General features: G+C 39.9%; 11 protein-coding genes and 1 pseudogene across 16 annotated transcripts; 2 read left to right on the forward strand and 10 right to left on the reverse strand.

The window, feature by feature from the left end:
* Positions 1–21,151: 21,151 nt before the first annotated feature.
* LOC146701924 (uncharacterized) lies at positions 21,152–32,102 on the reverse strand. Of its 4 annotated transcripts, none has more exons than XM_085468347.1 (16): positions 31,592–32,102; positions 30,625–30,665; positions 30,344–30,408; positions 30,086–30,228; positions 29,832–29,880; positions 29,424–29,634; positions 29,231–29,317; positions 28,703–28,846; positions 26,998–27,695; positions 26,254–26,778; positions 25,027–25,591; positions 24,852–24,922; positions 23,634–23,774; positions 21,719–21,879; positions 21,523–21,613; positions 21,152–21,380 (listed from the first exon to the last, which is right to left on the reverse strand). In XM_085468347.1, exons 1-16 carry the CDS (start codon positions 31,613–31,615, stop codon positions 21,298–21,300), a joined length of 3,099 nt encoding a protein of 1,032 aa, XP_085324473.1. In that variant the 5' UTR covers positions 31,616–32,102; the 3' UTR covers positions 21,152–21,297. The 4 variants fall into 4 exon arrangements, with proteins under 4 accessions (XP_085324473.1, XP_085324474.1, XP_085324472.1 ...); XM_085468348.1 differs by having other exon boundaries at positions 30,389–30,408; positions 30,625–30,668; XM_085468346.1 differs by having other exon boundaries at positions 30,625–30,668.
* A 2,154-nt stretch (positions 32,103–34,256) lies between these two features.
* LOC146701925 (uncharacterized) lies at positions 34,257–36,583 on the reverse strand. Its single transcript, XM_085469218.1, has 7 exons — positions 36,484–36,583; positions 36,099–36,243; positions 35,832–35,945; positions 35,561–35,705; positions 35,283–35,431; positions 34,719–34,858; positions 34,257–34,594 (listed from the first exon to the last, which is right to left on the reverse strand). The coding sequence occupies exons 1-7, from the start codon at positions 36,581–36,583 to the stop codon at positions 34,443–34,445; spliced, it is 945 nt and encodes a 314-aa protein (XP_085325344.1). The 3' UTR covers positions 34,257–34,442.
* A 1,853-nt stretch (positions 36,584–38,436) lies between these two features.
* LOC146701926 (uncharacterized) lies at positions 38,437–40,176 on the reverse strand. Its single transcript, XM_085469219.1, has 7 exons — positions 40,074–40,176; positions 39,840–39,984; positions 39,646–39,759; positions 39,165–39,309; positions 38,923–39,071; positions 38,702–38,841; positions 38,437–38,588 (listed from the first exon to the last, which is right to left on the reverse strand). Exons 1-7 carry the CDS (start codon positions 40,171–40,173, stop codon positions 38,437–38,439), a joined length of 945 nt encoding a protein of 314 aa, XP_085325345.1. The 5' UTR covers positions 40,174–40,176.
* Positions 40,177–43,648: 3,472 nt separating this feature from the next.
* On the reverse strand, positions 43,649–44,290 carry LOC146701927 (nanos homolog 2-like). Its single transcript, XM_085468353.1, has one exon. It carries the CDS (start codon positions 44,288–44,290, stop codon positions 43,790–43,792), a length of 501 nt encoding a protein of 166 aa, XP_085324479.1. The 3' UTR covers positions 43,649–43,789.
* Positions 44,291–45,645: 1,355 nt separating this feature from the next.
* kpna1 (karyopherin alpha 1 (importin alpha 5)) lies at positions 45,646–50,982 on the forward strand. Of its 2 annotated transcripts, none has more exons than XM_085468351.1 (14): positions 45,646–45,747; positions 46,368–46,501; positions 46,650–46,763; positions 47,388–47,487; positions 47,771–47,865; positions 48,048–48,179; positions 48,318–48,406; positions 48,507–48,606; positions 48,772–48,935; positions 49,312–49,390; positions 49,484–49,609; positions 49,726–49,853; positions 50,280–50,455; positions 50,592–50,982. In XM_085468351.1, the coding sequence occupies exons 2-14, from the start codon at positions 46,376–46,378 to the stop codon at positions 50,777–50,779; spliced, it is 1,617 nt and encodes a 538-aa protein (XP_085324477.1). In that variant the 5' UTR covers positions 45,646–45,747; positions 46,368–46,375; the 3' UTR covers positions 50,780–50,982. The 2 variants fall into 2 exon arrangements, with proteins under 2 accessions (XP_085324477.1, XP_085324478.1); XM_085468352.1 differs by lacking the exon at positions 45,646–45,747 and adding an exon at positions 45,946–46,076.
* A 3,717-nt stretch (positions 50,983–54,699) lies between these two features.
* On the reverse strand, positions 54,700–58,223 carry fam162a (family with sequence similarity 162 member A). The gene is made up of 5 exons (XM_085468354.1): positions 57,968–58,223; positions 56,902–57,000; positions 56,416–56,527; positions 55,785–55,893; positions 54,700–55,365 (listed from the first exon to the last, which is right to left on the reverse strand). The coding sequence occupies exons 1-5, from the start codon at positions 58,008–58,010 to the stop codon at positions 55,249–55,251; spliced, it is 480 nt and encodes a 159-aa protein (XP_085324480.1). The 5' UTR covers positions 58,011–58,223; the 3' UTR covers positions 54,700–55,248.
* A 127-nt stretch (positions 58,224–58,350) lies between these two features.
* On the forward strand, positions 58,351–62,183 carry mix23 (mitochondrial matrix import factor 23). Its single transcript, XM_085468355.1, has 5 exons — positions 58,351–58,599; positions 59,986–60,111; positions 61,063–61,209; positions 61,717–61,776; positions 61,877–62,183. Exons 1-5 carry the CDS (start codon positions 58,549–58,551, stop codon positions 61,925–61,927), a joined length of 435 nt encoding a protein of 144 aa, XP_085324481.1. The 5' UTR covers positions 58,351–58,548; the 3' UTR covers positions 61,928–62,183.
* Positions 62,184–72,504: 10,321 nt separating this feature from the next.
* Positions 72,505–84,820, reverse strand: LOC146701931 (cystatin-B-like). 2 transcript variants are annotated; one of them, XM_085468357.1, is made up of 3 exons: positions 83,488–84,820; positions 83,308–83,409; positions 72,505–72,633 (listed from the first exon to the last, which is right to left on the reverse strand). In XM_085468357.1, the coding sequence occupies exons 1-3, from the start codon at positions 83,626–83,628 to the stop codon at positions 72,505–72,507; spliced, it is 372 nt and encodes a 123-aa protein (XP_085324483.1). In that variant the 5' UTR covers positions 83,629–84,820. The 2 variants fall into 2 exon arrangements, with proteins under 2 accessions (XP_085324483.1, XP_085324482.1); XM_085468356.1 differs by lacking the exon at positions 72,505–72,633 and adding an exon at positions 82,070–82,513 and having other exon boundaries at positions 83,488–84,624.
* Positions 84,821–95,972: 11,152 nt separating this feature from the next.
* On the reverse strand, positions 95,973–96,532 carry LOC146701932 (cystatin-B-like). Its single transcript, XM_085469220.1, has 3 exons — positions 96,458–96,532; positions 96,254–96,355; positions 95,973–96,098 (listed from the first exon to the last, which is right to left on the reverse strand). The coding sequence occupies exons 1-3, from the start codon at positions 96,530–96,532 to the stop codon at positions 95,973–95,975; spliced, it is 303 nt and encodes a 100-aa protein (XP_085325346.1).
* Positions 96,533–104,530: 7,998 nt separating this feature from the next.
* Positions 104,531–105,720, reverse strand: LOC146701933 (cystatin-B-like; annotated as a pseudogene).
* Positions 105,721–110,772: 5,052 nt separating this feature from the next.
* LOC146701934 (cystatin-B-like) lies at positions 110,773–112,099 on the reverse strand. Its single transcript, XM_085468358.1, has 3 exons — positions 111,907–112,099; positions 111,726–111,827; positions 110,773–111,088 (listed from the first exon to the last, which is right to left on the reverse strand). The coding sequence occupies exons 1-3, from the start codon at positions 112,045–112,047 to the stop codon at positions 110,960–110,962; spliced, it is 372 nt and encodes a 123-aa protein (XP_085324484.1). The 5' UTR covers positions 112,048–112,099; the 3' UTR covers positions 110,773–110,959.
* A 5,140-nt stretch (positions 112,100–117,239) lies between these two features.
* LOC146701935 (cystatin-B-like) lies at positions 117,240–118,592 on the reverse strand. The gene is made up of 3 exons (XM_085468359.1): positions 118,426–118,592; positions 118,237–118,338; positions 117,240–117,564 (listed from the first exon to the last, which is right to left on the reverse strand). The coding sequence occupies exons 1-3, from the start codon at positions 118,492–118,494 to the stop codon at positions 117,436–117,438; spliced, it is 300 nt and encodes a 99-aa protein (XP_085324485.1). The 5' UTR covers positions 118,495–118,592; the 3' UTR covers positions 117,240–117,435.
* Between the last annotated feature and the right edge of the window lie 11,978 nt (positions 118,593–130,570).

The raw sequence follows: 130,570 nt of genomic DNA on the forward strand, positions 1-130,570 counted from the left end.
GTTAATGACTCGGTGATTCCTTGACAGAGTGTTAACTTACATACAGAGACTGGATTCAAGGATTTGAATGATCCAGTGAACAAACTCACCTCTGAACTCCTCTAGAATAACCAAAAAGGAACAAAAGAAGACCCAAAAACTGCACTCTCTGCCCTTATTTGAAAAGAGAAAATCAATGTTTTTTTTTTTAAAGAAAATCAATTACATGATTAGAGCACTTGGCTCAATTTACCGACTTTTTGACATTTATGTGCTTTCCAGACAGTTTGAGAGCAGGTTTGTGCAGAAAGCTAAGAATTAGGATATCCACTGCCTCTCCACCAATATCCTCACTAATGGAAGGACATCATATAGTGTAGTGCAGCTGCAGAGTGCTCGTTCATCTTCCAACCCATTTGATTAGCCTGATTACGACACAGCTGAATATTGCCCTGAAAAAACTCAGAAAACAGCCCTACAGTAATGTTGTCCTTCTGTCACACGTTAGGACAATTAGTGTGCTACTTTTAGGTCATTCATTTTCTTTCTCCTGCGTCATACTCATTCATTATGTTGAATTTCATATCATTACGTGTTAAACGTGGCTAAAAATGCCAGGGTAGGACAATTTCAGCTGAATTTTAATACAACAAAACCCTCTGTGAGCTCAGTTAATTCAGAGGTGCTGCTTTACTGACAGCCAAGCAGAACACCAACGTATATTTGTGGGGCGATGTCCCATATGGAAAAGATATATATAAATCTTATAAAGTTTGTATCTGTCTTGTGCGAGACTGGTTTGAAAAGCATACAAGAGTGAAAACAGATATAAGATCCCTTGAAAAATTATTTAAATGAAACTTGTATGTTTTGGATACTTACTAAAACAATATATGAAAGTAATGAGAAAGTGGCCACTTTCATGAGTAAATCATATGAGCCTTATATGATTCACTATATGAAGTAGGCCACATCTTATGCAAGTCTTTTATAATTTTTTACTATTTCTTTTCCATATTGGGTGGTTCAAGAGTTGGCAGTTCATCTTGTAATCGGAAGGTTGCTGGTTCGAGCCCTGGCTCCGACAGTCTCGGTCGTTGTGTCCTTGGGCAAGGCACTTCACCTGTTGCCTGGTCAGGGGGCCCGGTTGCGCCAGTATCATGCAGCCTCGCCTCTGTCAGTGCGCCCCAGGGCAGCTGTGGCTACAATGTAGCTTGCCATCACCAGTGTGTGGATGACTGAATGTAGTGTAAAGCGCTTTGCAGGCCTTTTACAACACCAGACATGAAATCTGGGATCTGTCAGATTATGTAGATGTATTTCTCTTCTTGTCCATTTAGTTAGTGTACAAAATCAACTCGTTACATAGCAGAGCTTACAGAGAGGGACAGAATATTAACTTTGAGCACCTTTTGATGCTAGATCCCTGTGAAATCCTTTATCACTGCCAGCAGAATTTATAACACAGTATGTATGCACACTTTTGCTCCACTCCATTAAGACTGTGAAGCAAACTGCCTTAACATTTTTTCAGAAGCTCCTGCTTAGACAATAAGTGACCAGCAAAGTTGGGGTTACTTAAGAATGTGAGGGATTCAAATACATTGTGGACATTTCCCATTGTGCATGTGCAAAAGAGTAGACCTGGCTGCTGGATTGGCACAACAACCTTCCAGTCCTCATGCGTCACTGTAAGCCATCTCAAGGCCCTTTTTCTCTGCTGCAGCTTCCTGTCAAGTTAATTGTAGTTGCACAAACACATTTGCACTTGCTGAATTTATAGGTGGGTGTTGTTGGAACACTGTACTCTATAGTATATTGGCCTCTTTACAAGATTTATATGGCGATTTGCATTCAGTGAGAATTTAAGGGTTCAAAAAGAAAGGAAATGCCCACGATAATCTACCATCTGAAGGGGGATTAATGCCTCTGTGGGAGTGGATGAGGGGTAAATGCCCAGTTTCATTCGTCATTGTTTTCAGCAAAAATATGAGAGCAGTAGAGGTAAGGTCAAATGCTTTAAGTAACATACTTACATAATTACATTTCTCTGCCAAGCGTCCCTCTACTGAAGTATTGTCTGAGTAATGGCTGTTGTCAGGAGCAGAGGCAGGAGTAATGTGACTTTGCAAAAGTGCACAACAAGGACACATCGTATAAATGTTGAGACTTAATTGCTGTAGCTCATCGTTTACCAACAGCTAGAGGGGCAACTAGCCAATTAACACTACAGATGGGTATGGTAAGACTTTTATCATTACTGATACTGCTCTCTATATTTTGATTTAAAATAAGCAAATACCATGACTACTGCTGAGAAATACCCCATGGTGTTTGTTCATCTCAACTTCAGGTGGCAAGCAATGTGCCTCTGGGATAATGTGGTATGATAAAAAATATTAATAACACTGAGCAATAAGGAAGTGTGGTTATCTCTGGTTGTCAGAACATCTCCCGCTATGCTCTTTAATTAACTAACTTGGGGGTGGGGGCGGGGTGAAGCCTACTACATTTGCAAGGACCTGCCAAATGTGAATACCGTTAGTTTGGGGTTTTTTTGACTGTTCAGTTCCTCCATACAGTCTGTTTGAGTGTGTAAAAGATGGATAATAAGAGGTAGTATTTTTTTGTCAACAAGTTTAAGCTCATTAAGTTTCAACCTTTGACTCTAAACTCAAGGGTTAGAGTCTTTGTTCAAGAGGTCAATAGAAATGGTAAATGGTAAATGGCCTGTATTTATATAGCGCTTTACTAGTCCCTAAGGACCCCAAAGCGCTTTACATATCCAGTCATCCACCCATTCACACACACATTCACACACTGGTGATGGCAAGCTACATTGTAGCCACAGCCACCCTGGGGCGCACTGACAGAGGCGAAAGGTCAGTGATTCGATTCCTGGCTCTTGCTAATCTGCACGTTGAAGCATTATTGGGCGACACTGAACCCTGAGTGGCCACTGATGCATGTGTCAAAGTGTGTGCATGAATGTTTGGTTAAAAGTGCATAGAAATTTTTTTTTGTGTGTGAATGAGGCTTGTAGTAAGAAAGTCCTTTGAGTGCTCAAATAGAGAAGAAATGTGCTATATCAGTACCAGTCCATCTTCCCCCAGTTTGTTAATTCTAGAAAATCTGATCTTTAACACGGCTTAATTAAACTTGATGTCCACCTCATTTCATCTTTTGCTATGAAGATTTATGTGTTTTAAACAAAAAACAAAAACGTTTTTACAGTCTTCTGTTCACCACCAGTTCAGACTGCTGCTGGTGTAATGGTGAGCTCAATTAAATAAAGCATCTTTGGTGTGTGGTGGACAGGAGATTCACATCATGTATCTGCAGCAACTGTGTCATGCTATCATGCCAAAATTGAACAAAATCTCTGAAAAATGTTTCCAGCAACTTATTGAATCTGTGCCATGAAGAATTAAAGCAGATCTGAGGACAAAAGAGGGTCCAACCCAATACTAGAAAGGTGAACCTAAAAAGCTGTCCACAGTGTATTTGTGTGGTGCATTGTGTGGTATGTATTCATATTTTTGTTTCAAATACAAATGCAAATCCCTAGGAGTACAAAGTACAGACATGTATGCTAACTGATTAGTATTTTGTAAATCTAACACCAACTTCGCTAACTGAAAATCTATGATGATCTGTACCACAGAGCCAGCCATAATATTATTAACACTATAACATTAAAAACGCTCTAAAAGGCCACTTTGATCACTTGAAATACTGGATTAAGGGTAGCAGGCACTACCTGGCCCTAGCTGGTCACAGGACGATGTCAATCAAGAGGCCACTCCCCTGAATTATAATAATAATAATGGATTGCATCTTATATAGCGCTTTTCAAGACCCTCAAAGCGCTTTACAATTCCACTATTCATTCACTCTCACATTCACACACTGGTGGAGGCAAGCTACAGTTGTAGCCACAGCTGCCCTGGGGCAGACTGACAGAAGCGAGGCTGCCATATCGCGCCATCGGCCTCTCTGGCCATCACCAGTAGGTGAAGTGTCTTGCCCAAGGACACAACGACCGAGACTGTCCAAACCGGGGCTTAAACCGGCAACCTTCCGATTACAAGACGAACTGCCAACTCTTGAGCTACGATCGCCCAACAATTCACACCCTTCAGAACTATGAAGGAGTAAACTATCCATCGAGCCCCAAACCTCATCTGTGAATATTTTAAATTTAAATACATAAGATAGGAGTCTATAGGGATTGACTCCCTTTTTATTACCAGCCTCAAGTGGCCAAAAGAGGAACCACGTTTTTCCACCTCTGTATTTAAGCACTACTTCAGCACATTTAAAGCAGTTCTTAAAACAAACAAACAAACAAAAACAGTCTTAAAAGTGTGTCTTAAACAAATCAATCTCAGTTAAATAACTGAGTGTGATGTTGACTTGCATCCGAGGCAGGAAGCTGCACTGAAGAGGCCGAGATGTGTCACAGCTTCAGTCATTATGCATGATGGATTTTTTGTTTTTTGTAAAGTTCCTGAGTTTGCTTGTGTTGCATATTTTTCATGCAGCTACTTACTGGCAGTTTGAAAACGTCAGCTAAATTTGGCGCTGCTTGTCTAGGTACTTATCAATACTTTGATCTGGAAGCGGTGCCCATTTAATACCTGTCCTCTCTACGTGTCCCTAAAGTAGAGCGCTTAGCAGCTAAATAGCCAGATATTTCCCATGAGAGCTGATTGAAAACAGAACAAATGAGAGAGAATATTACATTTAAATTCTCAAGCGGCGGAAAGTCTAGCCCACACTGAACTGTATTGTTGTGGAGTGTTGTTGCCTTCAAGATGCTCTGTAAATGCTCTCAAATAAAAGGAAAGTCAGTTAATATCAACCACAGAGGTGAGAGATCAAAAACCATTAAGTCCTGCACAAGTCCTGCACAAAGACTGGCAACCAGAAATGTTTGTAAAATCCAAATATATTGCTCTGCATTGTCTTATTCCAGCTGATATTTTTTAAAGAGCATCCACTGACAGCATCCATTACACCAGTGATTTCCAACAAACTAAGAACCACAAGTATGTGCATTTACGTCTGGCCATGCTTCACAGCAGACTGAAGTAATGCAAACACAAGCTCTTATATTACTCATCTTGGAGGGTCCCACGAGAGGAAACCTCCCATAGAATTACTGCTAAGAGTGTCAATTAGCCTTTATGCTGACACACTCACACTGCACATGAGTCATTAAAGGCCCACCGAACAGGGAGGGTCAGACAATTGCACTGAGGGAAAATGAGTAAACCTCTAAAGTGGTAAAAAGGTGGCTGGAAAAGTATCATGCAATCACTGAAGTTTCATTTTGAGCAACGTCACACAACTGGTGCAATTTCCTGCCCAATTATCTGAAACTGTAGAATCTACATCTCAATGGTATAAATCAGAAAAAAAGAAATTATGTTCTTCTCATGAATATCCAACAAAAAAAGAAAGTTTCAATCTGATTTTCGTCGTTTTAAAAACTCTTATGTGGCAGCACCATTAACAGACTACTAAATGCAGCAGAGCCAGAAGTCACGGCGCATCCAGTGAGAACTGCAGCTATGAGGCGGAAAATCTTTCTCTTCTGCTCCTGTCCACCGAGCTAAAATCCATATTGCACACAAGCCGACAGCCTTTATCACAGACTGCAAAAATCATTTTCGGGGGCATGTTGGAAATCACTACATGAAGAAGATGAAGATAAGGATAAATGAATACACTATATATAGATTTCTGATGGGAAATGGGGAATGCAATTGTGTCAGTTTTCTTAAAAATTTCTCGATCGTCAAGCAGCGGCCGGTGCTTTTTTTCTTTTCCTTTCTTTCTTTGAAACACTATTTAATTTATTGTTGATGTCTCGAGCTGTTAAATCACTAAGCAGAAGGTAACTGAGAAGGCTGACTCAACGTCTGCTGGAGATTAATTTACTCCGTCAGACCACAGATGGATTTCAGAGGTTACTGGCTGCTTTTCAACACCATTATATCTGGCTCCAAATGTCACATTCACAAGGTGAAGAAAGGGAAGATCCACAGAGCTTTTACTCTAATTGGTAGCTGTATAAGTGCAACAGACAGAGGGGGGAGTCCTCCTTTGCACAGCCTGTGACGAGTCTCCTGACACAACATCCCTCTGCAGGGAGCCAGCTGGCCAACTTTGATTGTGGCCAGAAATAAACTTAGCCGTGACTGCTCGTGTCATCGGTTTTCGACTGAACATCCTGTCCAGAGGTACAAATGGGATGGGCTGAAAAAAATACAGAAATCACAAAGAAAATGTGAATATATGATTAAAAAATTTTCAACAAAGAAGACTCTTAGTTAATCTCTCTCTGTCTGATCTGTGGCACCAAGCTCCTCATTCCCTCATGAAACTATAAATTTCAACTTGAGATCACAGATGTATGCATTCGTTTAAAAAAACAAAACATTTAGCACAATTAGCAATTAGCACATGTGATGAGGATTTTGAAACTTTTATTTAATAACACATATTTAATGCTTGAGTGCGTATGCACGAGTCCTTCTGAGCAGTCCAGTATTACATTACACCACAACCAGTGTGAAGCCTCAATAGATCAATGCTGCCATGTTGTTAAAGCGTTCTCTTCTTCTTCTCTTGCTTCTTTTTGTCAGCCCTTGCAAATTGCAGCCCCAGTGTCTTTTCCCAATTCACACTGAATACCACCCAGGGTGCTCTTCTGCTGCTGTAGTGCATCTGCTTCATGGTTTCACAAGCTGTGCATTCAGAGATGCTCTTTTTAAAAGCGGTTATTTTAGTAACCGTTTCATTTATACCAGCTTAAAGCAATGACCATTGACATAAATAACACATTTTTGTCCAGAGAGCGTCTCTTTTTTGACCTTTTCTCTGTAAACAAGGATTTAAAAGGTGTACTTAATTAATTGACCAGTGAGTGTAGATAAATGTAGAAAAAGATGATTGTTATAGCAAACAATCTGTCTCTACCATTAAGCATTATCACAGATTATGTTAAATACATGGGACTAGTGCTTTTATGATCTAACTAAGCACTCATTCATAAAAGTACCTTACACTCACACTCAGATACACTGAGGGTAACTCGACATACTTCGGCATGCGGACTGCAGGAATCACAACCTTCCTCCACCTCCACCTCTTGAGCCCGATAACGATCAAGGCAAATGCCAACGTCTCGCATTCAGCTCTCTTTATAATGAATTCACTTTATAATAGTGCTGATTATTGGCACTAAATGCAGAATGACGAGATGAATTATTAGAGTGGCTTAACAGTAGCCAGATGTTACATCTCACACTATATTCCTGCCCAATTATCTGAAACTGTAGAATCTACATCTCAATGGTATAAATCAGAAAAAAAGAAATTATGTTCTTCTCATGAATATCCAACAAAAAAAGAAAGTTTCAATCTGATTTTCGTCGTTTTAAAAACTCTTATGTGGCAGCACCATTAACAGACTACTAAATGCAGCAGAGCCAGAAGTCACGGCGCATCCAGTGAGAACTGCAGCTATGAGGCGGAAAATCTTTCTCTTCTGCTCCTGTCCACCGAGCTAAAATCCATATTGCACACAAGCCGACAGCCTTTATCACAGACTGCAAAAATCATTTTCGGGGGCATGTTGGAAATCACTACATGAAGAAGATGAAGATAAGGATAAATGAATACACTATATATAGATTTCTCATGGGAAATGGGGAATGCAATTGTGTCAGTTTTCTTAAAAATTATTAGAGTGGCTTAACAGTAGCCAGATGTTACATCTCACACTATATGATAAAAAAATAAAATAAAATACAGTCCTTCTGTTAAAGGTACTCAAAGAATAGTAGAGCAGATGTGAGAGTGTGGCTCACTCATGTGTTTGTGAGCTGTACACAGCTGATCATCATTATTATTATTGTTTGTTTGTGTGTTTTTCTTTTCCTCAGATTTGTTCATAATAACAAAAATAAAAAAATAATCCAAACCGCATCATTTAAAGCGAAAAAGTTTGTGACGTTCAGCTTATGAACCTGATTGTAAAAACCTGAACTGAGTCTAACCTTGGATCTTTATTATAAATAGGAGATGAATACAAAAAGCTTTTTATTCATTTTTTCCCCCCTGTGGATGAATTTTGCAGCAAAACATCTGTTTCTCTTTTCAATTACGGCTTTTGTCCTTTTATGTGCCGTTGATATGACTGACGTGTCATGTTTCTCACACAGAAATTTCTATTGGCAGCGTACAACAGGATATTTGGAAAATGTTGAGCTCTGCAGCATGAAAGATTGCAGTTTTGAATTTATAGCCACATGTGTGTCGCCCTGCTGGGATCTATTCTCTGGCAGGATCCTTTATCCGTCCGCTTCCCCCCAACCGTGAGCTCAGTGACATTTCAAGCCTCTCTCACTTCACAATGAACAGTGGGACGCAGGAAGGAGTCACGTGGGGAGGGGGGTCACCCACACTGCTCTCATGATCACGCACTAAAACTCTGTGCAATGAAAGTTTCAGTTTTTAAGTGATTGGAGGCTACACGAGAGCAACGACTGGGAGCACTGGAGCTGAAAATAAACTGAATGAAAGTTTTAGATTTAGTTTGACATGTTACATGCAAAGCCCTTCTCACTGTTCCTAATGTGATGAAGTAAAAAGCAAGAAGCCGAAAACAACATCTTTGAGCAACAGTCGCAAAACTGTAAAGGTGAAAGTGAAGGTTGAACCGAGATGATGAGTGTTGCCTGTCCAATAAGTAGAGCGTGTAATGATGTAATAATGACTCCTCATTTCTCATTACTAGTTAATCTGAACATCAATATGGTGTAATCCCACTTTAAGATCCCCAGTAGCTGATTTTTTCCCCCTAATATGCATCAGAGACAGGCTATATAAAGGACTGGATCCTACTGTTGGAATGGGAATCTTTTTAGGAATAAAGAATATTCTCGTTATCTCTAACTTTGAGTTTTCTAGGAAAGAGTGGATAGTTGTGAGGTTAGGAGAGCATTATTAATAGCTTGAGGAGATTGTGTATAAAACCCTGCTGAATCCCTTACTGTGATTTCTCAATCTTGATCTGCTTGAAATCTGCTTAATCGGGCTCCTTTCTTCCCAAGATTCCCAAGAGGACATCTTTATTGCTAAAAACTCAGGTTGTGCTGTTTACAGGCAAAGTTAGAGGCAAGGCTGAGATAGTTTGGGCACGTGCATGCAGGGGAGGGGTGATGGATATACTGGACAAACATGGTTAAATATCCACAGATGTGGATGTGGTGAATGGTTGGTGTGACAGAGGTGGATGTTAGGGTTAGAGGAAGACATCCCACAGAAATAGAAGAAGGAAGTGTGTTTGTATGGATCCAGTTTTGCAGTGATGGGTCAGAGCCTGTATTGGTGCATCTACCAAGTTTTTTCTAACTTGATAGAAGTTTATTCTGTTCTTGAGTGTAGGAAGGTTTTAAGCAGAGCTTTGGGATGACAGAAGCAACGCAACTCTCAGATGCGTTTTTTCTGACATTTTCAGAGAATATCAGTTTGTGATTCTGCTCTCATCAGCCGCTTTGTTAGGCACACGTGTTCACATATATCTAATCAGCCAATCACGTGGCAGCAACTAACTGCATTCACGCATATATTCAACACAATGTGCTGAAGTTCAAACTGAACAGGAGAATGGAGAAGAAAGGTTATTTAAGTGACTTTCGGAATTGTTGTTGGTAGCAAACAGGCTGATCTGAGTATATCAGAAACTGATGTTCTGGGATTTTTCCCACATAACTATCTCTAAGTTTACAGAGATAGTCGGCCAAAAATAAAAAAAATAAAATATCCAGTGAGTGTCAGCTCTCTGGTTGAAAATATGTTGTTGATGTCAGAGGTCATCTTTGAGTTGATAGGACAGCAACAGTGACTCAAATAACCACTCATTACAACCACGTCATGTAGAAGCAGCAGACGGGGCTGCTGAGTGTCACCCCTGTCAGCTAATTCACACAGACTCACCAAAACTGAATAATGGAAGATTGGGAAAATGTTACCTGGTCTAATGAGTCTCGATTTCTGCTACTCCATTCAGATGTTAGGATCAGAGTTCTGATCATTCTGACAGCATGAAAGCATGGATCCACCCATCCTGGTATCAATCATTACTGTGTGGCAGATATTTTCTTGGTATCCTACCTACCTGAGTATTGTTGCTAATGATGTCCATCCTTTTATGACCACGGTGTATGATGTCTGAATGTCCAGCATGCTTTCTTGTGCTATCAGCATATTACGCTTTTCACTTGAGATCTGTGAAAAACAGCAAGATACTGACCGCAGACGTGATCAATAAAGTTTTCATAAAGTCATAACATTTAAATAATGCAATAATAACCATCAGAAATTGAATAATCACCCTTCCATGTAAACATGATATATAGATACAGCAGAAGAAGATGCTAACAAGTGGATTTTTAAAGTAAATGCATTCAGTACTTTTCCAAAGTTGCACGTTAATTAAAAAAACAAAACAAAACAAAACAGTATAATCAGCTTGTGCTTTCATTTAAAACTGCAAAATGTTACTGCGCTATTCTAAATGTGAAGTAGTTGAAACCAATGATGAAAATTACAGATACTGAAAATTACAACCTAAATTCAGAAGAATTGCATGCTTTATGTTGGTTGATTACAATGTAAGTGGCAGGCTGATTTAGATCATTTTTATTTAAATTCGCAAGTTAATGGAAAAAGTTGTGAATGTAATCCTTTATTTTAATTATACATATTACAGCTTACATTTGCCCAACATTCGTTTTCTCCAGACTAAAAATTTTATTTATTTTCAAAGACCGAAAAACAATCTAGACCTGATAACTACTTTGAGAAAGGACCATTGCTCTTAGGCCAGTCATGCCACTGTTACAATTAAGTGTGCACACTAAGCCATTGTTTTCTTGCTGCTGGATGACTTCTCCTTTATGTTCTTATGCTGCAGACTAAATTTGGAGTGAGTTACAAAGCTCTCTGCTGGTGCTGCATGATGGATATGAATCTAAACATGTGAAATTAGAATCGCTACCTCCTATCGGCTTTTTAAATCTGTTCTGGTTCTGGAAACTAACTCAATCATTGCTCGCACTAAGACATGGCCAGGTTGTGTTCAATCTATGTGACAAATCCACTCAGATAAACACCTCCTTGGCTAAAGCCCCAGAGAGGACATAACAAAATTGAGGTGCTAATGATATCAAAACATTTGGGAAGCTGTTTAAAGTCTGGACTGTTAAGAGGGGTTTTTTTTTTTGGTTTTTTTTAAAAACCCAAACCCCAAGCACCTCCTTTTATCAAATACTTCCTGGATATAGACACACATCTCGGAGCAAAGCAGACACTGACAATCTTATAAACTGCCTCTTGGTAAACTTGTGACAAACAAACAGGAAGGAAGCAGATTTTGCTCTTATTGTGTATTAGTAATCAGTATTTCTCTTCTAATACCAACACATACATAGGTGTATAATAATGAATGAGCAGGTAAGCAGGAGGGCAAGGCCTGATGGGTAAGTATTACTGCGAGGGCCATGGAGAGTGGGCAAATAGGCAGGTACTCAAGGCAAGAGTCTATTTTCTTTGGAGGGGAGCGATAAAACTACTCCAGGACAGGTGGTTACTTTTAAGTAAGAGCCTCTTTTCAGAAGAGTCTCAATCCAAAACTTCAGCAGCTTCATGTAGCAGGGGGTCAAACAGCCGGGGTCCTGCAGGAGCAAACTAGGGAGGGGGATGAGAGTGCAAGGTTAGTACACAGGAAGTAAAACACAAGAAAAGAGAGCCCGATTGTTGCTGCTAAGGTTCTTAAATCCACAGCAGGTAATGAGAAAATGGAAGTAGAGTGTTGATGCCAGGTCTCCAGGTGGAGTTTCCTGGAGAGGGGTGCCTGGCACACCCAGCAGAGACAAGAGACTCAGAGGAAGGAGATGGAACGGCCAAGCCATAACAAGGATACAATTATTAAAATACCCTTTATCAGAGCTTTCTGATTTTCAATGCAATGGAAAAGCGATTAATGAGCCGACATCATGTTTGAGCAACAAATTGACAGGTGGGTATAGTATGTGAAAGCTGTATTGTGAGTCTGGAGAGTTTAAAAGGGTTTCCACAGCATTCATTATCAAATAAATGTTGAATCTATCATGCGCCAAATCCTCCTTTTTTATGGTCTTTTTGTTCTGTTTTGTAACTAAACACAAATGAGCTGTTATCTCTCGCCTCGCTGTGTTTTTTTAATGCTCTGAACATTTTAAGTACATATTCTAAGCTAAATTCAGAACTGAAAGGTTGGGTGGGTGTTTGGGGCGTTTGTGGCTAATGTATGTGGTGTGACCTGTATTGTAAAAAGTCTCCGTAATACAGTCCGTAATACAAATACCACACAGCTTAATCACAACACCACAAACCGCAGCCTCACAAAAATTCACAGCTCTGATACGCTGTAAATGACTATTAAACATTCAAAGGGTTTAAGTTTATTGTAATTGAAATAAGGCAGCTGATGTGCTAAGACTTGTGTGAATCCTGGATGCATGTCACACCTGAATAAAAAAACATTAGAAACAATTTAGTTATAGTAATTGCAAAACAATTACCGTAACAGTTAAAACAATAAACTATATTTTAAAAATAATGCAGAAGTAATCATAAAAAAATAAAAGAGACTTTCCCTGAAATCCATTTCTCAGCAGCTTTCAGTTGAGAAGAGCTGTAGCAGAAAAACACTGATTAATCCGTGAGTCGTTCGTGCCTGTATCTGTGACTAAAGCTCTCGCTCTGCTTTTCTAAAGCCGGGACACTTTTTTGAGAGAATCTTTCATTTGATACGCCTCGAAAGGTGCAGACGGAAAAAGCTTGTTTGTGGATTTCAGCTGCTATGAATCTGACTGCAAGGTTGTAAAGTGGAAAAATGGAAAATGTAAACTGCCACTTCTGATGGGAATCAGCAACTGATTTTCAACCATCTGAGACGACGCAGGGAAAGTAAAAGGCCCGTGTGGATTACATTTGATGAAGATGATGGGACGACATTGGACTGATTGAAATTTAATAAAGATTGGCAACAGAATGGAAACACTTTCAAATATTACGCAAGATTTCGCTGAGGATGCAGCTGCTGAGAGCGCCTTCAGTCCTGCTGTAGTGGTTTATCACCTTATCTTGTCAGGTATACTCCTACAGCCTTCGCTGACACCACTTGTCATGTCTCAGATGGGTTGTGATTCATACTGATTAAGCAGTTTATTTTGACACACAAATTTTATTCCAGTGTTTATCTGTTTTAAATCAATTTTCCATAAAATGTGATTTATTATTGAAGTCTTAATTAAACAGGTTTCTTTTAATTGTTTCAATCTTTGAGTCTCCCTCTACCCAGCCACCTCCTCCAGCTTATCCGGGGGAACACCAAGGAGTTCCCAGGTCAGCCGAGAGATATAATCTCTCCAGCGTGTCCTGGGTCTGCCCCGGGGCCTCCTCCCGGTGGGACATGCCCGGAACACCTCACCCAGGAGGCATCCTTGTCAGATGCCCGAACCACCTCAGCTGGCTCCTTTCGATGTGGAGGAGCAGCGGCTCTACTCTGAGCCCCTCCCGGATGGCCGAACTTCTCACCCTATCTCTAAGGGAGAGGCCAGCCACCCTTCGGAGGAAGCTCATTTCTGCCGCTTGTATCCGCGATCTCGTTCTTTCGGCCACTACCCACAGCTCGTGGCCATAGGTGAGGGTAGGGGCGTAGATCGACCGGTAAATTGAGAGCTTCGCTTTTACACTCAGCTCCCTCTTCACCACGACGGACTGGTGCAGAAAATTCATTTGGCTGAATTTTTAGCTAATTCAGCCAAATGCTAGAAAACCGATCAGATAATGATAATTAATGACCCAAAGCATCCTCCAAACCATCTCAAAAGTTTCTCACAGCGAAGAAATGGGATCAAGGATACTTGGGTAAACTGTTTAGCCGAAGGTTAGATTGTGCAGGGAAAGGACATAAGAACTACATCTGAGACTCGACAGGCCTCATTAGTGAATTAAATGTTAAAGTTCATTAGAGTGCAATTAGAAAAGAACGGAGGATTGTTGCCAGGAACAAACCATGATACTTCTGAAACAATGTCCTTTGGACAGATGAGATGCTCAACACCATATTTGGTGAAAACCAAACACAGCTTATCACCACAAACACGTCATACCAAAGGTCAAGTATTGTGGTGGAGGGGTTTGTTTTGACATGACGGCCTTCCAGTCATTGAGCCGAGCATGAACTCTGTTTTAGAGTCCATCTCTCTGACACCTAAAGACAATGATCCCAAGCACAGCAGCAAATCTACAACGGAGTGACTCAAAAATGAAAGAATCGACATGCTGCAATGGCCCAGTCAGTCCAGACCTCAACCTGACTGAAATACTGTGACGGGGCTTAAAGAGCTGTGCATAAATCAATTCTCGCAAACCTCAATGAACTGAAGCAACGCCTAAAAGAAGAGTGGGCCAAACAAATCCTCCACAACCATGTGCGACACCGAGAAAGCAAACAAAAGATGATTACCTCAACTTGCAAGCTGCTGAATAATTTTCACTGGACTGTATATTTATTTGTTTTTCACAAATGTAATTAAATGGGCTTAGTAACCGAATATATCTGATACTCAAAACACACGTGGCCATTTTTTAAACACTAACACTGGAATTTGCAGGTCTGCTTTTCGTCTTGTTCTCTTTTAAATTATATCTGGCCAGTTACAGCTAGTGTACCTGGCTGAAGGTGCTTCTCTCAGCATCCATCTGCAGCTGTAGAAGAGTTCAGCGGGAACAGATTGAATCCAAGGTTAGAGAGGCCTGAACGAGCTGTTCAGGGAGGATTCTTGAAGCGTATGTGTGTCATTACAGCACACAGATGGAAAACCATTTTCCACTAAAATGACCTTTTATCATTTAACACAGGGAAGATAATGACTGTGCCCCTTGATTTCTTCTTTAAAAAAAAGAAAAAACAAGAAGCTCTCAATATATGTATTACGCTGACAAGCGAACATACTTGGCTGAAGCAGCCAAACCTGCTGACAAAAGATAATTGGGAATTTTAGATTCAAAGGCTGCTTCGGCTCCCTCATCAAGACAGTAACCCTGAACACATCTCTCTACTGTACTTCTTTATAAAGAGAAACGCTGGTCCATCATGGTCTGAGAGCCCCCTCTTTCTGTAACCGCAGGTGAATCAGGTCATCAGGGTGAAGTGTTTACATTTTTCAGACTGCTTCCATATTATTGCATCATAATGATATTTGTAGAAAAGGTTAATGTCACAAGAAGTGACGTCAGAGGAAACCTTTTCTTATTTACGTCTAATTTTTGATTACTGACTTTTGACAACACATGGCACGTAAAATATTCTTTATCAGTGCTTTATTATATATTATATTAGCTTGAATAAAACACTGGTGCAGTGCATCACCAGATTTATTAAATCTACTTAATCAATGTTCATTTTGATGAATGCTCCACTGCAAACTATTTACAACATAGTTAGACTAAACGAACAAGGCTGACTGTTCAAACCACCTCTTTGAGTTTTACTGAAAAGGTTTTTGTGTGTGTTCAGAATGTATTCTTTTCCTAACACAGGCTTGGATTAATAAACTCAATCCAGTCTCCCTTTTTCTTTTTCTTTGTTGTTGTTGTTATTGAAATCAAATAATATGTCTTCCTGCTGCTGCTGAGAGTGACTCCTACACAGCTGAAGATAATTATTTCACTGTTAGTTTTTACTCCAGTCTGTTTGCCCAGTAAAGTGTGCGCAGTCTATAAAGCCAAGTCCGCCAACCTGAGCGACTATATTTGTCCCTCTCATACAGGACTGTAGCAGGGGCAAGACAAACGTTTTAAAATTACAATTTTAATCAAAATTTACACTCACCGGCCACTTTGCTAGGTCAACTTTATTAGTACCAGGTTGGAAACAGTCATGATAAATAAAACAGTCTGAGATTACATGAGCTTTGTGACGTGGTGCGTTATCCTGCTGGAAGAAGCCATCAGAAGATGGAAACACTGTGGTCAGCAACAATACTCAGGTAAGCTATGGTGATTAAATGATGCTCAGTTGGTACAGAGGAACCCGAAGTGTGACAAGAAACTATCACACCACTGCAACGCCAGCAGCCTGGATGAATCCTTGCTTGTTGTTTATGCCGAATGACCCTACCATGCGAATGTTGCAGCAGAAATTGAGGCAGATCAAATGAGGCAACATTTTCTAGTCTTCCGTTGTCCAGTGTTGGTGAGGCTGTGAACTCTAGCTTCAGTTTCCTGACTTAGCTGACAGGAGTGGCACCTGGTGTGGTCTTCTGCCGCTGTAGTTCATCTGTTTCAGGATTCAATTTGTGGTGCATTCAGGGATGCTCTTCTGCATATACTGGTTGTAATGAGTGGTCATTTGAGCTAATGTTGCTTTGCTATCAGCTCAAAGCAGTCTGACTATTCTCCTCTGACCTGTAGGATCATTTTTATCCAGAGACCTGGTGCTCACTGGACATTTTCGTGTTTTCAGGCTGTTCTTTGTAAACACTAGAGATTGTTGTGTGGGAAGATCAGCAGTTTCTGAAATACTCAAACCAGCCCGCCTGGAACCAACAACCACGCCAATTTCAAAGCGACTTAAATCAACTTTCTTCCCCATTCTGATGCTCGGTTTGAACTTCAGCAGGTGATTCATTGGATAATTTTCTGAACAAACAGCTGAACAGCTGTAAAAAGTGGCCAGTGAGTGTTTAGAGTTTTACGAAAGTCTGCTAATCCCTATTTCTTAATCCGAGAACATCAATAAGTCAAAATGAAGTGGTTTTATTTCAGGATATCGATCCTGTGATAAAACTAAACTGTTTGGACATCTCTGCATGTCTTCTGTGTACACCCGCACTGCATAATGGATGTGCATATGATTTACTTCTCTAATAACTAAAACACTGCGTCTGTTTGCAGGGGCGTACTCCTCAGTGCAACTCCTGTGGATAATTTTTCAATGAGAGATATTCAAATTCTGTTTGTGCCAAAAGTGTCAGTATCCTCTGTTAGCAGGGGTGTAAACAGGATGTAAAACAACACACTGGAGTTCAGTGACATGGGAGACAGGGGTAGGAGACTGGCTCTTTCAGCTGTTCGACTCAGGGTACACATCAGGAACACAAACATGTGTTTAAGGATTAATTAAAAGGCTTTATTTTCCCTCTCAACGAGTCTTTGTGTTAAAATTTCAAATGAGCATTAAAAAAACGATTTCCTGTTATTTGCCTGAACATGAAAGCGCTCACTGATTAATAAAGGGTGATTCATGAAACAACACAACAGCTTTGTTGCAAATTGGTTTATCATACACTCACGCGCCCATTAGCAAGTGCCCCAAACAGTTACTTGGAGCCAGTTCGAACAAAGGCAAGGAAAATGATCAGTGCCTGAAGTCGGGTCCAAGAACTGAGACTAAGATTAATGACTGAAAACTTGAATAGGCTTTGTTTGGATAAATGAATTCATGGCAGGCTCAGTGAATGCAAGCCCTGTGTGATGTCTGTAGGCTCAGACTGTTAAATATACTCACTGGCAGCCAGGTTTCTCATTATAAATGCTGTCCATGGTTTATCCCAGTTGCTTTAATTCAAGATTAGAAAGCTGTGATTGCTATCCCGACTCATCGTAGCTTAAACTCTGCTTAAACTATCTCAGAAATGTAAACACTGGCTCTCCAGAAGTTGTCTGCTAATAAGCACTTTACTCACAAAGGACCTGTTTTTGCGAAAGAAATCAAACATCTGAGCAACAACTTCCTGCATCAAACGTTTCTCGGCAGAAAGAGATAAACACAAAAGGTCATTCATCTCTCCCGAGCACGCCTGAAGCCACACACCTCTGCTTTGCACTTTGAGCTGAATCACATGGAGTTTGATTGAAATCAGCTTTTAAATATATATTTATTTGCATCTGATTACATTGCAAGCCCTGGGTGCAAAACATAAAATACTTCTTTTCATTTTCTCATGTTGACATCTTAGGTGAAACTTTAATAAAATACATGCTGATCCCCACGAGGTATTAGACCGGCGAACTAAGCGCCGTATCTGTGGCGGTTAAATGAGTCATTATGCGGTTTTAGATACACTTATGTCAGATGCATTAAGGAGTAGAACTGTGAGTAAGAGAGTGCATTTCGTTGGCAGAGGCTGAGGTTAAGCTCTGTGTTAGGCAGACTCTGGATACATTATTCAGTGTCTGTCTCACCACTTAAACCAACTTATCTGAGAATGGGAGTCCACATTTGCACTTTAGCGCAAACTAAGACAGCACACTTCTTTCACTCTGTCACTCATTAGCCGAGGGTTTTTCAAACTGGCTTGCAGCTTTGTTCTTAATTTTGGTGACTGAAATATCGTTAGACTTCTAAAGGAAATTTAGCACATGAATCTGTGCGTTTGAAAAATCGGCAAGACCGAGGCCTAATCATTTCTGAGTGTCTATGTTAGAGCTCAAGCCACAAGTTCCTAAGGGATCCATGTGATTTGAGCGTTTAGGCTCAAATTAGGATTAAAAGTTCAAATCAAACACTGCATCCTCTCACATTGTCTTCCGCTTCTCTTTCGGGTGATCTGCCTCCATCTCACCCTATCCCTGTCAACTGTAACAACAGCTCTCCCTGCAGCATCCATAAACCTCCGCTGTGGTCTTTTCCTGCTGCTGGGCAGCTTTAGCTTCAACATCCTTTGTCCAATATATCCACTATCCCTCCTCTGCACATATCCAAACCACCTCAGCCTTGCCTCTCTCATTTCTAATTCTACAATTTTGGTCACTTGCATCAAAAATCTTAACATCTTCGATTCCAATTCAGCCTCGTGTCTTTTTGTCAGTGCCAGTGTCTCCAAACCATACATCATAGCTGGTCTTGCCATCATCTTGTAAACCTCCCTTTTCACTCTTGCCGCTATCCTTCTGTCACAAATCGCCCCTGACAGTCGTCTCCACCCACTCCACCCTGCCCGCACTCTCCTCTTCACCTCTCTCATGAACTGTCCGTTGCTTTGGATGGTTGAACCCAGCCATTTAAAGGCATCCACCTTTACTATCTCTGATCCTTGCATCCTTTGCATTTCCACCAACCTCACCTGCATTCTCTTTTTTAAAACGTGAGAAACACGAGGAGACGGTTAGTGAGCAAAAATTCACTTTGACGTTATTCTCTGCGCCCTGCTTTTCCTTCACAACACCAGATCAGGCTCGATGTATTTCGCTCACTTCCTTGCACAGATGTTGCGTTACAGGCGGCATATTACAGTAGTTTATAATTAAAGACCTTGGGAGGCTATTCCCGTGAATACTCTGGAGGTCCACACACATCCTGAGTGAGAGTTCCTGCCCCGAGGAGAGTCAGTCCGTGGGTGCACTATGCAAAAACCAGACGTTCAGAAGTGATGAATTATCAAACCGGCAGGTGGTTGGATCCTCACCGTGGAGAAGATTCATTTCTCCTTTATTTTACATTCAAGTCATGGGTGGTGATCAGTTAATTAGCGACTATCAGCATGCCTGCACCAGTGATGGACGTTTTGTAGCCTGCAGAAACAGACGTCTTAATGGAAGTCGCTTCGCTGCACAGCGAAAGATTTCCAAAGCCACTTGTGTGTGATACATTATGAAGGAGAAGCTTCAAGGCTTAACCCCAAAGTTCTTGTTTAAGAAACATGTTGGTATCATTGTCTCATAAACTATTCAACAGTATAGTGGGGGAGAAAATACCATATTCACTTACGGAAACATGATTTTGGCTCCTGAGGTAGTTCGGTAAATATTTAATGACAGAGCAGAGCTGTGGGTGTGACTTAGTGCCTGCCAGCAGATGTGTGAGCTTTGCTTTAAAACAAACATATGACAAACGCCCGTTTATCATCAGTTACTTTTGGTATGACTTTACTGCACTGCTCTCAGTGATGTGCTTTTTATTTCTTCCGTGCGTTACGTGATCGTTACTTGGTCAGAAATTTCAGCTGGTTTAAATCTTTTTTATTTCTTACACATCCTTTATATTGCATTTCACAGCAAAAGCCTTGAGTGTACCAAAACTTCTATAATCCATTATTCTGTGGATTCTTGCCAAAGGAAAGACAGAAAGGTGCGTTCAGGTGAGGGGAGTAGTGTGGGGAGAAGAGAAACGCTTCCAGTGGAGTCCAAGCTCGTGTCGCATGTCAGATGAGTCACACACAGTGCTAAGTAATTTTAATTTTTTCTGCAAAAAGATACAATACTGTATCTTTTAAATATAGTAATATTCAAAGGTAGTCTTTAAGGATGTGAAAGATCACTGGTAGCACGTATAATGTGTTTACGTGTGGTATTTCTCATCTCTTTATCTTTTTGAAAGATCACAATTCTTTCAAACTTGACGTGAAAAGAAACTCAGAACAGAGGAAGAGGCAAACATTTCTGGCAATGCCTCTAACATGACATGACTTCTGAAGGGCAGTTTCTCTAATGACAAACCGTCTGTGCACACCTGTGGACCCGTAACTCTGAGTGCATTCACAAGTCAGGATTTCACTGAATGCTGTGTTTCAGTGAAAATCTGAGAATGTGGCAAGAAAGGTTTTAATGATGCTTACATGTCTACCTCCACCTTTCACTGCATATATCCAAGTGCTGGAGACTGAAACTAAAACATAATTTCAACATTATTAAAAATAAATGGCCTCTTCTACTTAGATTACAGCCAGATATGGCTCCAGAAATGAAGGTCAAGGTTAAATGCTTAGCCAGCCTTTGTACTCTCGTCCTCCAAGGCCTGGTATATTGTTTAGAAGTTTGAAGAGAATCATATAAAGTTTTACTGATTTTCACATTTATTGTGACCTTGACCCAATTTTCACAAAAATGAAATCAGGTCAAACTGTTATTGGCATCTACCGTAACACAAAATTTGAACAACATATCTTGAGAACTGTGAATGCCAGACAGCTAACAAACACACCTTTTTCTTCAGAGGGGGAAACAAAACCACCTCCAAACATCTTGAACTAAAATTATATCCGAATTTCTCGATAGTCACGCTCTGATAAAGACGCAGTTTAACGCAGGCTTTGGAAATGGCAAATACGGTATTTAAAAGCAAACTTTATTCAAATATTTTACATTTTTACCAACATTTTCTTTCAGTTTTATTTCCTAGAATCATAAACTGAAGTAAGTCTTAGGAAAAAAAAATTACAGCCAATTTTCTATTTACATTTTCACAATGCATCAGTTTACAGTTTCAACTAACATTCTGGTGAAGTACAGAACCGCAGGCTGCGCAGTCAGATTCTTGATGGCGTATGCATGTCCTGTAAGAAGAGAACAGTAACTGTAAGAAACAAAAAAAGCATCAAAAATATGTGCCTTTATCACTAAACCATGTTAAAGATCTATTATGTATTTGCAAACGTTTTTATGATGAGATCTTACAGTAAATGTAAATATTCTTACCAGACTCCACCACAAAAGATTTTCCAGGACTGAAGCATGACTCACAGCCATCGATGGTCACACCCACTGAGCTGGTTAGTAAGTTAAAAACCTTTAAAAAGACAGAAATAAATAATGGAAATACTTTAGGACTGTTGTATAAGAGGCCTAGTTACTGCATAATTATATGCAAGAAACAGAATAAAGTAGTACTCACTGTTGTAGCACTGTGGTCCACCCAGAGAGGCTTCTTCATGAGGGATCCCAGCAGCAGCTTTCCACTACAGAAGGAGTTGGTGCTCACGTCCTCTTGGAGGCCCATAGCTCTGTCTTGATAGAAGTACCAGTCAAACTGGTCTGGAGTGACACCAGGATCGCCTACAGTAATACAAAGAAGACATAAGGATCATTAGATGACATAACTTTATTTATTTAAAATGTCTTGTCTACATTAAAAAGAAAGCAAACCAAATTAGACACATAAATGCTTTGAGTTTTTTGATGCAGGCATTTTAAGTATTTTATTTTGATCCTAACTGACAATAAAGAGAAAATTAATAAAAGACGTGATGATCGATCTGTCCAGTTAGGAAGGATAAACTACTGTGAATCCTTTTCAGCTGTTTTGGTGCAAGTGAAAGTGACAACAGGTGCACTGGAGCGGCCACAACATGGTTTTAACAGGTGTTTGCCATGGACCACCGCTTTCTCCTTATCCCTGCTGACTGATTGTTCTCAGTTTGGCTTTTTGCTTGTGTTTTTGTTCCTGCTGGTAACATGAGATGATGCCTCTAGCCCAGGGGTGGGCAATCTCAGTCCACGAGGGCTGGTGTCCCTGCAGGTTTTAGATGTGTTCTCGAACCAATACAGCTGATTTAAATGGCTAAATTAGCTCCTCAACATGTCCTGAAGTTCTCCAGAGGCCTGGTAACGAACTAATCATGTGATTCAGGTGTGTTGACCCAAGGTGAGATCTAAAACCTGCAGGGACACCGGCCCTCGTGGACTGAGATTGCCCACCCCTGCTCTAGCCCATTCTGTTTGCAAAAGTACTGTAGTTCAGCTCCTCCAGGATGGCACATTCATATGTGTCGTTACAAGAAGGCTTGTCGTGTCTCCCAGCAGAGTCTAAAGAGCGTGGACGAGATAACAGATGGGCCGTTACAGGAGAAGAGCCGAATAGGGCCATAGAAGGTCATCAGCCCTGCAGCAGAACGGATATTGACTCCTTTGTGCAGGGAGACGGATGGCTGCAAATGTCCCCACAAAATGACCAAACTGTCAGAAAAAGACTCCATGAGCATAGCTGAGGGTCCTTTAGTGGGACCTTTGCTCATAGCTCTGCACCGTGCAGCTCAACTGGCATTTGCCAGTGATATATCTCCCCATACCATCGCTGACCCACGGTCAAACCAGTCATGCAGGGTGATTTTGAAGGCAGCATAACATTTGCTACAAACGGTTGTCTTGAGACTCTTTCACATCTGTCACATGTACTCAGTGTGGCCCTGTGCTCATGTGCTCATCTGTGAAAAGAGAGGCCAGTGGCGGTTCTGCCTGTTCTGGCGTCCTCTGGCGAATGCCAATTGAGCTGCGCAGTGTTGAGCTGTGAGCAGGAGTCCCACTAAAGGAAGTTAGGCCCTCATGGCATGCTCATGCAGTCTGCTGCTGACAGCTTGGTCAGAAACATGCACATGAATCGCCCACTCAAGGCCATTTTGTAGACCTCTGGCAGCGCTCCTCATGTTCTTCCTAAAACAAAGGAGCAGATGCTGCTCCTGCTCTGTTGATCCCCTTCTACGTGCTTGTTCAGGAGTCCTCGGTTAATGACCCCTGTCACGGCATCTTCTCCACAGTCTTGAGACTGTGCTGGGAAACCTAGCAAACCGTCTTGTGATACGCTGTCCTGGAGGAGTTGGACTACCTGTGCAACCTGAATGGACTGCAGACACTGTAGCCAATCTGCTTTACAAACAGCACAAACCACATTTATGACCAAACAGTTTATTTTATTTAACAGTGTAAAAGACAACAGACATTTAAACACCTGTATCTGTGAAGTCAGTGCAAAAACAACATTTGGAAATCATTTTTTCTTATTTTTTCTCTTTTCTTTCTTAGAATTTTCTTACCTTCTGGTGTAGCCAACCAGAGGCTCCTAAACCACTCAGCCAGGTTGGCCATATCCTTCCGCTGTAAGATCAGCGGCTTGAGGGGAGGGGCACAAAGATCTGAAGCAGAGAGCAGAACTGTGCTCCTGGATGACGGCAAAACTGGAACATAATAAAAATAAAACGCAGATATTTATAATGAAAAAATAAGGTTTTTTTAAACCATTCGGGCACGCACCCAAACAGTGATCACACTTTCAGATATTTATCATTTATATTCAAGCCAACTGAGGTTAACAAGGACGACCATTTTAGGGCTGTAAATATTGCAGTATGAATGCTCGTATTGCCAGCCTGACAGACGAAAATGTCAAATGTGACGGATTCATTTCATTAATTCAAGACTGAACTCACAGTGACACACACTGATTCATCCACAACAAACACTAGATTAGACTTCAGCCGGTTATACTACTATTTAACAACAAAGGAAAAGCTTCAGCACTTTTAAATTCCTCCTCTAATGATTCTGAATCCTTTCAAAACCATTTCTGAGTCTCTTTATCTGTTTGGTAGTTTGTGGGACTGACAGTTTTTTTCCTAGTTGGTCTGACATTGAAAATCATTGTGAAAAACAATTCTGCTCTCAGTTATTTACTTATTCATCCAGGTTTTAAAACGTGCCAGTGCCCCAAGTTCCCGCTTCAATTACTGATACTATAATATTTGTAGAAAAGGACCGTCCACAAACACTGCACTTTATAGTGGTTTATCTGACTGTCTGCAGATGCCTGCAGTATCAGAAACACTGAGAGGCTAGGAGAGATTATGAATGAAATATCAGATGATCACAGAGCTTAATGGTTCTGGGCATGTCACCAGCTTGAAGTCTGACCCAAAATGGAAAGAATTTCAGGGCCTTGAGACTTATAAAAAACAATAAACTGCCTTTTTTTAAATTAGCAAAATACTTAAAGGGGTTTTGATTTCAAAACAAGCCAATAACATTAAATCCTTGTTGATTAGATTTCTTTCTCATGTAAAGTAAAAGCATTTTAATGACTTCAGCTCATCCCGTCTCATTTTTACTACGAGTGAAGCAGCCAGTGTTTGACACTTTATACTTTTCTTTACACTTTATTAAATGTTATAGTGAAGCTTTCTTTTCAGAGAATTGTGTAAAATGTTCTTTGAAAGATGAAACTGTTGGAAAATGTTTTAATGTAATTTAAAACCCACTTATGCTGTCAGCGTCTTCATAGTCTTCCAGCTCAATCATGGAGGACGGTCCACTCCTGTGGACTTGTGACCTGCCGATAAAAGATGAACGACAGTCAGAAATATACTGAAAATATAATAAAGACAGAGGTTAAGAGTAATTCAGGCTTTTCCTTGCATGTCATGTAGCTGATACCTGCTGTCTCGTGTGGTCTCCTGGTTGTCTGGGCTGTTGTCAGCTGCATGAGTGTTACTGCCTGCTACACAGATTTCCTCAGACGGACGTGATCTGACATTACATCTGTTAGTCTGACGTCTGTCCACAGTCGAAGACTCTATGACTGAAGCAAAAATGTCTCTAAATGTTGCCAGAGAGCGTTTGACAGTCTTAGGAGTGATCGGTGACTTTGCTGTCAAAGGAGGCACTGGAGCTCCTCCTAGAGGTTTTAATGAGACTGCCGTGTTGCCATTTTTGGGAACACCGAGTCTGGGAGATTTGCTCTGTTTAGACTGTTTCTTCCTTTCTTTTTTAGGTTCGGGCCTCTTGGGATGAAGCTGCTGAGGCTTTGAGGACACGTTCTCTAAATCTTCAGCTACGTTGTTGACAAGCCACCAATCGCCCGGGGCTCTCCTTCTCCGTTTGGCTGAATCTGCTTCCGTGAGCCGCTCCTTAGGTCGACTTTGCGACACGGGCGCTTTTGGTGTGGCTGACAGTTTTCCAGTAGAATCGTGCTGATATACTTTCTGAAATATCTTATTTCCTGTAACAAAAAGCACATTTCCTTTCCATTCTTTGCTACTTAATATTTCACACCAACTAGGAGGCAAACAAGGAGCACTCTGAGAGCGCAAACATTTAAGAGAATACTTTAGTTTTACTTTTAAGTTAACAGTTTTATATATCGCACTTTTATTTTGTTTGTGCTTTATGAGTACAATAAAAGCAAGTGCAAAGTACAGCCTTTTTTCATTTGCCCTGGTGAACCTCATTTTAATATACCGGACACAATTTTTTTTTCTTTATGTGTAGCATTCATTTCACTGTTTAGTAAGTTACATTTGTGTTAAGTTTTAAGCAATAAAAAGAAAAGTTTCTGATCCCAAGTTTATCGTGTCTCCTTATTTTGCCAATTCTAGACAAATAAATCATTGAGTTGACCTTGAAGAGCTTGGTGGATCTAAGCCAAATTTTAATGACTTGTTAACACTATCACAGTATTAACTCATAGCCAACAAGATTTACCTATTTTACTTTGGAAGGCTAAACTACCTGTCAAGACATCTGTTAAAAGTCGATCCAACACAAAAGGCCAAATTCTCTTTATCTACACATGCATCAGTACTAAGAGTCCAATAGCACAATATATAAAACATCAGTCACAGAAACTCCTCTGTAGTACTGGCACTTTTACCTTGACCTTACCTGAGTTAAGGCTGTGGTCCCTCTGAGTAAAGACCAAAGGGCTAGACTCCTGGTCCAATTCTTGATCCGGGACCTCCTGCTGCTCCGGCTCGTCGGCAAGCTCCGGCTCAGCCGTTACTAAATCTTTATCAATTGCTTTCATCTTGTCTAACTTTTCTCCTTGTTTATTTCCTTTTTCGCTCTGTTTTGTTTTCCTTTTTTTAAACTCACTCGTCTCCTGACTGGGCAACACTTTAAGCCGTTTCTGATTTCTTTTCTTTGAGGCTTTGTCTTTCTTTGCTTTTGCAGGTGAAGGAACTGCTTCGCTGGAGTCTTTAGGTTTCTGTTTGGACTTCTTTTGCGTGGCCTGCTGGCTGTTGTCCGCTTCCTCTGTGCTCTGAGGGCAACTCAACCACCACTCTCCTGTCGATTTCCTTTTCCTTTTCCCGAGAACCTGACAGTCTTCAGATGAAGTCCCTTTAGAAACAACTGACTGGTTGTTTTGTTTCACCTGTCCGTCTGTTTCACAATTCATAGCTTCTTTGTCTAAAGGGATCAAAGGAAAAACATATATAAAGTAAGCAAAGTAATTTTAAGTGAATGAAGGAAAAAATTGTTGCAATTCCAAAAATTAACATGTTTTGATGATAAAGATCAAAACTTTAATCAAACTTCAAAGGTTAAGATCACATAAGATGACAATAGCTAGCACAAATATTCAACAACCAATTATAGAAGAGTTTTTAGGAAGTACAAAGGACTCACCAACAGTAGAAACTATGTCTTCAGTATCTCTGTGCTTGTCACTGGTCTGCTCATCAACATCCTTAACAGTAGGTTCTCCCTGCAGCTCTTTCCTGCTCGCCTTTAACGAGTCAGCCTTCTGTGTCTTGGTATTTTCTTTACCATCTTTTGAAGACTTTTGTTTCTTTGTTTCAGCAGACTTACTTGCTTTCCTTTCTGTTTTCTTAGAGGGTTTCGCTTTTTCTGTTTTGCGACTCGTTGTGTCTTCAGGCTGATCTTCTGCTTCATCACTCTCCTTTGACAAAGTTTTCTTGAGCTGCTTCTTCTTTTTTACTGGCTCTTCTTGAACCAATAAGTCACCCGCAGGAGCATCTTGAGGAGCAGGAAGCTTATTTTCCTCATTTCTAGGCCCAGTCTCCTCACTGTTCTTCTCTTTCTTCGTTTTCTTCTTAATTTTCTGATCAACAGGCTGATCTTCCAATTTACTTTTTGACTTTTCTTTTTCCTGCTGTGGCTCTGGCATCTCCAGTGATCTATCCTTTGTCCTCTTATCTGAGCTGTCTTTGTCTGTGCTGGGAATTCTGCTGTGACTTTGTTTCTTACTGGCAGCACTTTTACTTGGGATGGAAAACCACAGAGGTGTATCATCTTCTAGGATCATAAAATCATCCTCTGGTTCAGGGGGAGGAGTGGGTACTTTGACTTGTTTCTTCCCAGAACTTAAAAAAAAAGATAAATACATATAATTAATTTTTTTAGGAAAGAATGTGACTGAGGCCACGTGGTATTATGTGATCAGTGTTGGGGAGTAATGGAATACATTTAACAATGTTACATATTTAAAATACAAAATATGAGTAACTGTATTCCGTTACAGTTACTGTTTAAAAAGGTGGTATTCAGAATACAGTTACTTTGTTGAAATAAATGGATTACATGGCAGTCTTTTCCTGTTTCATATGTTAGGCTATGCCCTCTCTATTTTTGGTAATTCCACGCCAGTGGAAACCCAAACAAAACACGCATTAAGAGGCTCTGTGTCACCGAGCAGAAACGGGAGCTGGAAGCATGTAAATATAATAATAACCACTGCAGCCAAAAAGAGTGCCTGACGAGCCCAGCTGTGAGTAAGCTATTAAGACTCGACTGTACACCGTGTTCGTGTTTTCCTCTGAAACAATAAGTTCCGTTGGAGCAGGCTTTCAATGCCTCTCTCTGTCTCTCGCTAGCAAAGTTGACCCAGACAACAAAGTAAAGCTAGTTTTCAGTTACGAGCCCGACACAGAACCCGACGTATTAACCAGAGGTCCCTTTACTATGGTTTGGAGCCGCAGACCTGTTTTCTATACGCGTGAAACAGTTTTAATACGAGATCACTGCAAAAAGTGCAGCCTTACCTAATGTCCACCTACTGTTACTTATTTATATTAAGATTTAAAAATCTAGTTGGTATTAGTATGATGAATAACCTTCAGTAAAATAAACAAATCCCACAGCAATAGTACATTCATGTAGTTGCAAAAAGCATGATAATATATTAAGTATTCCAAAGTATTCAGAATACGTTACTGTCATTGAGAGACATAACGGAAAACGTTACAAAATACATTTTGGGGCATGTAATCTGTAGTGGAATACATTTTAAAAGCAACGTTCCCAGCACTGTATGTCATGCAGACATGTTTACGTAGACAAGTTATAAAGGTGTCCTCTGATCTCAACTCACCTGAAAGGTTTTGACTGTGCTGCATGTTTCAGTTTCTGCAGAAAAGCTGTCATATCTTTTCCCGCTCGTGTGGATGCCACAGGAGCTGCGACTTCAGGCTTCCGGCTCACTGTTTGAACAGCTGGCTGTGTGCTTTCTTGACTCCTGTAAACAAAGAAGACATAAAATGTGACTGAAATAATCAAAACGTTTTCAAGAGCGACCAGAAACACTTCCCTATCTTTTTGAATCGTTGTTCCTGCCTCCACTGATCAAAATGAAGCGTATCACCAATACAGTATGTTTGATGTGCTATATAATCCCGTAGCCTATAAATATTGTTCATCTTTGATTACTGTTGTGCAGTATTGCTGTGTATGTTCGTTTAATTGGGGAATTTTTTTTAAGTAGAAAAGGGCAAATGGCAGATGGCAAAAAACTAAAATATCTTGTACAATTAATGGTCTCATATGGTCACATTTATAGCATCAAAGTCTCTTCCTCCTGAAAAAACACCCAACGAGGTATTTAAATGAAAAGCAACCTTACCCTTGTAATTCAATCTCCTTCTTGTGGCCAGATATCTTTGTTAAATCAATCTTGCTTGGGGGAGACTCCAATCCAGACTCGCCGTTCCTAGAGAACAGGATTAGTGAAAGATTTGTGGAAAATAAAAAAATAAAAACATGAAAAATTGTAGAGGCAACATTTCCTGCTAGGAACTAAGTATGAATTTCCGTACTCCTCTGTGACTTGTCCATTACACTGGGGATTCTGGGTGGGTAGAGAGTCTTTCTTCACCTCTTCTATTCCTTCATATTCACACATAAAAAGAATTGGGGACACAACTTGTGCTTTTTCATCGTCCTGCTTTTCTTCTTCAGCAGCCAAACTTTGTTCTGCTGGACTGGAAGTCTTTACTGGGTGATGTCCTTTAAAGGGGATGTCCAAATCTGCAACAAGAAAAAGCCCAGTCCTAAACAATTCATTTATTTCCCACCTGTGGGACTAATAAAGGTCATCTTACCTTATCTTATCTTAATTTAAAAAAAAAAAAAAAACACAAACAAACAAAGAAACAAACAACAACAAAAAAAACACACACACAAGGCATATATTTTCATTATGAACACAAATTTGAGTGTCTTACCGATATCCAGTTCAGTACTTGCAGGATGCAAGACATCTCCATCATCTCCCTGAAGAAATTCAAAATTGTGAATTAAAATAATGAACACAAATTACCAAAAATATTGTCTTGTTCAAAAAAGGACTCACGGCTGAGCCAGTAAACAAGAATTCATTAGAAAGTGTGTTTGTTTTAATAGCTGGACTGCAACAGATGTTTAACACTAGAGCTTAGGACATGCATGCAATATAAGCAGAAGTATCAACTGACTGTACCATTACTAATTGGTGTCCTGGAGGTTTTTTTATCAGCTGTCGCTCTGGGGGGACCGAGTCCTCACTCTTATTCTGGTGTATTTCTGAATCAGAAGTCTGGAGCAGAGGAGAGGGGGGCTGTAGATTTGCATGTGAGGCTGAATCTGGAAAAAACAACAACAACAAAAAAAAAAAAAACAACAGTCGAGAAGAGGTTAATAAAATGGAAATACCTAATTTATAACAAAGAATTACACCAATCGGATGAATATCACTCACCCATGTCATCAAAGATCTTATCAATATCTTGCAGTGTCAACGTACCTTCCCAGTGCTTAGCTGGGCTGAAAAACAAAGGTAAGAATTAAAGGGTAATTCCAAACTTTTGTAATTTCGGTTCTGTGATATCAAATACAAATAAATCTGCAATAGCATGAATAAATCCAGAAAATGAATTTATGAAGCTCATAGATATTAAAACACACACACACACACACACACACACACAAACGTTTAACTAAAATAAAACAGCTACATTTTAGAAACGTGTTTAAACTTACCTTTCATTGTCAGTAATGTAACAGAGCTTCCTCTTGGGTCTCTTCTGTGAAGAGAAACCAGCTTAGAAACCACTCCAGGATTAAATGAATAACTATGTTGACTTAGCAAACACAGCCCCTGTTCTAATAGATACAAAGGGTCTAAAGAGACAACAGATGTAAGGCTAAATGATCAACTCTCTAAAACTTTACAAGAATCATAACATTCATGGATGTAGTCAAGTTCACTTCAGTTTTGTTTATATATACTGTGACTTCCCAATTACAATAACAACAAGTATCTCATAAGAGTCTCTGTCCAGATGGTAAAAATAAATCCTACAATATTAAAGAGAACTTAAACAAACAGAGCAAATGCTTGGTAACTGGCAATCCCACATTTGTTTGACCCTGGTTTAAATGAGAAAGGATTGATCTTTTCAGTTAACCCATTTTTGAGGTTCTGCACATTTCCAAACCATCCCAGCCTTGCCTCTCTAACTCAGTTTCCAAAACACTTAACCTGAGCTGTCCCTCACATGTACTCATTTCTAATCCTGTGCATTTTGGTCTCTCCAGTGAAAATCTTAGCATCTAGGCCTGCCTCCTGTTTTTTTTTGTTTTGTTTTGTTTTTAGTGCCACCTTCTCCAAGCCATGCATCATAGCAGGTATTACTACCATCAACATTTTTTCACTGTTGTTGCTATCCTTCTGTCACAAATCACCCCTAACATTTGTCTCCATCCACTCCACCTTGCATGCACACAGGTGCTGCAGAGATTAAAGAATGCAGTCCTAATATTAAGTTTAGAGGACGAGTTAAATGACAAGTCATGTTCAAATGGATACAAAAGGCGATCGGTGTGTGTAAATAAAGACGGTAGTCTGCAGCCAGACTCGGAAGTTTAAAAACTTGTCACCGGGAAAATGTCCTGGGCTAGGGTAATGTTTGTAATAAGTTTGTGCAAAAGCACGAATAGAACTTACTAGGACTGGGTACTCCATCTCCATTTGTGTTAGCTGGCTGTCGTTCTTTCAACAGTATGGTTAGCCGACTGTTTCCGACCGCGAGACCCGAGTTAACAGGTAATAATCATTTCGTGTTCGTTTACTCTCTAGTTTGTTAGCCCTCACGTGAACACCTTAAAAAATCATGTAAAAAATAACTATTTAGCCATACAAAGACCAAATATAACGTTTTCTTCTAGCCAATATCCTCCGTTAGCACAACAATGGCGCTGTTTACAGTTTGTACTTCACCCGCGCACTCTAGAAAACTAAAGCGACATTATGCCCCGAGTACTGACTCAAAGGCGGGAGTGTCGCGAAATTGGCACGCTGTAATTCACAGTCCATGTCTTCTATAACATCGCTGTGAGTGTGTTAATTAAGTAATGACTTGAAAATAACTGTCTAATTGGTAGGGCCTACTGATTTTTAACAAAGTTTTGGCTGGCAGCGGACTTGCAGCCTGAAGAACAACGCACAGGGAATCAGTGTTCACTCTTTTCTTCTTCTACATATTAGTTTCCGGCAGATTAAAGTTGGCGCTTTGCCTACTGCCCTCTACAGTTTAAAGTCGGAACCAGCATCCTGCACCATATACTGGATAACAAAATCAAAATCAGAATACAGTACTTTCCTAAGGAAATTATGTGGTTACAGTTGCTCCAAGAAAATAACAGTAAAAGACTGAGCTAAATACTATTACAATATTACAATTTATTACTAAGTTTACAAAATATAGGAAATAGCTCTAATAAATAGCTTTCCAATTTCATATGGTAAGTATGACTGTGCAATGACAATAAAGAGCTATCTTATCTTAATATATACAAATACTTATATTTACTTAATTATAAATAGCATATTACAGAGGTGAAATACACATATTGACATAGTAGTCTAAAATTTAAAACTTTGTTATTTGTTAGGTTGGTCATTGTAGGTCATTGTAGAGGTTGTGCAAAAGGGTGTAGCTGTTTCACTATTTCACAACAGAACCATGAACATGACTTAACTGACTTAATTTCTAGGCTTAATGGATCAGCCGCAGTCAAACAGCCAAAAGCTGTGCATTAATGGCAAAAAAATATGGCTGTTAGCTGCTGTTTATATTAGCTGTTTCCTCAATGTATTTATCTGGTGAAATACGTTGTATTATTTTGTGATTTGTTAATTAACAAGCTACACAGCTTTGAATGAGGCCTTTAACCCTTTCAAGCATAGTGGTTACTACAGTGGACAGCTATTCAAAGGCTGTTTTCTCGTATTTGTGTCAGTGTTGATGGTGTACTTGCACATAAACTACTACGTTGGACACTCATGTGCCACTCCATACCCTGCCACCCACTTTTCAGGCAGTGTAAGTGCACAAACCATTTCTTATTTAATTAAAATTGAAATTTCTCTAACTGCTTAGAAGTTAAAAAAAATCTTTTTTTCATGCCTAAAGATGAATAAAAATACTGAGGTTGTCATAATTCATGCATGAAAGAGTTAAATGGTTGTTACAATTACCAGCTGTTGCCGTTTACTCCTACAAACGTCTTTTCTTTTGGTAAACTGGGTAAATATCTTCGTTTTCATATATACAGATAAATGTTAAGTAACGGCAAAAATTTGGACGCTATCTTGAGAAAATGGAAATGATCGTCATGTTCAAATGTGTAACATTTCACTGAAAACAAGTGCACACTGATATATGAAACTTAAAGTTTATTTGTACTTTTTAAATATGACATATAACTGATTAAAACATATGAAAATGTTTCTCCTTCATGCATATTAATGTGTTGCATATAAGCTCTATGGTGTATGTCATTTGCTATGAAACCACAGCCTGCACAGAACTCATCCCTAGAGCAGTAACATAACACACCCATATATGATCTGCATGGGATATAAAGAAGTTAAAAATAATTAAGTGCTGTAAAGTATGCACTGTATAGAGTATATGCTCTAAATCAGGGGTGTCAAACATAAGGCCCGTGGGCCAAATTTCAAATGCAGCCCACTGAATGGCTTTGGAAAAGATAAAAGAGGGTGTAAAGTCTGGACTTTTAACTGTATTTTCATAAATTTTACAGCATTTCCTACTGATAAAGGCCTCTCCCATGGCCATACACTAAGGTATTTAAATAATAGATAAACAATTACACGGCATAAAGATAACAGTTTTTTCACTTTCTGCTATAGAAGTTTGTTTTTTTACAATGGGTCCACAGTTTTTGTTAAGTAACAAAAACTTTTTTATGTTTTATAATTGCAGGGCAGTCTGGGCAATCTGCAGCCAGAACCTTTTTGCAAATTTTACACATTTATTTTTACAATTTAAGCCCAAAAGAGTCATGCTGACAGATTTTTTTCATTTGCTTTCAGGAACATTTATTTATCATGTAGAAAAACTGAGATCTACAGCTGATATTTTCCTTCTTTTCTTTTATTAACATATCTCAGGGATTTTGTGTGTATTTACATTTCTTTACACTGATAGAAATGTAAATGATATAGTGATATAGTAAAAGTATGTTCTCTAACGTTACAAGCCTTGTATTTTTTAAATGTAAAAAAAAAGGATGCTTAAAATAAAATAAACGAATTTTTAGCTCATATCTTAAATCAGAAATAATATTTTATAAAACCTTGATTTTGGAGTAGCAACATTTATATGGTGTTAACACTGAACAAACAGCTGTGATCATGTATGGTCTATTTCACAATAAATATGTCAATATTAAGAAAACTACATTTGGCTTTGGAGTGTAAGTTTGCACTAATACAAAACAAACATAAATATATATTCAGTCATTTGTTATACATAATAGTCTTATGCTGCTCAGCGAAATATCTTTTTCTGCTTCTTAGCGATCTCCATCGGTTCCATGGCTTCAGGATCGACACCTTCATAGAGTGGCTGTTTGATGTGTCTCCAGACCACCAAACTAACCCGAATCACAAACAGCACACAGGCTGCAGCCAGCAGCACAGCTGAGAGAAGAAAATCAAATCAGTACAGCTTTTGCACGTGACACACGGTGACACAGAGCTCATTTTGTGGGTGTATTTATCTAAAAAGTTTAGTGTGGATGCAGGGATTTATGTGAAGTCTTACCAATGAAGACGCCATTGCGACTGGGTGATTCAGCATCATAGTTTTTGTCAAGGTTTCCAGACAGCGCCCAGATCACAACGGGGTAGGTAATGCAGACGTACCGCACATGCTTGTCGAGGACAAGATTCTCTAAAACAAACCTATGAAACACAAAACGCGTCGCTTTAGCATCTCAATTTTAATATGTTAGATTCTAACATATATTAATATGTTAGAAGCCTAAGAGTTCAACCAATTCTACTCCAGTCATATGGATAAAGATCATACAAGGTCAAAGGCCATAAGTTTTAGCTTTCATTGGATCATCTCCAAATTTTAAATATACTAATCATTGGGGGAAATAAGCGCGGTCTTTATTTGAACTCTTTCAAACATTATTGTTTTAAACAAACATTATTTGACAAATATTACAAAAAGATTAATATACTACATTAGCTTTCCATACTGATGCATAAAGCATCTGAGTTTTAGTGTAGCCGTTGCCCTTCAAAGGGAATTGGAGGGAACTGAGCTCTCTCAATGCTCTCGTTTGGGTTTTTTGGGGTTTTTAAGAAGCACACTCACCATCCAAGCAACAAAATAGTCAAAAGAGAGTATGAGAGTGTGGCAGCATCGTCTTGGGACATGTCTGTTTCATAAGCCAGTACAATGGTCAGGTTGAGGAGGGTTGCAACAGTTGTCCAAGTCGTGTATATCATGACACCATTCTGGACCTGCAAACAGATTTTTTCATGGAGTCCAAGCAAACATTATATTAATAATGTCTGACCACAACAGGCTAATGTAACTTGATCTACATGCAAGATTAAAAGCTTAGCTTACAGTTAATAATGCACACTTACCAACACCCGGAGGAGCCACAGGTCTGCTTTGTGGTATTTGTTGAGCCAAGCTCCATAAACGTGAATCCCATGGCAGATGAAGCATATCATGGAGTAGTTAGTGCAGATGATGAGGATGAGAAACACCAGTGCAGGAATCATCAGTCTTTTTTAAGGATAGATACAGCAGAAAAACACATTTAATGAATCTGTTGAACAGCTTTCATTTACATCTTTCACAGCCATGCATCACTGCAGGCTTAACTCACACACGACACTCAAAGACTCTTACTCTCTGTCCCAAACCAGCAGCCAACCAATATTGACGCCCATGTTGAGACACCAGCTAATAAAGAATCCATAAGGCAGTACTGCAGGAGTGCAGTAAACATATCCATATCCATTCCTAGAAGATAAAAAGTTGATCAACAAATCTGTGGGAACAGTTTTTCAGTGGGTTTTAAAAATAGACTGAAGAGACCTGGATTATATCTTATATCTGTGCTTTAAAAATAACACTGTAGTTTTAAAGAAGAAAATAAAAAGAAGTGGACACAACTTTCTGAAAAGACCCGCAACAATGTAGATGATCATGAAGATCAGCCAGATGTAGATGAGGGTCCAGATGAAAAATGTCCATCCTGAAGGCGTAAGCTGGGTGTCAAACAAAGCTGAGACATTGGCTTGGGTGGTGTGAAAAGGACCTTTGTGGAGAAAAAGGTTCGATTTTAGGGAAAGTTGACTGTTCGCGGTGTGTTTTCACATCCTTCACATCCAGTGTGTGAATGTGTGTGTGAATGGGTGGATGACTGGATGTGTAAAGTGCTTTGGGGTCCTTAGGGACTAGTAAAGCGCTATACAAATACAGGCCATTTACCATCCTCTACACGAATATCAAAGATGCTGAACACAACTGACAAACGGCTAACAAAGTTTCAACTTACTAACTCCAACTACAGCCAGCCCATTAAACACCAAGCTCACTACAAAGGCAGCTAAAGACATGAGTACTGCAGCGATACGTCCTGGGTTGTGTTTTCCCATCACGGTCCTCTTATTCTAAGATGGGAAGAAAAAACATTTTATAAAACAAAAGCAGGAACAGGAAGAAGTGGCAATCGATCACTTTCACACAGTTAACACAGAAGCCACTTAATATATCTTTAGACATTTATCAGAAGCTCTTTTTACAACTTTTATCAAAGTTTGCCACCATAAAAAACAAAACTACACCAAGAAAATTGACTCTTCTTAAGAGAGGGCCAGATAGTAATTTTTAAATTAATTTTTTTAATTCCTGTGTGCATTATCCACACGACATACATGTTTAGTCCGGTCTACTAAAACAGCGTCCACATGATGAGATTAATAAGACTTACCTGGCTTTGCTCCATGTTGTGTAAGCCGTGTGAAGATCAAGAGTAACTGCAGAGGACACGGGACCAACTTTTATATAGAGCGACTAGTTGTGCAAGAAGGTTTATGACTCTTCAAGACATCACGTGCATCTCTTATCCTCTTTACATTTCTGAAACAATCAATCATAAAACGCTGATAAATATATCTACTCATATATTAAATAATTTTGAAAGCACTTATATACAAGTATGTGTTTAATGAATTACAGTTTACAGCATGATTTTATTATGTTATTACTTCCTATTTGTCTCAGCCCTCCTTCATTACAAAAATTACTTTTATACTGTATAACTCGGAGTTTGAAGGTCCTTCATCGGGTGGCGTGGCATGATAGTAATCCCTGGTTATGTATAAGGTCATATCTGATGATGAACACACTCTTGAAAACAGGGTTTGTGGAATATACAGGTAATTGCTTGCATAAGGAAATCAGTGGGTGGAGGTCTGTGGTTTTTTTTAATCAAAACTTTTTATTGATCTGCAAAAACAAAAAAAAGAGCAAAGCCAAGATAAAAAGATAGATTTGATGAAATTGTACAGCTTTTTAAATCTAAGTAAAGAGCATAATCCACATATCTGTGTAAGTAGACAACAACAGATCTTGGAGGCAGCCACACAAATCCACCCAGCAACTAGATATAGATGCAGTCTGCCACCAGCAACTTGTGCTGTTTAGTGGAATTTGTTTAAAAATATACATTAAAAGATTATTAAGGTGTACAACCAACAGAGGCTGGCTCTGAAGACTTAAGACTGACGTGACAAAACCAGCGGACTCAGACTGGAGCAGAAAACACGCATAATCGTAAACTTTGAACACAACTGAGATTTGTTACCTTTGTGCATTTGTTGACTCCGTTCACGTTTTTATTCGCTTAAATGGTTTTATTCCCACAGCGCTCTAAATAGTAATGCATTTACTTACAAGTGCAGTGTGCTCTTAGTTTATGCAATAAAGATGATTTTTTTATGAGGCTGATCAACAATCAGCTCGAGAGCTCCATTGTGTGTGTGTGTGTGTGTGTGTGTGTGTGTGTGTGTGTGTGTGTGTGTGTGTGTGTGCGCGTGTGTGTGTGTGTTTATTAAACATAACCATATGTGTTAAAATGACATTTTTTAAATCTTATCATCCATCCTTGTCATTATTAATGAATCTGAATTGCTTTGTCTTCTCTCTTATTGAACAGATGTGCTGTCTGTTAAATAACTCAAAAAAGACACCATTAAAGTCAGTGTTAACGTTTATTTTTACAGCTTATGAAAGAAAAGTAAATGAAAGCATAACTACATTTTTCATGTTTATGTGGTGAAATCAGAAATACACACTTTATTGCAGTTTATACTTTTTGACAGGTGTGAACCTTCAGCTTTATATATCACTTTATGAGGCTTGATGATATTCAGCTGAGGCTGGAGTCATTTACAATACAGCCCTGGTATCATACAGAAATCATACTGCAAATCTTTTCCTCGCTCTCTCACTTAAATATCTTTTTCTGCTTCTCTAAAATCTCCATCGGAGACATTTTGTCAGGGTTTACGTCTTCGTAAAGCGGCTTTTTCATTTGCCTCCAAATGACCAAACATATCCGAGTGGCACACAGGGCACAGGCTACACCCAGCAGGGCAGCTATAGTGGAAAGAAAATATCAGAGCGTGGCATCAGTGTGCATCCACATATGAAGTTATCATTTATAGTCAGTGCTATAGTGTCATTGAGACCGGTTGATGGTTTATCCTCACCGATAAAGATGTTGTTGCGGGTAGGAGCTGCGGTGTTGTAGTTTTTGGTGAACACCCCTGTCAGCGCCCAAATCACAGTGGGGTAAATGCTGAAGATGAATCTCACATATTTTTCAAGAATGGAGTTTTCCAGGATGAACCTGTGAGAGAGACGGCACCTTTTATTGATCCATTTTTTCTAAAGAAGTCGCCCTTGTTGTTTCCTCTGTTTGTCAACTTACCACGCTATCAGCACAATGGACAAAACAGAAAGAGCAAGAGTGGCGCCGTCAGCGTGGGACATGCTTGCATCATACGTCAGCACAATGGTCAGGTTAAGCAGGGAGGCAATAGTTGTCCACGTTGCATAGATGGCAATGCCGTTCTGAATCTGCAATGAAGACAAAGCAAAAGACAGAGATGCTGAGATTATAACCATGTACATGAAAAAAAAAGAAACGCAAACATCAGGTGCCATACTAACCAGCAGATGATGGAGCAACAGGTCTGTTCTGTGGTATTTGTTGAGCCAAGCTCCATAGTTATGCAGACCGTGGCAGGAGAAGTATATTACAGCGTAGTTAGTCAAAGCGATTAGGATGAGGAAAGCCAGCGCAGCAGGTGTGTACCTTGAGCAGGGATGAAAGACAGAATTTGACCACAATGAAAACAATTAACCTGCATGTTAGAAGCTGTGTTTACATGCTTCTTGCATGGACATACTTATTTTTCCCATTTATTGCATGATTTCAGGTCAATCTTATCTGCATATTTAGGCCAAGAGGGCCTGACAATGTGATTCAACACAGCTTCATTTGGTTACTCAGCTTAGGTGGACTAACCTAACTAATCAGCACTATATCCAGCCCTCATTTATACGCCCCCTTTTCTAATGCAGCAAGGAAAAACATTAATCAATACTATGGCTTTTTAATGATATCATTTAAAACTCTCATCACACTCACTTTCTGTCCCACAGGAGCAACCATCCAATATTGACGCCCAGATTTAAGCAAAAAGTTACAAAAAATCCGTGTGGCAAAACTGCAGGGCTGCAGTAGACATAACCATAGGCATTCCTGCAGAAAGAGGTAAATGTAGACTTCAACAAACATCATATAGGAGAAGAAAAAATTTGTCTCAAGAATAAAAAACTTACTTCCTAAAGATGCCTGCAAAGACATAGAGCACCCCTGAACCCATAAAGATGTAAATGATGGACCAGATGGTAAAAGTCCACCCTGAAGGCGTGATCTGGGTCACAAACTCATCTGAAATGTTCGCGGTGGTGGATAAAAATGGATCTGTGGCGCAGAAACACAGAAATCAGAGAGAGAGACAGAGTGCTCAAAGGTTACAACGTAATTCTAAAAGTATTAAAAGCCAGACTTACGTTTTCCTAACGCTGCCAGAGCAGACAACACAATGGTGACGATGTAGAAAATCACTGCCAGCACTATGGCAATGGCAAGAGTGATGTGGTGTTTTGCCATTTTTAGTAAGCCAGTTTCTATAAAACAGAAGAATTATAATTGAAGACAAATTATAACAAGTTTCTAAATTTCATATTAACAAGTTGCCATCAGTATTACATGTCACTAATCAGAAGAAGCCATGACGTACCGTTTAATGTCTTTTCTTGACTGAAAGCACTGGAAGACTGCTGTGTGGGGTGGGCTTTTCTTTTTTACATAAAACGAAGCTGGTTTTGTAACAGTGGAGCTTTTATAGCCCTGTAGCACGTGTACACGTTTGACATCCTCCACGTGTCCTCTGTTTTCGGCTGATTAACTGAACAAAAAAGGGGTAAAACAATCCTGTTGCCGAACTCACTCAGCTTTATAACCATCTTCCATAACTTTAAACATACATAAGAGCTGGACTTTGCCCCAGCAGTCGTGTTTAGTAACAAGTTTTTATCGCAGACTCGTATCAGCAGCAGGTGAGACCAGGGAATGAAGAGCCAAAGGATTATATCAGCTTTAAGCAACTTAACCCTCACAGTTATGAAATGTTGGGTAGCTGCCAGCTGGAGATCTATGTATCCCAATTCTAAAACTTCTACGGGTAAATGAGAAGAGCCAATGATATGTTTGCTAATGACAGGCAAAATAAATCAGCTAGGATTATATAGAGCTGGAGTGCACATGAAAACAGAAGGTCATGTATGATCACGCACATACACAGAAGGCCACACACACTCCACATCAGAGCAAGACTTTACTAGAAACACATGTAAAATGCTGCACTGAGTTAAAAGTTTATGATCACCTGTTTGGTCAATTTTCGTTTCTTTCAGCTGTTTTGTTTCTTATTTGAATCACGTGATCCAACAAAAGATATCTGTAATATATAAAGTTCTGGTCTTTAGGACATATTTTTATACATCTGTGGAGCATTTAAAGATAGTGGAAGTAGGTTAACTGCACTTTTTTCATACATTTCCATCTGGAAATTAATATCCAACATTGTTTTTTGGAGGATTCTTAAGGGGAAAAAAACAGACGAGACTGAGACTGAGCTTACTAAAAAGCACCACTGAACGACACAGGAAATAATTTCCGTTAGGGATCAATAAAGTATTCTGATTCTGATGATGTTAACATTTCAATAAGTATGTAATGTCGTATTTAAAGGCAGTTTGTTGTGGGGGTGTTACGTCCCTCTGCAGCTTCTAATCGTCTCAGTGTTTTCAACTGGTGCTAATTGGCCACACCTAGTCAGGTGTGGATAAAAGCATACCTGAGGCAAGCTTTCCGGCAGTGCACTAGTCTTTGCCTTGGTGGCACCAGCCATTTTAGCCAACCTGGTTTTCCATTTTAGGATGAAACCTCTTCTCACCCACACTCTGTTATTCATCTCCTTTTTTTATGTTGCGGCTTTTGAGCCGGGTCGTAACAGGGGGTTTTACAGTTTTTACAAAAAAGCTTGTTTGCATGTTATCGATTCAAAACCTGCGATAATGTTCAGATTTATGTGCTGGATTTGTATTCAGATAAGCTTATATTTAGAAATGTAGGCTTTATAATGCATTTTTAAATGTATGCAAAAGTATTTAAATGTACATTTTTAAGAACTTGTATTAGGAAATTAAATTGTCTTGATATACAACACTGTGCAAGCATCTTGAGTGACTCATTTCTTAATATTTCGCTTCCAAGGAGCCAGATTTTGTTGTATTTTATCAACTTAATATATATTCATATGTCTGCTCTGTCACACATACACTCATTTCTGGTAATCAGATGGCATCTAAAAATCTTGGCTTTATGTCTGAATGAATATTTGGGTCATTCTTCTGTAAAACTCAGGCTGGAGGCTGTAGAGGAGCTTTTCTGTATCATGTTCTAAACAGCACAAGTTTTGATGCATGCAGTGACATTGACACGTAGTGAGCCACACAAATAGCATGTTGAATCTTTCACACACCGTGCAGTGTGTTTGTCGCCTCACCAGACCACAATGATGTGTGCAAAGTTACATTTTATCACACAAACTGTAATTTGCATAAATTCCTATGTGAGGCATTTAGTTCTAATCAGTAAGAGCACTGTCTCTAAGCATGTTTAAGAGGAGTGAGTTACAGCTTTCTCAGCACCACTGAGCAGACTCCCTGCTCCAAGTGGCAAAAATAAAAGTGAAACATTCAAAAGTGTAGATACGCTTCCCTCTTGTCAACTGACAAAATTCATTGTACCAAAAAGATTCCTGATATCCAGGCATATGAGATGTCATCACTCACTGCACACATCAAGTCGGCTGTGACAGCAATTCATATGTTTTTAAAAAAATCCCCATTGTTGTGCACACAGGGTGGGGTGATCTCTGAAGACATGATTCAAATGATTTTCTCCAGCTCTCCTGAGCAGCAGCTAATAGGTACTCAGCGCTTTAGGAAACTACTTTCTAAAGGTAAGTTTTTCTTTGGACATTTGCTGCTCTTTCATTCATTTTCAGTCCAGTTCTTGTACCTGAACATTTTCAAAGGACTCTTTTGTTTTTTATTAAGCCACTTAACTCTGACCTATGAATCATTTACGCATGTTTTGAAAGTACGAAACACAAGTGCTGAACCAGTGTTGTGTCCACACATAACAGCAAAACCCTAGAAGAATGACCGCCTATTCTTCAAAGAAAACTCAAGAATGAAGGTGGTCATACTAAATTATAACTTTGACGCTCATTAGAATTGTACAAACTCTGTTTTGACCTTGTATACTGTATTTCCCCAGCCCCTCTATTTTGAAACTAAAACTATTGAACCTTAATTCAATTTCTCACTTCACATAATCGTTTCACTTTTGCCTTGAAGTGTTACTTTTAATTTAATTTAATTATTTTTTATGACGCATGTTCTCTGGTGAGTTCAGGTACATCTGTAACATGTGAGTTAAAATTTTCTATAATACCAAAAAAAAGACAAAATACTGATGTTTTTGTCGAATAATCTGTTTGACATGAGGGATAATATAGCATTTGCATTTTAACTAAAAGACTCGCGCACTGACACTATGGGCACATTTTTAGAAATCTTTTTAATTCCACAGAAAGGTTAGCCACTTTAGAGTTTCACTTGTGACCTATGAAGTACCCCCGAAATTGTATCATATTAAACAACAACAACAATAACAACAACAATAAACACTCGAGGACTTTAAAGAGTTAAATTTTATTCCAAAGCTTGAGAGCGCTCACCCCGGCTCGGGGCTCCACAGATGTGATGGATGAGGGCTCCTTGCTGCAGATTGCAGCGGAGTGTTTGACAGTCAAACTTGAAACAGTCTTTGGAACTGAAACGGTCTCTGCCAACATGAACACATACCCCAAACAGTTCGGTAAATATGTACAGTTTCTCGCAGCTTCAGTTTTCAGTTGCTGGCAGAACTTGGGACACCCTCAAAGCTGGCGCAGATTTCTCCCGTTGAGCCTGCGCGTACTGGCGAGCGCAGATGTGATGGATGAGGGCTCCTTGCTGCAGACTGCAGCGGAGTGTTTGACAGTCAAACTTGAAACAGTCTTTGGAACTGAAACGGTCTCTGCCAACACGAACACATACCCCAAACAGTTCGGTAAATATGTACAGTTTCTCGCAGCTTCAGTTTTCAGCAGCTACCAGAACTTGACTCCTGTCTGCATCCTCCCAGCCGCCTCCCACTTCATCTGCGGGCAGTACCTGCGTGTGTGAGCGCTGTCACCGGTGGCTTCGCAGATCGGGCAAGTGTAGTTCCGGAGGATGGGGCAGAAAACTTTCCCGTCGTCTGATTTGAGCTTGTGAGATCGGTACACCCTCGGAGTCTCCCCGTTTTGCTTGCAGAAGCGGCAGTAGTCCGAGGATGACGCGCTGCTGCTGGTGTCCGACGCGCTGCTGGTCGGACTGAACTGCGATGAGTTTTTGGAGGATTTCTTCCCCCGAGTGGAAGTGTGGACCTTACTCCAGGGGGGCGCTTGTCCCTTCTTTGGACGCTCGGTGTCTCGGTTATCAACCTCACGGTTGCTGCACAGTTTCTCGAACACTTGGCTCAGATTCATGTAGTCGTGCCACATGTTAAAGCTGTCCCCACCAGTGAGGATCGAGCTCTGGACCTCCAGTCGTCTCGGCATTGTGGTCATTTTTTGGCAGAAGTAAAACTGAGGGTGTGTTTGGAGCGCCTCATATTTATAGCTCACTGAAGATGGTTTTAAAATGCAACAATGTTTGGAGCCTATAGATTGCATGCAGCCTGGCGACGTTTTTTGGAGGCAGAGAGAGAGAAAAAAAGAACTTTGGTGCAGGTGCAGTCTTTTATGTAGCTTTCTGGTGACCTTATAAGAACCTTTGCGAAGCCCGTTGACAGGCCGACAGGCCTTTAATCGAATGATCGGTTGGTTGATTGATAACAGAAAAAAATGACACATAAGATGGACATAAAGGACTGAAAACACCAAGAGCAAAATATTGCATCGCACTCATTTATGTAGTTTATGTTTAGATTAGATAATTTTGCAAAATAACGCAGCAAAATAAATAATAAGAGCCGGGATGTGGAGACTATGTAGCACTGAAAAAACTCCGTCCATGTGAACAGAATCAGGGGTTACCTTACCTGTTGATTAAATATCAAGACTATTTAGCAATAAGCTTACTTTAAAGGCTCGTAATAGGTGAACTGTCTTGGTATAGTTGGGTCACGCAGAGTTCATGCATTTTTTTTCTATCGTAGTGCGTTGGCCTTTATCCTCTCATCCCCTCTCGATCTCTGTCTCTCTCTCTCTCTCTCTCTCTCTCTCACACACACACACACACACACACACACACACACACACACACACACACACACACACACACACACACACACACACACAGTGTTTAATAGATAGATAGATAGACTAAATTCAAAGTGAATTATGTGATTTAATCTGTTAAGTTCAAATCTCCATTCTTTCCCTTAGTTTTGCATGTGTTTGCGTTTTTTTTTTCTTTGTCTTTTCTTATTTTGTCACTTGTTTACAGTTTTATTATTATTCGTACTTCTAATGTGCTTGTGTCTGACAATGGGCCGTGTATGTGTGTGCGTGTGTGTCTGAGGATGATGATGGTCCATGTTGTGTTACTTGTTGTTTGTGTGTGTGTCCCCCCGATGACCCCTGGCGCCGGAGCGTCTAGACTACATTAGAGATGTGTCACATCCAAGAGCCGCACCTGCGCTTATAGAGAGCGCATACATAGAGGTGAGGTATGAGGATAAATGGATAGATGCGGTCCTTTTTCGAAGCTGAGCGCACAGTTGTATTTCCTGCACAATCACACACGAAGTGAGGCTGTGTGTATGCCGGTTATACCATGAATATAAACCCTGCAGGCACCGCTTGTTTGTCAAACTGTTTATGAAGCAAAAGTCACATTTCTGTTTATTTACAAAGCAAAAAGAAGGGGGAAAAAGAGGCGTAGGAGGGGGCGGAGCTTAGATACGTGCGGGGGAGTTGTGGGTCATTTGCGTTTAGTTGGACGCGTGCGCACTAGCATACCGGCGACGGCTGTTCAAACGGTGGCCTAGCGAATAAGGGGATTACGGAGCCCAATCTGACAGGTTAGATAACGAAAAACGTTTACATTTTTAGCTGTGTACGTGTGGCAGCGATTCATAATGAAAAGTTAAATGAATTCTTACTGTCTGAGACGGTGGTCTGTCGTTTGCGCTAACGTTAATGTTGGATTTTGGTACTAAGCTAACGTTAGCTACAGCAGTTAGCCGCTGGCTGCCAGCTAGCTTTCGATAGTAGAGGAGGCTAAGAGCGGCGTTGACATTAGCCAGCTGATCAAGTGTACCCTCCCGGGGGACTTGTGCTTTTAGGTTTTCCTTGTGCTTGTCCGAGTTGTGAGTTGACAACGGAAATACTGGACCCCGATCAGTAGATGGTAAAATGATGCTTTCTTTCCACGCAGCATCAAGCCACGGGAAGCTAATAGGCTAGCTGCTATCCTTACATGACCCTGTTTGTTGAACAATCTTTTTTGAGAGGAATGATACACACCGGTAGCTATGCCAGCGTTGGCTACGTTAGTTGGTGTCTGTCTTGCTAGTCTTTGCAGTACAGTTGGAGGTGTTTTAATAAAAAAGAAAAAAACAGAGGGTTTGTTTCTCAGTTGGGAACTTTGAAAGATTTGCTCCAAAGCATATCCAAATAATAGACTTCCTACTCTTCTCAGGCTGCACAATGAGTCAGGGTAAGGACAATGCACGCCTCAAAAGCTACAAGAATAAGTCTCTCAACACAGATGAGATGAGAAGGAGGAGGGAAGAGGAAGGCCTGCAGCTCCGTAAACAGAAGAAGGATGAGCAAGTAAGCAATGTGTTATACTGTACAACTAAAACCGTCGTAATGATCCTGAAATTACATGCTGACAGTGTTTGGAGTAAACTTGAGGCCATGCTTTGTTTGTAGCAATTTAGTTTTGGAAGGGAAATGCATATTTGTCCTTCTGTTGCAGCTTTTTAAGAGAAGAAATGTTGCCACTGTGGAGGATGATGGCATCCTGGATGAGGATGGGATGGCTGATAGCGGCTATCTGGAGTCCCAGGCCAACAACATGGACCCACTCATGGTGAGAAGGCATTCATATGTCTGCTCTGTCACACATACACTCATTTCTGGTAATCAGATGGCATCTAAAAATCTTGGCTTTATGTTTAAATTAATATTTGGGTCATTCTTCTGTAAAACTCAGGCTGGAGGCTGTAGAGGAGCTTTTCTGTATCATGTTCTAAACAGCACAAGTTTTGATGCATGCAGTGACATTGACACGTAGTGAGCCACACAAATAGCATGTTGAATCTTTCACACACCGTGCAGTGTGTTTGTCGCCTCACCAGACCACAATGATGTGTGCAAAGTTACATTTTATCACACAAACTGTAATTTGCATAAATTCCTATGTGATGCATTTAGTTCTAATCAGTAAGAGCACTGTCTCTAAGCATGTTTAAGAGGAGTGAGTTACAGCTTTCTCAGCACCACTGAGCAGACTCCCTGCTCCAAGTGGCAAAAATAAAAGTGAAACATTCAAAAGTGTAGATACGCTTCCCTCTTGTCAACTGACAAAATTCATTGTACCAAAAAGATTCCTGATATCCAGGTGTATGAGATGTCATCACTCACTGCACATATCAAGTCGGCTGTGACAGCAATTCATGTGTTTTTAAAAAAATCCCCATTGTTGTGCACACAGGGTGGGGTGATCTCTGAAGACATGATTCAAATGATTTTCTCCAGCTCTCCTGAGCAGCAGCTAATAGGTACTCAGCGCTTTAGGAAACTACTTTCTAAAGGTAAGCAGGACTCTAACTTTGCCCATTACAGCCACTCCTGTCTTTGCATTTGTTTCAGTATGTCTTACAAGGGAAGGATAATGACTGGTTGAGGCCCAGTGCAAGGACAAAAGCATTGTTTTGAGCTGCATAATCTGCCACTCTGTCTCACAGTTAACTACTGCCTAAAATTCATAACTACACAATATCAGTGTGGCTGGAGTGAATGTTACATGGGGTGTAATGCTGTTAAGTGTGCCTGTATTAATTGTTTCTACGTCACCTCACCCTCCCTCACACGCAGAACCCAACCCACCTATTGATGAAGTCATTGCCACTCAAGGGGTGGTGGAGCGCTTTGTTGAGTTCCTGAAAAGAAGAGAAAACTGCACATTGCAGGTACGTTTTCCTAGAAAACTAATTTTAGATTATATTTGAAGCTTGTAGATTTTTGTTTTTTTTCCCCCCTCATGTTTGTTTGTAATGTGCTCTCTTCCTGTTTCACCATCGTATCTAAAAAGTTGCATGTGTTGTGAGTTCAGTGCACTAACTTTCTTCATATATTTTGAATATGATTGTAGTTTGAGGCTGCGTGGGTATTGACCAACATTGCTTCAGGTACGTCTCACCAGACACGGGTGGTCATCCAGGCAGGAGCTGTGCCTATATTCATAGAGATGCTCAGCTCGGATTTTGAGGACGTACAGGAACAGGTGAGGAGGCTTCATTTTTACCTTTCCTGGTGTCTACTGACCTCTGGCAGCTTGTTGAGGTCAAATTTAAACTGATTAAAATTGTAGTTTTTCATGTTGTTTTTGTTGTTTGACTTGAATAATTCCTTCACCCCTCAGGCGGTGTGGGCCTTGGGAAACATAGCAGGAGACAGCACAGAATGCAGAGACTTTGTCATAGACTGCAACATACTGCCCTCACTGGTGCAGTAAGTATCCCTTCAGTCTTACATTCTCTGCTTTTGAAGTTTCCTCTACGGGGAAACAAAGAGCAACTTTGATTGCGATCGTCAAATTTTCCTCTTGCAGGTTATTGGCCAAACAGAATCGTCTAACAATGATGAGGAACGCAGTGTGGGCGCTCTCAAACCTGTGCAGAGGAAAGAACCCACCTCCAGATTTCACTAAGGTAATTTGCCAAGATAAACACATCACTATGGTAACTGCACACCTCTTAGACTGCTTAAAGGCACATCGTATCTCAGATTTCAAGGTCACAGGCTATATGAAGATACTAATATGCTAAACTGGATAACAGTTACACCTGCTGAATGTGTCCCTTTGTTTCTTGCAGGTGTCTCCGTGTCTCAGCGTGCTGTCTTGGCTGCTGTTTGTAAACGATACGGACATCCTAGCTGACGCATGCTGGGCGCTCTCCTACCTATCAGATGGCCCAAATGACAAAATTCAGGCTGTTATTGACTCGGGAGTCTGTCGCAGGCTCGTCGAACTGCTGATGTGAGAGCCAAAACAAACACACACACAGATATTTTCAGAGGCGTTCTACAAAGTGTATGCGAAACACTTGGGACTCTAGTTAAATACCCATAAAGTGACAAGTAACACATGGGTGCTATAAATTAACAGGACTGAAACATCTGGAAGAATTAGGTTATGTTGTAGAGGAAGGGTGCAAAGGTGCATTTAAGCGGGTCTGACAGCACATGTTGACCTTAGTAAGACTGCATTTTTTTTCCCTTTTAATTTGTCACCTAGTAACAACAAATAGTGGTTTAACATTATTGCTACCATCCTAAAACTGGAGGGTTAACATTTCTAAAACTTGATGAAAAAACTGTATCATCTCACACTAAGACTTTGCTTTTTGTTCCAGACACGTGGATTATAAGGTGGTCTCTCCTGCACTGCGGGCTGTTGGAAACATAGTCACTGGAGATGATTTACAGACACAGGTGGTAGCTGCATCACAACAGACAGATGTGATAAAAGTTTATGCAGAAGGCAATGGCTCTTTGTGACTCTGTGAACATTTGGTATTTTTCTAGGTGATTCTGAACTGTTCAGCACTGCAGTCTCTACTTCAGCTTCTGAGCAGTCCCAAGGAGTCTATCAAGAAGGAAGCGTGTTGGACAATCTCCAACATCACCGCAGGGAACAGAGCACAAATACAGGTGTGCTGCGCATTCTTACAGACTAAGCTAGAAAAAAAAGCTTCCTTTTTTTTGTTCCCTGAGATTGAAAAGCTAACTATTGGAGCTGCTAACAAATTGTTTCCCACTTCTTGTAGATGGTGATAGATGCAGGTCTGCTGCCTCCGCTCATCAATATCCTGCAAGTAGCAGAGTTTCGCACAAGGAAGGAGGCAGCGTGGGCCATTACCAATGCCACCTCAGGGGGTTCTGCAGAGCAAATCAGGTACAAACTGTGCACAGTATACAGCCAGTGTACCCATAATAGTCACACTTGTCTTGAGTGAAGAAGTCAACTGATGCCACTGATTTTAAATTATACAGACTCTTCTATTATAAACAAACCTACTTCTGTTTTTCATTGTTGTATCATTCAAGACTCGAAACTATTATTTTGTTTTCATACTTTAAAGTGCATAAAATCTAAATATTATATGTAGCAAATGTGACTTCAAACAGGTTTATTTGAATCATTTTTCAAGACAGTGACTTGGAGAGGGATTAGGGAAGTTGCCATTCAGCTTGTAGCCTTGCATGTCTGCATTTCTTTCAGTGCACTGTGTTGTTCACTGATTAATATGTTGCGTCTTAAAAAGGTATTTTTCTTCGATGACTATTAATGTCTACTCTGTGTGTGTGCTGCCATCTGCAGGCACTTAGTGGAACTTGGGTGTATAAAACCTCTGTGTGACTTGCTCACACTCATGGACTCCAAAATAGTTCAGGTGGCTCTAAATGGCCTGGAGAACATCCTGCGACTGGGAGAATTGGAGGCCAAGAGGGGAGGAGGCATCAACCCCTACTGTGCACTCATTGAGGAAGCCTATGGTAAGTAATTAAATCCGGACGAAGGAAATAGGAAAGTAACGGTACTAGTCAGCAACCCTGGTCACTGGCTAATCTTTTATTTTCTGGAGTGTGCCTCCTCTATTTTAGCACTACTCTCCACCTTTTATCTTTACAGGTCTGGACAAACTGGAGTTCCTGCAGAGCCATGAGAACCAGGAAATCTACCAGAAAGCCTTTGACCTGATTGAGCGCTACTTCAACACTGAAGATGAGGATCCATCTTTGGCTCCAGCCGTCGACCTGCAGCAGCAGCAGTTCCTCTTCCAGCAGTGCGAGGCCCCGATGGAGGGCTTCCAGCTATAATGCTAATTCCTCCCTTTTCCCAGAGCTCCACGTTCATCCTCACCTTTGCTCCCGTCTCACTCTATCCCTACAGCCATGATCCAGGGTGACATACCTCGGCCTCCCCCTCCCGTTCCCCTTCTCATTGTCTGAGAGGTTTAATCATCATCATGATTATTAAAAGCATACCATTAAAGGGGCACACTCTGTTCATGCATCCAGCACGGGTGAATTCTGCAGTCTTGTCAGCCAGTTCAAGGTTTCACTCATTCTGTCTTTTGCTGAATTAATTTTTTCCCTCAGCACCTGGACCTCTCCTGTGTGGTTAAGCCCCAACATTTCCAGCTATAAACTTTTCCTATAACTCCATCCCCACATTATTGCTTTTTTTTTTGGGGGGGGGGAATTCTTCCTCAGCTTATCCCCAATAAAAGAACCTCTTTGTGGTCCTGTAGGATTGGCTTTTGCTAGCTCTTGAGTCAGTGGTAGTATTTGGGCTGCACTGCTTGTCTGATTGAAGCATTAATGAGTCTCGAGACAGACAAACATGGACATGATTTCAATTTCTTTATATATATATATATACACACAACCAACCCCCCCCCCCCCCCCCCCCCCCCCATCCACATTGAGAATAATGAACCTAAACACTGGACTGACCATGAGACGTTGACCGCACACTCGACTGTGGTCACTGGACTGAAATGCCCACACTGGGCCACATGGCTAGTTCCAAAATAAAGACTGATCTGACCACTACGAAAGGCACGACTCAAGAGTGAAGGTTGCTCTCCGATCGCAGATGGACAATTTTAGAAATTGCTGAAGGTTGGAGCTCCTCGGTGACAAATCAGGCTGCTTGCATTCCCACCTGGATCTCATATCACGCATTCCTCTTTCCAGTAATGGGACTATTCCACCTGCACAGGCTCCATCCCGAAGAGTTTAGACTGCCTGCTGCCTTCTGGTGTGACGTGAATTAACCCCATGGAATCATGGGAACCTGAGTCTTCCCACGCACTGAGACAACTGGACAGACTTGGACAAGACAAAAAAGACTATTTAACCCTGGTTTCTGTCCAGCAGCAGACCAGTGGGGATTTTTTTTTTTTTTTTTTTTTAATTACCATAATTTCATTTCTTTTGCAGCACTTTAGTTCAGGACTGATGCCTGCTCATTGACAATAGACCACCGTTTATACATTAGCTATGTAATTGGTTAATGACACGGCTCTTCCCTCCTAAAAATGCGAGGTGCAAAGAGGTGGTCTTTATCATTGTCCCTCCCACCCTCCTGGTATGACAAGGATTTACACTGTTTTGCCCTTAACCAGAGAGACTCGAGCAGTTTGTGGACTGAAAATGTTAGCACACACTTTCGAGGATCATGGTGCCTCAGCAAAGCTAGAAGAACTTTTATTCTAACAAAGCAACCTCTACCAATCAGACAGCATTTTGAAAATTGGCCGTTTAGCTGTTAGCTGTGTAAAACATAACGTTCAAATACGTGTTCAGGTAGTATTTTTTTTAATTTGATCATGCCAAATCAGAAACATACAGTATGCCAGCTATTAGGCCCACAGTTGGTCTTATTTTCAATAAAGTGTTTTATTTTGTTTTTTTTAATTTGGGGTTTAGCATCTGCCATGTAGCTGATGGTGCCATAATCCTTATTCTACAGAAATCCTTCCACATAATTTCAAGAAAAATCCAGATTAAAACTTGAAAACCCCGGTGATCACCTTAGTTAGCAAAACTGAATGTTTGTTTACCAAGTCCTCTTTACATTGCTTATTTTTGTCAAAATCTTAGCAAAAGATGACCAGCTCTACGTGTTCATTATTGTTTGTTGTACTGGGTTTGTGCATCTGTCCCCTGTTATGCCATTTGCATAAAAGTCGTTTCATGAACTACAACGTTTAATCGGTTTCATTATAGTCACTGAGTCTTTTTGGGGTTTTTTTCATTAGATTTTTATTAACTTGCTTCCTTCAGTTTAAGGTAGCAACTAATTATTTTCCGTGTCATTATATCAAAGCATGTTAGAATCATAACTGCTAAAAGATAGCTGAAGCCACCGTGACATCACTCTGATTGCACGGTTAAAGTCAGTAGGAGCCACACAGAATCCATGCATCTGTGGCTGTGAGAGGGCGATGGGTGGAAAGGTAGTGAAGGTGGATTCAACCATTCAAAACAGAAGACAGTGCAGGCGGGGTTGAGTGGGTGGAGATGAGCGTTTGATGAGAGTAAAAAAGAAGATCTACAAGATAATAGTAGACCCTGCTCTTGTGTATGGTTTGAAAATGGTAGTACTGACAATAGACAGAAGACTGAGCTGGAGGTGGTTGAGCTGAGGATGCTAGGACCAGAATAGACAAAATTAAAAATTAGTACATCAGAAGGGTCAAGGGTTTTGGAGGCAAGGCTGAGATGGTTTGGACATGTGCAGAGCAGGGATGGTGAATGGATATGGAGCTGACAGGCAAAAGAGGAAGACCATAGAAAGATTTATGGTTGTAATGAAGGAGGACCAAAAAGGATGCTAATCGATGGGGTGAGATGTAGGCAGATGATCTGCTGTGGTAACCCCTAAAGGATGCAGCTTCGGAAAGCAGCTATTTTGTAAAGCTTTACTTTTATTAATATTTTGGCTGCTTCCATGTGTTTTCAGAGCCAGGAAGGATTACGTTTGGATGCAAGTGGAGTACAAAGTTGTTTAAGGACTTTACACTGGATGGGTGCATCACAGACATTTCCTAATTTGTGCTGAGTGACAGTAGTTTTTGGTTGTAAATCTGTTTTAAATACTCTTAAGGTTGAACGTTCATCCACTAGGAACTGCCTGTATGCTCTCGCCTCATGAATCCAGGTGTTGTTATGCACCAGGGTGAAACCAGGATCCACGGTACCAGTGTAGGCGCTGACAGCATCCTGGAGTTGGACTACCTGTGCAGCCCCTCTAAGGTCCAGGTATCACCTCATGCTAACAGTACTGACAATGAACATTAAAACTCGGGTTTTTACCTTTACTCACAATTATTAAAAAGGGAATGTCCACAATTTAGGGTTTTTGAATGTAGGATATTTTATTAAAGCAATTTAGCAGAAGCAAAGCCAAGCACGACCTATCTTAATGACCTATTCTGAGCTAATGTTGATCTAGTTCTAATCTTTGACCGAGATTGGAGAGAATGACCACACCTTGGCCACTGACGCACTTCTCTTCTGTGTAGATATGTAACCCAATGGGAGAGAAGCAGAGGCCAAAATCCTGTTGAATTTATGATCTAACACAGGAAAATAAGCAGAGAAACAGTCAAAAATTATCAAAAAAAAAACCAAAACAACAAAAACAAAACACTTAACCTCACTCAGTGCTTAGTCATCCTAGCCGTGTGCCATGTTTACATACCCTGCATGTGTAAGAACCACCACAGCACGCACACACACACAGCAGTAAAAGATAAAGGCAGGTGGTAGAATAATTTCATTGCTCCAACTTTTGTTAATCAAAGATTTACTATTGGCGAAAGCACATACAGCTAAACTATATTATAGGACTCTGTATCATTTCACCCATGATGATAGATAAGACCTTTTACCACCCAGCCGATATAATGAGAGGTAAGCCAGGAGAGATCAATCAAATCTTTCTCACCAAGCGATACGCTGATTAAAAAGTGGTCCTTTAAGTTTTGAGCAGTATAGTTCGTGACGATATTGCAGGGAAAATATACCATAGTATCCAAATTACCCTCCAAAACTTTAGTAAAGATAGCTGCAAAAAAAAAAAAAAAAAAAAAGAAAAAAAAAAAGAAAAGAAAAGAAAATTAAAAGCGGTATTGGTCACAAATGGTGAATATTTCCTGAAATAAGCCTTCCAAAAGCCTTGGAAGGTGCCCACATGTGCCCAAACCAGGGGTCATTAAATTACACTGCACATTTTTATAGAAGCACTGCTTTATTGAACTAGTTTTGGTGCTCACCACATACAAACACAGATAGCACATCATAGTGGCCGTGAAATAAGAAGCCCAGTTAGAGGGGTATCAGGACAGACAGCCCACTGCACAGGTGAACAAGTCACATCCAATCAGCTACTTAATGTTCCACAAAAAGGGGAAAGACAATGTTTTTACAAGGCATAATTGCACATTCCTGCAATAAACCCTCCACTGGTCTGAGACAATGAAATGCCACTACCAAAATAATGGCTTGTGCCATTAATCAAGTGCCACTTTGTAACCCTGTTATTTATATACATTCACTAAGTAGATACATTTTGCATCAGGTACTCAATTATTGCAAAACTATTGTTAAGGCCAGTTTCCTTGTTGCAAAAGCACTACTCAGAATTTACTGCTGATTTTTTTTTGGTTGCACTACACCTCCAAAGGTTGGGACTGGAGAAGTTGTGGTATACACAGAAAGTGGGATGCTATTGACTTGGTTTCGAGAATGAGCGTGTCTGAATGAGTCATCTTCCATCACTGAGCCTTGTCAGACAGGGCAATGGCACTTTCGCGTAGTTTCTGGTGTTCTTCTCTCCATCTGGCTTTCTTCTCAATGTTTAGTGCCGTCAGGGTCTCATTCCTGGCAAGAGCCTGCAGAAAAACAGGAGAATACATGTGGCATTATTTAAATGTGAATGAAAATGCAGAGGCAATGCATGAATCAAAGCAGTGAGAATTGAATTACTCACTAATTATTAAAATTCTTGCAGGGGACTTAATTGTGATACATTTTCCGCTTCGATATCCTTTTTTTTTTTTTTTTTTTAAACATAGGTTGAAATGTCACATTGGGAACTTTGGGACATTTTGTGACCAAACTTTTAATTGCAAGTCATTGCTCTGTTTATTCATAACATGACGTAGATGAGTTTATGTGAACAGGCAGGTTTAAACCTGCTCTTTTACATTACTGGATAGCAGTGATGACATGTCTGTCCTTGTTGACAGTTACTGGCGTTGAAAAGAGGAAAAAAAAAAAGTTTCATGCAAGACTCATTCATTATTCTTACCCTTTTGCCCAGAAACACCATAATCATACAGGCTCCTATCGTGGCAGCCATCATCACGTAGGCAGCCTTTACTCGGATTTTGTTTCTGGCAGCATCAATCATCTCAAACCTGTAGAAGAAGCACATGTACACATGAACACTCATTAGGAAATGTTTTCTTGGCTCAAAAGAAGGCTTGAAACATAAGACTTCAGCATTTAATCTTGTTATTGTTATTGAAGATCAGCGCAGCAGCATGATATTTACGGGGCCTTTTGTTCCAGTTATAGCAGCATTGGTGACTGTCAGCAGATAGTCTCTTGGGTCCTTCACACATTTTGCTTTGTTTTGGATACTGGGGCTTTTGAGTACATGACATAGGAGGGCTTCTGTTTATAAGCTTCCCATGCAGGTTTTTACATCGCAGCAGCAGATCAGATGTGATCTCCACCCCGATGCCAAGATAATCCTCTCCAGTCACCAATAGAAGGCTTGTTTGAACTGCAGCTGTCTGAGGACCAGCTACACGCTGTGCCGCCGCTCATCCTGTTAGTTAGCCCTGTTCTTGTGATGTAACTTAACTGAATGTGACAGAGGCAGTGGGACTGCGGTGTGCCGGAAGGTCTGGTATAAACAGGAAAAGGCTACTTACGACACAGTCTCTGGTATCTGGTCTGCTGACTTGAAGCGCCCTGACCAGATCAGCATCTTCTTGTCCATATCTGAGGGCCTGTAGCCTGGGAGTCTGAATGCGGGACGCGGCTCTGTGTGAATTAACAAAGCATGCATTATAATGAATCCTGCGTGCTTCCTGAACAAAAAGCCAGAGATTCACATCATGACCTGCAGACTGCGACCTCACTTCCTGTGTCCCTCTTAGTCTTTTGGGATTTAAAAAAAGTCACATACTTAGCCATCACAAATACCCTGTAATGCACAAAGTCAACATTTTTAGAATACTCTTACATCACTATGAGTGTAGCATTTTCCACATTAAAGTCATGCCACACATTTATATGAAAACCTAGAAGTTCAAATTCAAATTTAGAAGCTGGTATTTAGTTTTTTCAGGTTTATCAGTAAATATTGTGCATTGTCTTATGATGACTTTTGAGCTCATCTGTTGTTCAAACCCTACCATGTGCTGGTGCTGCAGGTGGGGACTCCGCTTTGGTCCCCTGCAGTTTATTGCACATCCCTCTGTGGCTCCATGTCTGAATGACATGTCTCCTCTGACCTGTTTAGATACAGAACTAGTATCACATCGAGTAAAGCAGGAAGTCACAGTGACGATAGAACTAGCTGATGCTACTGAAAAAAAGAAATTAAACGTTAAACAAGAAAATTAGTAACGTTTACATTAACATTACAAATTTTAGAACAGCCCTTAAAAGGCTCAAAATAAAATTACGCTGGGGAAAATCTCTTCATGCGAAATCAAAGGATTACCGTTTACCCCAACTTAATCTCATTTTATTCATTTATTTTTACAATCGCGTGATAGCTATCAATCAATCACACAATTGTATTTATACACACACACACACACACACATAATAATAATAATAATAATAATAATAATAATAATAATAATAATAATAATAATGGATACTTTATTGATCCCCATGGGGAAATTACATCATAGCACTTTAAGTTGTGTATTTATTATATACCGTTATTCTTTATCCTCCTGATACAAAAACAATTTTCCTTGTGGGCTCAATAAAGTATCTATATCTAAAGCCCTAAATTGGACACAAGTGAGTACTACATGACAAAAACAGAAATCATCACACCTGAAGGGACTAAAACTGACAACTGTTTAATTTTACTTACAAACAAAGAAACAAACCACGACTACGAATATCTTCAATTATAGACACTGTTCATACCAAGCAGGAGTGCCTGGTTAACCAGGCCTGAATAGCGTATAATGATAATAAAACAAGTTAACTAGGCCAAGTGTTAATTTACCGAGACACCACGCACCAATTTACACAAACTGCCTTTACTGCCACAAGCACAAACACCATTTCAATAAATGCAAGACGTCGAAAAAGCATCAAACATGTATTTATAACCGAGTACAGAACTCACTCACAGCTGATTTAAAAACAAATAACATCAACAAGCATCGGATTAGAGAGTATTCAAGCGACTTATTACGCAACGAAAACACAGAAATTCAAGTTAGCTATACGAACCGAGGAGGCTGCCGATGGAAAGGCGGGATCTGATGAAATTCATGCTTTTGCTGATTGAATACACAAAGTCCAGTGTTTCTAAAAAGCCATTTAAGTGCGCTGGAAATCTGTCAGTCCCTCCTCAGCTGCTGAAAGTCAAACAGCTAACAGGACCGTCAGATAGGACGCTGTGTCCTGTGACTGATCAAAAGAAACAAGCTAGGGCCCGTATTTATGCCATTTGGACAGCGTCCATACGGATCGGGTAGTGACAGCCCTGTGGCTGTGGTTGGGTCTTTGCTTTCGCTAGGTTGTGGTTGAATTATTAGGAGTCTCAAACAGGGCTGCTGGGAGTTAAGCTAAAGTTGAGAAGAACAAGTGGAAAATGTATTAGTATAAATGGCGCTATTCACTATAGTTGCACTTTTATCTATTTTAATATATTCACTTTGCGTTAATACGTGCGGCAGATGTTAATTTGTGAATGCGGCAAAAACAAATAAATAGCATTTAGGCATTATTAAAGCCTTTCCGTGCAGGCACTTTCTTGGACAGCCACCTCCACCACCAGTGATCCTGGTGAAGGACCCGTGCAGTCCACTATGGCGGCGCCCGGTGGAAGTTTAAACTGTGAGGACTATTCAATGTTTCAGGTAACGTTAACGACTGATTAATTGATCCGTGCAGGCCGATCACGCACCGACGGCCAGTCGAATCACCGCCTCCCCCGCAATTCATTTGCCGCGCTGTTTATTTTGTGCGAGAGCCAATGAATTGGTGACCCTCCTGATTACTAAAGACCTGCACGAGTTCAAGGAGGCACAGTACTCAGAGCTTTCAGTATGTGGATCAACATACCCATGCAGCCTTTAATAACTGACTCTTTAAACTGGCATAATCTACTTATAGATGTCATGGTTTGGTATATTGTGTTATTTTGTAGATTTATATTTTTATGCTAGAACCTCACTGAACTCGCTTTGCATAATTCATAACTAACACACGTACATTTATTTATTCCATATAGGCTGTTTATGAGGCTTTGGAAAGTCATTTTAGCGCCTATCTCCAGGCGGCAAAAGCACTCTTTCTTCTGATTGGTCAGCTTTTGCAAGCCAGCAGAAGGGCAGCGCTTATCTTTTTATGTGCGGATGCCAGAATACACACAGCTGTATCTGATTAAAAAAGAGCCTCATGCATTACTGCTGACAAAAAAAAGTACATATTTCAGATTCTTTCACTCAGAAGTCCTCTCAGAGTACGGAGGGTACAGACCAAAGCTATTTTACTTTTTATGAGTAAACCATATGTAGAAGTAGAGTTAGCTTGTAGAAATTAAGGGGGGAAAGCCCTGTTCTTAGTTACATGTAAGCTTGCCTCTTATTCTAACATTAAATTTGAAGATTTAGAAGTTTGGCTTCTTTTTCTTGGTGGTTTTGGAGATGATCATTCATGCTGTCAGTTTGTTTGTTTGGCGAGCAAAGCATCTAAACCACAGTTAAGAAAATAAACAACAACCAATAGCAGCCTATTAGTGTGTTCCTAGAGCTGATGCAATCCCCCCACCCCACTGTCTACACTTTGCCATGCTGTTCCTATAGCAGATGACCATATAAGGAAAGCGGTGGAAACAGAGCATTGTGAGCACAGAATATTACATTAACCCTTTACCTTTTTGCTGAACAAATATGTAAATTCAGTTCAACAGGTTCAAATTTATATTAAACATGTATTTCTCTCATGGTAGAAGGCTAAAGATGTTTGGATCCCTCCTTAAAAGTATATCAGCTGCTAAATGAGCCTTGTTAATCTTGCCTGCCATCTTGCCCTCTGTTATAAACACGATACATAAACTTATTTCCTTAAGGAAGCAACGTGTTTTGAACCACCATTTTTGGGTGGGGGGTACAGTTGTATCAGATTTAAATCTGATTCCATCTTAATGAGACAAAAGACAGCATATCGTGTTACAAATGTATTTAGTTTTAGTTGAAGTAAAACTGCTGACTCTTTTTGTGTACTTCTGTGTGTTATTTCAGGAGGTACTGAAGGTGATGCGCACTATAGACGACCGCATTGTCCATGCCCTGAACACCACCGTGCCCACAGTCTCCTTCTCAGGCAAAGTGGATGCCACACAAACCTGCAAACAGCTCTATGAATCTGTGAGTGTGACCACCAGGTCTCACCACGTTGTGAATTCAAATTCCCATTGTTGTCATTGCCACACAAACAACAAAAACGTTACCACAACAATAAAGAATAAATAAATGGCATATTTTAAACAGTGAACATAACACCTGGGAGTTTGGTTATGTAACGCAATGGCAGGGAGAGGTGCAGAGGGGACCTGTTAAGAAGTCAGTCTAACATCAAGTGTCTGAGAAACAATTTCAAGCAGCCTCTTTAAACTTGCCTTAAATCTTCACATAGAGTCAGGGATGAACTGATTCAAATTCAGTCTTTCATTTAAGTTCAGTTTCATTTCAAAAAACAGCGTTCACCTCAAGGTAAAGACACCACAATATTAGGGAAAACCTCAGTAATCAGACGATCCCCTGTGAGCAAGCACCTGAAGAACTCCAGTGAAGTAAAATGACGCTGAGGGAGGTGTGGCCCTCTAATGCACATGTGGTGATAAGCCAAAGGTTACTGTGGCTTAACAAAACTCAAGAATTCATACTCTAATTATGACAGTTTCCAAATTTTGGTCAACTAATGACATTTTTGTATTCAAAGAAGTAAAGGATCACAAACAATATGGCAAAATAAGGGTCTACACAGACCAGCGTTCAGTGCCATAAAACTCAGGAAGAGAGCTTGATGTCATAATCCACATCTGGTCGCATGCTGAACTAGTCATAGTTGCTTACTTTGGAAATGCTGTGCTGCCGGGTATATGTGTGTGAAGCATCCCTGTTTCAGAATTGGTCCATGTTTCGCAGCGTCATCCATATCTGAATAATTGTCTTGTGTGAGAATCAGCTGTTGTCCTCCAAAGTCTTCGCTGCAGGAGCCATAAGAGTCTGAACAGACAAGAAAGCTGGCATGAAGTCTGTGAAGGCATGCAGAAATATTAATCTCATGTGAGCGTGTGTATTTCTGTTTTCTCACAGATGATGGAGGCTCATCTTAGCAGAGACAAAGCTATCAAGGCTTGTATAGCTCAAACATCAGAGGTGGTGGGACAGCTGCGTGAGCAAAGAGCAAAAGACAATGAAAACATGGCACTAATCAAACAGCTCAGGAAGGAGCAAACCAAAGTAAGTCCTGTCTATAAAAATTCCATGTTTTGTTTTTTTTTTTTTTTTACATTCTTAATGTAGTTTTCTTGTCATTTTTTCTTTAAATCTGTCTATAGCTGTTCAGTTGCATTATGGGAGATGTAGGATTCTGTGTTTCTGCAGTTTTTGCCCATTAAAACGAATACAAATAAGGATATGTTGCTTTCTGTTGCTTCATTGTTGTTGTAGGTTTAGCAGCTATCTCCACTGAATCCACTGTGGATGCGTTTAATTTAGTTTTTCTGTGCTGTGAGGATCATAAATGAAATGTAAACAAATATCTTAAACTTGAAAAAAGCTTGAAATTTGAAAATATAGAGGAAACCTGCTGCAGCTGACTGAACCTGCAGGGCTAAATGCATCAAGTAACCACTGAGGAAATATAATCCTTCTCTTTTTAAAAAAAAAATTGAATAAACAGACCCTGTTATCTTATTAGAGCAAAATAATAATAGAAGTACTTTGTTTTTTTTTTCCTGTCCCCAGTTAAAGCTGATGCAGTCAGAGCTGAACGTTGAAGAAGTTGTAAATGACAGAAGTCTGAAGGTACAGTTTGCTCGCTGTTCTCATCACTGACTCGTCCTACAGTCACACATAAATGAGCCGTCGTTATCGTGTGTTACTTACTGACGTTTCCTCGGTTCAGGTTTTCAACGAAAGGTGCAGAATCCACTACACGCCTCCAAAGGTGAAATGAAGTCCTGCTTCATGAAAGGAGCTCTTTCACTCGAGGTTTAAATCCAGGCTGGAGCTGAAACTGTGAACTGCTGCTGAGTCCTCGCTGCAGGCTGTTCACCACCCAGACATCTCTGACCTCTTCCCCGACACACAAATATATTCCAGCGTCATTACTGTATTAATTTACCATCATTGTAAAACAGTCGCCCGTGTGCTTCTTCCAAGACAAAATTATTGTACAAAAAAAGAGTTTTTTAAAAATTGAGTCAAATGTTTGTCTGAGTTTGAAATCATTTGTTGACCTTAGACATCCTTTTTACATGTATTGAATTCAAATGTTTACTATGCACTGTCTTCATCAGGAATTGGTTCAACAACTGCTGGGTTGATGGATTACTGTGACATTTTGGACGAGTCTTCATCAGTCCATCCCTCAGGATGGGATCTACAAGCTTTGATCATTCCTTAAGTTTTCATACAGTGTCAAAAATCTGTCCAAAAATTTGATTTGGTACCAAGCACCAGCAAAAAGAACGACACTTCCATCAGCCTCAAGTGTACCTTATAAGAAATCGCCAATCCTCCAAACTAAGCTGTCTTTGTTAAACGTGATCTGTTGTACTTGCTCAACAACAGGAGCTGTATTCACTACGTACGTTGGTATTTTAGTTTTTAGTGCTTCTGCCTTGATCTGATCATTTTCTCTGATTATCAGAGATGTAAAGATCTCTCAACAAGGAAAGGACTAAAACTTCTATTTCACGGAGGACGTGTGACTGATCGTAGTGTCATGGATGACACGTTCTATTACTATAATGTTTCCCGACTGAATAAACAGAAGCACTGCAGCGGTCTGTCGCAGCCTCCTGTCAGCAGAGTGATCACACAAGCTCCAGCAGTCCAGTACTTGCAGTTTGTTTCATTTCCACTGGAGGGCCCCACCTGATCACAAACGGGTATTAATGGTATTAATTATTGGTGGTTTAATAAAAGCTGAGTCTTCCTCCGCTTAAAACACTTGAGTAGATTTTCTTTCTAAAATTTCCACCATCAGAAATAAAGCAAGCAAATATATTTACTCCTGTGAGCTGTGTTTTCAAACATTTTTAGGCTGATGCAGATATTTCTTGAAACTTTTCTTTCTTCTATGAACATAAATTCTCAAATTTCTTGGACCAAACCACACAGATGATGAACACAGCCAGTTAAAAATAAAAACATTGTGCTGTATGTTAAAAGACTTGCAGAGAAGTCATAAACATTTACTGAAGGTACTGGGATTGTCATTCCACGAACAAGAATATAATCAATCAAAATCAAACTTGCAGTAAATTATTGTTACCCTCCTTTACATGCTCTCACACTCTGTCTCGCAGATGTATTCAAGTCCTGTAACTGCAGAACAACTAAAGTCATTTATGGTGAATTTCCATGTGTAAGGAAGTTGTGGGAGAGCAGTACTTTCACACTTCCAAATAACAACAGAGTGTGATGAAACTTTCCAGTGAAACATTGGAAACAACACCCTTATTATTTGTTCTCTCAGATAAAACAGTGCATGGAAAACTCTGCAAACAGCAATGCTTCCATGTATTTTATATCACGTGTGTAAGCAGGTGGAAATTGTTTACGAGTGTATAAAGAAACTGAATCAATAAATGCATCCATGACAATTTGATAACTAGAGCAGAATATGTGCAAAACAGTACAGATGACAGCAGACTTCAGGAGGAGCCCATCTTTCAACATCTTTGCACTCTGCAACATTGCACCATGAGTAAAAATATGCTACATGTGCTGTTTTTGTCTGTGTCATGTTGCTGCTGTCAGTATTGTCTGCATACATCTCTACCTACAGTTCGATTTGTCGGTTCAGCTTTTTTCAGTGAGATCCAGCACAGTCACCTGCTGCTGTGATTATTTTGTCTCATTATATTTTTTCTCCGTGTCATGTTTATGCTTCTGTAAGGAGAGGCATGGGCGTCTTCTCTTTTTCAGATTATTCATGACCTAATATGAAAATATAAACTTTGAAGAATCAATGTTTTTGATGTAAAATCCACCAAGAGTTTTTCTGCACTTTTCAGGTTTAATTAAATATCAACTTTTTCTCCCACCAATGACATTTACTTCATGTCAATAAAACCATGAATTCACATTGTCTATGAGAAATACGACTTCATGACTCAAGGAATCAACAATCAACAAAATATTTTACGATGCTTTATTTGTCATTTAAAAAATTGTTCACTCAACTGTACAGTGCTTATTGCGCTCAATAATTGTGGATTTAAAGTAATACACTGTTTATATGTTATTGCATTGAATTATTTGATGTTAACGGAATAGTACTTCTTTTTCCCCCCCATGAACAGCTATTTGGTCACATTGAGCAGCTGAAGTGTGATCAGATCAGAAAGTGTTGATTGGATCATCTTTGGTGCGGTTTTCCTCCACTTTAATCAGCTTAATCTCTTCTCCGTTATTTGGAAGGCTTTGAAAGAGGTCCAGATGAAGGTAACTGGGTCCACCAACATGAACCTGGAGTCAAGAGAGATGAAATGCTTGTAGTGTGTTGAAGACTGAGGATGTTCAGGAATTTGAAGAGCTGCCTACACGAATGAGTAGACTTCCCAGAATGGAAACAGCACTCTCTGTGTGGTTTGAGAAAACAGTCAAGTTGTTAAGAACTATGACTGAGAAGAATCCGCCCGTGTACAGCAGCAGGCTGCCTTCCTAGAATTTGGATATCCCCCGTGCGCTCGTCTCTGCATTATGTGCATTACCTCTCTTGGAAAATTAAAACCACAGCAGCTTTTTATAGTATTTTTCATTCACTATCAGCTTACACCAAAAGTCTATTCTGAAGAAGATTATTCAAAACATGCAACACAGTCACCAATCCCAGCAAATTCACCCTTAAGTCAGACTGTACAATACAGAAAACAAAAGAGCTACATCTCAGACTCTACAGGCTTCAGTTAGCATGTTAAATGTGAAAGTTCAGTCAGAAAAAGACTGAACAAAAACGGCCTGAGTTGAGCAATTAACCAAAGTGACAAACATTGCTCTAAATAATACTCCCCTAATCCAAGTAGTCACCCAAACCTGGACGTGGATTTAGAGGCCTGAGGGCCATCTCACACATTTATTCAGAATAAAGCAAGTTTAAATTAAAATTAATTGTATTTTACATGTTGGTGCAATGTTTAGGATGAGATGGAGATATAACACTCATGCACCCCGAAAATTATGAAGGTCTAAATATGTGTCAAAGGGACTCACTGAACATCAGTGGATTTCTATGGGGCAAACGTACTTAAAGCAGCCACTGTGACCATTGCTGCAGAGCAGAATGAATGATACTGATGGGGACTGTGAGGGTTTGTAGTTAAATTCCTGCTCTTACAGGATCAGTGAGTGTCTGTTTAAAGATTATTAACATACTTTTACATCACTATGGAACACCAGCATTTCTGCAGAGGACAGAACCACCTGCCTTAATCTACCACGATGCTCTGTGCTATGTTATCATGGCAATATGAAGTCAATTAAATACAAATGTAGAAAAATGCACATTTAAAAGAGGACAAGAAGACAGGCAACTGGAAGAGCTTTTGAAGCAGGAAAACTTTTTATGGATTTCTCTTAATTTAACTGGAAATTTTGCGAATACAAGTCAAGGAGGAAACAAGGAGGCAGGTTGGATTATATTTGAGGACAGGACGCATGAAGGAGAAGCATGAGGAGAGAGAAAACAGCAGAGCGATGGTGCAGAGCTAATCGTGGATCAAGTCAAAGAAGCAAGCATCAAAACTGTGAGTAAACATAACACACAAAGAGGTAAAAATGACTGTGCTGATTAAGGAAACATTACATTTGGTTAGTTTGGGGTCTGCAGCTTCAGGTTTGTGGGTTCAGTTGCTCTCAAAATTGAGGAAAGACAAAAAATGTTTCTTTTGAAAGGTTGTTGGAGGATTCTTACTGTAAGAAATATCTGGGTGTGCATCTGCTTTTATTTAAAAAACAACAACAAAAGTAGAATTTTATTTATTCACATTGGAAAGGGAAAACTGGAGGATCAGAACAATAATGTGGCCAAATTTACTGTTTCCTTAATCAGAACAATAATTTTGATCTGAACTAGAAATTTTGAAATGGGTTATTTTCTTTCTTCTCTACTGATCACTGTGTCACATGTTGAGTTACTTGTCAGTCTACGTTAATGTTAATGGTAATTTTAAAAAATGCAGTTTGTTCATAATTTTGTAGAAAAAGGCTCTGCACCTGTGAAAAAATTAGGTATCCACACCCCCAAAATCACTGTAGATCAGAGTAGCTAAGCCCTGGTTAACTGCAATTAACAGGAGATGAAAAATATTGGAATGATTGAAAGAAACAAAGATTGCTTTAGGGTTTGAAGATTTGACTTTCTTATTGAAAGAGACGAAAACAAATCTATGTGTCTCACTGAGAATAAAACTGAAAGCTTAAAAGATCTGGAAGTCCAACTGTTGTTATACAAATGTGCAAACTTGTTTTAATAACATTAGAAAGAAAAATCAGGTGTTTAAAAAGGTAATAAATAAAATTGATTTTTATTTTACTTGAAAAAAATGATGTTGGTTAGCGCGGCTGTATTTTGAAAAATGCTGGGTCACCAGTAGGCTGAGATTTAATGTGATAAACTGAGGATAGGTAATATAATCTACACACTCACTATTATTGTTGTAATCCATACACCAGGTAATATTTTATCAAACATCAATCATAATTGGTGATCGATGCAAGTTTTAAGCAATAATATTTATTTGCATTCACAACTAATTTACAAAATATAAAAAGAATCTTGTTTTTTTAAGAAAAAAAGACATTTCTAACTGACTTCAAACTTTTGAGCTGTAGAGGAGATTGATGAGCGCGCAATAAAGTGAACTTGTTAGGGAGAGTTTGCAATCAACTCAATTTTTGATGACAGACACAGCTAAAAAATGAGCGTCTTTTGGACACTGATGTGTGAACTGATCACATGGTTATAAACCAGGTGAAAATTGACTTCAAAATTTTGAGCTGTAGTGTAGATTGCAATGATAGCGTATAGTTATCTATTACAGAAGAATACATAAAATTATAAGGACAGAGAGACACTGTTAAAAAGTTATGAGCTGTCTTGATGCAGAGAAAGTGGAGTTTGTCATCCTTGAATGATGGGATTAAATGGATTGAATGATGCTCTGGCTCTGTGCTCAAGTTCAGACATAGGCTTTAAGCAACCATGAGCCACTGATACGCGTGATAGATTAATCAGCATGTATCAAGTGGGCTTGTTAAACAGCTCTGATAGGAGAAAGTCAATGAGCACGCAATAAAGTGGACTTGTTAGGGCCAGTTTACCATCAGCCTTGCTAAAGTTGAACTTCATTTGTATTTAAAGACAGACTTTAAAGAAAATAAAAAATTGGCTTTAATGTAATATCACATGAAGGTTATCAGTAATGTTTTCACAGCTTTAATCAAATCATTCATCATCCATAAGTTGTGATGGAAAAATGTCTGCAAGCGTGCAGGAGCCCACTTTTAGAGACAATCACTCCTGTGTTATAATCTTAATTGAAGTTCATCAGGTGACCAATAGATGATAAGAAATATACTCTTACTAATTATTAGAGTTGAAAAGTACTTTGCTAAGCAAAATTAAATGAATTTATGTTGGAACTTGAACTTTTAATATAAAAATTTCATTTGGTGATGTATTTAAGTTTCACACATTAGAAATCTGTGTTTATCATTTATTTTGGTTGTAATCTGAGTTTAGTGTTTATTTGTGAGCGTTGTTTTTATTTGCACGATTTTACTCTGTTTGTATCACATGTTTTTAGTCTTTTATTTTTACATTGTTTTAATCCACTGTGGATTGGCTGGGCATGGGACAAATGAGCTGATAGTGATCACCTGCTGAGGCATGGGTGTGTCCAGTGGTGTCCTTTCAGCTGTTTAAAGGCCTTATTAAAAGGAAGCAAGCTGAGCACTGGAAGGAGAGAGGCCCTAGATTGGAAGAGGAACGCATGAAGGCCAGGTGGAAAAGAGGGAGCCGCTGTGTGATCGTGGGGGTGCGACGCCTCATCTGGAGACCCGTCAGCGTGATGTGGTCACCCAGTCCCGACAGCAGGAACGGCAGCAGTAGGAGACAACGTGTGTGATTGACATCAGGGCAGATGTATACCACTGCCTGCATTTGTGAGTAGCGTCTCACTGTTGTTCACTGGGTGCAGCCGTGTTGGGAGAGGGTCGCCATGGCTTTAAGCCAGGGCAGCTTCTGGGATGATGGTTCTGGCTCCTATTTGTTTTAACTTGCAGGTGATGGCGTGAGGGGAGCCGCGGTGGTATCGAGCGATGGACTCCAATGCAGAATGCGAACTGGGCTGGGATGTGATGGGTCCAGTGGACGGACGAGACTGGGACAGGAGGCTCCTCGTCTGCCTGGCATGAGGCTGGCGTGGAGCCCGCTCAGCAAGAGGAATTTCTGTCCAGCTCAAGAACACACAAGGAATATTCATCCTGGGTTGTGGGACTGGGTAGGATTTTGTGCATGAAGAGAATTGTATTTTTACCAGTTTTAGAATAATCTTTTCTAGTCTCGGTGGGAATTTTAGCATATTGAGAAAAATGTTGTTGTGAATTGGCTTGATTTAAATCAAATTGAACTGCATTCAATTAAAGCCAAATATAACTTGTAATCAAATCTATTCAAATGTAAAGTCATCTCACTCAATTTGGACAACTAGCACTAAAAGATACACTGACATCCTCTGTTTCCCAATCAGCAGATCAGAGGTTGCTGTTTTATTTGTCACTCCATACTTGAATGGTTTTATCCTGTTTATAAATAAACACTTAAAAATGACATTACTTCATTGTATGATTAATTCTTTGTCTGTGTTAGTCCTTTAAATGTTCCTCCATAATTATTCTAGAGTCTTTACAGTGTTCAGCGACTGCTGTGAATCCACCTGTTCACAGGAGATCACAGGAAGATGACACCAAACATCAGAAGATGTTATCGTGCGCCACAGTAAAAGGGTGGTTTCTTGGGATTAAAAGCACATAATAAACTACAGCAGAAGCTCACACAAAGCAGGAAATAAGCAGGCAGCACTTCATCTGCTAATGCACGTTTTGCACTTTTATTGTTGTCTCATTCACTAACAGCTCAATGGTGCAAGATTACCATACAGAGAATTAGGATATCTGCATGACACATCTATGCTATACAGCGAATGGATTATAATTATTACAAATGCAGTAAACATATTTACATTTTAGTTCAAGCTCCATACAACATAGATATTTACAAAGTATGAAAATGAAACCGGTCTGACAAGTGATGTACAGCGTTAATGACGGGTTTTTTCTCCTTTTCTTTTGGTGAACAGATCTGAAAGGGGGCGGGGTTAACTGATATTAATTGTCAGAGGGGGAAAATATCATGGCTAGTTTTGTTTGAAAGGCATCAGCGGAAAAACAAACACACAGAAAAAAGTGATGAGGTGAAGAAAGACACATTAAGTGTGCTGTCGTTTTAAATGTCACAAGCTACTTTGTATAGTCCTATATCCCTGATATTAGAAAAAATTAAAATGAGTTAAAATACACCTTTATTTTGATAGAGTTCAGATGGATGCCTAGCATGACTAATGAGTAGATAACCCCCCCCCCCAAAAAAAACCAAAAAAAAAACAGACTTCTAATTCACTCGAACCGCTTTTTAATAAAGAGGAAGCACTAATGTAACTCACCTCCTCAGTCGAGGTGCAGGGGGTTACATTTTAGGTCTCCTTCCCCCCCCCCCCCCTCTCTCTCTCTTACATTCAAACCCTCTCTTAGTTCACACTAGAACAGGCCGCCACACCATCATTTGGTTTAATATGAGTGGAACAACTAAACCGCACAGACTTTATTTGACCAGTTAGTTGAACCTTTTATTAAATAAAAACACCTCTGCAAATGAAGTGGAAACGTTTGCTCTGGCGGCGCTTCGCATCAACGTGTATATGAGGCACTTTTGAGACTTGATCTGTGCATAGGTGCATCTTTGATGTGCAGCTCAGAGATCCACAATCCAGCACGTTTCTGTTTCTCTGACCGTCAGGCTGGCTGACCTGAGGTCACGTCAGAACTTTGTTTTTTATCTATATGTAACAGACAGTCGGTTCCTCTCCTTCCACGCATTTCATACGACACAGCAGGCAGACTGCTGGTTGGTTGACCAGAGTATTTTAATGTCTGTCATTAACACATCCCCAAACAAAACGTGAAAAATAAAATGACAGTGCCATCTAGTGACATTTTAAGAATACTGACAGTTAAATGTTATCAGGTTTTAAATGGAACATGAAAAGACCGACATACATTAAAACACACGTGGAAAAATGATAATTGAGTAGATTTGTTTGATGGTTGTGAGAGTAAAAACATCTGAAGGTTCAGTTACTTTGTCTCTGTACTTTGATAACACTTCAGTGCTACCAAAGTGAACTTTCTGTTCACAGACACAAATTACACCTTTCTTGGCGCTGTCGGTCTTGCGTGCTGCACGATAACATTCAATATTTAGTATTTACTGTTATTTACACTAAGCTAGATTATTGCGACGGTGTTGTGTTTATTCTGTTGCTCTCTTTTTTCTTTTCTCAACAGGTGATCCATGTGATTTTTTTAAGTGCCCTTTCTCACTGTCCCTCTTTCCCTCGCTCTCTTTCTTTATTTCTCCCTTTCCTATCCTGAAGTCATGCCTGTCCCATCTGTAACAACTGAAAATAAAATAAAATAAATAAATAAATAGTAATAACGAAGGTCAATCAAATAGACCAATATGGCAAGGCCGTGATGATCCACTTGGTAACATAAATCTGTTGGGCATCTGTCTTGGCCTTCAGACAATAATTCTGATGGCTAAAGAACCAAAACGGGACAGGCAAAAAGGAAAGGAAAGGAAAGGAAAGGAAAGGAAAGGAAAGGAAAGGAAAGGAAAGGAAAGGAAAGGAAAAAAGAAAAAGGTTGGATGGGATCTTTGTCATGATGGTCTTCCACACCAGTAACTACGGCTTCTCCTCCATAACATGGAAGCTTCTTACAGACCCTCAGATGAAGGTAGCTGCATCCTCCCACATGAGTCAAATCAGAGGAAACTTGTACTTGCTGAACACTGAAGATCTTCAGTAAGGTGTTCAACAGTGGATCTCACAAGTAACTCAGTCCATAAACACTTTCTTTATTTTCTTTAAGTAATAATCAGTAACATGTACTTTATGACATAAAGTATGACATAGACTCTTTGCAGGACCAGTAGAGTCACCCACATGAAAATAAGAATTAAATAAATTATTAATTAATAAATTACTTAATCCTCCATAGCCATTGATTTATTAAGTACGACGCCTCACTCAGTAAATTGAAAAAGAAAACAAACAACAAAAATCAAATTGCACATGATTAACAAAGAGAAGTGTCAGTCACAAGATCAAACAAACACTGACTAATGGTAAAGTCTGCTAATAAAATACTGCTGACAACCTATTGACCACCTTTCATGTGTACTTTTAGCCACTGAAAGCCTGCAGAGCTCCACTGGATGGACAGCACCATTCTTACAATAAATATTCCCTTTGTGCCCTGTGGATGGAGGCAGTGCTGCACTGGACAACTCCCTTCAGGGCAGAAATGTTTCAGCACAGGAGAAAAAATAATACATTTTGATTGTTTTGAGATGAGGAATGAAATTCTGTCATCTCTTAAAAATCGAAAAAGTTGAATTCAATCAATAAGGGACTCTCGACTCAGGTCAGACTGAACTGTGCTTTATTTTAGGTCACTTTCAGAAAAGGATACCATGCTAAATGAAATATAACTCTCCAAATGATGCTACAATAAACTCTCCAACATTAAAGAACATGGGATGTGGGGGGAAAGTACTTACAGTTCAGTCTCACATGGTTATTGCTACAAGAATGTAAAATATGTTTGATAAGCAATCAAACCTGAACCAAATCAATATGACAGGTCTGCAAATATTTTAGCTGAAGGGGGGGGAAAGTGCATGATTGGAGAAACTTTAATTTTTGTAAAACACTCCAGAAACATGTCTTAAAAAAACATGAAAGGAGTATTCAAACCATATAAACCTGAATATAAAGAATGTAAATATTATTTTGTGAGTTTGAAAAGACATAACATTGTGTGCTAAAATCCATGAATCAATTCAGAGCCTGGAGACATGCTTGCAGCTGAGTTTTACTGCAAACATTGTCCATATCAGGAAAGAGATATGCGTTTGGCTTCATTGTGACAAATGAAGAAATAGAGTCTGCTCCTGAAACTGCAGGCATTTCACAGATCAGAAACAATAACAGAAAAATTATCGGCTTCATTTATTTACCCACCTCGTATTTAACTGATGTAATTTGCCTGCTATTATCTGCCGTATGTTATTATATGTAAGTAAGGAAAACTTTCCCCACATGAAGCAGCAGGTTATTAATGGATTACAATGAGAGCACAGGCTGTAGGCACTGATGCTTTGGCTGGTTCATCTTCCCATTAGAAGTACTCAATACTGTCACATTGACTGTTGGGGTGCTGCAGATCGGTCAGCTCGAGCTCTTCTACATCACATGGGAGTTTCTCGTAAACACGGAGGTGAACATATTCTTCATCTCCCACATAGACCTGCAAGGAAGTACATGGAAAGTTAAAGGAGATGCTTAATGTGCACATAGAAGTGCTGATCATTTTAACACAGCTGTGGTAATTAATGTAAGCCACACTAGCCAAACAACATGCTAACATGTGGAAAAGGAGAATCAATGTCTTCATATATAGAGAGTGCATGATGGCTAGGATACATAGGATACATCTCTTAAGTATCTCTTAAATATTCATACACAAATATTTAGGCCCTTCCCTTTTTCCTGCGTGCTCTCGAGTCTGCCAGGATGTGAAAATACAGGGTGTGAGCTGCAATGTTTGGAGAGGGTCACACATACAGCAGGCGGTGCTGGACCAAGGCCAGGAAGATCGTGAAGGACCTCAGCCATCCCAACAACAGACTGTTCTCTCTGCTGAGGTCAGGAAAGCGATTCCGCTCCCTGAAGACCAACACAGAGAGACTGAGGAGGAGCTTCTTCCCGCAGGCGATACGGTCTCTCAATCACACCACCACACAGTACTGACCCACACATATGGTTCTTACACACACTGGACTTTCTGGACATTGTTTTCACTTCATTACTTAAATCACGCTGCTGTTATTGTGTATATATTTATTTATATTTAGATTTCTTCATACATTCTTATATAGTTCTATATTGTGTATTTTGTTGTACAGTTATTTTATTTTCAACTTTAATTTATATATTTTATCTTATTCTTCCCAGTTAAATTTACCCTTCATTCTAATTTGTGTTGTACAGTTATTTCATTTTCAACCTTAATTTATATTTTATTCCTTCTTAGTTAAATTTACCCTTTTTAATTTTTCATATTTATTTCCTATCTTATTCATAGCCTTTTCCTTTTTTGTTTTCTTTAGGTCACGAGCAGTTGTCCAAGCATTTCACTACATATCGTACTGTGTATGACTGTGTACGTGACAAATAAAATTTGAATTTGAATTTGAATTTGACATACTTTCAATGAAAATTTAGAGGGCCTCTGCCTGATTAGTACTCTTTTAAAGTTCAAATTTAGAGCTGTTAATGTTAGATGCAAAAATAAAAAAACTAAAAGGAGACTTGAGCAGCAAAATAAAACAGAGAGATGAAAAACTGGACACAAGCTAAAAAAAAAACCCAAACAGACAAAATGGGCAATGGCCACCTAAAGATGAGGACAGACATCAAAGAGACACAAATAACACAGAAAAGCAAAACCAGTGCACACATAGATCAAACAAGCTCACTCACATGACATCACTGCATTTTCTCGTAAAATTACTCTTTGTCTTGTAATTGCACATGATCTATGTTGTGTCCACTTGCTTGTGTTCTATCCAGCTAGGTCAGGTGTTGGGTTCCTTATTGAACAGGTACCACAATGGTTCTGGTGCATACAGGAATCAGGGCAACTCTAACATTAAACCCCTTCTGCTGTTACTGTGGATGTTGATGTTAAATCTCTGAGCTATCGTGCTTTTATAACTTAAGAAATATTTCCAAGTCACACTTTAGTGTGTCATGCTCAGAATTACTGTTATTCATGCCTTTATTTCATCATGTCTGAATTATTGTAATTCATTGCTCACTTTTCTTAAAAAAACAAAACATTGGGATGTCTGCAGGCTTCTGACTAAGTCTTCTAAGTACTCACAACACGCTGTTGCTAATTCAGTTGCTAATTCAACTGATTCCCCATTAACTTTAACCTAAGATTCTGATTTTGACTTTCAGAGCTCTGCATTGAAGAGCATCAATAAAGTTTTACATCCACACATTTCCCAAGGTCATGTGATCAGGTCATGCTGGCTGTGCAGCATACAAAGCTGAGAACTGAAGGAAACAGAGCTTTTGCAACAGTGGGCCCACAGACTGTAGATCTTTAGTTTTCAGTAGCACTTTTCTTTTTCACCACACTGTGGAACTCTCTCCCACTGAGCTTTAGATATGTGGACTCGATGGTCTGTTAAAAAGCAGCTAAAAACTCATATTTAAACCCTTTTTAAGGTAACTTTATACTTTGTAACTTTAATTACTGCATATATTTTGAGATTTTAAGGATTCTTCTTTTTGTTTTGCTTTTTTGTTTTTCTTAATGTCTTAGCTGCTTGATTGAGTGTTGATACACTATTTTCTCTGTGTTCTACAGATACTAGAAATTAAACAATCATCAATAATCATTTCGACAGTAAAACAAAATTATTATTCTTGAAAGTCATTTTAAATAACAAAATGAAACAGAAGGGAAACACAATGAAATGTTAGGGTGATCACTGAGCAGCCTTCTAACATTACCATGAGGTATAAATTAGTTACATTCAGTTAGCTCAAGCATTTATATAACATTAGCCACTGCATGTTAGCCTGATTTTCACAACGACAACAGATGTCTCAAACAAATAGACAGCATGCGTATATAAGAAGGATAAAATATTGGATTATATTTAACACTGAAGTCTTTAAACAGATCTACATGCTGGTCTATTAGATAAGTTGCTAAATATTTTAAGCATTTCTCCCTTTGTCTGAGTAACATAATTTGAATATCAACTCCAGTGAATCAGCTGACTTTTACTGTCTTTCTTATCAGTGAGGCAGGGTGCACGTGAAGCTTCTCCTCTGAAAGCTTGTGGCTCCCTCAGAGTCTCCATAAAACATTTAAAAGCACCACGATGTTCCAGGCAGGGCGAGTCCGAGTTCACTTTTCCCAGGCCGGGAAAAGTGAACATGGGGGAATATCTTTGACTTTCAAGGGTTGATTGATTGAATCTTTATTTTGAACATGTTGAAAAAGTACAACAACACAGAATTAAAAGAGACAAATGTTATGGGTTGTCCATAAATGCTAACCAGGCAGCACCCTCTCAACCTGAGCTGTGGCTGAAAAAGGCAGACAGGCCGGTTCATGTTTTTAATCCACAGAGAAACCTACCGCATACCTTGCGTATCAGCAGCTTCGTCCCATGATTTAACACTCGATAATGGAAGACAAATTAATATCAGAATTGACTGAGCCAGGCTATACAAAGTAGTTCAGGGTCAGCAGGAATCTAAAATGTTCTTTTTTAAAGGAGCCCAGCTGTGCTGCAACTCCCAGGCATTTACAATACTAACAAGCGCAGATGCATTGCGAGCACATGCCCTCCCTGAAATGTAACACATTTTTCTCTTTTGTACATGACTAGTGTCACCTGATCTGATCTTCTTCATTTTGTTGAACACCTTATGCTTTAGCCATGACTTATGGATTTCCTATGTCACTGTTAAAAGCATTTTCAGATGAGATGTGGTGTGTTACGTTTACAACAGTTTATATTTCTCGGCAGTTACTTCATTTTCCGTCTTCGCACGCATCTCAGCATGAAGGCTATGGTCCCATTCACTGAACAGAAACACTGCAGAACAAAATGAGCAAACGAGACAAATGAGTCCAAAGTTCTTTTGCTGTTGACTCAATTCAGATGTCTTGAATTCGATGAACACTGGAGCCGAATGCTTTTAACAAAAAAAAATACTGTTTTACTTAAGTTGTTTAAGTCACTCCCACTCTCATATAGAAAGACTAACAGTTTAAGGTTGTGAATAAGGGAAGTCAAAGAATTGACATGTGCACATGACCTGATTTGTGCACTTGTGTGTCTATATTACGTTTAGTCTCAGGGGAACAGATGTCTTCTGTATGACCTTATCTCTGCAGATGCATGACTTGAGCCACTTGCTGACATTATCACATTCACAGGGATACTCCCTCACTGCCTCATTTCTCTGAACACATCAATGATGTAATCAATCGCTTAGTGAAGAATTGTTGTCCTGCACGTTCACCTACGAATTTAATAGATCATCTCAATTTCTTCAAACTAAAGATTCGGTCTTTTGAATAAATTGTTAACACAATCAGATTCACTTTCATTCAGAAAGTAAATCTGATTGTGTTGTAGCTGTGCTTCCCTTAACAAGATTAAATATCAACCCATACTTGGAGCAAATATTCCAAATACAGTAAATTTAATTTGGCGAAGTAGGGCATACAGGGAGTGCAGAATTATTAGGCAAGTTGTATTTTTGAGGAATAATTTTATTATTGAACAACAACCATGTTCTCAATGAACCCAAAAAACTCATTAATATCAAAGCTGAATGTTTTTGGAAGTAGTTTTTAGTTTGTTTTTAGTTTTAGCTATTTTAGGGGGATATCTGTGTGTGCAGGTGACTATTACTGTGCATAATTATTAGGCAACTTAACAAAAACAAATATATACCCATTTCAATCATTTTTACCAGTGAAACCAATATAACATCTCCACATTCACAAATATACATTTCTGACATTCAAAAACAAAACAAAAACAAATCAGCGACCAATATAGCCACCTTTCTTTGCAAGGACACTCAAAAGCCTGCCATCCATGGATTCTGTCAGTGTTTTGATCTGTTCACCATCAACATTGCGTGCAGCAGCAACCACAGCCTCCCAGACACTGTTCAGAGAGGTGTACTGTTTTCCCTCCTTGTAAATCTCACATTTGATGATGGACCACAGGTTCTCAATGGGGTTCAGATCAGGTGAACAAGATGGCCATGTCATTAGTTTTTCTTCTTTTATACCCTTTCTTGCCAGCCACGCTGTGGAGTACTTGGACGCGTGTGATGGAGCATTGTCCTGCATGAAAATCATGTTTTTCTCGAAGGATGCAGACTTCTTCCTGTACCACTGCTTGAAGAAGGTGTCTTCCAGAAACTGGCAGTAGGACTGGGAGTTGAGCTTGACTCCATCCTCAACCCGAAAAGGCCCCAAAAGCTCATCTTTGATGATACCAGCCCAAACCAGTACTCCACCTCCACCTTGCTGGCGTCTGAGTCGGACTGGAGCTCTCTGCCCTTTACCAATCCAGCCACGGGCCCATCCATCTGGCCCATCAAGACTCACTCTCATTTCATCAGTCCATAAAACCTTAGAAAAACCAGTCTTGAGATATTTCTTGGCCCAGTCTTGACGTTTCAGCTTGTGTGTCTTGTTCAGTGGTGGTCGTCTTTCAGCCTTTCTTACCTTGGCCATGTCTCTGAGTATTGCACACCTTGTGCTTTTGGGCACTCCAGTGATGTTGCAGCTCTGAAATATGGCCAAACTGGTGGCAAGTGGCATCTTGGCAGCTGCACGCTTGACTTTTCTCAGTTCATGGGCAGTTATTTTGCGCCTTGGTTTTTCCACACGCTTCTTGCGACCCTGTTGACTCTTTTGAATGAAACGCTTGATTGTTCGATGATCACGCTTCAGAAGCTTTGCAATTTTGAGACTGCTGCATCCCTCTGCAAGATATCTCACTATTTTTGACTTTTCTGAGCCTGTCAAGTCCTTCTTTTGACCCATTTTGCCAAAGGAAAGGACGTTGCCTAATAATTATGCACACCTGATATAGGGTGTTGATGTCATTAGACCACACCCCTTCTCATTACAGAGATGCACATCACCTAATATGCTTAATTGGTAGTAGGCTTTCGAGCCTATACAGCTTGGAGTAAAACAACATGCATGAAGAGGATGATGTGGACAAAATACTCATTTGCCTAATAATTCTGCACTCCCTGTATGTTGGGGGGAGTGATTTAGACGTAAAGAAGGTAGTGTGATGATATATTATTATAAAGGAATTTGTGGGATACTGCATAGATGTGAGGAAAGGTTAAGGTACTATATGAAGGAAACTGTTTCCAGGGCCTAATCCGTGGATCGACTTCCTCCGAGGCGTGGACGTCTATAAGCAGAGAATGTACCTTCACCTATCAGCAGAGAATGTCCCTTAGTCTGTAACACAGTCAAATATATTCTCAAGCAACATTCAAGCATGCCATTCAGCGTGTTAGTACGAGCTCGGGAGCAGCTTGGGAGAACAAGAAAACAGAGACTGCTTCAGGTTGTCTTCCCAAATTGACTCAACTTTATTCACAAGTACAACAGTTTATATAGAGGGTAAAATTCATGAGACAGCAGATTATCAGTTTAAACCAGTACAGACCAAGATAAGGGAGCGTCTTCCTGCCCTTGGGTGAAGAAGCATCCTTTGTGTAGTTTATCAGTTCAGCTACAATTGTGATTATCTCAGCGACATATTTTCAAGGCACAAAATAAAGAGTTCTTTCATTAGTGAATTCTGAAACAAACCATCTGGCCTTCAACAGGCGTCTCCTAAGAGATTTAGAAACGAATGTAGCTGAGGGAGTGATCTCTGTGGTATTTCAACCTTGTACCAGCCTGTGATTCTCACACATCAATTCTTGGGTCAAAGAGAAAAACACTGAAACAAAGGGGCCTTATTGAATGACAGAGTTTTCCTGCATAATGTCACTATAAAACAATATCCAGTAAATGCTCCCATGGTACTAAAATACCTAACACTATATGTGCCTGCAAAAGAGGAAAACTATTGAACTGGATAATATTATTGTCATTGTCTGGTTTCCAACTTCATATAACAAGAATTTGAGAGGCTGGGGCAGGAAAAATCTCATGGAGTGTTGCGGCTATAGGATTGAGCGCACACACACACACACACACACACACACAGGTTAATATACTGTATGACATTTAAGTGACAAACTGCTGTAGCCAAAGCCAAATTCTTCAGAGCTTTTTCCCCATTGCTCCCCTCTGCTGGGCTGAATGTTTTCAAACACAGTGGGTTTATTGGAGTGGACGGGCACGGGGTGGAAAAAGTTCTCTAACGAGCTCTCAGTCTCAGACATGGATAACAAGAATGAAAAGCAGGGAGAGAGAAAGAATGACCACTGTCTGGTTACAGAAAATGTTCAAACCAGCCCAGTTTGACTCAGAGATGAATCAGGCATTGACTGAATTGTGTGTGAGGGGAAAGTGTTCCTGTTCACAGCTCGGGCTTTTTAATATGAAGCCAATTACACCCATGCTGGTCAACGCTTGGTTACCTGTCATGTAGAAGTACAGTACTGTGCAAAAGTCTCAGACTATCCTCATTTCTTTATATTTTGCTTCCAGACTTACTTCAAGTCTTCCTTCTTTTAAAGTTTTTCTTTGAACTCTGGCTGTTTTTTCAACAAATTTTCAGACCAGTCCTTGTGCCTGAGCAGTTTCAGAGGAATGGTTTTGTTTGTTAGGGCAATTAACGCTGACATGTTAATCATTCGAGCATAAAAAAACCCCACCTAACCCAAGAGAGGAACTAGTTAATTTATCTGTAGGTACTTTGTTACTTGCAGCCTGTTCCAGAAATAAAATAAAATAAATTGTTCCCATTTCTTTTGTTAAATGTATGAAAAATGACAAGAAAAGCACCGTTTGACAAATATAAAATAGTATTTTTGCACCAGAAGGTGATTTCTAATGAGCTGTTAGCCAAGATGCTGGTATAACTTGGTATGATCTGCAGTTATTAAAAAGATTAGGAAACTGAACAACAAGTGAAGGACAGAAATAAAGTGGCAGACCTAAAGAACACAAACAACACAACAAAACAAAAAAGAACAGCCTACAACAGATTAACTGTATCTGAAAGTCATGTTCTTCAGAAAAGAAAAAAAATATCCAGAAAAAACCCTGACACAGTCGGTCCAACTACTCTATCATTTTTAAGCAAGGCTGAGATTTGTCAAGTTACACAAGAACTGCACTGAATATCAGTGGCCACAGCTCTTATGGAGAGATGAATCCAAATTTGAAGTTTTTGGTTCAAATAATTCTCTTAACTGTTTACTGAAACATATTCCAACTAGAAAGTGCATTTTCTGAAGAAACTGCAGTGTGAATGCTGAAATCTGAATGTATGCACTGAAATGAAATAATTAATGAATATTAAGCTAAAAATGTTGAATGAGTTGGAAAATACAGACTTTTTAACCTGAAAACCAAAGTGCAGAACTTTTGAAAGCTGATGTTCACACAGAAGAAGTTGGAAAATAGCTGAAAACGTTTAAAATGTAAATTAGAAAAATGAATATTAAAAGTTCATATTCTTTAAATCACTGAATGATTATGTCATGGTCCTGAGTCTGCCGACTCAGTGTTTTGTGTTTCTTTATGCTTTTGTTTATTCTGATTATGTATTCCGTTATGATTTGCCATTTATTAGGTTTCTGTTCTGTGCCTGCCCTGGTCCCACTTCCGTGTTCCCTCTGTCTGTCTATGGCGTCACACTGTCTGCTTCTGAATCTGTCTGTTTAGTTTAGTGTCTTGTCTGGTTCCCCGTGTCTGAGTTTCCTGTTTTATTCTGAAGGTCCCCGACTCATGTGAGTGTGTTCAATTTACGTTTCCCCTGTCCCGTCAGCTCTGATTTCTCCCAGGTGTGTTGCCCTCCTGTCTCTCATCCCCTGATTACTGGTGTGTGTATTTAAGCCCTGTGTGTTCTCCTGCCTGTTGGTCTGTGTTCCACGGTGTCCTGTTCCTCGTCTGCTTCTGCTGGAGCTGCACACCTGCCTCTTCTCCCCCCCCCCCCCCCCCTTGCTACTTCAATCATGAAACGGATCAATGATCAGCTGATCGGCATTTATCTCTTGTTTGTTTATCGTTCACTTTGCCAGGATCCTTTTTCTACGTATCTGACAGCTGGTAACTGTGCAGGGGCGGTCTAGCAAAGTTTGGCCAGGGGGGCCAGGTAGGGCATTAACAGGGAGAGGGGGGCACAAAGAAATACTTTTCTTCCTTATTCACATTTAAAATATCTAGCTTTTAAAAAATAATTATCAATCTTACAAACGATTGATGGATACATATATACCATCAAAACCGTGTACATCACTGTCACAACAGTTTTTCATTCAAAGGCTTTATGATTTTTCCTATAATGGTGGGCCGGTCTCTAGTCAAAATGCCCAGGCTGATTTTTTTGTCCCAAACCAGCCCTGTATGCAGCTCATCTGCAGTCTGGTGTTGCAGTCTCATGAAAGAATAAAGTTACGTTGAACCCAAGCACACCATTGTTTTCCTTGTGACATTACCAATAAGTTTGATGTGTCACATGGCCCTCTTCTTATTGATGAAACAAAAGTTGTATCCAAGATGGCCGACTTCTAAATGGCCACTATGGTCACCACCCATCTTTAGGAATTTGCCCCATCACATATACTAATGTGCCACAAACAGGACTTTAATATCACCAACCATTCCCATTTTATTACGGTGTATCCATATAAATGGGCCACCCTGTACATAGCACAACTTTTAATTCAAATCTGGTCACAAATACCTTAGCAAATGAAATACTGTTTTGTTTGTTTGTTTTTTTAAATTACACCCTTTGAAATGATATTAAAAGAACTCAAAATCAGGTTATCAGACCTTCATGATTAATTCTGTTACATCGTCCAAAACTGACCAAGTTTATACAGCTATGCGACATAAATTACACTTTAAATACACTGTTCACATATGCGTCCCACATACACAGTCACACTCTTTGATAAGTAAGCAGACTTGAACCACATTAATATACAAAGTCTGCAAATTGCAGAGTTTTTAATTTTTGTAAAACATTCCAGAAATAAGTCTTCCAAAAAAAAACAAAAAACAAAAAACAGACAAACATGAAAGGACTATTTTTCTGCTGTGTTTGAATAATCGGCTATATTCTTTTCCACCCACCTCGTATTTAACTGATTCCCTTTGCCTTCCATTATCTGTAGTTGGTTATTATATGTAAACAAGGAAAGCTTTCCCCTCATGAAGAGGCAAGTTATTAATGGATTACATTGAGAGGACAGGCTGTAGGCACTGATGCTTTCACTGGTTCATTGTCCCATTAGAAGTACTCAATACTGTCATTCTGAGTCTTGGGGTGCTGCAGATCAGTCAGCTCAAGCGTTCCTCCATAAGCCGGGAGTTTCTCATAAACACGGAGGTGAACATATTCGTTTCCTCCCACATAGACCTGCAAGGAAAGTTAAAGGAGATGCTTGATGTGCACATAGAAGTAATCCTGATCATTTTATTTTATCAATGTAAGCCACAGCTGTGGGCCAAACAACATGCATGGAAAAGGAGAATCCACATCTTCATATATAGAGTGCCTGATTGTTGTAGTGTTCACAAACAGAACATTTGTTGAGCTCTGTTCATGGCTGACAGAGTTTATGAAGTAAATATGTGCTTATGCTTCTTTATTTAAGCCCTAGTGCACAGGTGTTGAACTCCAGGCCTCGAGGGTCTAAATTACCTCCTCAACATGTCCTGAAGTTCTCCAGAAGCCTGGTAATGAACTAATCATTTGATTCAGGTATGTTGAAACAGGGTGATATCTAAAACCTGCAGGACACCAGCCCTCGAGGCCTGCAGTTCGACACCCCCGCCCCTAGTGTGCGTTGTGTGTGACAAGCGATCATTCACAAGAACTGGAAAAACCGGAAATGCTCGTCCTGTGCCACACCAGGAGTGTGAGGTGCACTTTGTGTGGAATTTGTGAAATTTGTGTGGAAACAATGATTGAAAGCCTCAGCTATGAAGCTAGAAAATCAATAACAGTTAAAGGTTTGCACACACCTTCTTTTAAAATCACTACATATGTGAAGAGATAGTAACTGAAAACCCCCCACTGATCATTGCTTTAGTTTTCACCTGACAGATCACATTATCAATCAATGCTCTTTTTAATTATATTTTATTGCATGCAAGACCTCAGAGCTTTGCAGTGTTGCCACTGCTCACTGCTTGCATTACAAACATTACCTTAATGAAGTAGTTGGTCCCAGCTACGACCTGTGTTTTGTAGTTCTCTGCAGTGAAAACCTCGAAGTTTCTCCCGGTTTTCTGCTCTGCGAGAGGCTTCATCTGAATAACAATGACAGCAAAATCAATATGAATGACAGGCCCTGTGTGTGAGTGTAAAAATCTCCCGTTTCTACTCACTGCATCACAGATCTTCTGAACTGCTTCATCAGCCTGCTCCACCTCGGTCAGCCCTCCGCACATTTCCACTTCGACAACATTTTGTTGGTAAAAAATGACCAAAAAGCTAATAAACACACGCCAATTCACAAGACTCTGCATTGTGGACCAGCGCAGAGGAAGATGGGTGTTTGTTGGTACAGTATTTGTAAACGATCATGTAAAAAACCAAATAACACAACAGCCAGTCATATGACTTCGCATTTTGAACCGTACCATCAGCTCAAGAACAAGGGGGTGGTAAAAATCAAAAACAAAACAAGCACACTTAGACTAGCACAAGAAAATAATAACTTTTGCCCACATTTTTACCGCATGTGTGGGTTTGTCGGGGCGTATGACAAAATACTCTTGAGTCTGCCGGGAAGTGAAAATACAGGGTGTGAGCTGTGATTGAAATATTGGAAAGGATCACACATGAATCACAGCCTGAGTACTGCTTTTAGCTCTTCCTTTCCGGTTATCCTACTTCTGATACCTGAACCTCAGCCTTTCCAAATCTCCAAAAATTTTATTTATTTAATACAATTATACCAACTGAGCTTAAGGAGATAGAAACAAAGTATTGATTCTAATGAGCTAGTATCGATCAGATACCAATACTAGAGTTGGTATTGATCCAACTACCTCTAGTGCACAGGTGTCAAACTCCAGGCCTCAAGGGCCGGTGTCCTGCAGGTTTTTGATGTGTCCTTGATCCATCACAGCTGATTTAAATGGCTGAATTACCTCCTCAACATGTCTTGACGTTCTCCAGAAGCCTGGTAATGAACTATTCATTTGTTTCAGGTGTGTTGATCCAGGATGATATTTAAATCTTGCAGGACACCAGGGGTCCGTTCTTCGTACGTCGCTTACTACATCCAAGATCAAATGACACATCCATATGTACATCCAAGACCAAATCATCGCGCTAACTCTGAGCTCGCTATTCCGGTTCCCCGAACACACCTGCTGTTGAGGATTAGTACAGCTGGATGAAGTAATGTGAGATCACTGGGTGTCGTAAAAGGGGCTACGCATCGATAGTAGAAACATTGATCGGCAACCCTCTGATTGGTCGGCGAAAATGTCAAATAGCGCGCTCAGTATTTTTCGGCAGCAGAGCAAGAACTCTTGAGTGAGGGATTTCAGGAGTTTCAGAGTTTAATTAAAACGCAAGGGAACACTGCAAAGGCTGCAAAAGCAAGGAGAGAGGGCTGGCAGAAAGTTGCTGACAAATTAAACTCGTAAGTAATTTAATAATAACAATAATAATGGAGTGGATTGATATAGCGCTTTTCAAGGCACCCAAAGCGCATGACAATGCCACTATTCAGTCACTCTCACATTCACACACTGGTGGAGGCAAGCTGCGGTTGTAGCCACAGCTGCCCTGGGGCAGACTGACAGAAGCCAGGCTGCCATATCGCGCCATCGGCCCCTCTGGCCAACACCAGTAGGCGGTAGGGTAGATTTATTATATTACACTATATTATCCAATAAAATATATATATATATATATATATATATATATATATATATATATATATATATATATATATATATATATATATATGAGTCTGCCTACAGGAGGGAGGTTGAACGTCTGGTGTCTTGGTGCAGCCACAACAACCTGGTGCTGAATGCCCAGAAGCACACAGTCCCACTCCCCCCCCCCCCCCCCCCCCCCCCCCATCATCCTGACTGACACCCCCATCACTCATTCCGCTTCCTGGGTACCACCATCACTCAGGACCTGAAGTGGGAGCCCACCATCACCTCCGTCATCAAGAAAGCCCAGCAGAGGATGTACTTCCTGAGGCAGCTGAAGAAATTCAACCTGCCAACACGGACGATGATGCAATTCTACACCGCAATCATCGAGTCCATCCTCACCTCCTCCATCACCGTGTGGTACGCTGGAGCCACTATCAGGGACAAACAGAGACTGCAGCGTGTTGTGCGCTCTGCTGAGAAGGTGATTGGCTGTAGACTCCCATCTCTGCAGGACCTATACACCTCCAGGACACTGCGGCGTGCAGCTCGGATCTCAGCTGACCCTTCTCACCCTGGACACAGTCTGTTTGACCTGCTCCCCTCAGGCAGGAGGCTCCGGTCCATTCGCACCAGAACCTCTCGCCATAAGAACAGTTTCTTCCCCTCTGCTGTTGGACACATGAACAATAAACGTACGACTGTTCCCACCACTAACACATGACCCTACGCTGTGTTCATTGCATCATTCCATGTTTCGGCACTGATCACCACCTGCACTCATGTATATATCTTTCTACGTAGCACTTTTAATTCTTATTCTTACTTTTATTTTTTTCATGTCTATATAAGCGCAATTTATGACAGTATGTTTGCACTGAAGCACCGCAGCAATTTCCTAATGTTGTAAACCTGCTCAACATTTGGCAATAAAACCCTTTCTGATTTCTGATTATGTTAAATTATGTTATATTATATCCCCTTTCACATTAGAGCCACAACAGGACCCACTAGAACATGGGAACAAGTAAAAGTGAAATATAAGAATATTCTACAGAATGGCAATATTCATCACTTATATTGCTTTTAGTCTCTTGGAAAGAGACCCTGAAATAAGCTGTTAGTTTGTTCATAACAGCAACCAAGAAAAGGGCAGAGCAAAAAAAAGACAGGTGGTGGTCCTGCACCCCTTCGTCAACAAGTTGGTTAAGTGAATAATACCCTCACGGGAATATCGATATCTCTCTATGAGCACACTGTCACGCTGAGCTAAAGGATCCTGTCTGTCCCGCAATATACGCTGAATTCTGAAAACTCTCCTTATCAATCTTGCACCTTCCGCAATGGGCTGCTCGCGTAAACGGACAGGACATGGCTGCGACAGGCTTCCCAAATCCACCTTCGCTTTTATAGCCGTGGTCTCTCATCTTGATTACACGAAGTAATTTACAATTACTACTCTGAAATATGAATTACATCTGTAATAATCACATACATGTAATAGAATGATTAATAGTACATTTCCCTTTTTTAGGGAATGACCTGTATGTATCTGTGTGAAATCAATAAATGGATCAAGTACTGCATTATCTTTAGTTACATTGATGTTATTTATTTATGGTGAAACAGTGGTGGAATATCGCTGTTGCTTTCGTATAAATGAAGCGGACATACCTGCGTGGCCGCGATCTAATCCTGTTTACATAAAGTAAACCTGCTCCCGAGCAGGTTTACGCTTACGGCTCTGTTGCTACGACAGCAAGTCCCGGATGAGCTTCGGGGAACCGAACGATCCAGGATCACGCGAAATCGTCAACAATCAAATCCAGCTAACTTACTTAGCGAGGAACGGACCCCTGATCTGGAGGCCTGGAGTTTGACACCCCTGCTCTAGTGTACACGCCTCTCTGTGGTTTAGATATTATTTTATTACTATTATTTGTGTTTAAGGCTGTAGAGATTAGATTTTACTGTTCCCTAGTTGTTGTTGTTTTGTTTAGTTTTTTTCTGGGGGGGAATCTTCTCTTCACATGCTTTTAAGTGAGTTTCAGGGTGCTCTGCTTAATTATTACTCTTTTCTAGTTAACATTTGGAGCCGGAAATGGTAGATGCAAAAATAAAAAAAATTTTAAAAAAGAGATTTTAATGACTGCAAACAGCATCAAAATAAAAAATAGGGAGATGAAAATACAGCCACAAAGTGATACAAACTAAAGGAAAAAAAATGCAGTATAGACAAACAGCTGAAAATGATGTGTTGAAGGTTGCAATAAGGCCACTATAAGATGGTCAACTAGATTAAATAGTTAATATATTTAAATAAATAAAGGAAGGCTGAATGATCCGGTCAAAGCATGGTGGAGATGTACAAACGATCAAGATGTGTAGAAGACATAACAAGGACATCTGCTGGATAAGTGGGACTAATTCAAGATTACAAAGAAATTCAGCTGTGGCTGACGTCTTAATACTGATTATCTTCTGTATGGACGACCATGTCCATCATTGTAAAACACAATAAATTAGAGAGATTAATAGCCTGAATAATTCTTTAATGTTTGGTTAGATTCTGTATATGCTGCACAAATATGTCTCTAAAAATAGGATAACATGTGTTGGACTTTTGGGAGTCTTCCCTCACACACACATACACACAGAGATAATTCAGACAAGAGTACTGTTAACCTTACAGTTATTATAGATGAAGCTCTGGACAAATATGAAAATAAAAAAAAAATCATCAGAAGCTGCAATAATGGTAAAAACAGAAGTTAATAACTAGCTAGAAATCAACAATCACAATCATTTAGTTTTTTTGCAGAATTTAACTTTTAATGCTTCAAATGATGAACTCCAGTTGTTAGATATTTTAGTATTATGGGAGCATTTACTGGGTACTTTTTTGATGATATTAGACAGAAGATTCTGTGACTCAACAATGCTCTTTATGTTAACCGTCATTTTCTCTTGCTTTGTCAACTCAAGATTTTATGGTGTGAAAGTAGATACTAAGGTTGGAGGGAAAACACCAACAAATCACTCTTTTACTCAGGGCCGGCCCGTGGCATAGGCCGTATAGGCAAATGCTAAGGGCGCCGTCCATCAGGGAGCGCCACGCCAGTGCCACAAATGTTGAAAAAAAAAAAAAGTTGGTACTATTATTTCTAAATACAAAAAATAATCCCACGTTAATTAAAATGCAAAGTAAAGCTTATTTAATAGAAATATTATTTGTTACAACATTACACTACACTGCTGATGTAGGGGGGCGCCACCTAAAATCTTGCCTGGGGCGCCAGATCGGTTAGGGCCGTTTCTGCTTTTACTTATCACTCCCTTGCAGAAGATGTTTATGTGAAGACTATCTGGGTTGTGTCAGAACTCACGGATGTAGGAGACCTCTGTATAAGATTTATAGGCCTTGATAGTGCATCTTACTGCAATTGTAGAACAAAGGATTCTAACTGTCTAGTGTTTAACGGACCTGTCAAAGGTATGTTGAGATATGATTGTAGAAGGCGTCTTTCAGAGCTGGGGGACCTTCCTTATATGGTTTTAACTTGAAACTTGTTGACACACGAACTTTCTGCCTATAAATACTGCTGCACAAAAGAATAAAACTTTGAGTTGATTTTGGGAAGGCAACCTGAACAGTCTCTGTATCATTTTGTTCTCCTAACTGCTCCCGACGTCATATCTGAGTGCTACTTGAGAATATATTGCTGAGTGTTACTTAATAATTTTGAATCTTATAGGGTAAAGACAAAACTCTGCTTATAGACGTCCACGATCCACGGACCAGACCCGGGACGGAGTTTCTTTCAATTTTGGTGTCAGAAGTGGGATACGCCGACGAAGGTAAATACGTGTCTTTTTTTTATTTATAAGACTGTGTTAGACCTTTCTCAGTGACCCACTTACTAAGTAAATTAAAACAGAAAGACACAGGAAGTTGCCTGTTGTTTTGAAAACGCATGCTAAAAAAGCGAGAAGTTGCTCGTTAAGTGAGAAGCTGCTCACCAAAAACAAAAGAAAAGATAAAATTGCTAGCAATAAATTGAAACCTCAGCTGTGCCACAGCAAAAATACTAGCATAAATCCTTCAAGCGTGTAAACCCCTCTGGAAATCACTGAACATGGGTCAGAATAATTCAAAGACAGGTCCGATGAAAAATCGAAATTAACTGTAAAACCGAAAAAATATATATGTAAAGTCACAAATAACGGCTCAGTACTACTCCCACCTCCGGTTACGTGTAACCCACGTCCGCGAATCGGTGAAGACTTCCATGATTACGTATCCAGAACATGTGGAAGTGCTTATGTGACTGATTTTGTCTACAACTTAAGAACTGTAAGTTTAATGCATTCTAATTTATTTCCGGAGCCCTATTCCGAACGATTATCGCCAGAAAACAGGTCAGTAGAAATGTTGAATACCAGGCACATGCAGAGGAGGGGGGGGGGGCTAGAGGGGCTTGAGCACCCGCCCCTTTCCTGATGGGTGCCCAAGGTGCCCTTTTGTTGAGGCAACTTTAAAAAAAATAATTTTTTTAAATGTGTGTGTGCGTGCGGAGTCCTGTCTGTGCCCCTCAACAATAATATTTAACTATTAATCACAGTTTTGCTAAATAAAAGGCTCTGGCTTGCATCAGTCACATGCTCACATTTAACCAATGATCGCCCTTGACGGCAGAACGCGCTGGTTACGAGCCGGGAACGAGCTCACAAAGAGCACGCGCACTTTTTCCGGTCCGCAGCTGTAGGAGAAACACGAGTTAACTCAGAGACACAGACTGATGCGACAAAACCAGTAAGTAGGTGTACAGCGTACTCTGTAGTGTATAGCACCCAGGAGTATTGGCTTATTACGTACACGTTGGTAAGCTGTCTTGTTGCAACTGACGAACTGAAACAAACGAGCGTGCTGTGTGTGCAACAGCGCGACAAACATTACCTGTCCTTTTATTAACTGCACAAGTAGTGCTGGTCATAGCTGCTGGCTACCTGTGTAAGGCTGTCATGGGTCTGTAGCTCTGTCACCGTTTTAGGGAACATATTTAGCTTTAAAGCAAGTTACAGGGCTTTTCCTGCCTTTCTGGAGGGATTATATTTTACTAAAAAACGATCTAATATGCATGTCCACATAATTATGCATTATTATAATTATAATATATTAAAAACACACGCTGTATTTTAAAGAACATACATTAAGAAGCAGATTATATTAGATTTATATTTTAAATAAGACAAAATTTGGATTTTACAACAGTAAAATTATTGTATCTCTACAGTTTAAAAATGTAATAAACTTTGCCCCTGCACAGAGTGGATAGTGAAACAAATGGAATCAACATAATGACATTATTTCATATTTATTACTTTTTTCCCCTCATTGCTTTATTATTGTAGCTCTAGTAATAAATAATAATGTAAGGATTCTGGATCAGCACCATGATGCCCACAGTATATACAGTATTCTGAAGGTCTAAAGTGTTACTGTGTGTGCGTGCATGTGTGTGTTTTATTTATATGGATTTTTTTTAATTATTACTCATGATATAACATTGTCCAGACATGCCTGGTAAGGACATGAGGAGGAAACAGTAGGAGCTGTGTGAGGCTACTAAAGGCAGTGCTATAACATTTTTCTGTCATCATTTTATTTTAGATTAAGTGCTGGAGTTGTTAGGTGTGGATAATTAGATTATAGTTTATTGCAATAGCAAGTTGTGCCTTGTTCTCAGATAGACAGCAAGTGGAGAGCGATATATGAAATGATGGGATGGAAGGAAGAAGAGAAGCAAAGAGTGATTCACAGGCAGAGCCTAAATTATTTCTCAGTTTTTTGTTGCCTTATGGTTCCAAGCGCTGTCACCAATCTTTGCATTTTGTTATTATCTCATGACATTTAATCAGCTACCATCTCTCCTATGGACTTTTTAATGTCTACAGTCTCAGATCAACACAGCCCTGCCCTCCAGCACCATCAGCAGCAACCCCTCAACAGCAACATTGTACCCATCAGGTAAAGCATCGGCTATGTTTGCTTTGCCTTGTTGCCCATATTAGATTCTTGATGAATGTGTGTTGTTGTTATTCAGCCTGGTTCAATGTGCCCCTTTTTAACTTTGAGCACCCGCCCCTTTAAACCTCTCTGCACAGCCCTGTTGAATACCATTTGCGATAAGAAAAGTAGTCTGCTTAAAAAGTCCTGTAGAAAATATATGATAGAATGCCGCGACGTGATACATCGAATGTCACCACTATGGAAAAAGGGACCGGAACCAGGTGTAGATGCTTTAACATCAAATAAAGCTAGTGCAGGCTCTAGCATAGAACATAAATCTACCACAGGAAAAGCTAGTCTTGCATGCCCAGCCGTTCAGCCTACGGCCCCACCGCCTTACGAAGATGAGACCGAATTAATAGTTGCTGCAGCAGCTGCACGCACACAACGTCAGCATTCTGATCCAACCAGCTTAAAAGAAAGTGACGGAAAACCGATCGCTAATTCTGATCTTGTTCAAACACTTTTGCAGGCTATACAGCTGCCATCGGCCGTTGCAGTCGTTAAAACGAAAGGACACAGTACAGCTGACACAGACGAAGCAGCAGGTAATGCCCTACCAGACGTGACTGCCAAGGCTGCAGCTGTGTCACAGCTCCCACCTCCACAGGAAGTATTATCTGTGCCCCTACAGCTGCCACTTGTTACACTCCCAGACTATTTAGAAACAAATTTTGATTTAAAATTTATACAAGAGCAGGCCTCTGCATCTGATTACACCTATTGGGAGGATAATGACTGTACCTTAGATGACAGAGATGGCCTATACAAAAATCTTGAGGGTTTGATTGCCCTCCCATCTTCCCTACTGCCAGTCCTTGTCCGACATTTTCACGGTGTGAGTCATGTCGGACAAAGAGGGGTAATAGGGGCAATAAAATCAAGATTTGTTATTGAGAAAACATCACATGCAGTAAAAAGCATATTAGCAACCTGTCTAACATGTGCACGAACTAATGTAGGGAGACCAAAAGCAAAACATCAGCATTTACCACAACCAGATTTTCCATTTCATACATTACAAATTGATTTTACACATATGCCAGCACAAGGAAGCATCAAGTACTTACTGGTAATAGTGGATCAATTTAGTAAATGGGTAGAAGCTTACCCAACATCAAAAGAAACTGCAGAAGTAGTCTGTCAAAAGTTGTGCAATGAAATAATACCCAGATTCGGAATACCTCACCAAATTAACAGTGATAGAGGACCTTCATTCACATCAGAAGTAATTCAAAAGTGTGCTAAAACTCTAGGAATAGACTGGAAATATCATGTGCCATACCACCCTCAGAGTTCAGGAGTTGTAGAAAGAATGAATAGGACCATAAAAAATCGCCTGACTAAAGCAATGATAGAAACAGGAATGACCTGGATCAAATTACTTCCTCAAGTCCTCTGCGAGATTAGAATGACTCCATCCGCAGCAACCAAATTATCTCCATTTGAAATAATCATGGGAAGACCATTTCCAACACCATGGTCAGCCTCCAGAGGGGCACCGCTATTGGAAGGGGATGTAGACACTGCATTGTCCGACTATGTTCACAATCTGGTAGAAACACTGAATAATAACTATCAGAAACTCTCTCAGCCTCTCCCTTCTACAGATCCAACCCATCCGTGGAAAACAGGAGACGTGGTGTTGGTGAAGTCGCTAAAACCAAGGACACCCGGGGAGGTCGTGTATTCCAGCCCCCAGACTGTACTTGCAGTGACGAGAACCAGCATCCTTACAGACGGACAACCGCAGTGGATACACGCCAGCAGGGTTAAGAGCAGCCCCACTGAACCATCTCAGGCGTCGGATCAAGCAGACGATGACTCAGGCGAGCCAGCGCCCGGAGCCAATATACATACACACACTCAATCACTGATTAACACACAACGCCTGAAAGAGCCAAGACTCAGAGAGCTCTTTGATCCTCCACATGAACAACAACAAGGTACTCGAACATCCAGCAGGAACAGAAAGCCGAGAGTACCACATGATGTCTAATCTGATAAAGCAAGACTCATTCCATCCTGATAATGGAGAAAATGAAATGCCCATTGTCATCATACGACGCTTATTCGATGTCTCTCGAACCTGGGACCAGGCCAGGAGACGACTGAAGAACTGTGTTTTTTCTTATATATTTAGGTTATTTATCATATCTATCGCATTAACTTTAGGATTTTTCTTTGCTATTTTGTATTGTAGACTGCAACCATGTTCACATTTTTGCAGGTCGTATTTTGCTGACAATACCTCATGCTCCATTTGGCAAGACACCCACCTAGTACGCTCCTCACGTTCCCTAAAATCAGTAAATAGCAACACAGATGCCACTAATAAACCATTTTATGCACCCCCTACAGCAGGAGTTAACTCCTGGTATGAAAATGCCAGAACAGCCGCTCGTGATTTAGGAACCAGTAACTGTTATGTCTGTTCAAAGGGCAATCCAGAACAGGTAATAGTAGGATACCCCATATCCGGTTTCCCCCTCACTGAGGGACTAGAGAAAATCGGCGGAGATAATGCTCTCCTCAAAGACACTTTACAGTTGACTCTGAGCCCTCTCGACTGCCTACTTAGACACACACACACACCAACTAACCCTGAGACTCCATTAGGCGAATTATTGAAGTTGTCTAATGACACCGCAGGGACCTGCGCCCCAATGAAACGCCCCAAGAATAGGTTAAAACCCTCACTGCCCCTAGGACAGATCCCTCTCCATTTTAATACTAGCATGATATGTCTGCGCAGACTAAAGTTAACTGGCCCAGACACCCACATAGATTATACAAAGGATAACTATACATTCTTCTCTGACTCCCCAGGTGCACGCTGCAATGAGACATGGCTAGCTGTCTCTGTGGCTGAAGTTTTATCATATCTGGAGGAACACACACACAGTTCAAGTTCGAGCGGAGAATCGATCATTGTTCCCCCAGAGGGTGTATTATATGACACTGACTGGGGGAAGTTAGTTAAATCACACATGGTCACGCGCCTAACTAGAGCAATCCCTAATGGTTATTGGTTGTGCAACAATACTCTTAGATTAGCCTTACCTGTTAATTGGACCGGTACCTGTGGTCTAGTAACTTTAGCCCAAGAACTACTAATACAACAAACCTCGGATCTGCCTGTATCCAGCAGACGTACAAAACGCTCCGCTTACTCACATGACATTTACATAGATGCTATAGGAGTTCCACGCGGGATACCAAATGAATTAAAGGCACAAGGAGAAACCTCTGCAGGGTTTGCCTCAATATTACCGTGGGTGCAGATAAACAAAAATGTAGCCTGGATTAATTATGTTTATTACCATCAGCAAAAATATATTAATCTGACCAATACGGCCCTTACAGCCCTAGGAGAACAGATGTCTGCTACCTCTTTAATGACCATGCAAAATAGAATGGTCTTAGATATGCTGTTAGCTGAGAAAGGAGGTGTCTGTGCTATGTTTGGAGATGTATGCTGTACCTTCATTCCCAATAATACTGCCCCTAATGGTTCATTCACACAAGCTATGAATAAACTTAAAACATTGCAGATAGAACTGAGAACCAATGCAGGTCATGGTCAGTGGCTAGACAAGTGGTTACAGGACATGTTTGGAAGATGGAAGGAACTAATTGTAGCCTTTGTAACAGTATGTATTATTTTGTTTTTGATGATTATTGCCTGTTATGTGATGCCATATATATGCTCAATGATGACCCGTATAGCTACTAGTAAAGCTGCCTCAACGTATTTGAAATTGACAAAAACTGACCCAGATAATGTGCCAGATGTCGCCAATGATGATCCTGATGTATATATTGAGCATTAGGTTGTGAATTACTCCGTTATCCAAGAAGGGAATGAAGTTTTTTTGTTGTTTTTTTTTCCTTAGAATTTTGATATCAAGCTTGCTCGGAGGACAAGTTACATTTTCCTTTAGATTATGTTATTACATTTTGCCTTTATATTGTGTTATTATTGTGTGATAATAAAGAAGGGAACTGTTAGATATTTTAGTATTATGGGAGCATTTACTGGGTACTTTTTTGATGATATTAGACAGAAGATTCTGTGACTCAACAAGGCTCTTTATGTTAACCGTCATTTTCTCTTGCTTTGTCAACTCAAGATTTTATGGTGTGAAAGTAGATACTAAGGTTGGAGGGAAAACACCAACAAATCACTCTTTTACTTATCACTCCCTTGCAGAAGATGTTTATGTGAAGACTATCTGGGTTGTGTCAGAACTCACGGATGTAGGAGACCTCTGTATAAGATTTATAGGCCTTGATAGTGCATCTTACTGCAATTGTAGAACAAAGGATTCTAACTGTCTAGTGTTTAACGGACCTGTCAAAGGTATGTTGAGATACAATTGTAGAAGGCGTCTTTCAGAGCTGGGGGACCTTCCTTATATGGTTTTAACTTGAAACTTGTTGACACACGAACTTTCTGCCTATAAATACTGCTGCACAAAAGAATAAAACTTTGAGTTGATTTTGGGAAAGCAACCTGAACAGTCTCTGTATCATTTTGTTCTCCTAACTGCTCCCGACATCGTAACTAACCCGCTGACGGCATATCTGAGTGCTACTTGAGAATATATTGCTGAGTGTTACTTAATAATTTTGAATCTTATAGGGTAAAGACAAAACTCTGCTTATAGACGCCCACGCCTCGGGGAAACCCGATCCACGGACCAGACCCGGGACGGAGTTTCTTTCACCAGTCAGTGCTATATGTCTAGAAATAACGATTTTTTAAAATATATTGATTATAACTTTAACTTTTGAAGGAGCATTATTGCAGTTTTTTCTTTCAGGATAATAAAACAGCACATGTCATGAGGCAGCAGCTTGGAGGCAGAGAGCAGCTGAAATACAAAGTGTGACCTCATTAAAAAGGTTGGATGGGATCTTTGTCATGATGGTCTTCCACGCCAGTAACTACGGCTTCTCCTCCATAACATGGAAGCTTCTTCCAGACCCGCAGATGAAGGTAGCTGGATCCTCCCACATGTACCTGCAGTCAAATCAGAGGAAACTTGTACTTGTTGAACACTGAAGATCTTCAATCTGCTCAACAGCTCATCTGGATCTCACAAGTAACTCAGTCCATAAACACTTTCTTTATTTTCTTCCATTAATAATCACTATCATGTCTGATGTCACAGTTACCTTGATGTCATAGTTGATTCCTTGCACCACTTGACTCTTGTACTGAACAGCTTTGAACACGACATATGCTTCATTTCTTTTTTCCTCTACTTGACACTTAACCTGTGTATGGACAAAATAAAAGTAAAACATGACATAAAATGCAGAGCACAGAGTTGATGTGTCTGTTTAATATGTGAGTCTGAATGTTGTGAAGAAGCTCACCTCATCACAGATTGTCTGAATTTCCTCATCAGCGTCTTTCACCTTCGAGAATCCTCCACATTTTATGGCATCCATTGTGAAAGTCCGCTGAAATAAACAGAGGAGACAGTTTTCTTGTTGTATGTGTCTAAAACATACTGGTGCCAGTCCAAGTACATATACTGGGTAAGTGACCTGGAAACTTACTGGAAGGTGACTCTAACGCATGATAGGAGGAGCAACATGTGACACGACAGCCCCTAAATGTTTGCTTAGAATGTCTTCTTGAAATATCTACTTGTGTAATTGTGTCTTAAATTATCTGTGTCTTTAAAACAGATAAACCTTTGCTTTTATATTAACATTTTTTTAGACGACTGCATGAGTAATGATGCTATAATTGACTCTTGCACACGGGACGTGGGGAAGAAAAGTATTTAGAAGAAAAGACCCTTCATCATTCCATGTTTGGCACTGATCACCACCTGCACTCATGTATATATCTTTCTACGTAGCACTCTTAATTCTTATTCTCATGTATATATCTCATGTACAGCTCATGCACATATCTTTCTACATAGCACTTTTAATTCTTATCCCTACTTTTATTTTTTCATGTCTATTTAAGTGCTATTTATGACACTATTTAAGTGCTATTTATGACACTATGTTTGCACTGAAGCACCGCGGCAATTTCCTAATGTTGTAAACCTGCTCAACATTTGGCAATAAACCCCTTTCTGATTCTGATTCTGATTCTGATTAAACTTCAGTCTCACATGGTTGTTGCTACAAGAATGTAAAATATGATTTTGTGAATTTGAAAACACAAAGCATTGTGTGCTAAAATCCTTCAATTCAGAGCCTGGAGACATGCTTACAGCATTTCTCTCTCATATCCTTTGCAGCTCTCTTTTTTAGCTCATTATTTTCTCACCTTTTTTACTTTTCTGGTTATTGCACCCTCTCAGATGTGACTACAGGGAAGCTCTCTGTCCATATCTCTTCCTGCTGTACTGCCCTCTGATGACTTCTTTGCCCTTCTCTCAATCTTTTCTATCTTTTCTTCACATCTTTCAAACCTACATAACTTTTTCACACCTCCTGATATAAAACTCCATAGTTTTTTTTGTTCTATATAAATCTCTGCTTTTTCACCTCCTCTGCTATAGTCCATCCTTTCTCCCTTTTACCAGGATAAGAAACTGATTCTTAATACTTAATTTTGGATGAATTGTTTTCCTAAACGCTGCCAAAATCCAGGTTTTACTGATAAATCTTTGCTTGGTGGAGGGACTTTAAATACTAATAAACCATATACTACATGTGCATTTTAAAAACTCACATCAATTCGCTGATGGTGTATGATATTAAAAAGGAAAGGAAGGCTGCTTTTTGATAAGGTATGCTGCAAATGCTTATCTTATCAGCTCAGTGTGGGATCACCACAGTCATAGTTGGGATATATTGTGTACAGCAAATATATCCCAACTATATCCCAACAAATCAAACAAAGCCACTTTAATGTGTCGCATGCTCAATTTGAAGCTTGTAAACATCATGTTTTAATGATAATACATTCCCAATAACTGAAATAACCCTTAGCCTGAGAGACGGAGGCAATATGAATAAATAAAACAGATGAGATTTCTAGTACAAACTGTAAACGTCATCCCAACTGTGAGCATTTGCTCCCATATTCTGCCAAATGCTTGTAATCAATCTAAAAATATGTTTGAGATATTACTATTCTGGATATTAATGCATAATTTAGTACTGTTTTCATCTCTGTGGTGTTTATGCTTAGCTTCCTGAAGGTCATTTGGCCAATTTTGAAGAAGTGGGGCTCTCATCTAAGTGTTTCCTTTCCACAGCCTTCTGTGGAAGGTGTAAATGAGGAGAAACCGAGAGCCAATAATAACTTTCACGTTCATTTCCAGGCTATTTTATTTCTCCAAGTACTGTGAATTGGCCCAAGGCTGCAAATTATGGAAGTGATATTTTCTAAAAAAAAAAAAATGCATTCTTCGCAAAAGATTTTTACTATTTAGATTCAGTCTTTTTTGGGTGTCCCCCTCCTCACAGCAAAATTGTGTGCAAGCATAAAAATCAGCACTAATTGTCTTTAAAGACCATCATGTGAATTTGGTTCTCCTGCTGATTTAACAAGCTGCTGCAGTGCTTTGTGACATTTTTGGCATATTTAAAAAATTATTTTTAACCCATTTTGACCCCGTGTGGTTATTTTTGACTGACTCCTATCAGACCTGATCTGAGTCAGTTCACTTCCTAGTAATGGTATTTTATTAAAATTGGGTCTGAATGGCTAAAATAATTATGTTCATCTCTATGTTATGTTCTAAGACATCCAGTGGGATCTTGCCTGGGTATTTTCCCTTTGGAGATTATCAGTGCACACCTAACTCAAAGGCAATTATGAGTAAGACCCAGAAACTACTGGAGAGCTTATACTTTATGAGTAGTAATATACCTATAGCTGTTGTGAACTTCACACAAAGTTTGTGGTAACAAAATCAAACTGAGGAGGATCTCGTTTGAAAAAAAACCACACAGTCACGAGACAAAATAAAAACAGACTGCTCAAAGCAAAAGCAGAGCCCTCGCAGCTGGTAGTACAAAAACACGGTGACAACATGCGTATCAGATACCCTCAGTGCCAAAAGCATAAATATGAAAAAGGTGGGATCACCAAGAATATCCTAAAAACGGCGTTGAGGTGGGTGTTACAGTGAAAAAACAAAAAGCAGCCAAATTTTCATCTGAAAATGTTGAATTTTAGTAAAAACAATACTCTGTAGTTTGATACTGTCGTTACAGACAAAGCAGATGTTTAAAGCCTTTGGACGCTCATTTGAAATGCACTCATTCTCCTTATCAGCTGGAAATATTAAAGCCGTAAAATGACTTTTTCGAACGGATAAAAACTATTGAACAACAGCAATGATGAGCCTGTTCCAAAATTTGAATGTACATGTGTTGAAGGTGCGGGTCTTGTTGAATTATTAAACATACTTTCTTTAATTTTTCGAGCCACAAAAACAACAACTTTTAATTTTCTTCTGCTTGAGTCTCGGCCTCGGGTAGTTCTACTTATCATTGCTCAGTCTGTTGTCTGTTTGTGCTACTTTTTCAAGGAGCAGCGGATTACTGGTAAGGGTGACTTTATGTGTTTAGTTACTTAAGTGGTAGTACTGTGGATAGTTTTACCTTACATACACAGAACTGCCAGTACAGCTTCTGAGGTAACTGTTTACAAAATGTTATATTCTATCCACAAATTCTTTGCAATTTTACATTGATAAACATTATCCTTAACACATTTGGCCCACATAAAGTACTATGGCCACCACACTGTCATTTATAATTGTTTAAATAACTCGTGTCTTAAGTCATGCCAAATAAAAAAAGTCGCATGGTTCACTTTTATATCACAAAATGTTAGAAATATAAGTCGTTCATAACAAACTGAAAGGCTGGGAGTTTAAAATGCAAACCGATGGAAGCAGAAGTAGAAGACTATAATGTCACAGAGCACACAGTGTCTATTATTGTGTAGACATTTATAAATAAGAGCTTAATAAAGATGCTTAATTTCTTAAGAAATAAACAGGTGGAGTAATCTTTATCAAAAGTGGATGTTGCATCTGTGGCTAAACCCCTGTACCCAAAAACTTTAAAAATCTACTGTGTGTGAGGCTGTGTAAGTAAAGCTTGCCCTTCACACCCGCGTGTAACAAACCATTTGTTGGGGGTTGTGGATTTGGCACCTCAGCATTGTGAAAGTGGGGAAACATGTTTCTGGCTGTGCATAAGATTTCTGCTTACAACTTAGAATCTCAGTTCTAAATGAAATTCAGATGTTTTTTAAGTATGGCTAATGTATTAATTGACTTCTAAGGCACACACACACACACACACACACACACACACAACAACAACAACAACACCAGCACAGAGAAGAAGAAGAGGGGGTCGTTTTACTATGCATCATAAAAACGCAATCATTCATCTTCCAACTGTATCTTTCTGTTCTGTCTTTAGAATCATTGGTTGTTTACTGAGCCGTACTTTGGGAGTCATACTGTTGTGATACTGGGGAAAAAGGGTAAGGTTTGATAGACTATACCCTTACACACATAACTTGAAAAACCTAAAGAGTGTGTGAGACTGCTAGCTGCGTTGTTTAGCAATAAATTTATCTACAAATGTGTTAGTAAAGAGTGACTTGTACTTCTGTCCCATTAAGCAACGGTTTAACAAATTTCACTGCAAACTATAAAAGGAATCTGGATTTAAATAGAACATAGTAGTGCAGGAAACACTAGTATGTGTCTATGGAACAAATCTCCTTCAGTGTTCAAATGACCAAAGTGAGGCCTACAGGCGTTTCTCTCAGTTGGTTGTGTTCAGGGAAAAAAGCAGCTAAATACACTGAGACTGCTCCACATTGTTAGTGGGTTAACTCTGGATATCTGTAGGTTTTGTCAAACTTGGAGTGAACAAAAGCAGAAAAACAGTAAAAGATGCAGACGGTGAAAGTCTGGTTTATTTCATTAACACAATGAAACATTTTACAGTCCACAGAGCAAAGTAGCATACATGATAAATAGATACACATAACATGGACAGTGAGAAGTAAAACTCGTCGTCTTACCACATGTTATATTCTGTAAACTTAAAATAACCACAGAAATTAGAGTTTAGTGTTTTAAAGTCATTATTAAAAGCATGAGTCAACATTACTGAAGTGACACTTTAACGATGCTTCATATCACAGTCTTTATGATGATAAAACATGTTCTCTCGTTAGTAGTTGTCTGCGCTGTCACTTGTCATGAAAATGTCCCGAGCCTGGGTTCCTCTTCAATTATCATTGATCATTAATAGGACGCACAAAAGATTTGTTACATTATCCCCATAAACAACGCGCTTTTATAGAAATCATTGTGACACAGATATTTAGATTCTTGCTTCACAATGTGCCCGAACTCAAAATCTTTAGAGTTTCATATTTATAAAGTATCGCAAAGAATACATTTATACCATTGTGTGAGCTACACTTCTTGTAAAAAACTGATTGGTAATGCGTTTGAGAAAAGCTCCTGCTGTGACCTTCCTTCTGTGAGGGCACACACACTCACACACACACACACACACACACACACACACACACACACACACACACACACACACACACACACACACACACACACATAGAGAGAGAGAGAGAGGGGGGAGATCATTAATACAAAGGATTGGAGCCGTTTTTGGATTTTCACTTGTTGTTGGCTTTAATATGAACAGTCACATGAAATTCATTCCAGTTTTTTTTTTTGCCTTTGCTTCAATTAAGATGTTTCTTTAAATCTACAACAGCTTCCTTTTCAAAAAAGTTTACTGACATAGTAAGGAAGTAGCTAGGGACCTCAGTAAGTATGAGCAACAATAGCTTAGGGACAGTTTCTACAATAAAGAGGATTTCATCATCATCTGCTGTTCGTCAAAAAGTGCCGTATTAAAAACAATTCAGCGGACCCTCAGAGTGCGGATACAAACTGTTTTCAGCTGTAGAGGTAGAGGTACGCTTCATGTACTTATCAACATACAGTTTAGCGGAGTGGATTAGAGTGCATTGGTGCTTGGGCCTCTTTTATTTAGCACGGTTATACCATTGTGAATTTAGCTATACGAATATGCTCAAGAGTCTATCATATGTTTGACATGCAACTAAAAATTCGAAAATATATATTTTTTAAATCAGTAGCTTTGCAAATTTAGAGGAAATGTTTTCGGACAACATATGTGTCACGTTTTAAACAGGGTTTGAATAATCAGCACTGACATACAGACATTTATGCCCTGGGTATAACAGACATGCTTACCTTGTGAAAGGCCCTCGGATTTCTTGGAGCAGAGAAACATTCTGTATTGTTGCTTTTCTCTATTGTATAAGCAGCACCCGACTGTCAGAAACGCTCTGTGCGGGTAGCAAAGTCGGCTACAACGCCCATTCAGGTGAAAAAATAAAAAGTTAAAACGCTATACCTTGCGGCAGTTGTGAAGTATAGTGTGGAATATACTGTGTGTCTGATGGGGTGTTTTTATATAGGTGGGGCTACTTTCAGTTGACCTCTGAGATGTAGAAATAAAAGAGCACGATGTAAGGAAGAAAGGTGGCAGGCCTTTGGAGACTCTGTTGGACATGGTTTCTGTTGGCCTCTGACATGATAAGACTAGTTGCATTAAAGCCATTAACTGTTTGTGAAGAAACATCTTTGGGCTGAGATGCTCTTGATAAGGAGCATCTTTTGTTGCTTTGTAGACTGTTGGGCACCTAACTGCACCCCCTCTGATTAGCTATGTGTAATCATCGAGTCTAACTGTTGCAGAGTGTGGGAATTAACTATTTGTGAAGAAACACCTTTGGGCTGGGATGCTCTTGATAAGGTCTCCTCTTTTGTTGCTTCATACCTTTTTTACAGACTGTTGGGAGCCTAACTGTACCCCCCCCCCTCTGTCTAACTGTTACAGAGTGTGTGAATATGTGTTTTTTAGAAGTATCACAGTTTATTTCTAAAGGGATACATGTTGTTTGCGGTGCTCTATTTAAAACTATTGGCCTGTGAAACTTTTAGAAAAGTGAAATGCCCCTAAAGTAGTTAAATCATCTATGTGTAATCATCGAGTCTAACTGTTGCAGACTAGTAGATAATTATAAGACTAGTTGCATTAAAGCCACATTGAGGTTGATACAGCGCTAGTGCAAATATGTACTTTTAGAAGTATCACAGTTTATTTCTAAAGGGATACATGTTGTTTGTGGTGCTCTATTTAAAAACTATTAGCCTGTGAAACTATTAGAAAAGTGAAATCTTCCTAAACTAGCTAAATTAAATGCTGTGTGGGAATACACGGTTTTTAGAAGTATCACTGTTTATTTCTAAAGGGATACCTGTTATTTGCGGCCCTCTGTTTGAAAACGATTTGCTCCTAAATACCACTGAAGAAAATGCAAAAGGCTCCTAACTAGTTAAAATACCCCTAAAGTAGTTAAATTAAATCATCTATGTCTAAATAACAGAACTCTGAGACCTATACAATCCTTTAAAAAGAGTTTAATTAAAACACATAATGGTTTCATTAAATAATACGCTATTAAACACATGTGAACTCATATGACCCCCTGGACCCACATGCACGTGCAAAAAGTCCGTTCTCGCGCACGTGCACACGCACATGGACGCGGAGGGGGATAGGGGAGGGGGGAAATGCCCGCGGGGGTGGGGGGCGAGGGGTGGGGGGGGTGGAATGCCCTCGGGGTGGGGGGGGCAAAAAAAGCTATAGGTATTTTACTACTTTTATGTCTCATCTGGCCTGAGATCTCCTTGGGATCCTCTGGAGGATCAGGAAAGCGTTGCTGGGTAGAAGAAAACATGGTGGTAACAAAGTAATAAATCAAGCCAACTGCTACTGAAAACAAGAAGTAATTGAAACATGAAAAACAAATGCATGAACATGAATGAACTGATGAAGAAGCACTAACACTAAAAACCCCAAACAGAAAAATACATTTAGATAACTCCGTTAGTTCAAACTGTATTCATGTGTCTAACCTGAAATGAAACAGTGCCATGCCTTATTCATTACAAGGCAGTCCATTTTGGACTATCTTGTAATCCAATGAAACCAGAAGTCAGAGCGAGATTTCAAATTTAGAAGTTCTCTGCTCCAGTCCTCTTTGTCTTGTGCTAGTGCGCAATGCACAACGCTAGTTTTTGATCATTACTAATGTGGCCTTATTGCTTCGTAGCCGATATCAATCTGGGTCTGGGTACGTGTTTCATCAGGAGAACGTCCAGGAAACCATGGACAACTTCAAGTTCCTGGTCAAAGACAGCAAACCAAAGGTGGTCAGTGACAACGTCTTCCACGTCCAGTGGTCCCTCATCAGCTTTGAGCACAAAAGGTCTGCACCATTTCCCAAAAAATATACATATTTTATATTGATTACCTGTTGCCCATATTAGGAAAGAGACGTGTTTACCTTCACTGATTATGCAATTGTCTGGCCTCTTTCAGTGTGACAAATGAAGAAATAGGGTCTGCTCCTGAAACTGCAGGTTTTTCACAAAATTAGAAATTACAACAGAAAAAAAATAATCAGCTTCATTTATTTACCCACCTCGTATTTAACTGATCAACTTTGCCTTCCATTATCTACAGTATGTTATTATATGTAAACAAGGAAAGCTTTTCCCTCATGAAGAGGCAGGTTATTAATGGATTACAATGAGAGCACAGGCTGTAGGCACTGATGTTTTGGCTGGTTCATTGTCCCATTAGAAGTACTCAATACTGTCATATTGAGTCTTGGGTGCTGCAGATCAGTCAGCTCGAGCTCTTCTCCATCACACGGGAGTTTTTCATAAACACGGAGGTGAACATATTCTTCATCTCCAACATAGAGCTGCAAGGAAGTACAAGAAAAGTTAAAGGAGATCATGTGCACATAGAAGTGCTGATCATTTTAACACAGCTGTGGTAAGTCACACTAGCCAAACGACATGCTAACATGTAGAAAAGGAGAATCTACACCTTCATATATATAGAGTGCCTGATGGCTCACAAACAGAACGTTTGTTGGGCTCTGTTCATGGCTGAAACAGTATGAAGTGCACATGAATTTTCATTTTATTTTGCAGGTTTCTCTCAAATTTTGCAGTGATAAGTAACATTTCAGGCTAAAAAGTCTAAAAGTTTTGTATGAGCCTCTGCATAAATGTAAAACCACATAAGCGCAGAGTGTAGAAGCAGTAGCTGAAAAAAAAATCCAGTGATCATCGCTTTAGTTTCCCCTGAGAGATCAGATCATCTACCATCAATACTCTTATTGATGATATGTTTTTATATTGAAGAGATTTGTAAAGTTGCCACTGTTTACATTACAAACATTACCATAATGAAGTAGTTGGTCCCAGCTACGACCTGTGTTTTGTAGCTCTGTGGCGAATAAAGCCTTGAAAACCTCGAAGTTTCGAAGTTTCTCTTGGCTTTCTGCTCTGCGAGAGGTTTCATCTAAATAAAAATGACAATAGCATCTACATGAAGCACAGGCCCTGTGTGTGCATAAAGATGTGAGTGTAAAATCTTTGTCTTCTACTCACTGCATCACAGATCTTCTGAACTTCTTCATCAGCCTCCTTTTCCTCGGTAAGCCCTCCGCACATCGGCATTTTGACACATGTGGATACCCCTTCGGCGCCAGCTGCGGTCGCAAGGCTGGAACCGACAAAAACACCCTGATAATGGACTGTGTTTAGACTGTTCCTTCCCATTCCATGCAAGGCCACCTGGGTTGGCTGGAAGACTGTTTACTTAGCCTAGCAGGGCGAAGGACACTGTCTCAGCTGAACTCTGGACATGCACACACATACATATACACTGATATGCACACACTCATCCCCCCTCCCTTTCCAAAAGCCTTCGATGCTTGTTCCCTCCTGGGAACACGGTGGGTCTGAGCCCGCGCTGGAATGGTAGCGCTGGGCAGGATGGCTGCTGTGTTTGCTTCGGGGGTTCCTAATTCACTGCAGGGCAACCTGCACGTGGCGAATAAAGCCTTGATTGATTGATTGATTGATTGATTGATTGATTGATTGATTGATTGATTGATTGATTGATTGCTCAGAATTACTGTTATTCATGCCTTTATTTCATCATGTCTAACTTATTGTAATTCATTGTTCACTTGTCTTTAAAAAAACAAACAAACCTTGAGCTCTGGGTGTTTTTCCACTTATTTTCAGACCAGTCCTTATGCCTGAGCACTTTCAGAGGAATAGTTTTATTTGACAAAAAAGTACCATTTGACATACATAAATCAGTATTTTTGCACCAGAAGGTGATTTCCAATGAGCTGTTAGCCAAAAAGCTGGTATAACTTAGTATAATCTACAGTTCTTAAAAAAATGAAGAAACTGAACAACAAGTGAGTGGCAGACCTAAAGAAAAAACAACAACAACAACAACAAAACAAAAAACAACCTACAACGGATTAACTGTATCTGAAAGCATTGCCCTCAGAAATGAGAAAAAATATCTGACACAGTCGGTCCATCTACCGTTTACCATTTTCAAGGAAAGCTGAAATATGTAAAGTTACACAAGAACTGCACTGAATATCAGTGGCCACAGGTCTTATGGAGAGATGAAACCAGATTTGAAGTTTTTGGTTCAAATAATTCTCTCAACTTCTTACTGAACAATATTATAGTTATGTTATGGACACAATGTCTCTCATCTTTCATTTGAGGGTATCCACATTCAAATTGGATGAAGGGTTTAAGAGTTTCAGCTACTTAACATATGCCACCCTCTTTTTAAAAGAACTACAAGTAATTGGACAATTGACTCAAACGCTATGTGCTATGCAGATGTGGGCAATTCATTCATTATGTTATTATCAATTAAGCAGATAAATGGCCTTGAGCTGATTTGAGGCGTGGTGCTTGCATTTGGAATATTTTGCTGTGAACAGTAGTGTTGTGCAGATCAATATTGAAGTTTTTGGTTCAAATATCAATTCCTCCAGTTACAGTTATTAATGTTTTAGAATCGATTTTCATATTAAAATATCATTTTTTTAGTAATTTGGAGTAAATTTGTAGTTTATCACTAACAGGATATGGGTTAGGGTTAGGAAAGAAACTATATCATTCGGATCATCTAACTTGGAAGGAACTACTTCCTCTTCCGACTTACATAGTGTTACGAAATCAGTTTCACCCCGGTTCTTTTTTATTCCTCCAGGCATCCAGAGACGGCACCAGACTCAGTAGTCATTTTCACAAAACCTTTATTCATCTTCATTTAAGCATGCATCTTCTAGAAGGGGAGATGTGCAAGGCCGGTGCAAATCTTCCCTCCTTTGTCTGTGAAACACAGTTTTGTAGAAGCAACCTTATCATAAAACCCCCCATGGTGTCCTGCAAACTCTGTGTGTCTGTGTGTGTATGCATGAGTACATGAGTGAGTGTGCATGTAGATGTGGGTGCGTCGTACATCCTGGGGGTCATAAAAGTAATCTCCTCACCCAAGCTACACCAAATTCCTCTAGACAACATACAAAACACAGTTAACATATTACAAACACTGAGACTCCCACTCTGCATCCACTGGGCCATTGGCCTCTTGTTGTCTTACCTTACAGATAAGGTGGAGAGTCTCCTGCAAACCTACTTCTAAGTTATAACAATTATGACCGTTTATTAGATTCAGGTTAAAGCATCAGCATCAGCAACCCCCAACTGTAGCTTCCTGTCTCCTTTTATGACAGCAGACCCCCAGTGTCCATAAATTCATTTCCCTCTAAACAATTACACACACTCTCAGGCCTACAGCTAATAGTCTACAATAGTCATATGCAAAATAAGGCTGTATAAATGTCGCAGCCCTTTGGCGTGCACACTCAACAATGGCCAAGCGTAAATGGAGTCATGTATGGATGTATTTTACTTCCACAAACAGCCAAGACGTGGTTTGCGATACATGTGGCAAGACAGTGAGGTGTTGTGGCAACACCACTAACCTCATCAAACACCTCAGAGTAAATCATATCACAGACTATGACGAGCTTATGTTGAGGGGAACTGAAAATGAGGAGAGGAAGGTGCAGCTAGGGCGAGACAGACATCTTGTAAGAGTCCTTTAGTGCTGCAGGCAGGCAAGTGTTCAAATAGCACACAACTTCAGGGTTGTTGTTTTTTTATTTCTATATAATTCTGCATTATTAAGCAATAAGAACAAGTAGTCTGATGTCCTGTAATCATTATGAAGCTATAATTTGAAATACAATAAAACATTACATTTTTGTACAAAGTATCGGATCAGTATTGTCGATGCCACCCTGAATTTTACTTAGTATTGGATCGGAAAGGAAATCAGTGGTATCGCACATCACTAGTGAATAGACAACATGCAGTCAAAGCAGCTCTCCGTGTAGGTGGAGCAAGCCATCCTCAAGCTGTGAAAATGGGAAAATCCCATCCAAGAAATTGCTACATTATTAGGAGTGGCAAAATTTACAGTTTGGTACATCACACACACACCCTGCTGCTTAACACCGAGAAGACCAAGGAGCTCATCGTGGACTACAGGAGGAATGCTGACCCACATCCACCCATCCACATTAAGGGGACGGCTGTGGAGCGTGTGAGCAGCTTCAAGTTCCTGGGAGTCCACATCTCTGAGGATCTCGCCTGGACGACCAACTGCTCCAAGCTGGTCAAGAAGGCTCACCAGCGCCTCTTCTTCTTGAGGACTCTGAGGAAGAACCACCTGTCCTCAGACATCCTGGTGAACTTCTATCGTTGCACCATCGAGAGCATCCTGACCAACTGTATAACAGTCTGGTAAGGGAACTGCTCTGAAGGCGTTGCAGAGGGTCGTGAAAACTGCCCATCGCGCCGCCGGAGCACCACTTCCTGCCATAAAAGACATCTACAGGAAGCGGTGTCTGAAAAGGGCTGGGAAAATCATCAAAGACCCCAGTCACCCATCACATGGACTCTTCACCCTCCTGCCCTCTGGGAGGCGCCACAGGAGCCCCCGGACTAAGACCACCAGGTACCGGAACAGCTTCTTCCCCACAGCTGTCAGACTCCTGAACTCTGCCTCCTGACATCTGACCCACGTTAACACACGGACTGAACATACACACACCCACAATGGACAACTGTACCCTCAAACACACAATAATAACATGGACTGAACCACCACTCACAACCACCAGCACTTTATATAGCCTCTGTAGGAATTATCCACACCCTCACTTATCTTAACTGCACTACTGTATAGCTCTGTGTAAATAATCATTCTGTACATACGATAATTTTTAACCCTACAACTGTTTACAACTTGCACAGTTCCCATTTCTGTATAGCTGTATATCTCAGATTTCTGTAAAGTTATTTATTTCATATTCCGTATAGTTTTTCATATTTATATCCTGTTCATAGCCTGTACATAGCTTGTACTCACTACAGCCTGTACATACTTATAGTTATAGAATATTCACAACATACTTCATACCGTGTACATTATAACATACCATAATAGACCCATTTCTGTAATATACTTACATAACTATATTATTGCTAATATATATTGTAATATATCTATATCACTAAAGCACTTCTGGATGGATGCAAACTGCATTTTGTTGCCCTGTACCCGTGCATGTGCAATGACAATAAAGTTGAATTCTATTCTATTCTATTCTATTCTATCCTGAGAAAGAAACAAAGGATTGGTGAAATCAGCAATGCAAAAAAGATCTGAATGTCAAAGAAAGACAACCGGGGTGGATGATCGCAGAATCATTTCCATGGTCATGAGAAAACCCCTTTACAACAACCAGATGGCTTCGTTTTTCAGTGAGACGATGATCCCAAACACACTGCCAGAGCGATGTCTCAATACTGCTGGGTTACAGCACAGACTATAGATGTCTCTGCCACGGCTAGACGGTCCTCACCGGTCGCCTTGCCAATTTTTGTTGTGTTTGTGTGTACTTTGTGGTGTTCTCCTCTCCATCCTGTGTGCGTGTTTGTATCCGGGAACATGTACTTCCGGAAGCCATGGCACGGAACGGCAGCTGACCCGGGGGGAGCATCCTGAGCTGGAATCGCCGCACCTGTGCTTAATCACTTCGCCGGCTGCTACTAATCCAAAGCAGACCTATTTAACAGTGCGGTCGGGTCACAACCAACGCTGGAACGTTGAGCTAAACCGGGTAGCGTAGTCGCGATTAGCGTACCTAGTTTGTGAAGGAGAGAGAACGTTTAAGTTACCGTGCGTGTGTTTTTCTCATCTGCCTCCAGGATCCAGGGATCGGAGGAGGAGCGGGCACAAGAACAAGTAGTTTTGGATAATCACTGCACTGTCACCGTATCACTGCACTGCCCTTTTGGATTACAGACTCGAACTGTTGCCTTATTTTTTTCACTGTGAATAAATTCACTGTCACTCTGCAAGAAGTCTCGCACCTGAGTCCTTCAACCCAATTCACCATGACAGTCTCACTATTTTACAGCTCTTTTTAAAGCATAATGTTTATTTCAAACGTATTATCTGTTTCACTATGGACAAAAGTAGATGTTTTATTTGTTTCTTTGAAACTGCGCTGGTTATCCTTGATGGCATCTCTGAAGTGAGTCACATAAGTGGTGAATTGTGAGGCAGTTCAATTCCCCAACCAATCAAATACTTTAAAAATAGCCCATATGACCACAGAATGTATCTTACAATAACACACACACAAAAAAAATTCTGCTTTATTTATTTACCCACCTCATATTTAACTGATCTAGTCTTATTTCCATTATCTGCAGTATGTTATTATATGGAAACAAGGAAAGCTTTCCCCTCATGAAGAGGGAGGTTATTAATGAATTACAATGCGACTACTGTGGGCACTGATGCTTTGGCTGGTTCGTTCTCCCATTAGAAGTATGCAATAGTATCATGTTGACTCTTGGGGTGCTGCAGTCTGGTCAGCTGGAGCGTTCCTCCATAAGCCGGGAGTTTCTTGTAAACACGAAGGTGAACATATTCGCCTCCTCCCACATGGACCTGCAAGGAAATACAAGGAAACTTAAAGGAGATGCTTAATGTGCACATAGAAGTACTCCTGATCATTTTATCACAGCTGTGGTAATGTAAGCCACAGCTGTGGGCCAAACAACATGCTAACATGTGAAAAGGAGAATCCACGTCTTCATCTATATAGAGTGCACAATGTTTCTAGTGTTCACAAACTAAGATGACGGAGGGCATTACACAGCAGTAGTTTTGTTTGCTATCAATTTTGACATTTTGACCACCCTATTAAAGATTAATATCAGTTTGTACATGCTCCAGATAGCTTTTCTTCAAATTCTTTCATTCTCACTCACTTTTGCAACTTTGTACTTTTGTGTTACTCGCAGCAATAACTCCACCTCATTGTTAGTCCATTTAAAAAACTCGGTGCTTTTCCTCAACATTTTGCTGCGAAGTTTTAAAGAGCTGGAAAGTAAATAAACTATCTTACAATGTGGAAAAGGGGCATCCACTTCTTTGGCTACATAGTGCATGATGGCACTAGTGTTCACAAACAGAACATTTTTTGAGCTCTGTTATGGCTGTGACAGTTTTAACCATAACAGTTTAAGTTTTGTATGAACCTCCATATAAATTAACACATAAACGCTTGAATTACAAACATTACCTTAATGAAGTAGTTGGTCCCAGCTACGTGCTGCGTTTTGTAGCTCTCTGCAGTGAAAACCTCGAAGTTTCTCCCGGTTTTCTGCTCTGCGAGAGGCTTCATCTGAAGAACAATAACAGCAACACCAACATGAAGCACAGGCCCCGTGTGTGCGAGTGTCAAATCTCACTTTTCTACTCACTGCATCGCAGATCTTTTGAACTGCTTCATCAGCCTGCTTCTCCTCGGTCAACCCTCCCATCATTTTTACTCCGACAACATTTTGTTGGTAAAAAACGACCAAAAAGGTTATAAACACACGCCAATTCACAAGACTCCGCATTTTGGACCAGCGCACGGAAAAAGATGCGTTTGTTTGTAGGCTAAAAAAAAAAAAAAAAACCCCACATAAACACATTTTGGACCGTACCATCATCTTAGGGAGAAGGGGGTTGTGGGCGGGGCGGTATTTGCCAACATTATGAAAAAAAGAGAAGCACACTTACATACGGAAACAATTACTTTTGTCCATTTTTTGTCCGTTTTTTACTGCATGTGTGGGTTAGTCTGAGCTGACGCTCGAGTCTGTCGGTGTTGTACCAAAAAATGATCGTCTGCCAAAAACTGATTTCCAGTATTTACTAGAAACTGATTACTGTACTGCTATAAATAAATTGTTGCTCTATGCAAAACATATGTCACACGTATCCCTCACGCATCAGTGTAACTTTGTGCTGAACATTGCCTTCACGAATAATATCAAGTCATCTTGAGCCACAAACAACATTTCTGTAAGAAGGTAGAATCCGCAATCAGTTTTTGGCACTGACTTTTATATATCCTTTATTTATCCAGTTAAAAATAATCTCGCATTGACATTAAAAGTGTCTTTTTAAGAGTAATCTGGCCAAGAGGACAGCAGAAACTGCAACAAATATAACAATAGTTCTCTAAACATAGTTTAAGTGGACACATACAGACCGGATTGGTTACAATGTAAATACAATAACACAGAGTTATACAGATACCTGAAAAACAGGCCATTTTTACATTTTATATATAACCCCTATGTAAACCAGGTCTCTCTTGAAAATGAGATTTTTAATCTCAATGAGATTTTTTACCTGGATAAATAAAGGACTAATAAAACCCTGTTCACCAAAGTGTATTTACAAACATACAAATTACGCATTTTAAAAGCAAAACAAAACACGGAAACACTGGAAATTAGTTTTTGGCACAACAGGTAGTGAGTGGAAGTACAGGGTGTGAGGTGTGATTGTATAATTTGGAGAGGATCAAACATGAATCATGGCCTAAAAAACTGCTTTCTGCTCTTCCTTTCAGGTTATCCTACTTCTGACACCCAAACCTCAGCATTTCCAAAAACTTTATCTAATGCAATTCAGTTATACCTACTGAACTTAAGGGGATAGTAAAAAAAAAAAGATTGATCCAACATGCTAGTATCGATCCAATACAGATACCAGAGCTGGTATGGCAGGGCCAACCAGAGAGACACACACATGCCCACATTCACATTTATAGCCGACAAAAAAACACTGATAACCTAACATACAGGTCTTTGGGTCGTTGCACCACTATGCCACACAAGTATCATTTACACCTATAAATGTATAGTTGTCATACTAAACTGTCAATTGGTGTGTTTATTATGAAGACTTGACTTATTTTAAACATATTTTCAGTTCAGCCATTCTGAAAGTCAGCTGAAATAAATAGAGGTGTCAATTTTCTGGTTTTGTGTGACTCAAACATACTGGTGCCTCTCCGAGTACATGTACTGGATAAGTGACCTGGAAACTTACTGGAAGGTGGCTCTAACACATGATAGGTGGAGCAACATGTGTAACCACAGACCCTAAATGTTTGCTTACGCTGTCTTCTCCAAATATCTACTTGTGTAATTGCGTCTTAAATTTTAAATGTCTTTAAAACAGATAAAACCTAAGCTTTTATATGAACTTTTCTTTAGATGACTAAAAAGGGCGATAACTAAGAGGTGTTTCTTGCAGTCCTGTCAGTCTGTAGTCTGATATAAATGTCTTACAAAACTCCATTATGTGGCACAGCTGTGTCTGTCAAAAAGTATCTTAAATAAACAAAATGAGCTTTGCAAATTCTTTAAGCTGACTGTTCGAGAGATAAGCTATCAAACTTGACTCAGATCAATATGCCAGGTCTGCAGGTTTTTTTTAACTGAAGGGGTGATTGCAGAGACTTGCAGTTTTGCAAAGAACTCCAAAAACAAGTAAAGAGATTGATAAAAAGAATAATGATAATTTGTCAAATCCTGTCTGCCACAAAGAATCTTCTTCTTCTTCCTTCATTTTTAATGGCAGCTTGCATCCAAAGATGTTGCACTGCTGCCATCTCCTGGGTTTTACTGTTACATCGCTTCCAAAACCTTAGATCCTCTTGATGAGTCCAGTATTTCTCAAAAAACGAAAAACCACTCCTTTTCCTTCATCATGACTTAACCACTCAACTACCTTTCAAACTTTTCTGCTCTGTAGTACCACCCATTTCTACCCTCAACACTCTGCTTTGACTGGCATACTTCCTGCAAATAATAAGTACATGTTCAACCGTTTCCACCAGTTACATAAACCAGTCGAATGTTTCCTCATTCTAAGGAGAGTGCCATTCGGAAAACAATGACCTGTTCGTATTCCCCTTATTAATATCTCCTCCTGCCTATTTATTCCTCTACTTCTCTTAACTTCTATTGCGTGTTGTACCCTATATAAATCTCTCCCTTTTACTTTGCTATGACCAAGTCAGTTTCCATAAATTCTTACTTTCTTTCCAGACTATACTTTTGATATCTGCACATCGACATCTACTTTTTTAACAGCTTCTTTAGCCAACCTATCTGCTCTTTCATTACCCACAATACCTATATGTATACCTATACCTATAGTTTTATTTATACAGCGCCAAATCACAACAACAGTCGCCTCAAGGCACTTTATATTATAAGGTAGACCCTACAATAATACATTCAGACAAAAACAAATAAATAACCATTCCACCTATTCTAAAGCCAACAGTATGGCATATAACCCTACTGCATATATACTCAGAAGATTTGATGGTCTTTTTGCAATTTGATGCGGCGTAGGTCTGCTCCAAGCATACTACATTTAACTGATGTGGATAGGGCCTGTGCCACAGGGCAACTTCAAGCTGATGTTCCACAAAACCAATATGCAAAATTATTCTGAGTGAGCCTTAATACCATCTCCAGACTGAGTTCTATGTCAGAGACAAGCAGAGAAGTTGGTGTCCTAAGAAGACGGCACCACAAGCAGACCGTTACCGTACTGTCACTGTCAGCACTTAGAAACCGTAAGCAGTCTGCTACAGATTTGCAAAGTTTTGGTTGATGCCACTCTACCCAGACAATCTGCAATGATATTAGCAACACATGCACCGAACATGAACATGCTGAGAGATAATATGTTTTGCAGTGAATCCAGGTTCTGCCTATGGCAGCTGGGTCGTGGGATTAAAGACCAACAATTTCTACTTGTCACATTTCAACTCTGAGGAATGTAACTTCTGGTTGTGAAACAGAGACTCAACAGCAGTGCTCACATGTTTCAAAGAATAGTTTGGACATTTCTCAAAGAACGTTAAGACCTGAAGACGTTTTTTCTCTTTTTTAGAATGTTTGGAATCTGAGGACAGAGACGGACCTGCAGACGGTCTCAGGATCAGTGGAGGCTCTCTTTGCACTTTGCTGTTTCTTTGTCTCTTTAACTTGTGACTATTTTCTTTTGTGTAGCTTTTACCTAGCATTTGGGGGAACATCCATTTGCTTTGTCTTCGCTGTTGTTTTTTCAGACACCTTGACTCTTTGCAAATAGTTCACAACAAAAATATATGTCGTTATGAACAAGAGAACTGAATTAACTTTATTATTGAAATCACAACGAGTCTGTTGTCAATGAATACACAATAAAAATACACTCTGATATGTCCAACGTTTCAGTGAGATCCAGTACTGTGACATCCTGCTGTGATTATTTTATTGCAGTGCCGCTTCTTTTGTCATATTTGTGCTTCTTTTAACAAGAAATCTTGCTGACTGTTCATGACTTAATGTAAATGTATAAAGTGTGAATAATCAGTGTTTTTTAATGTAAAATCCATCTGCACCTAGAGCTTTGTAATTAAACACCCTCTACACTTTTTTGCCAACAGCCCTCTGATTTCTTGCAAGAAATCCAACCAATGTGGCAAACAGTGTCACAAAGCATGTGCAAACCTTCTTTTGTATTTTCTAGTAGAGGAACAGTGTGATTTTAATGTTTTCAACAAGAAAATCAATCTAAAGCGTGTCATTTCAATCTGATGCATATTTACAATATGTTTGTAGACACAGACTGCATAGACTATGGTGAAATATCTGCAACTTGAGTCATCAATGGGATCACATTGCGTGTGATTAACAAAGATGAATGTCAGTCACAAGATAAAAACAATCATAGGCTGACTAATGCCAAAGTCTGCCAACAAAATACTGCTGACAACCCACACCTTTTTTTTCCAAGTCAGAGTTGGGAAGTGTGATTTGAGGTTTGCCCGACAGTCTCGACATGTTCAAATACAGCATGTGACTTATTGTCATTTAAGATTGCTTAAATCATATTTTCCCTGTACACTGTTGTGTGTTATGTACAGTTCATTTGTGAACTTTGGACCACTGAAAACTTGAATAACTGGAAATCTTAAAGCGAAAGTTTTTCTTTACCTATGCTATGGAATAGCATGTCATGGTAGCATGGGTCGTCTTACATTTCAAATGTACGATGTTGGCTACCACACGTTGCCAGCACAGTTTCACCTTGATCATGAATCCTCAAACCTACAGAGCTCCATTGGAGGTTGAAACACCAGTCTTAGAAGATCATTTCAAATAATTTGGGGTTTTAACAATGTTTTTGGAAAGCACTGTCAAGATCCACTTAATGTATAACAAATGACTGATAGTATTTATGAACTTAAACCATTCAGTGACCCTTGAGCCTTCTAGATGTTTAGACTATTGCACAAGGATCACTCCCATCAGGACAGAAATGTTTCAGCGCTGGAGAAAATTGAGCAACTTTCTATTGATTAGTGTAAAAGAACAAAACGTATCCTAAAAGTAGAAAAAGTTGATTAAAATCAATGAGACCCCTGCCTCATATCAGACTCAACTGTGTATTATGTCTCTTTCATGTAAGCATTCAAAAAGGAGGGCAAGCTAGATGAAAGAACTCTCCAAAAGATGTCATTTTAAACAAAATTGTGTTCAGAGTTCAGTCTGACATGATTATTGCTACAAAAATGTTTTTGCGGGTCTGAACACAAACATTGTGTGCTAAAATCCATCAATCACTTGTGCAAGACATGTATATAGCTGCCACATTTACTAAATATACTGCAAATGTGTCTTATGTTAGGAAAGAGAAATGAGTTTGCTTTCAGATAATATGCAGGCATTTCACAAATCAGACACCACAATAGAAGAAAAATCTGCTTAATTTATTTATGCACCTTGTATAAAAGTGTTCCACTTTACCTTACATCTACCATCTACAGTATATTGTTACATATAAGCAAAGGAAACTGCACATGTTTGTCAAGAGGCAGGTTATTAATGGACTACTACAAGACTACAGCCTGAAGGCACTGATGCTTTGGCTGGTTCGTTCTCCCATTAGAAGTACTCAATACTGTCATCGTGACTCTTGGGGTGTTGCACACTGGACAGCTCGAGCTCTCCTCCATAACACGGGAGTTTCTTGTAAACACGGAGGTGAACGCATTCGTCTCCGCCCACATGGACCTGCAAGGAAGTACAAGAAAAAGTTAGAAGAGATACTTAATGTGCACATAGAAGTACTCGTGATAACATAAGCCACGCTGACCACACAACATGCTAACATGTAGGGAAGGAGGCGTTCATGTCTTCATTACAGAGTGGACTATGGCTCGAGTGATCAAAAACACGGATGAGTCATTTTAGACTAAGAAAATAAAGTAAATCTCTGCTTGTGAGACTTTATTGAAGCCCTGAGGGAGTGTTGTGCAAATGTGTTCCAAGCCATCATACACAAGTACTGGAAGCACTGGAATGGCTTGTTTTGCCCATTAACACCAGGAGTGTGAAGCACACATGTACTTTAATCTTCCTTTGCATATTTTTTCTCAAAATTTAAATACATTTAACCAAAACTTGGCTGGAAACTTAGATTAAAAGCATCAGCCGTGATGAATGACACTTAAGACTAGAAAATCAACAGTTTAAGGTTTGTATGAAATTCTATATATATGACCACATAACTACATAAGCCTAGAGATGGTAAAGAAAGAAAATCACTGATAATCGCGTTAGTTTTCACTTTATGGATCAGATTATCTACAGTTAATACTCTTATTGATGATATTTTATTATATGCAAGACCTCGGAGCTTTGCAGTGTTTCCACTGAGCTCACTGCTTGCATTACGAACATTACCTTAATGAAGTAGTTGGTCCCAGCAACGACCTGTGTTTTGTAGTTCTTTGCAGTGAAAACCTCGAAGTTTCTCCCGGTTTTCTGCTCTGCGTGAGGCTTCATCTGAATAACAATGACAGCAACATCAATAAGAAGCACAGGCCCCGTGTGCACAAAATGTTAAGTGTAAAATCTCTCTTTTCTACTCACTGCATCACAGATCGTCTGAACTTCTTCATCGGCCTGCTTCACATCGGTAAGCCCTCCGCACATCGGCATTTTGACAAGTTTTTGGTAGTGAAAAACGACGAAATAGTGAATAAACGCATGTAGAGCCTTTTTTATAGGTCGTTCGGTGAGTCAGCGAGTCATATGACGCCGCATTTTGGACCGTACCATCGGCATAGGGGGAAAAGGGGGTGGTATTTGCAAACGATCGCGTAAAAAACCAAGAAAAAAAGCTCACATAATCAGATATCCTAAGACAAGAAAACAATGAGTAGCTTTTCACATTTTTATACATTGATTTTGTGTTTATAGGATAAATCTTCTAAATGTTTGTACACGTATTTTTAGTCCGTACGCCTTTTACTGCATGTGTCGGTTAGTGCGAGCGTATGACAGTTGACTGGCAAGTCTGCCGGGAAGTGAAAATACAGGGTGTGATCTGTGATGTTTGGAGAGGATTACGCATGAATCACGGCCTAAAAACTGCTTTCAGTTCTTCCTTTCCGGTTATCGTACTTCGGATATCTGAACCTCAGCAAACCACAGTTCCCCAAAGTACTGAGTGGGTACTGCTCTCTGTGGTTCAGAAATTATTATTGCTATTATTTGTTGTTTAAGGCTGAATTAGAATTAGATTTTACCCAGCTCATTGGTTTCTTAACCAGGGGAAATCTAATTATTACTTGTTTAAAGTTAATCTTTAAACCTTGAAATGTTAGATGAAAAAATAAAAACCAAAAAGGAGACTTGAATGACTGCAAACGGCAGCAAAAAAGTAAAACACGCAGATGAAAAACCAGCCACAAAGTGACACAAGCTAAAGAAAAAAAAATAAAACACAGACAGACAGCTGAAAATGACTTGAAAGGCTGCAATAAGGGCACTACATAGACAGACATAATCAAGGAGCGACAAATAACACAGAAAAGCCAAACTAGTGCACACATAGACCAAACAACCAAACATATGACATGTCTGGATTTTTAGTAGTTATGTGTCTCTTATAGTTTGGGTTTCTTGTATGTAGAAAAGACAGGAAGAGCCTGAAAGAACAGGATTACTCGGAAACCTCAAGCTGTGGTGCTAACAGTCCACGCCTCTGCATGTGATGTGGTTACCATGGCCAGCAGGTCAGACAGCATTGCTGGAGAAGCTTTGCCTGGTATTTGAACTGAATGAGTCCAATGAGTAAAAGGGGCAGCAGTGGATTTCTGGAATGGGTGCAACTCAACTCTAGGTCAGGTGACTGTGCAGGCCAGGCCATCTGGCCCACCATCTCATCACTCTCCTTCTTGGTCAAATAGCCCTTACACATCCTGGTTTTGGGGGTCATTGTCCTGCTGAAAAATAAATGATTGCCCAACTAAATACAAACTGGATGGGATGGCATGTTGCTGCAGGATGCTGTAGTAGCCATGCAAAGCACAGATTTCCACTGGTCTAATTTCCTTGTGTTTCTTGGCCCAACCAAATCTCTGCTGCTTATCGTTTTTCCTTAGTAGTGGTTTCCCAGCAGCTATCAGACCATAAAGACCTGATTCGCACCGTCTTCCCTGAACAGTTGATGTCAAGATGTGTCTGCTACAGGAACTTTGTGTGACATTTATCTGAGCTCTGATCTGAGGTGTTGTTAACTTGGGATTTCTGAGGCTAGTGACTCAGATGAATTTATCTTCATTATTTATCAAGCATTTTTTCAGAATTTGTCTTCAGCAGCAGAGGTGGGGCGGTCCTCATGTCAGCCAGTTTTGTTGTAGCGCTTAATGGTTTTTGCGACTGCACTTGGCGACACATGCAAGTTTTTTTTACGTTTTCCAGACTGGCTGACCTGTAGTTCTCAAAATAATAATGGACTGTGGTTTCCTTAGCTGATTAGGTCCTGCCATAATATGAATTCTGACAGCTGTCAGCTGTGTACCAACCTGACTTCTGCACAACACAACTGATGGTTTCAACCCCATTTAGAAGGCAAGAAATTCCACAAATGAAAACCATTTCAGGTGACTAAATCATGAAGCTCTTTGAGAGAAGGGCAAGGGTTTGCAGCGCTGTCAACAAAGCAAAGGGCTGCTACTTTGAAGAAGACATCCTGTTGCCTACATCAGCCGTAAGCTGCTACCAAGGGAGAGCCTCTACGCAACGGTGAAGAAGGAAGCCTTGGCCATTAAATGGCACTTGTCTCATTCAAATATTATTTGCAGGGAAGAGAATTCAACCTTCAAACTGACCAGAAAACCCTGACCCAAAACCCTGCTGTGGCTACAGAGAATGAAGGACAGTGATGAGAGAATCATCAGATGGTATCTTGCTTTGCAGCCATACCAGTTTAAGGTTCATTACATCCCTGGTAGAGACAACGCCCCTGCCGATAACCTCCATTGCTGCCTGAGGAAAGACCAAGAAGTGGGTGTGTGTCTGACTACATCATAAACTTCATTGAGAGAAGGCCAAGGGTTTGCAGTGCAGCAAACAGAGAGTATGAATGTCAGTATGTATCTACAATGTAGAAAGTATTAAAAAAAAAAAAAAACATTGTATGAGAAGGTTTGTCAAACTTTTGACTGATAGTGTATATGTGGACTTTTAATGAGGTAACATTTTTTACTGGTTTGTGGGCTGGTTATTGAGCAACATTAACAGCCCATTACAAACCAATGTCTGTAGTAAGTGGTGGTGCAATTACACAAGCTAATGTAACATGGGGATAAAACTGGCTTGTTGAAACATGTCTGCTGCTTCGACATTAAGGAAACTTTTGGATGTTTACTTCTCTGTGGATTTTGTTTTTCTTCTTCTTCTTCTTCTTCCATAAAGTATTTTTTTATTACCATTAGTGTTGCTGCTCTGTTGGAAGTATATGTTTTCTCTGGAAGCTGTGTCAGCATTAACATTACCAGCATGTGACCTCAGATAATACAAAGTTTAGGATAGTAATGACCTGACCATCCTTTCATTTTGTGAGACAAACTGCATGCAAAGCTTCGGTTTATGGATACGCGTTTTGGAAACTACTGAACTTGTCTTCGGTAGATGGAGTCCTGGGGGTGTGTCACTCCTACAATACTGACTTCCCTAGACTCTGAGACATGCAGCTCATCCAGCTAAAGGACCTTTTAGCCCAGATTCTTACATGTTCCCCAACTTTGCGTTAAAGCAGAGCAGAAACTTGTGTAGCAGGTTTCAGTGGACTCATCTCACATCTGAGGATCCACTGAAAAGACCACAGTGAGATTGTTGAACACTCCAAACACAGATGCCCATGACAGATATATAGTGCCAGTGGTTGACCAGTAATAATGTTTTAACTAGGGATGTTAACGTTAACGCGGATGAATTTGTCATCACGATTAACGCGATTAACATTTTTAACGCAATTAACCAATCTGGAACGTAGAATGACTCAAAATCATGTCTCAACACCGTTTGTCCAAAGTTTGTTTATTCTGTGCTCCAGATGGGTTAAATGCAATAAAAATGTTAATCGCGTTAATCGTGATGACGGATTAATCCACGTTAATGTTGACAGCCCTAGTTTCAAAGCAAAAATGAGTTAATGACAATAAGAGTCCTGCTAGTGACAGCTTAGAGTCAGTTTATATTTGTGTATTTTTTGACTTGGTTTCTCTAATGTTTCTAATGCAAAGAACATTGCATTTTGTTGCTATATCGATATTGTAGTTGGTCCTAACATGAGAAGTTCCGAGTGGGTTTTGCTCTGATTTAGGTGCTGTATTGTGAGTATTAATTAATTTATGTATTTCATTGACACTGACAGTTAAAGAACATTTTAAGAAAAATCTTTAATTATAAATGATGCCATATGGACAAAACATAATTAACATCTTGCAATGATGTGTATGTCTGTGGATGTTTCTCGAAGCTTTTGAAGACTGGTTTGCTTTGACTGATCTACAAAGGATTTCAGTATTTGGTGAGTTTAATTCAGAATCCTTCATTTTCATTGATCTCCCTTTCATTTATTTGTTGACATTTTGATGCGCTGCCTTGAATATTACTGGTATATGATATGAAGTTTTACTAATTAAAAAAAAATTAATTCATACTTACCCGTAATTTCTGTGTCTGAAGAGACATGTATATTAGTTGTGTCACACAAACATGTATAGAATCACTTTATTTCTTTCATGCTTCATCATTAGGTTGGATGTCTGTTTATATTCAGAGATAAGAAAGAAATGTGCTGACTGTTTTCCCTTTCTTGAGTGAAAATGCAATGGCTTTAAGACTAATGCATAATTTTGATATTTTACAGATCTAATATTTCCCCAGTGAAAAGCAATTATCGGTCTTCATTTCACTCTGAGTGTCACTGTATCCAAACTGCATTTACTGTAGCTGCCACATTATCTGTGTGTCTGACAGAGATGGACAAAAACGGAAAATTTCAAAAGCACCAAATAAAATTCAAAACGGCTTTATTGAAAGCTCTAACTAAAATACAAAGATAAGCAGGTCCAGAAGAGAGAAGCAAATGTTGGGATTTATTTTTAAGAAAATAAAGGCTAATATCTTATAATTAGCATCACATATTTCTGTTTTATACTTTATTGCACGCCCTTCTCTAAGGAATTTGAGGGGAAGGGTCTGTCTCACTGGTGAAGGCATCACTAGTCGGAAATTTCTGGGGTTTGGGGAGCTCTGTTTCTGCTTATCTCTTTATACAGGTCTGGTGATGGGTGAAGTGGCGTCTCTAAATAAGGAGATGTCCAGAAAGTTGCAGAAAAAGACACGTGAGCCGACATCAGACCTAAGGCCTAAACTATCACACATATTAAAAAGTGTTTCCTGCCTGGGCGCGGGAGCCTTTTGCCTCTGAGCCAGAGAGAGGAAGCCCATGGCGCCACGGAAAACAAATTTGAAATTCTAACCGTTTTGATAATCAATTGTGAAAACTTATAATTGGAGCACATTTGTCTTCTCGCTCATAAAAAAAAAAAACCTACACAAACTAAAAACACACATGAAACGAGGTACGAGGGCCAGCGGGTGTGTCACTCCTACCATACCGCCCTAGACTCTGAGACATGCAGCTCATCCAGCCAAAAGACCTTTTGGTCCAGATTCTTACATGTTCCTCAGCTTTGCTTTAATGCAGAGCAGAAATGTGTGAAGCAAGTACTTTTCTATGAGACATTTTAGTAATTTTAATATCATAAATTCACTGTTGCACCTTATCTTGCTTGAGTTCGAGCAATGTGTTTTCCTGTGCTGTTATGTTACAGTAAAAACACGTGTGTTACATGCTTACTGTGTTAAATGTAAGTTCAGTTTTGTAACTGTGCAATCCTGAGAAAATGCAGATATTGGTCAAAGAAGTATCTTTTTGTTTATTGCCTTAATGTTTTTAAAGTGTTTAGAAGAAAAAAAAGATATGGGTTTTTTTTTTAGATATGTTTAGTTAAACGATAAGAATGTGGAAAATCCATTTATCATTGGCAGATGTCAGCCTGCAGACCAACAAAAATTTCTAAGTGTAATTTGAGATTACCAAGACACATACATATCTTGCAAACATGTTAAAAAGCAGTTTAACAGACTTCCCAGGTTTATCTTGTATACAGTAGGCTACAATCACATTGGACTCAGTGGTGTGTCCATAGGGGGCATGGTGTGCCCCCGCACCCAATACACACACACACACACGCACACACACACACACACACACACACACACACACACACACACACACACACACACCAAGTACCTTTAGATGATCGCATGAATAGGACCAGAAAGAGTGTAACTTGATACACCCTTACTTTAACATACATACTTTAACGTACATGTACATAATATAAATATTTGTATGCTTTGCGACTTTCTGCTTCTATACTGCTATATTTTTGAATGCAAATATCATATTTTTTTTACTCCATAATATTGATTTTACAGAATAATTATTTTGCACTTAAATTGCATTATTATAGATCATGCAACCGATCAGTATAAAAATAATTAAAATCAGCAGCAGCTGCAATGAAAACATGAATACGTTTTTTATTATTTTGAAACGGTCAGCTCTATATAGATACTTTGAATATACTTGTGCATCATTAAGCTACACTGGAATACAATTTGTGCTTGACTAAAAAGTTTTTTGGGTTTTTTTTAAATATGTTTTCCACTTTGCAAAATAGTTGTTTCATGTTTAAAGGCTTGTGCACTCCCACCTTTTGTGTAATAAATCTGTAAAACACAGGGCAGAAGATGAGCAGATTTTCTGCGGGCCCTCTTGTTCTTGTCCTCCTCTGGTACCCTCTTTTTAAAAAAACGTGGAAACCCTCCTTCTCAGACTATCCCACATGCAGCAGCAAGAAAATCTTTCCCTGGTGTGGCGATAAACACAAACTCAGCAGTTACAGATTGTTTAAAAGTAATTAAACTAACAGTATTTAAGTTGTTGGAACTAAACAGGATCTCTAGGTCAGGGCTTTGTAGGTGTTTGCTGGAGTAATTGGAGGATGGAGATGTTGAGAGAAAGTGATATTGTGACGAGCAGTGAGGATAAACAGATAAACAAACCCTGTCATATTAATTTTCCTACAGTCACAGGAATTGTGTAATATTATAACATTCCGCCACCTGGGGGCGCTGTGTGATCATTTGAAAAACTCAGCCTACATTTAGTGTATTATTCACATCATTTATTACATCCGCTGAACAGTATCCGTATTTGTCACATATTGTGACAATTTTAAAAAGTAATGTTGCCAATTGTCTCCCCTTCATCTTTGGGATGCATTTTTCATTTCTCCTGACTATTTGTGATGATTTAGACCCACTGAAGTACTAGCATGAAGTATGAAAACTACATCTTTGTACAGGAAGTCATTACTTTGTTACACAGCTGTTGCTTGCATTTTGTTTTTGTTTTTGTTTTTTTAAAAAGTATGTCCTCATGTGGAGGCAATAGGTTTATTTCCCAGCATAGATCAATAAAGTCAACAATGTTTAACAAAATATACAAATTTTGCCATTCACAGTGAAGCATAAAGTTTTTAAAAAGTCCAAATCTACACGAGCATAGAACTTACAGAAATAAAGAATAAACCATACACGGCAAGAATATTCTTTTGAGTTATTGTTTATTTATTGAACAGGATAAAATTATTAAGTTAAAAACTAATATAAGATCAATTCAGTTCAATTCAATTCAACTAAAGAAAATCCATAAAATTCAATTCAATATAAATAGTGCCAATTGATAAAAACAGCTGTCTTATGTTGTCAGGTAAAGACCAAACACCGTACAATATAAGAGAGAAACCCCCAACAATCAACTGATCCTTGAGCAAGGGCAACAACGGGAAGGAAAAAGTCCCTTTTAGCAATAAGAAGCCTCCGGCAGACACATGGTGATTGGTTGGGGGTGAAGGGAAAGAGAAAATAATGTGGCACAGTAATGGTACATGATCACATTGGGAATTACACCAATGACAAGCCAATACAAGGGAAATATGATTGCTGTTAGTGCTGCACATACTCTTGCACAAACTTGTAAATACCAACTAAATTCTCTAATATTTAATACTTTTTTCCTCTCCTTTTTATTGTTGTTATTAATATTATTATTACTTTATTACTACCACTGCTATTTTCTGTTATTTTCTTCTCAATATAACTGCACAATCTCTATATGCTCATGTAAAGCTGAGGAGCACAAGCCAAAGAATTTCATTATGGATAAATGTGGCTACACTGTTTATCTGTACATGACAATAAAACTTGAAATTTGAAACTTGCTGTCCCTGTGACATTTTAAAACACTGGGATGCTTTTCAAGAAGCTTTTTTAAAACAGCTTTAGTGACATTACTCTGACATCACAACACAGTAGTGATTGTTACTAAAATGGGCTTCTGTATGCCAGTGCAGTTATTTGAGTTATTTCCTTAAAAAATAAGTTAAATGACTGTATTTCCTTATGCGCTGACTGTTACTGTGTAGCTGTGCAGTTATGTTGACATCCCCTAGAACTGAAACACACAAAAAACTGTTTTATTCTGAATAAATATGTGTAATGACCCTCACTCCTCTGTATTCCAGGTTTTGATGGTTACTGGTATTAGAGTAAAATTATTTAGAGTAGTGTTTGCAACTTTTCTGTGTTTCCCTTTCAGGTAATTTGAGTTTATTTGAACTTTGTTTGCTTTATATTCTGATTTATCTACAGCACAGGAACACACATCCACACACTACATACATTACTGATTAACTGATCGCATTATTAACTTTAGGGTTGTTTTTTTTAACAATTTTTACTTTTCATACAAATCATGTGTGGTCTCCATATTTTGTCCTTCCCTTTGAGCCAGAGCCATCACATATGGATGGTGGATGATACAACTAATGACACTTGCACATAATAAAGGGAAAAGGTTCTCCATGCACAGACCAATGAATTATGCCGTGCCAAAAATACACGTTCAAACCCTTCATGTCCCAGGAGTCACACGTCTATCCTCTTAAGCCCTGCAGTGAAGTGAGTGTGGCTACATACATCAGACCATCTGCAAATTGTCAGCTCTTGTCCTGCTGTCAGGTTTTCCGAGCCTGATTTAACAACTGACTTGTTTTCATGCTTTTTCCATCAGGATTTCAACCACAGCACTGACATCGTGTTATCCCAAACAAACATTGACCGAGTTCTCTGAACAGTTAAAAATAGTCTTAAATCAAAAGTAAGTGGAAAGCTTTGTAATGTTAAAAAAAATCACAAATTAACCAATAAAATAATTTTGCAAATCACAAAAATTCTTTTTTTTCCAAGAGTTTACTGTGTTGGTGTGTTGTTACTGAGCGGGAGAGTGGGACCACCAGGAATCACTGACAAAGTAAGGGAGGAGGCAAAAATCAGAGGGTGGGTGTGCTTTACATGTAAGTGTAACAAATCAACAGAAGAGAAGCATCAGAAAGATAACAGCGGGCTCACAAGTTGAAAGACTAAGGTGTAATGAAGTAAAACAAAGCTGTCATAGACCAACCGTTAAGCACACTGGGGGGTAATTGTTCTCAGGCTTACTTGATTTGCAAGATAAACAACAACAGGATGTGCAGGTGTTCTTTCAGTAGCAAGGTCATGTGAATGAAACAGCATCATATGTGAGAGCTGTTTCTTCAACCCCCATTGCAGTGTCTCTGCAGGAAAGTGTAACTTTCTTACAAAGCACTGAATTCTTGAGGCTCACATTCCTGATGAACTCTCACTGCTGGTGTTATTACAGATGAACTTATTATAAACTGATGGTGAGTAACTGTCATCATGGCTACAAAGAAACACTACTGCTCAGTTTTTCACATCTATTTTTGTCCCTTTGAGAGCCACGTAGCAGCTGTCATTTATTTCCATTACCCTGAAAAGAAGGCAGACATTTCTAAGCAGATGTGTTAAATAAAGACATGATCAGAATACTTTACATATACTATACATAATACTATACAGCCATACTCCTGTGCGCTGTGTACATCCCTCCCTCCTCCAATGTCAACAACAGGAATGAGGCACTGAATGAACTGTACCAGCACATCAGTGAGCAGCAGACAGCCCATCCTGATGCTTTTCTCATCCTGGCTGGGGATTTCAATCATGCAGACTTAAAGTGCGTGTTTCCAAAAATACAACAACACATAGACTTTCCAACAAGGGGAAATAACACACTGGACTTTGTTTACACCACCCAGAGAGGAGCTTACAAAGCTTTTCCCCTCCCCTACCTCGGCGCCTCAGACCATATCACTGTCATGCTAATGCCTGCTTACAGACCGCTCGTTAAAGTGACCAAACCGGTTCGTAAGCGGATACAAGTGTGGCCAGAGGGGTCTTCAGAGGCTCTACAGGACTGCTTTAATACTACAGACTGGAACATGTTTAAGCAGGCTGCCACCTATAACAACACCACTGACCTCCAGGAGTACGCAGAGACTGTTACTGCCTACATCAACAAGTGTATTGAGGATGTAACAGTCACGAAAACCATAACTGTCCGGGCCAATCAAAAACCATGGATGACAGGAGAGGTCTACAGGCTGCTGAAAGCTCGGAATGTTGCCTTCAGAGATGGAGACGAGGCAAGCCTGAGGACAGCTAGGGCCAACCTTTCCCGTGGCATCAGAGAGGCTAAGAGACAGTACTCCAGGAAAATATCTCATCACTTCAAAGACAGCAGAGACTCACGGAGCCTGTGGCGGGGCATTCAGACCATCACAGATTACAAGCCCCCACCACAGACCTGTGATAGCACTATCCCCCTGCTGAACGAGCTGAACACTTTCTTTGCTCGCTTTGAAGTCCAAAACAGCACCACTGCACAGAAGACCCCATCCCCTCCTGGTGACCAGGTGATGACTCTGTCACCGGACAGCGTGAGGAGATCCCTCAGCAGGATCAATGCACGTAAAGCTCCGGGTCCTGACAACATTCCTGGTCGTGTACTGAGAGACTGTGCAGTGGAACTCACTGATGTCTTCACAGACATCTTCAACATATCACTCATCCAGGCTGTCGTCCCCACATGTTTTAAAGCCACCACAATCATTCCGGTTCCAAAAAAGTCATCTCCCTCCTGCTTTAATGACTACCGTCCTGTTGCACTTACTCCCATCCTGATGAAGTGCTTCGAACGACTAGTCATGCAACACATCAAGACTGTCCTGCCCCCCTCCCTGGATCCCTTCCAGTTTGCGTATCGGCCCAACCGCTCAACCGATGATGCCATCTCCACTGCACTCCACTCAGCACTCACACACCTGGACAAAAAAGACTCATATGTTCGAATGCTGTTCATAGATTTCAGTTCAGCATTCAACACTATAATCCCCCAACAGCTCACTCAAAAACTGGTCCAGCTGGGGCTCAACACCTCACTGTGCAACTGGCTGTTGGATTTCCTCACCGGAAGACCTCAAGCAGTACGGGTCGGCAGTAATACATCCAGCACCATCATTTTAAACACGGGGGCCCCGCAGGGATGTGTGCTGAGCCCCCTCCTCTTCACTCTGCTGACCCATGACTGCACTCCATCATACAGCTCCAACCTCTTCATCAAGTTTGCGGACGACACAACGGTGGTGGGTCTCATTAGCAACAGGGATGAGACCGACTACAGAAGTGAGGTGAGACGCCTGGCCACGTGGTGTGCTGACAACAATCTCTCTCTGAATGTGGAGAAGACGAAGGAGATTGTTGTGGACTTCAGGAGAATGCACACCCAACATGCTCCTCTGACCATTGACGGAGCGTCTGTGGAGAGAGTGAGCAGCACCAAGTTCTTGGGTGTGCACATCACAGAGGATCTCTCCTGGACGTACAACACCACAGCACTGGCCAAGAAATCACAGCAGCGTCTCTTCTTTCTCCGCAAACTAAGAAGAGCAGGAGCACCAGCCCCCATCATGTACACTTTCTACAGAGGCACCATCGAGAGCATCCTGTCGAGCTGCATCACTGTGTGGTTTGGAGCCTGCAATGCGTCCTGTCATAGAACCCTCCAACGCATAGTGAGAGCTGCAGAGAGGATCATTGGTGTCTCTCTCCCCTCCCTCCAGGACATTTACAGCACCCGTCTCACTAAAAAAGCCCTTTGCATAGCGGCTGATCCCACGCACCCAATGCAAAGCTTCTTCAAGCTGCTGCCGTCGGGGAGGAGACTGCGGAGTCTCCAGGCCAGGACCAGCAGGCTGAAGGACAGCTTCATCCATCAGGCTGTCAGGAAGCTTAACTCCCTCCCGATTCTGCCCCCTCTCCCCTCTCTCCTCCACGGTCTCACTGAACTCTGTCACACACACACAAACACACACACTCTCTGACTCACTCACTGGCCTGCACCAGTTACCAGTCACTTTGTGGAGCATTGGACTGCCATTACCTCATAAGACTTTGTTGTTACACTTTCTCTTACCGTACATTACTAAATCTCCATTTGCACTATTTGCCTATTTGCACTACTCTGCCTGGTTTACACTCAATGTCACTTACCCATTATATTGTATATTGTATAGCTTTTTTGTTATATGTAAAATTGTATTTATTAAAATTTTTACTTTTTAATTATTTTACTTGCATTTTTAATCACTTTTATATTTAAATATATTTAAATGTTCATTTGCTA

This window comes from Copadichromis virginalis, linkage group LG9 (assembly GCF_057382275.1).
Source record: "Copadichromis virginalis isolate Kocher_CV1m ecotype Utaka linkage group LG9, C_Virginalis_male_GT1.1, whole genome shotgun sequence".
NCBI lineage: Eukaryota > Metazoa > Chordata > Actinopteri > Cichliformes > Cichlidae > Copadichromis > Copadichromis virginalis.

Coding starts and splice junctions, on each gene's coding strand:
- LOC146701924 (XM_085468346.1), bottom strand. CDS start 31,615: ATGGAGATGGAGTACCCAGTCCTA. Junction 30,669..31,591: donor AGATGGAGTACCCAGTCCTA/GTAAGTTCTATT, acceptor TTCTCTTCACAG/AAGAGACCCAAGAGGAAGCT. Junction 28,847..29,230: donor AAGGAGATTGAATTACAAGG/GTAAGGTTGCTT, acceptor CTTTGTTTACAG/GAGTCAAGAAAGCACACAGC.
- LOC146701925 (XM_085469218.1), bottom strand. CDS start 36,583: ATGGGAAAACACAACCCAGGACGTATCGCTGCAGTACTCATGTCTTTA. Junction 36,244..36,483: donor GCTGGCTGTAGTTGGAGTTA/GTAAGTTGAAAC, acceptor TTCTCCACAAAG/GTCCTTTTCACACCACCCAA. Junction 34,595..34,718: donor TCGCAATGGCGTCTTCATTG/GTAAGACTTCAC, acceptor TTCTTCTCTCAG/CTGTGCTGCTGGCTGCAGCC.
- LOC146701926 (XM_085469219.1), bottom strand. CDS start 40,173: ATGGCAAAACACCACATCACTCTTGCCATTGCCATAGTGCTGGCAGTG. Junction 39,760..39,839: donor TTTGCAGGCATCTTTAGGAA/GTAAGTTTTTTA, acceptor CTCTTTCTGCAG/GAATGCCTATGGTTATGTCT. Junction 38,589..38,701: donor CCGCAACAACATCTTTATCG/GTGAGGATAAAC, acceptor TTTCCACTATAG/CTGCCCTGCTGGGTGTAGCC.
- LOC146701927 (XM_085468353.1), bottom strand. CDS start 44,290: ATGACCACAATGCCGAGACGACTGGAGGTCCAGAGCTCGATCCTCACT.
- kpna1 (XM_085468351.1), top strand. CDS start 46,376: ATGAGTCAGGGTAAGGACAATGCACGCCTCAAAAGCTACAAGAATAAG. Junction 46,502..46,649: donor AACAGAAGAAGGATGAGCAA/GTAAGCAATGTG, acceptor CTTCTGTTGCAG/CTTTTTAAGAGAAGAAATGT. Junction 49,854..50,279: donor GGTTCTGCAGAGCAAATCAG/GTACAAACTGTG, acceptor TGCCATCTGCAG/GCACTTAGTGGAACTTGGGT.
- fam162a (XM_085468354.1), bottom strand. CDS start 58,010: ATGAATTTCATCAGATCCCGCCTTTCCATCGGCAGCCTCCTCG. Junction 55,894..56,415: donor CAGATACCAGAGACTGTGTC/GTAAGTAGCCTT, acceptor CTTCTTCTACAG/GTTTGAGATGATTGATGCTG. Junction 55,366..55,784: donor TGGTGTTTCTGGGCAAAAGG/GTAAGAATAATG, acceptor GTTTTTCTGCAG/GCTCTTGCCAGGAATGAGAC.
- mix23 (XM_085468355.1), top strand. CDS start 58,549: ATGGCGGCGCCCGGTGGAAGTTTAAACTGTGAGGACTATTCAATGTTT. Junction 61,210..61,716: donor TCAGGAAGGAGCAAACCAAA/GTAAGTCCTGTC, acceptor TCCTGTCCCCAG/TTAAAGCTGATGCAGTCAGA. Junction 61,777..61,876: donor TAAATGACAGAAGTCTGAAG/GTACAGTTTGCT, acceptor TCCTCGGTTCAG/GTTTTCAACGAAAGGTGCAG.
- LOC146701931 (XM_085468357.1), bottom strand. CDS start 83,628: ATGCAGAGTCTTGTGAATTGGCGTGTGTTTATTAGCTTTTTGGTCATT. Junction 83,410..83,487: donor TTCAGAAGATCTGTGATGCA/GTGAGTAGAAAC, acceptor ATTGTTATTCAG/ATGAAGCCTCTCGCAGAGCA. Junction 72,634..83,307: donor GGACCAACTACTTCATTAAG/GTAATGTTTGTA, acceptor ACTTCCTTGCAG/GTCTATGTGGGAGATGAAGA.
- LOC146701932 (XM_085469220.1), bottom strand. CDS start 96,532: ATGGATGCCATAAAATGTGGAGGATTCTCGAAGGTGAAAGACGCTGAT. Junction 96,356..96,457: donor TTCAGACAATCTGTGATGAG/GTGAGCTTCTTC, acceptor GTCCATACACAG/GTTAAGTGTCAAGTAGAGGA. Junction 96,099..96,253: donor GAATCAACTATGACATCAAG/GTAACTGTGACA, acceptor ATTTGACTGCAG/GTACATGTGGGAGGATCCAG.
- LOC146701934 (XM_085468358.1), bottom strand. CDS start 112,047: ATGCGGAGTCTTGTGAATTGGCGTGTGTTTATAACCTTTTTGGTCGTT. Junction 111,828..111,906: donor TTCAAAAGATCTGCGATGCA/GTGAGTAGAAAA, acceptor ATTGTTCTTCAG/ATGAAGCCTCTCGCAGAGCA. Junction 111,089..111,725: donor GGACCAACTACTTCATTAAG/GTAATGTTTGTA, acceptor ATTTCCTTGCAG/GTCCATGTGGGAGGAGGCGA.
- LOC146701935 (XM_085468359.1), bottom strand. CDS start 118,494: ATGCCGATGTGCGGAGGGCTTACCGATGTGAAGCAGGCCGATGAAGAA. Junction 118,339..118,425: donor TTCAGACGATCTGTGATGCA/GTGAGTAGAAAA, acceptor ATTGTTATTCAG/ATGAAGCCTCACGCAGAGCA. Junction 117,565..118,236: donor GGACCAACTACTTCATTAAG/GTAATGTTCGTA, acceptor ACTTCCTTGCAG/GTCCATGTGGGCGGAGACGA.